The sequence below is a fragment of the Haliotis rufescens genome, unplaced genomic scaffold, assembly GCF_023055435.1.
Source record: "Haliotis rufescens isolate VD_foot unplaced genomic scaffold, xgHalRufe1.0.p SCAF_5, whole genome shotgun sequence".
NCBI lineage: Eukaryota > Metazoa > Mollusca > Gastropoda > Lepetellida > Haliotidae > Haliotis > Haliotis rufescens.
The window spans coordinates 44,990,213-45,134,391 of record NW_025964223.1 but is presented as its reverse complement, the minus strand read 5'-3'; the positions used below and the strand labels follow the sequence as shown (position 1 = coordinate 45,134,391).

The window sequence follows — 144,179 nt, the reverse complement described above, 5'->3', positions numbered from 1 at the left end:
TGTTCATTTCTAGGATCTCTACATATCATTAAAAACCATTACGTGCTTGAAAGAATTATTCTGTTGAAGCAGTGTATTCTGCCGTGTAGAGATACTTAAATGATCAAGGGTACGCGACATGTCCTAGAAACTGGTGCATTGCCATTGCGGAGCTTAACAAGAATATTCTCGTGTTGTTAAGACTACACGTCTTTTCAGTTTATTTACGGATCCGCCGGCTGAAAGTTTTGTTAAAAATGAAAAAAAGTATTTGCTTAATATTGTTTTCCAATGAGCTGATAGCATAGTGCGACCAAATATTTTTCTTAACAACAAGGACTCACGGAAGTTGACATATACAAAACAAATTTGTTGTACCTGAAATTTATTGGATACATAGATGCACAACAGCAATCCCGCTTGATTCGTCAGGTTTGCATTGTTGGGAACAACAGCTGTGCTGTACACGTAGGTTTTCCTCCCGCATTAAAACGTTTCTATTTATGATACCAGCCGACATGTAGAGGAGCAGAACTCTAACAAAAATTGAATTGCTTTTCCCCCACCTTTAGACAGGCATTTTCCTGTAGAAAATCTGTAAAGCAAGTACAAAGGTGGGACCAAAGTCGAAGGGAATCTGTACTTCCAGTGATCGTTTAGTTTTCTTGAAGATAATAAAGATGACCTGATTTCCAAGACAAGCTGTCAATTCCATGATACAGCCTCTTGGCACTCCTTTCCCGATTAGCTCCACCACCAGAGCAGATCATTCCAGGAATATCTTCAAGCGGATTCCAATTGACGTACGTTCATACTCATACAACGACATCAAACTAGGGGACGTTCACAGTATTGAATACGTACACATGCCATGGCATGGTCACACGACTATTTCTTGACGACATAAATGTGTTATGGATAACAACTTCCTCGATGTTTGTGATGACGTTTCTGGGCTAATTCTTGCCCCATCATCAGGTGAATACTGAGTGAGCATATACAACTATATGAGTTAATTTATAGATACATGATGTAACATGTATTTTTACGCAGGGTAGAATTAATTATACAAACATGTCAACATAACAGGGAAGACATCGGGTTTAACGAAAAAGACTGGGTGTTATAAAAACCTCGCTAAGGTATCACTGTTAAAACGAAATAATCAAAGTATTCATTTTGGCTTAAAACTTGGATGTCATCCAATAGTATACACGCTTTCTAAGAGTGAATTTATAACAGGATGAAAACAGAGAAGGATAAAAAGGATATTGAACTATTTCTCATCTGAAAACCAGAGTCATCCCCCCACAAACGTGTATGTAGATCGCAGGTGGAGGGCAAGCGAGAAAGGAATTTTCATGAAAAGGACCAATCAGAAGACACTTAACATCTGAGTAAAGGTAGAAATGGAAGTGAAGATGCTAAACAGGTATAAGAGGGGGTGGGTGTATCTAATGAAAAAATAGGGGAAGTCCAGCCGAAGCTGGACGTACAACATACAAAGAGGGGACACGGGTGACCCGGTCGTCTAAGGCGCCGCGATTCGAGGTGCAGAGTTGAATCCCTTGGGCACGCCAGAAACCTATGATTCTGAGTTCGAATCCCGGTTCGCCCCGATTATGTTTCTAGGTTTGTCAGCACCATACCCGTGCTCGTGGGTTTCACATAAGTTGTAAACGTCTGAGACCTGCACAATCTCATTAAAGTCATATCTTAGTTCTCGCTACCGCTAAACAAAGATCTGAGGACATCCCATGTCAGAACGACCTTTCATCCGACCAATCAGAACGTCGCTTACCAGATCATGAAAGTGACAGTCGGAATGTGAATTCTAATGATGCAGCCTCGAAAACGTTAAAACGGGGTATTCCGAACGATAGTTACGGGCTGAAAACCCAACACACTCACTCACATACCATGAACAAAGAAAAACTATTATATATATATATATGGACGAATGGGTGAGGGTGGCACACCTTTGGCTGACTGAGTCAGAGTTATCACCACCACCCGTCCACTAGAATGAAGAATTTTGGTTTCTCCCAGGAAATAGCGTAGCAAAGATTGTTGATGAAGTTATTTCTGTTTACCTAGAGTGACTTCTTCATCAACAGCCTCCTTCTTAACTAATCACATTGCACATGTCGAAATCAATGACTCACACAAAAACGAGTGTGACGACAAACATTCAGCCTGGTAACACATATTGGTCAACCATTTTAGTCGGCTCAAACGATATGCATGGTGTAGTTGGGGCCTAGTCTGCCAGAGAATCCCCACGGAGTCTCGTCAGTGTGTCCCATGCATGGAATTTGTAGAGGTATGATGTCTCCTGGTGTGTTTAGTGAGTGAGTGAGTGAGTTAAGATTTAACCTCACATCGGCAGTATTTCAGCCATATCGTGACGAGAAGTACATTACTAATACATATATCCAGACTAAATATAAAGCTGTCAACGATGGATAGTAAAACCACTAGAATATCCCAGATTAACGTTTAAAACTAGCATACAATCATAAAAAGATATCACTAAATGAAACAGTACAATATAAAAAAGGGCTATAGATAGCCAGTAGCCGAAGGTAGATCACCATGCCAGGGTCCATGGGGACTTACAGTATGTTTGCTACCTGCATGGGCCCCAGCCGGATTTACATCATCCCCTCAGCTGTTGGCGATTATTGACAAATTTAGCCAAATTAAAAGAACACATATCCTACGATTAAAACAGTAGTGGGTAATAACATACTTCGAATGATATGGACTTACGATACCCTCTCAGGGGGACAATAATTTTACACTACTTTAACCCCCTTCGAGGATACAGCCACAATCAGTCACATATATTGATTTATTCCACTAATGCTATTTTATACAAAGCAAGTTAACAAAATATATTAAACAACTCTATTTCTTTTAAAAAGCCAATAATTAAATGAGAACTAATAGTGTTAAAAAGATCCTTCATAGATTTAACCTTGAAATATTTATCCCTTGTGATGGAAAAATCAACACAGTCAAGCAGGACATGCCTGACCGTGATTCTCTCATCACAAGGGATGCAGAAGGTGTGTTTAGTGCACAAGCCGATATGTCATGTATAACGACATACTTAAAGCAAATAAAATCCTGGTTTTGATGTGTGTCAATAATCTAAAATATAAAAAAAAATGAACGCAAAAAAATGAAAGGCACAGCAATTGAAGAACCAGCAAGCCTCCGGGAGGTGTGAGGATTACTCATAGGTCCTTTCCAAAGGAAATTCGGAAAAGAAATTTCTTTTCAGCCTCACGCCTTGTCTAGGTCGTTGCGGGTAGGCCCTGGCTATGGTTTAACGTCCGTCACGCCAGTAGTAGTCTATATGTGAGGCCATCGTTCTGGTAAGATCGGTTCACTATGACCTGATCAGTATTTGATCAAAATCAGACGCTATGTGGACGAGATAAGAAGTGATTGTGTTGAGACCTGATACATGTAGTTATTTCCTGGATTAAAATGCTTGAAAGCGATTCAGAGAAAATATCGACAATATTTGTTGACCCGTCGCTTCAGAGTTAACAATTCAAACAGACTTACATTTTGTACAATTAAAGTAAGGTGAATGGTGTGACATGCCGCTATTATAAATATATCACATCAACAGCATGGTGGGTGGTGAACAAACGAGTCAGACTGGGACAAACTTCTTGTGGATTGGATGGCCGATGATATAGGGAACAAATCGGGAAAACATTGTAAGAAGAGACAACCGTTTTCGGATGGTCAGGCCTCGTTGATGAATGGCATCGCATAATCATTATTGGGTAGATTATTGCTCATGATCTCAATCGCAGGATTGTCTGGACTCGATTGCTTACAGACAGCCGCTTTGAGCTTGAATATTTCTTGAACACCATCAGTTGTGTACCAAAGAGACTACAAGAAGTGTGTAACAAAGGAATGGAACAGCAGGACAAGGTGTTGGGGCCGAAATGAGACGTCTTATGGTCTGACATGTTCGAACTACCAATTAAATTAAAGCGACAAAACCAGTTCAATATCCCTAGAAATCTGTCCTAAAAGCGGAGTCAAACCGTGAAGATCCGGGTTACAATTAGTCTTCAGCAACCCATGCTTGTCTTAAAAGGCGACTAACGGGATCGGGTGCATGCCGTCAGGCTGGATGACTTGGTTGATGCATGACATCGTTTCCCAAATGCGTGATCGATATGTCATGGACATGTCGTAGATCATGATGGCAAATATTTACAGACCACCTTCATATAGCTGTAATATTGCTCAATGCGGCGTTAAGCAACAAACAAACAAACAAAGCGCAGTCGAGTGTACGATTACGACTATATCATGTGCATGTGTGTATGAATCACTGTAGCAAATGGACCAACTGGCGTCTGACCATGGGTGCGAATAATTGTATGTAGCAGCGTAAGTTATGTAACTGGTGTCGGGTGCAGCCGGTGGGGGACATGCGGCCGGTAGGGCGAACACCTGGTGCATCACCGATTTTACTTTTCAAAGCTTTTTTGCCTTTTTCGGATGTCTTTTGTCGGATAATTGAGACTGGTTGCTCTCTGGCGTTGATGTTTTATATTATAGTAAATGAGACGTCTACCAAGCGGTCTCTTCTGCATTGTCACTTCATAACAATGACGTGACGTATCCTCGATATCCTTCACAGTTGTCTGTATAGCACCTTGACATCAATACACCACAAGGTAGTTCACATCTTTGTAAGGGGTTACATCTATATATTAATATAAGAGCACAAAAAAGTGCTTTCCTTTAAAGACATGAGTTTAAAATATACCCGAAGCCTCTCAGTGTTTTTATCAAACACCCAATTCATCAATATATACATTGCTAACGGCTTTCTTTCTCCTTAAACCAGTTGTGCTAGGTGTCACAAATATTTGGCATTTGCCTTTCGTTTGATCTGGTTCGTGACAAAACTTAAATGTAGCATATTGTGCAGCTTCGGAAAATGATGTGTGAGCATTTGCCTTGAGACATTTGTAATATCCATCGATCGTCTTTGAGTGGTTATCCTTCGGTCGATTCTACCCTAATATATTGCTTTGGCAGCAACAGATCTCTTCATTGCCTGTTTATTCAGCATGCAGCTGCCTTTGAACAGCGTCTTACAAAAGGACTTATTTGATTAAAAGGCTAGATATGCTTTGATACCTCTGGGGTTTCACCAAAGCTTAAGTAACGTTCATCCAATGTATGCCGAATACATGTTGTCTCATTCAGAATAGCGAACGGTAAGCTTACAAATCTTCTACGCGAGTAATGTTTATAAACCGGATACAACATAAGCACATATATTAGATCTCATGTGTAATGAAGAAGGTCCGATGCGTGGATGACATTCTTTCAAGGGCAAATGTCTACATTAGACACTAATCCCATATACTGATTCATAGTATACTAATAAATATAAAGTACAAGTTACAAAGTCAATACTGTTAGTGAGGAAGCTTACTTTTATATAATTTAGGCCAGTTGGAATAAAAAAATGTGCCACAATAACATGTACGACGAAACTTGTTTAACAAGCACTATCACATGTTTGGCTGGTTGGGATGAGCATCATGGGATACAATAAACGTGCTTGTTGGCAATGTAAACCTTTAATATTCTTACAAATTGGTAAAACTCTTTGCACAAAATAAATACGCATTATGTTATTGGTATCATTATCGTATCAACTATATATACGTCCATCACTTTCGGTTCCCCATAAACAACTTTTTTTAGCATCTTGTGGACATTTGAATCGTAATTTCGGCCACACGGTAAGAATAAAGTACAGAAAAAACACATTAAAAAGACACTTATCATTGCAAAATTACAATGATGGGACAGGTTTCCGCTAAACAGATTACCATAATTCTTCCGCCTTACCGCAGAAGCTATCATTGGTTAAGCGTTAGGTGAAGCAAATGTGTTTCACTTGACATAAGATCTACCATGTATTAAGTAGGTGTCCAGATATTCTGTTCAATATTTGCCAACTTGTAAAATATTTAAAATAATGTGTTTGACCTCAACGTACATGTATGCATACACAAAGAAATGACATGTACCATGTTGCGATTGTTATTCTGGTGATACTTCAGGGTTGACAGGTCTCTGACCTATAAGACAGCGGCGAGGAAATCAACCACTTTACTGCGTAGTTTACCCTTCATTTAGCCTCTGTATATCACGGGGACGTAGAGAGGCTCCTCACGCATGGATCACGGTGTCAGAGTAAATCCAATCATCTGGAAGTCCACACAGAGCAAGTGCACAGGACATCCCGCACCATCCTTTTGTGTCTTGTGATGAACCTTGTCCAGCTGTCAATAAGTCGTAATTGGTCTATCAATATGTAGTGTTAACCAGATTTTTATCATAATTTGCTATAAATGTTTCTGGTGTCGATCATAGCGAGTTTACCTCAGTAAAAGTACATATTCATAGAATACACGAAAATGTGGAATTAGCTTCTCAAGACTACAGAACGCAAACTCGTCTCACTGTCAGTATTTGACGATCAAATTTATCAGCTGACTGTCCGAAATAGCCACAATAGTCCGCTAGATGATACAAGAGCATTGCTTAAGAATTGTGTATGTTGAGAGGCCTCAGTAGAGAAGGACGATTGACGTGTCAAGCAGAATGTGCTATGTTCTTGATGCGGAATCCAACTGCTCATATATTAGGTTTAGTATTACTCGTATGGACTTATTTAGAAGTGAAGTGATCAGGTGAAGTGGGGTATAACGTCGCGTTCAAGATTATTGTGCTTATATAGCGACATGCATTTGTGTTTGTGAGTGTGTGACTGTTCTAGCCCGAACGAATGCCGATTTCGTTGTACTATCCCACTGAGATTCCATACCGCAGTTTTCCATGAATACCCTTCAGAAATAGTTTAATGACTCCGAGCCAACCAGTCCATGGCTTAGCTCTTTTATGCCAAAACTCAAACTCAAATTATTATTTGTAGTCCTTCAGTGCCGAAGCCTCCGCTGAAATGACATTTCAGGCCAGGTGAGCTAGTTATCTGAATACATATGAGTATTTCGAGCAATTCGTGCTTTAGGCAACATACAAATATTCAGTATAAGCATATAATGTATGTAAATTTATTATTTTATTCGGAAGAGAGTGCAGTTACAATAAATATCACAGTAACTAAAACCATTTCATAATTAATATGTGTAATTGCTGCTCTTCCTTCTATCTTTCTCAGGGTATTTGTAATGAATTGCCTAATGGAAATTAATGTTGATGAACGACAGAACATTTAATCAGTGTAAGTGATTTTATAGCGGAATGAGACAAACATCAATATTCTTCTAGAAACGTCTTCTTAGGATCAGAATAATTAACAAATGATGCATATAAATCAAAGCGTGAACAGCCTAAAATTGTCATTAATCTGTTTCAGCTCCTCGAGTCATCACAACCTTCACTTTAACCTTGGTTTACAATGATAATAATCAAATCAATCAGACGCTTTTGAAAACACCTTTGATCACTGATGTCACTCTCACTCTGTTACCAGGATAGGATTACAAATGTTCACTCGCTGCACCAACATATTATCTGAAGATTCTAACTACAGGGTCTTCCACATATCATCTGACTGCAGAAATTTGTTATGTAGGAATATTTCAGAAGTGTCTGACGTTAATGTGGGTATGGAGCTAAAGCATCCTCTGAATATGTAACTGTAAGTTAGAAGTTCTAATTAAGAACACCATTCCATTTGTGTGCGTTAAAAGATCCATCACAGAAGTAGATTCTGTATAATAGGTTGATATTTTTGCGTGGACACCATGAACCAATCCATCTTGTTCATTGTTAACGCGATCAGTCGTCAATCTATTACAGTAAGTGCATCCTCAAGCGATCCGTCTAATTAAGTCATAAAACCTGAAGACTGCGAATACGTTTACTGACTGCCCATAGGCAATAACACGCAGTTTACGGTCTGTAAAGTCGTATACTACATGGACAAGCGTCGCCACCTCAAATTGGCTCTCTTAATGTCAGTTTGGCACATTCAGTTTGGCTGATTTCAACCACACAAAAACAGTTACGTCTGGAAACTAAGAGACATATATAATTGACTTACATGTAAATTGTTGAAATGGAGAGAGAAGAACAGTGGGTGTTTTTTGTGTGGCATTTGTGGCTGTATTGGTTGTGAACACCACATCCTGATTCGGCATCTTCTAGACACCCATTCCTCCTCTCCATATCACTTTCCTGTTATAAAGCTTTTTGAAATATATTTCCTTTTGGTGAGTCTTTCATATCATCCTTTTAATAATGCCTATGTGTGCCTTTATGCTGGAATGTGTATGGAATATCTGGAAAAGGTACTGTTGAGGCGAAGGTAATATCATTCATTTCTTCTTTACTTTTGATGGGTTCCAACACGGTAAGTATGGCGAAGAACAGTTATGATTGATATTTCAGACGTTTGAAACAGATGCAAAAGATTAATCTATCATGTGAAGACTTTGTCGTGACCGGGTTATGCTGACCTATGTTCTTTGTGTTGTAATTATAGTTTACCTGTCTACAAACTGAATTTGTTCCCAATACCTAGCCATGTGTTTGGGTCAAGTTGTGTGCCTCGTTCCGGGATAGGATAGTCATTATATAACTACTTTACAATCGAGTCAGGGTGGCTTAGCGGGCTAGGGAACAGTTCGCGGTTCACCTATAAGAACACGGGAACATATGGTGCAATATAAAACAGGAAATTGCAACAGACATCATATCTGTCTATGATGTGTCAAGCTTTGAAATGTCCTCCACATGTCTGCCATGAAGCATTTCGAAAGCTTTTTTATCAATCTAGCCTTGAGTGTTGTAACTTTTATCAAACTACATTTGAGCAAGAGTCGTATGATGTTCTTTAAAATCGCCGAAGAGAGAGCATGCTCGACCTCAAAAGTTGCGAAATGTAGACACCAAAGGTTGTAGACAAGTACACCTTAGTCATTCGTTGCAATTTACCATAATAGTATGTTGACTAGTTCGGACTATACCCACAAACAACATGCTATTTCTGATGCAACATACGGGTGCTCATTGATCTCTTTTTCTTTGAAGTTCATGTCTACCAGCCCACTTATTAAACACGGAGCTAACACACGCACGCACGCACGCACGCACACACGAACACACACGAACACACACACACACACACACACAAACACTATATGTACTTGATAGATACAATAGATCAATAATGGCAATACATTTTGTCGTGCTTTAGTTTCAGAAAACTGATAAGCACTATGTACTTCGATCAAATATTAACGTGGAAGGATGTTCGAACGATGACGTCATATAAGTGGTTCTCATCTCCTTCCAGTTACAGATATGAACTCTACGGTGGTACACAGATTAACTTTAGTAGGTCGTTTGGGTAGCCTAGTTGTTAAAGCGAACGCTGGTCACGCCGAAGATAGGGTTCGATTCCCCACATGGGTCCATTTTTTCAATTGCATGCCTATTGCTGAGAATGTTGGTCATACCATACTCACTCACACTCACTTAATCATTCATTTTTTTCGCGGGCAATAATTAAAGTACATCCTGTGACTGTCTGGAGACTTATATACAGAACTCCATACAACGCACTTCGATTAATTCGGAGGCGTTGGACGTGGGACCACGCTCGGCGTTTGGAATTGTTTTTGTAGGAATTGTATATAGACGACATGACATACATGTATGGTGTATTAGTCTTTGCGGAATTTGTTTCTATGAGGTTACGTCGTAGTTACGTAATGTCTGAACTATCCTAAGATTCCAATTGGAAGATAGTCAAGAGACGAGATGACAATTGTAGGCAGAAGTGTATCCTTGGAACCATTCTGGAACCGTTTAATAAATCTAGATACATTGCCTCTTTCCTGAACGTGGGTTTAGTGTCTTTTATTTGAAAGTCCTAGAATACCACCTTGTCTAATACCCACGACGTACTTCCCATAAATGGTGTAATAATTTATATATATAATTTCTTCTTTATAGATATAATTAATAGTTAATAAAGAGAACACTGCCATAGGTATGTGTTCACTCCAGACAGATACAATCATATTGTGTTTGTTCAGTTTAACGAAATATTCTCCTTCTGAAGGATGGAAGAGTAGGGTGTAGGTTGTGTCTTCTCTGATCTTTTAGTCTTTTTGAAGTTGGCAAGGATTACCCAACTTCCAAGGCGATCTGTCAATTCAATAAGATGGTTTCCGTGGCACCGCGTCTGTGGTTGCCCTCTGCGGCGGGGATAATTGCTCTTGTATTACCTCTGTGTCGTTTCTGCAGGGTATGTGTTTTGTTCGTACTTGTAAGATAAGATAAAACGCATAACGTGAACATTAACTATTAAAACACACACACACAGTCATTGTCTGATAGTGTTTCATTTTACTTATGAAGATTTTACTTGTAAGGTTAACGTCTTATGTTTGCCATGAGTGATTTACTTTGTAACTGTAACTGTCATGCATTAGGATAGTTTAACGTCTGGGTGTAAGCCACAATTTCCATTTAAGAATGATAATTTTTTTATTACGGTAAGGGGATATAACTAAAAACTATAACTTCACTACATCACCATCACAGTGACGTCTTGACGTTATAATGACGTGATAAGTTCAACGTCACTGCACATGACAAATTGAAAATGGTAGTACTACACGTGCTATACATACTCTGAACTATTAGCATACCCACATATAGAAATCAGATGCTATAATGCAGAAGAACGATTTAAAAGTAATACTATAAAATTCCATATTTCTTTGAAATATTTGGACACGACGGTTGAGATTATAGCTATGCTATTGTGTAATATGTGTATTTGATTCGTTTTATATAAGTGAGTACAATTAATGTACAGCGACCCCCTTCTTTTCAATCAGTTAGACTTAACACTGAGTGAATAAGGTTCCACGCCACTTTTGGCAATAGCACCGCGGTGTTCTCGATTGGGACACAAGAAATATACAAGCATTGTCCATTTGTTGGACTCAAACCAGGGCCATCGGTGCGGAGATAAAAGGCCATACGGTTAATTCAGTGACAATTCTTCAGATTATTCAGTAATAATGTCCTGTATTTTTGTAGTCTGGACAATTTTGTTACATACAAAATGTTCTGAATTTAAGACTCAATCTCAAATTCCATGGGGCACTGGTTGAAGAAGCCGCATCTCAGCAATCAAGTGCATTCTGGACACGGCTTACACTACTGGGCTGGCACTTTCCACGTTAATTCAAATGAGGTAAAGTGATGGTGGCCGAGCCTAGGGCGGAGGAGGTTCACAACTTAATCAAACATGGACTGATTCGGCATAAATTCACTTTGTAGGAAGGTAATATAGTCACTAGTCTATTGTTAAATCTAACCCATTTTCAGGAAGTCAAAGATAATTTGTGTGTACAATTTAATAATCCAACAAAAGTAAAGACATACAACTTAAATCAAATGTGATTCTTGTAAAGCTTGCACAAGACAATGCAACATGACAATGCCAATGGATTCGGACCACATTCAATTACTTTTGTAGTCAGGCGAAATATGACATGACAATAGGACTAGACACTATGTACTGTTTCCAGGTGAGGTATGGTGAAATGGTGTGAGTATGGTTGCTTGTACTAGTCCAAATTACTTCCGAATTTATAGTGTCAGCCCGCTGAGATACCATGCCATAGTTTAAATATCAAAGGTCTGCCCTTCGCATCATGACAACTGTAGATGTTAACACAGGTCACAATTAACGAGTGTATTATTTAATTTGTACAATTATATTATGTTGAACATCATGGTACATAAAGAGACCCTCAACTATAGCCATCATTCAATAGTCAGGCTAACATAAGTCTCTTAATAAATCTTGTAATGTCCAACAAGTGTGCTCTCACAATTAGGTTTTACAATCTATTACAAGTGGTGATCTCTCCACCTACATTTATGTGTATTTGTTGTTTAACGCCGCACTCAGCAATATTCCCGCTACACGTATATGAAGGCAGTTTATAATTTATCGAGTCAGGATCAGACAATCTAGTAATTGACATCATGAGCATCGATCTACGCATTTGGGATACGGTGACATGCATCAACCAAATCAGCGAGCCTGACCACCCGATCACGTAAGTCGCCTCTTACGACAAGCATAATCGCCTTTTACGATGTTACGACAAGTTTAGGTTGCTGAAGACCAATTCTAACCCGAATCTACACGCGTCTACATTTATGTATAACCCATAAATTTGTTTGAATTAAACACAATCATAAATTGAAGCAGTGCTGTGTGTTTCGAGACGACCGGTATCGGAGACCACGTTTCACATCGGTTCCTAGCAACGAAGTAATATTTTACAAACATTGCAAGGAAACAACAAAATGCACAACTGACTTGACCACAAGGTCATCACCGAAGGGAAGGTCATACTCCAGTTAGGAAGCAGGGGACTTCTAATGATGGTCTAATATTATAAATGTGGTTTATAACATATAATGAATATTCTGCATGTTAATTTAAGACCTTTGAATGTTAACGTGTTGCACGAACATTACAATCATTTTCTCTAAAAAAAAGACAGTAACATATGAGTATACCAGGTCGAATAAAAGTATTAACATGACGGAAGAAGGTGTGATTTTGCCAGGCTTTAAATCCAGCCAGAAACGATTGTCATGATGTGTGTCGAAGACATCAGTCAAACTGTAGGATATGTCAACCTTCACGAAAGAAATTAATGTCTGTTGAACGATATTTGGAATGGAGACATACATCCGTTTACCAAGAAAGCAGATGGTGCAATAATAGCAACGTATTGGAACCTTGAGGTTGTTTTCACAAAGATCAATCGTTTTACCGGCGGCACCACATCCGAATGTCTACATTTGTCACGATTTGTCAGGTTTGCCCAACGTCACATGTGGTCGCCCCTACAACTGACACTCTAGGAACAGCAGGTATTGACAAAACATATAATGTGGCCCAAATAAAACTGAAGAGAAAAGAAACAGCTGTTGTCACTTACTCATGAGTCATTTATAAGTTGCTTTATGGCAACGTTTGAGACAGAAAGAAATAGTGATATTGCAAATTTCGATTCACATTGTGAATTAATGCTACACAGGATGCATTAGTTGTATGTAAAGGATTGGATAGAACGGGAATCAGATAATATAAACGTCAGTTCAGGAAGGTAAGCGTTTACAGTTGGCTTTCTTTTTGAGGGCAAAATCGTTTAATCACATCAACTATATTACAATTGAATCTTTCAGGGACAAAATACAAATTCGATTTAAGCAGCTGATACAGTGATCTGTTTTAATAAAAGCGACAAAACCCCTTCCGTATTCATAAAAAAAACCTTCCAAAACCAGAGCCGATTGTACGCTTCCGGCTATATCACGAAAATATGTTTATGAATCCCAATCAAATAGTTACGATTAAGAACTGCAGCTAAGAACTGCAGACCACTTGGTTTACGAAACTGTCAGCTAATAAGATTTAAAAGCAGTTTCTGTAATATTAAAATGTGACAGCTGCCACAACAATCGGATAACATGAGGTTTGTCAAGGTCATACATACATGCTGTGCCCAGAATAATTAAGAAGCAGGCTTTCGTTTTGAAACGAGCAGCTGGTGTTTCCTTTTGAAAATACGGTTAACTTATTCTACAACGAGACGGTATGTCCATTTCAGATTGTTCACGAACATGGTATTTTGTTATACCTCCAGGTAACGGTACAATTGGTCCATTTATGGGAAACACCACAGTGTAACTATTAAATTAACTGTAAAGTCTTTGATAGGCATTTAGAAGATGGTGGAACAAGAATACACTTTGCATGTATAACAACTTCTATGGAACGACGTGTCAGGGCTACTTCTTTCCCCTTCATCAGGTGAATGAAGAATTGTAGTGAACAATTTAGCTTTTAACCATTGATCTAGCAGTTAGACACTTTAAATAACAGTTGCGAACCGGGTATATGCAATAATAACTATATGTATTATTCTAATAATACTTATATGTATTATTCTAAATGAAACAGTATAATATTCATACTGTTCTGTCGTAGACATACGAAATATGACATAATTAACCCTCTGACATTTTCAATTTTTCTTATATATGTATACTGAATCAAGTGACGAAAAAACACAGGCAAGTCGACTGAAGTAATCATTAAAGCTTATTATTATAATTATAATTATTATAATTATTATTATTATTATTTACAGGTTAAATAAAAAATGCAACCAAGAGGGTTTGGGTGATCCTGGAACAGTCAGGCTGGCTAGGCTCATCATTAGCTCAGGGCCCTTGCCCCCACCACCTTTATCACTGCGGCCTTCTATATTACCAAGATTGTCAGGAGGGCTGTATTCCTTGCAGCAAACTCGGGTACTCAACAGCTTGGAAGTAACCAAACCTAAGGCACCAAGAACAATGGGGAGTGGGACAACGTTGTACTTGGGATGCAAACGTGACATTTCGACACGTGACATGTTTTTCCTGAATCTTGCCAATCACATTAGTGTCAAAAGGTACCGAAAATTCAATGATATAAATTATTTCATTGGATTTATCAAAAAGGACAAGATCAGGTTTGTTGGCCTCGATAGGTCTGAGGCTAAATACGGACAAGAATTCTGTATTTATCATTTTCCATGACGCCCTATACATATTCTGGGTCGTACCATGGATGGACCTAGGTGGCAAAACCACAAACATCTCAAAGACGGTAATAAAAGGATCGAGCCACTCCATCATCTCGCTTAAGATACTACGTTTGTGCAAAACTGGACATGCACTGACAATGTGTTGACCAGTCTAATAAGATTCATTGCATATTTCGTTTGCTGCAAAAGCACACATTTACGGTTTCAAGTGGGAAGTGACTGGTCCTGAGCAGCAAACAGAGCGCCTTCTGTTTCACATTTCAGGCCAGTCGACTTCATCTAAGTGAAGGATTCTGCATTGCTGCTGATTCTTTTAACACACTCTACATATGATGTGGTCGTTCAGATGGCCTCTCCTTGAAAATGAGTTTGGGCCGATTTCCTATGGCACTTCGCTTGGTTGACACTCATTTCTGTACCGTCAGCAGTACAAAATCAACAACAAAATCAACATTGACATAGAGATAATGTCTTGACATGCTTCATAAAAGGATCATTAGACAAACAATGTGTCAAAAGAGCACAATGCAATTCTATTATGAAGAGCCTCCACGTTAATCAAACCACGCCCTCCCATTATAACCGGTAAATATAAGCAGTGAGGGAAGAGCGAGGGTGGTTAGGTCTATTGTCTGACATGATTCTTCGTGTGAGTTTGCCAATTCCCTGAAATTCATGTTTCGTCCAATCAACGAACACCAAAATAATGAGATAGGACGGGTACAGCATAAGGTTATGTGACTTTAACTTTATTGCGAGTATTCACCTCTGAACTCCAGATTTTCTTAAGTCTGCCCGTAGTAATATAACTTCCTGACAAAGATACCAACATGGATTTATTTATCTGGAGTGTAACTTCATTGTAATGTCCAATCATATGAAATAAACGATAGTGATAGCCTTGAATGCGATTCCCTCAGTGTGGTGACCATATTAAGCAAGCTTTTAAGGAACTGACACAAGTGTCAGAATGCACATCTTATTTTTTATACCATCCCCGATATCCTTCTCTATTAAGATAATATACAATGCATTTTTTCCTAATCAATATTACAATTTGTTTGGACTGTTATTCAGACATTTACATACTATTGTAAACAAATATACTATCATCGCAAGCACTGCTCTGTTGGCAAGGTTACCAACTGTACAAACGTCACACAATATCTCCACTGCTCCACTCCTATCAGGTAGAGATTTTACATTGACCTGCTTAATATTACCTCATATTGAAGAAATGAGAGTTTTAAATGGAGATTGGTTCTGGGCACATCACTTATTACAATGCCAAGACCGAGACCAGAGATGGACGACATATCTGTGAACAGGGAACCCCTGTAAATATGAATATGCTTGAGGAATTCCAAATTAATTATACAGTTTTCACCCCGAGGTCTGGCTTCCTGTCAGAATTGTTATTTGATGAACTAAATTCGAAGGCAGTTACATTTGCAGCTAAAAACAATTAATGTTGAACAATCGTGCCGTCAGATCGGAAGATTATAAAGAAAGGACTCCAAGATGTCTGCTTGAAGGTGATCGATGGGTATAAGAAAAGGATCAAGGAAAAGGACATCCTCATATGATGAAGTTGTGTAATGAGAACAAGACCCGTAAAGATCCGGGGTAGAATAGGTCTTCAGCAACCCATGCTTGCCGTAAAAGTCGACTATGCTTGTCGTAAGAGGCGACTAACGGGATCGGGTGGTCAGGCTCGCTGACTTGGTTGATGCATGTCATCGTATCCCAATTGCGTGGATCGATGCTCAGGATGTCAATCACTGGATTGTCTGATCCAGACTCGATTATTTAAAGACCGCCGTCATATAGCTGGAAAATTGCTGAGTGCGACGTTAAACAACAAACAAACAAATAATTAAGATTCCAGAATCATATTTTACAATAAGGAAGCCCTTACCAGTGATTATACAAATAAATGTTTGGATTGATATACAGTGTCTCAAGCTTCAAACATTTAAGGTTCTCTATTTTGAGAGAAATCATTGTAGTTTGAACATTATATAGCTATATATATGTCGCATCAATAATGTACATGTAGTGTATAGGTCATACTTTCCTTTTGGATAACCATTTACAAAGGTGCGTATTGCATGTGGCTTATTGAAATCGAGATGGTTCATGGAGAAGGGTTGTAAGGATTTTCCAGAGATATAATGTATTAAGTCACAATGCTGAACCTAATACCACGAAGGAATCACTTTCTAGGCTTTTCAATTAATAAAAGTAAATTCAGGCAATTAAATCTTGCTGTTCACCCACACACGGCAGGGAGTCCTTTTGTGATCTGTGGAAGGCAAATTGAAGTTGTCAGATCTTAAAAGGTCCAATTTAAGTGTTGAACATGCTGTCCTGCTGTTTCCCTCACGTGTCTTCTGTACACGCACATATGGCCTCCAAGTATCCACGGAACAGACAGCAAAAGGGGATTTTTTACTGACACGATGCAGAAAGTGCATCGAGCTCGGTGACACACATCCAGTCGCCTCTTACGACCAAAAGTGGGAAGGTGGGAACCTACTCTAACCCGGATTCTCAACAGGAGGTTGTCTTTGGATGATTCATGGAGTATCTTTCTTTTTGATCACTACTAATTTGATGTGTGATAATTGAATTCTTATGGACCGAAGTGAGTGTCGGGTGGTTATAATGATCTACCTAGTAGATTGGGAGTGATCTTTCCGGTCACTGTCGAGCGCTGTGAATGCTTAAAATTGCTCACAAAACTTCCCCGTCTTTAGTATCCATTATTTTCTTATTGTAAACTCTCGAGCATTTAATATGGTTAAAACATCCAGCTTTCACCATATGATTCCAAATTCTCTCTGTATCAAGGTGTTATTGACCACGTCGGGTTACATGTTCAACTCAGTTCCCCTATTCAATACAGAGATAGGATTTACACATGTAAACGTGTTCGAGAGACGGTGAGTTTGATAAAATATCCCCCCCCCCCCCCCCCCCCCCCCCGCCAGACCTCCTGGTTAGGGTCACGAAATGAAGCCAAATTACCATGTTGGTGAAAGCGATCGGTATTACGGATATATTTTGGGCAAGGTGATTGACGTGTATGGCAGCCAGGACGAAATCGCGATGGCAGGGTGTAAGCCCGGCCAGAAATTTGAATAAGATACATCAGAAATTGAGTGTGAAGTGTCTACGACGTCGCTTTTCGCTGACTGGAAATACTTGTGATATCCTGGGAGCAATTACGCTTGGATGCGTTAGACAAATTTCATTCTTTACCATCAGCCCCAACCATATGAAATGTACATTCAATGACAAACCTATACAACTAACAATTGCAGTGCTAATGAATGGGTTACGTGCCAGAACTGTGTACTTCTGGTTTTAATGTAAGTGTATGTTCTATATTTATTGCTGTCTGTTAAACGCACATTGTACCTCTTGAGAGACATCGTTTCATTTGTTAGCGACAAAATTCTTTCCATAATCATAAGCTAAACTGCTAAAAGGAGAATCTGTTGTACAATTCCGATTGTTCAATAAACATATAAATTATTATCAATTAGTGACCGAAAAGGCGAGCGTATCCGGCCCCAATGATAGCACCCGTCACAAACACATGCAAAGGCATTTCAAGTGTTAACCTAAAAACCCCAGAGGAACATAATGGTACAAGTCAAGGGAGGGATTTCCATCTGACATCGTTTCTTAAAATATAAATATCCCGTGGTGGAAAATGGTCCCCATCATACCTCGTCCTTTATCAAATGCTGGCGAGCAACTGTGACATGACCATGGCGCGAACCTACGTAATGTGTTAAAACTGTAGAAAAAGTTTGACAGCCAAGGATATTGACGATGGTCAACATGTATATCCTTGGTTGGTGCTCTAACTTCACAGGTTCAATCAAATAATGGATTATATTGAAAGTAATTTAATAAAAAAGGTTTTAGTCTGAGGACCTTCTATGATACTGATCGGCTCAAGAAATATCGCTTTAAAACGCATAAGATGAAGACGTTCTCGGTTCTTATGTACTTCTCAATGACAAATCTGTCAGCAGTATATTGGTTATAGGGTACTGATTACAGCAGCTGAGCTGTTGCAAAGATTGCGTTGATGAGAGTGCGGACGAGATCTGATTCCTGGTGTTAAGTAACAAAACAGGCACAAATGCCACAAAGAAACCACCGGCTATGCTTAACCTTCAATGGAGACAATTTGGGGCAATTAGATAGGTCTCCTCGTCTTCAGACGTCATTGCGTCCTTTTGTGATTGATATCGGGCAAATTGAATTTGTGAGACGTTAACAGAGACAATTTCAGTGCATGACACGCGTCTCTTTGAAACACGATCATGTGGCTTCCATCTTGATCGCGGGCACAGACCGTGAAGGTGTTTTTAGTACTGAATGGTCAACAAGAGTTAGTTGCGTGAAGTTGCTGAAGTTGTCAGATTTTATAACTTAATTTGTAATTTTTTGAAATGATGCACATATTGTTATGGATGAAACATTGAGAAATCGTTAAATCTTGTAAGCTCACTTGGCCATAGACGAGATAAGATAATATAATAGGGAGTCGCAATGCACTTTGTCACATTGTGAGTACATATTGCTGAAACTTCAATACGCTTGTGGCCCCATAGAATGTGATTATGTTTAATAGCCCTAGATTCTGACTGACAGAATAAATCCCTTATACCCCGCTTCAAACCAAAACCCCGCGAGCTTTTTCCGAGTTATTGGAAGTCACGCAACATAGCGCGAGCTATTATAACCTCCGCCCAATCTAACAGCTCTTTGCTATCAATGTTGAATTTGTTTGAATTCTTATACAATGCCTAATTAAAACAATGTCAAATTAAACATGTCGGTAAGATAAATTCGTTGTAGCAGGATCACTCGGGGTACATGGGGTCGCCTCCGGATCCGACTCGTGGTATAAAACCTAACGCGGTATTCTTAAAACCCAATGTATCCATTGTGATCCTGCTGAAACGTAAATGGTAATGTTAAACTGCTGTTGTGTGTTGCAAACGTTATGGAAGATGTTATAGAGAAAATATCATTTGGTTTCCTTCACGTATGATGGTATCACGATCACAATTGCAAAATACAGTGTAGTTCAAGATATAATTTCAAATACAAATCTCCCCACATTTAGCCGAATATAAATTTTACCTATTGTTCGTTTCGCAACTGCTAACACGAAAATACTTATTGTATTCGGGGTTTTACAACACACACGGGCCTTGGGGTCTTATTCTGCCTAATAATCCAACAAGGTTCTACAAATGTGAACATATAAAAGCACATAAAAAACGCCTCATGCATTTTCACATATGTAACTTCTTGAAGTGACGACTTGTAGTTGTACAATGTATATTTGCCCATGAATGAGTTTTTGCCTCTTTCATCATGTTAAAAAATAATAATGTTGAAAGTGCTGAGCTTAATATTTGTTCGTCCACCAAGCGTATTGGTTTAAAAAAACGAGAGAGGACATCATTAATATATACGGATATTGTTGGTCTACGTATATGTCGTAAGGTGACCACAACATGACAAATGCATATTTGGGCAAAAAATAATGTATTAAATATATGACAGTGTAAACAACTATGATGCATCAACATGATGTTTGGTGTCCAATGGCGATTCAATTGATCCACTTGATTTTTACTAAATTTGAACACACTAATTAATAGTCTTCTTAGAAGACCGATGTTCTGTGGTCGTTATTTTGACATCTGTGATGAATTTGGCAGCTGTATTTACAGGCGCTGTCGCTTATCGAGATGATTTGGCGGAGACTGTTGCAATAATGTCATAGTAAAGCGACAGGTGCATGGACTACGCATTAATCCTGAAAGTGTCTTTGCCCATTTATCATCTGGAATGAATTTTATAGATGCTATTCTCAAACTGAAACCTGAATCAATGATGGCGTCTAGAGTTCTTGTGTGGCTGCTTGGGAGTGTATTGTTTATTAGGAACTTAAAGCTTGGCCTGCATTTGTTGATCAAAATTTCACATAATCGACACATTAGCCGAGACACTGTAATCCGACGTCTCCGTTCCAACAACCTCAGATGTCGCCGAACAGCACGTTGTCCTGTACTCCAACCACGGCATGGACAAGCACGACTTAAGTGGGCACAGGGTCATCGCAATTGGCGTCATCGTGAGTGGAGGCGTGTCATCTTCTCTGATGAAAGTCGCTTTTGTGTCTCCAATGCAGACAAAATTTGGCGGCGTCGAGGTGATCGTTTCGCTGACAGAAACGTTGTGGAAAGGGATCCATGGGGTGGACCTAGCGTCATGATATGGGCAGGGATTGGACTTAATGCGAGACTTGGACCCATGTGCTTTCTGAATGTTGGTCAAGGTCGGGGACACGGCGTCACTGCTCAGCGGTATATCGACCAAGTGATCAGATCCCACGTTGTTCCGTTTTTTGCACAACATCAACAACACATTTTCCAGCAGGACAACACTCGTCCAAATGTTGCCGTGGCCAGGCCTCAGTCATGATCTGAACCCCATCGAACACTTGTTGGATGAGGTTCAAAGGCGTCTGCACAATGTGCGCCCAGTCCCTACAACTGCCGATGAACTACGCACAGCTGCTCTGGATGTGTGCAGGAGGATCCCTAGGGCCTTCACAAATCGTCTGATCCGTTCAATGTACAGGATATGTGTGGCAGTGATCAATGCTAATGGTAGTCACACCAGGTATTGACTGACATTTTGGGTATTGACCCGAAACCTTGTAAGCCCTTAACATTTGAAAAAAACAATTATGTCATCTGTCTTTTAATCCATTAAACTGTCTTCAGTCAATTTTTTGTCAATCTTGCCCTCTGTCTTTACTGTTGAAAATAAATAACATGTATACTGCAGACTCGACTTGCGTTTCTTTTGCATGTGAGTATATTTGATGATTGATTCATGATGGCGCAATTGGTGATCTCTCACGTGAACGTGAGGAACAAGAACTCCTACGGCTACTGTTTGACGATGGAGTCACCTCCATGTCTAGAGCACCAAAGGGATTGTGGAGATATAACTACGCAGAAGAGGGGATATTGAGCGTTTGATTTTTGTTTGACATTTGATTTCTGTTTAACCTTTTTCTTTCTTTTTTTGATATCTTATGTTCCGACATTGCTGGTTCTTCAGGAATTGTCTGAGTCTCTGCTTGAGAGGTAGAATATGATGATGCTGGTTGACGGTCAGATATTTCTGGCTGAGTGACAGACGAAGTAATGACAGGTCGATCAGACTTGACCCATGTCAAGTCAGTCTGACACAGAACAGAAGAAGAGGTTGTAACAGATTTAGCTACAGCAGCAGACAAATTAAAGTTGAAATACGTGTTGACTGATTGGTAACAAGTTGTCTGGCGTCTGCAAAACTGATGTTTCTTTCGCACTTTAGTTTCAGAATTTTCATTTCTGTTTGATAAACAGGGCATAATGTGGAAGAGGCCATGTGTTAGCCATCACAGTTTGAGCATTACAGATCTCGACTCCAATCTGTACTTTCATGGTTTTCGCCACAACGATGACAGACCATGGGGCGTGTGCAGAGTTTTCGAACCATGTCCACAATTTTGACATTTATAACATAAATTGGGGATATACACCTCCACTCCGATGTTGACATAAACATCTTTAATTTAACTGGGAAAAGACGAAAGGGCAAAAGTGAATAAATAGGAACAATATTGGATGTATCATCGATCATCCTTTCTGGTAAAGAGTTTGACAGTCTGAACTCCTTGACCTTTTAGTTCAGCCACAATCTCTTCCTCTGTTCCTCTGACATTTCCGATAGGGAACGTGTCCGGTCACGGACAATGCCACGGCAAGACTTCAGAGTCCAGTGTGGAGAAACAACAACCTTCACATTAGCAAACTGAGTGACTGATAATAAATTGATAGATTCCTGCTTTCGCATACATTCCACCAAAAGAGATCCACTACGCAAACATGTCACAATTTTTACCTCTCCACAATAGCCATGAACAGCTTTGGATATCGCGAGGGGGTTTAATTTGATTGTTCATGAACTGCAACTTCGATTACAGGGAATCGAACCCAGGAATCTATAAGTGTATCAGCCTCATCAGATATACTTGTTTCTAAATGTCTTCGTTTAGAACCAGAATGATTGTGAGCCATATTGAAAGGAAACTCTGCTCCCTACTCACCATGGAGTGTCAACAAGGACAGTGCTAAATTGCATCGGATCTCCAGGATACAACACAAATAGCAATATTTGCATTCCAAATTAAATGTCAGGCTGGTTCTGCCCAAGACAAGAAAATGGATACATATTGAATTTGGAGGTCAACAACACCAGATTGGCCCATGAGCCACCGCCTTCTGGCATTGGACTTTATATCATAACCTTTTCATTATCAACATTCAATCACAGCATTCAAATAATGCAGAAGAATTTCAACATGAATGTTTCCCATACACAGGGCATGGCGTGACCAGGCGACTGAAAGAACCGGGCCCATTTTACCACCCGTCTAGGTGAAGTTAGGATCGAAGTGGTGTGTTAGGCAAAAGAAACACCGGTTCCTGGCTCCAGTGCCCTCAACCACCAGAATCCCTTCCTCCACCGACACAGGGGCGCAACCCACGGCAAACAGGTTGCCCAATTTTGTAGACTTACGACAAGCAATGAGGACACATTCTAAACCGGTGCACACGGGGGAAGAGCTATTAGCGTTACCCAGCACTCACCACGGGGAACTTGCTCTTCATTAGTGCCGCTTCTTTCAGTGCTGCAAAAACATAGTTTTGAGCCAGCGACTGATTTACGTTTGAAGAGGGGGTTGGTAAGAGAAAGCTTTGACACTGTTTACGTAACCATGTTGCGCAAGGGTCGACACTGCAAGATTGTGTTGCATTCTTTGCTAAACGTTTTCCAATTTCGTCAGCACCTACTGAGCTGCATTGGCACCATATTGGCTATTGATGAACTGACGTCATCACGAATGTCATGTGTCTTTTCAATGAAGAACTTGATAAAGTCGTTAACAACAATCTCTGCTGTATGGAAAGGCAGAATCGCTTGTGAAATATGTTCTGGTGATCTTAAGAATTGTTTTTCTTTAATGTTAAATACTTTTTCTGTTGCTCTTCAATACGCTTGTTGGCAATGATCCTCTATAGCGCACCTGTCTCCCTCTAATCGGCGATGCTCTGGCTTGGCTGCTCTGGTTTCACCAGTATTACAAGCAGTCACATCCCTTGTCTTCTCGACAGCATACTTCTCTTCCAGGCCTCTGGGAAGGAGGTTGTACAAGTTGATGGTGTCAGTAACCGTGTTGGCTTGTTGAAAAGTTAAGGATGATTTCACATCATTTTCGAAAGAAGAGATGTTGACATCCTTCAACATGTGATATTCCTGGACGTCCAAGGCGACTGTAAGATATCTGTAGCCCTCACAATCACAAAATTGGTCAGACCGTACAGATTGGTCAAAGCGATAATCATAGAAACTAATCTCATCAGCTCGAGAGATGATCAAGTCCTGTATGCCAGTCTCTGTGTTTTAGATAGATGACACTTTGAGTTTTTGTGAAAATGAATCATTCAGTTCCTGTGCGTTAAAATGGGTTGCTTTGTCAACATGAATGTTCTAATACGGCAGATAAGTACTTTGCCACCCCAGTTGTTTATTCCATGTGTTATGACTATTTAATGTTTTGATCTTGCGAACACAAAATCTCCGAAACGGTAAGCGATGCAGTACAAACAACGTTTTATACAACATCAGTTACTCATAAATAACGCAGAAACTAAATCATATGACCATAAGAAAAGAAATGATAATATTACCTTATTTGGAAGAAGTGCAAGCATTAAGCAATTGATACCAGACCACAGACAGACAGACGGACAGACATAAATTTGTATTCTCGTCTCACCTCCATACCACCCTGAAAAGTACTAAATCATATAACAAAACATAAACAGTGTATAGAGCCACTCATACTGATTAATGAGAGATTGAAAAGTTTATATAAACTAGGTATAATACACGACAGATAAAATAGCATTAACTATATCAAATATTTTTATCTGCGTTATAGAATTAAAACGCAGGTTTTGGCAGTGAAATGTACGTTGTGTTTAAAAAGTCAAATAATTCATCATTGTCACAAAAATCTAAATACTTGGGATACAAGGCCTCACGCAGATCATCATACAAAGGGCAGTGTAACAATACGTGTCTCTCATCCTCAACATCTCGGTACAATCCAAACACACTCTTTCATTCTCATCCACATTAGTGTACCCGCAAGTATGTTACTTAAAGTGGATGTGCCACATCTAAATTTGGAGAAAGCTGAACGATAAGAACGGGGCATGAACATGCTAACACACCTTTCAATCCATACCCATCTTTAAGTATTCTGTACGTACGAAGCTTATCACACCCCGTGTTTTCGACTAACTTGCATAACAATTCATACCAATCAGACACATTAGTCTTCGTACAAATATCATGTACACTATTACACGCCTGTTTAACACATATTCGTACATTTCCTGAAACATTCGCATTCCATTGCACAATTTACCATCACACGAAAATCGTCCACTAGCATACTGTTGTGGACCCGTGAAGATTCCGGGGTGCAAATGGTCTTCAGCAACCCATGCTTGCCGTAAAGGGTGACTATGCTTGTCGTACAAGGCGACTAACGGGATCGGGTGGTCAACCGACGAAATATCTCCTCGTACGCACCCACTGTCTGACCATCGGAAGAAGCCAGCCCATATCTCCATTAACAGCAATATTCGGAGCATATTTACACACCCAAGCCTAAGAAGAACCCAAGGGTACGATGGTGGGCCGTGTGCACATCTGATACGTCGCGATGACACATCAGTAAAGGGAAAACATTAAACCTAAGGTATCAAAGCATATTTAGCTTCTTCAATCAAGTTTGTCAGTTCATAAAGACTGATCAAAGTCAGCTGCAAGAGGCTGCTGAATACTCAGGCAATGAAGAAGCACTTGCTGTCAGACAGATAGATGAAGTAGAATGATAAAAAGATAACTACGCAAATACAATCGATGGATATGTCGAACGTCCCAAATTGCAATGAAAATGACAGCAAACGGGATTCAAACACCACTCGTATGAAGTACAGTCGCAGTTCCTGAGAAAGGAAGCGTTGAGAGCTGTTGTTTGCTAAAAAGTGAGACAGTTTAGGCATCTCATTGGGGAAACATTATTTTCTGTACATTCTGTAGCTATTTGCGACATATGAAAAGCAGAGATGCCACAGAGTATGGTTTGAAGGACATCCCCCAGACCTCCCCATCCTTATTATTTAGTAACGATTGAAAAATTAACACAACAAAGGAACAACTTGTTAGGATTTTCATTTATTAGAAGCACATTTTGGCAACTACATCGTATATAAGTCAGCAAAATTCCAGTTATATCACTGCTGACAGTCAAAAGCGTATTCACCCGTGAAGATTCCGGGGTGCAATAGGTCTTCAGCAACCCATGCTTGCCGAAAAAGGTGACTCTGCTTGCCGTAAGAGGCGACTTACGGGATCGGGGGTGGTCAGGCTCGCTGACATGGTTGATACATGTCAACGATCTCAATTGCGTTGATCGATTCTCATGATATTAATCACTGGATCGTCTGATCCAGACTCGATTATTTAAAGACCGTCGTCATATAGCTGGAATATTGCTGAGAGCGGCGTAAAACGACAAACCAACCAAAAGCCTAATCCAGTGACTGAAATTATGAACAACGATCCACGTCATCGCGGCACGATGACAGACAATCCGACAAGTCTTATAGCCAATCTTATTTCATGATGTTAAGTGTTCTTAATGTTGATCTACCACATCTGAAGCCATTTCGCAAGTCAATTATTGAGTTACTTCCTTCCAGCCAGAATGCATATTTAGTGTTTCGTTTGCCACAGTATAATTTATAGATAGCCGATGCAAGAGTTATTCCTCAAAGTGAGTCGAGATCTCTGGGATTGTTTGATGACATATTTAGTCCCCATATCAGCCATTAGCGAGATGGAGAAGCAGTCATTGAAACGTTTATTGAAGGCTGTAACTACCGTATTTCCTCTCATTCAGTCTACCGGTATCATCATACCCTGCGAACTTTCCTCTCTTTGACATGGTCGACTGCACTTCATGTCGTGTAAGTAGGCACGGGTGGCCCAGTCGTCTAAGGCGCCGCGATTCGCTGTGCAGAGTTGCGTTCCTTGGGCACGCCAGAAACTTATGATTGTGGGTTCGAATCCCGGTTCGCCCCGATTATGTTTCTAGGTTTGTCAGCACCATACCCGTGCTCGTGGGTTTCACCGAAGTGGTAAACGTCTGAGACCTGCATCACTTCGGGGTTTCCTCCCACATTAAGCTGACACGCCGTGATATAACTGGAATACTGTTAAAAGGGGCGTTAGACCCAACTCACTCACTCACATTATAACCATTGTAATAAATTGCGGTATAAAATTGTACGAATGCCATATTTACGTTTACCCCAAAAATGTTATAATATGATGCTGTAAAACATGTTTCATGATGTTTTGGTGAAATGTGGGAAAACCACAGTATATTGACAGTTTTATATAACAATTTTCATATTACAACAAAAATGTATATGAACAGGACTGACATGCCTCATTAGCTGTTAACATTACTTATTACCCTTAATCAGTTCCGTCGACGTTAGCCCACTTTAGTTCCCATCAATTAAACATAGAGTGAGTGAGTTAACTGGGTTTAACGCTGCTTTTAACAGTATTCCAGTTACATCACGGCGTGTCAGCTTAATTTGGGAGGAAAGTCCGAAGTGATGCAGGTCTCTGACGTTTACCACTTCGTTGAAATCCACGAGCACGGGTATGGTGCTGACAAACCAAGAAACATAATAGGGGCAAACCGGGATTCGCACCCATAATCATAGGTTTCTGCCGTGCCCCAGGAACGCAACGCTAGATCTGCACAGCAAAGCGCGGCGCCTTAGACGACTGGGCCCCCGTGCCCCCCATTAAACAAAAAAACAGGTCGATAAGATAAACTAAAAGAAGAAAGTATTTGTCAAGTATATAGTTATGGACATGTGGAAAATGAGTATCTCTGTTTACTTGTTCGTTAGGCTGATGCATATCTCGGTCAAATGTATCTGCACAAGAAATAATATGTACATCCCAGCGTACAAAAATATTATTTGCTGATGTCTCTCGATGATATTGAAATTGTTCGACATTTGGCATTGTTTGTTTATCAAGCCACTAAGAACAATACTGTTAATGTGTAACGTTAAACTGAATGTTGGCTGCACTGAAAGGAAGTTGTATGGGCTGATGGCCCACATCCTTGTTGAAATAAAGGTGATAAAGAGACCCAGTGACTTCAGATGTAATCACGGTTCCACTGTTAAATTCTTCATTGATTCAGAGATGGGATCAACTACACACGTCACTGCTTTGACTCACGGTACATATGGTAAAAGAACTGTCAACATGGTGGCTGGTTAAGACCATGCACTGGGGTCAAATGAATTGGATTATACTGTCGGTGTCAGAATGATGGTGTCACAGATAGACTGTGGTTCGGTCGATTGAATGGGTACTGTAGCCTGGATTTATCGTGGTGACGGTGCTGATCTGAACCTGAAGAACATCGGGAATTGAAAAGTGAAACATGGAAACTAAGGTGTGTGGCCTCTGCAAGAATACACATGCACATGTATACATGTATGTTGTCTGTTGGTCTGGAATTCTCAATCCCCTATATGGAACTGCCTTTTATTGGTACATCACAGTTCCAGCAACATCATACATGGGATCATTTACTTGTGAGAAAGGGAAGCAGTGACACCATCTATGTGTATGAAAGAAAGGAGTGGGATCATGTACTTGTGAGAAAGGGAAGCAGTGACACCATCTATGTGTATGGAAGAAAGGAGTGGGATCATGTACTTGTGAGAAAGGGAAGCAGTGACACCATCTATGTGTATGAAAGAAAGGAGTGGGATCATGTACTTGTGAGAAAGGAAAGCAGTGACACCATCTATGTGTATGGAAGGGAAGTAGTGGTACCATGCATTTATATGAAAGGGAAGGTGTGGTACCACGTATTTGTATGAAAGGGAAGGTGTGGTACTACGTATTTGTATGAAAGGGAAGGTGTGGTACCACGTATTTGTATGAAAGGGAAGGTGTGGTACCATGCATTTGTAGGAAGGGTAAGTAGTGGTACCATGCCTTTGTAGGAAAGGGAAGTAGTGGTACCATGCCTTTGTAGGAAAGGGAAGGTGTGGTACCGTGCACTTGCAGGAAAGGGAAGGTGTGGTACCATGCATTTGTAGGAAAGGGAAGGTGTGGTACCATGCATTTGTAGGAAAGGGAAGGTGTGGTACCACGTATTTGTATGAAAGGGAAGGTGTGGTACCATGCGTTTGTATGAAGGAGAAGGCGTGGTACCATGCATTTGTATAAAGGGAAGGAGTGGCACTATGTACTTGTGTGAAAGGGACGCACTGGGATCATGTACTTGTGAGCAAGGGAAGGAGTGGCCGATGATGGTTAAAGGTTTAATAGTTAGACACATACATCAATTTGACGTCATTGTACCGTAATGCTAATGCCATCTGTTATTAAACGTTCACCTTTAGAACTTCATCCTGCGTTTGTGATCCCCTCAACAAACCACTCCGGTTTCATCGGTAATGCATAAAAGAGAAAACGTTCAAAAGATAGAAGCTCATTAGTGATTGCAAATTGTTGAAGTGGTTTGAGTACTACATTGAGAAATATTCATGATCACCCATACAAATTCAATATGTGGTTACGACAGATCGTGCCTCTCTGACACAGTTAGGGTCAGAATATTGTTTGTTTTTTGACAATCCCGGTCAAGTATTTTTTAGAAACATTTTCATTAAATTTCTGACGAATATCACACATAGACTAGTCAGCTTGTTTGTAATGTCCAGGAAAAGGTATCAAAATGGTAAGTTCGGTTTTCACATACACATCAATCAAACATGATTACTGATGTATCTGCATGATGGTCAAGATGGTGCCAACACACACGTTGTCGATGCTTATGGAGTAGGCCTACATAAGAAAGTCCTGTAGTTGCGACGTATCTGGCATGGGTGATTAAGTAGTGTTGTTGGCGTTGCGATAGCCATGTGAATATATAGTCACAATCTCCTGCTTGGATGTCCAGAGTCTGTGCAGATCTAAGCATTCCTAATCATACCTAGATTTCAAAGTGAGACTGGCATTAGTGATCAAAGATTTTGTCTGTCAAGTACGTCGCCATGCACTTTGGAACAAGCCATGATGAATAGGGCTGTGATTAACATTTAACATCTGAAGTTAAAGTGATGACGTTGTTTTGATACTCAGACACATATGCCAACAGAAATGTTAAAAGAAGTCAACCGTTTAATATGTTTCAACTGTTTGTTTATTCTGTAACATACAAGCAGGATGTACAAATCTATGATAATACTGATAGGTCTTTGTCCGTTTCGTTTATAAAATACTTTACACTGGGTATATGTCATGTGGCATTTCCACAGTGACTTCCTTATTCACACATAGTTTGCAGATACTAGTGACCTGAGAACAGACAAGACACATTCTAAAGATGATAATGATCTCTACTGATGCATTTAATGTCGGTTATCATTCAGAAATGTGAAGATATTCGTGCATAGATGTAGATTAATCATATGATAAGGAATTTCATTTCATGAAGCATACACTTTTAAAGCAAAAAAACACGGGATGGATTGTGCATTATTTATCAATTATTTATCCATGTAGATAGACTCACATTGTTTTATAGTTGCGTGCACAGCTGGTTGACCCCGAATGTTTTATTCAGGGAAATATTTCTGGCGTGTTTCAAGGTTTACATTTCCCATTGATAATATGTTCTGCCCAGCACCCTATGTTTAGGCTTTTAAGGCCATTCTATCCAACATGAGATTTCATATCACCACGCTCATCTGTATAGGGAGCGTTCGGTAGGCATACAACTTAAAAAAACCCAACCAATTTGATCGTTATTTTGTACCATGTGAAGTGTAACGGTTGTTGTTAAAAAGATAAGGACAAAACAAAGCAATAGGGAGAGACAATTGAATTCTTTGAAAAGCCTAACCATAACCCTCAGAGCGGACTTTTGTTATAAAACGGAAACGTCGTTAACTATTTCTAAATGGGTGGACATACCAACACTTTAGTTGTATATTTTGAGCTGGAAGTAATTTAGGACCGGCGGGAGAAGGGGAACACACAAAGAAGACAAATGGCCACAGAGACAGTTAAATTGGGATAAGTTTGTTTTGATGTATAAGCTGGTTTATTGTGGGATATTGCGTCCCGCCTGAGCCTGTTGCTGCCCACGGTTTGGTATCATTCAGTTAACCATATGAGTCCAGGATTGATTTCGATGCTGTTATGAGAATCCATTATATATGTATATTTACTTTCATGTAGAATATATTAAATGTACTTTGTTTTCATGAAATGTATATTCCTACCTTTTTATATATTATGTTGCTTGTGTACAGATTGCCAGTGATCACCACTGACCAATTACACACTTCACTTCACATTGTCTATATGTAAGCCGGTCATGTCCCATTAGTCATACGCCCATTTGTCATACTCCCAATAGTTATACAGCAAATCAGGGATTAGTTAAAACAACAATAGGCATATACCCTTTGGTCAAAATAGATAAGTCCACTAATTAGAAAGCTTGGGATTAGTTTAAATAAATACCTATGATATTTTAGGAACAAGAACAGGATTCATCTCAAACTATTTACTGTTCTTAACTGAGTTAAAAACAAACAAACTAGTACATAAAAGTGTCTATGTTTTAGACTCTAGCATATCACTCTTGTTATCATGGCAGGATTGATTGAAGTGGAATATGTTGCTTCTAGGCGATGCACAGCATCATCCCTGGCTCTGTTACCGGAAGCTGACGTCCAAGATGCCTGGGTCGACGCCATGGACGATACGCCAGAACTAGACAACGCTCAGAAAGTTAATGATTATATTGTAACAACTTGGGTTGATGATGATGCTAGATTCCCCATCCCTCTATGGAATCACCACCGAAACATTGGACCTCACACGAACAATAATCTGAAAGGCTTCCACTACCGACTAAACAAGTCTCTGCCACATCATCATCCAGACATTTATCGTTTTGTTGAACTTATCAAGCAGATTGAGAAGTCTGAATCTGCCAAGATGCGTTAAATTGACTTTGGTGCTGCTCCCCAACGCAGAAAGCGAGTGTATCGCGAGAAGGAAAACCGCCTCATCAGATTGTGGGACCAACACCAAGAAGGTCAGAAAAAATGTGTTCAGTTTCTGGATGCTGCTGATTATCTGTATACAACTGACCACTAAATGTGAAACTGCAAACTCAAAATGTTAATATGTGATCCTGCGTTAATGATCATTTAACTTACAGTGATTACTTAATGTGATTATTTATGTATATATGTCATATAAGATTATAGGTCATTGATGATGATATGTGCTATATTGAATATATATGCTATGCCGAGGAGCATTAAAAGATTATTAAAAGTATTAAAAGGTGTTATATTGTGTTTCTTGGATCATTCCACTTTAATTGTGGGTATTACAAAGGTAGTTGTTGGTGCAGTCAACCATACCATATGTTGTTTTAACCCGTATGACTAATGGGAGGACACCTGTAAGCCCTGGTAAGCTCACAGCCAAGTAAAGGCTGATGTTATGCAATTGTGGTTTGGCTATTGCTCGACAGGTAGACAAAGTGGTCAGTTCCCAGGTCGGGTTTAGGTGTTAACTGACATGCCAAGTCGGCAAGATTTGAAACTTTAATTGTGTATGCCATGTCGGTAATTGGTGAATTAAGGTGAATTATGGATTACATGAAACATTCACTGGATCTTGTTCGGAAATGATGGGATATTACAGCATAAAGTAAGACTGTTTTTATTGTGATTGATACTTGCTTTTGCTGTTTGTGAATAATATGAAGCTTGATTAGACTGCCAGTATTAAAATATGTTTAAATTGTTGTGTTATCTCTCCTTGTTATGTATGGAAACTGATATTTAAATCTATTTGAAGTGAGCTTCAGAAGTGTTGTATTTATCTTCACATTCCATTGCTTATGATTATTCCCGTAGCCAAGTACTATTTAAAATTACTTTTTATATTATTTTGTGTTCAAAACAATTTCCAACCTGTACATGCCACATACAAATATAGTTTTATCTTAACCTTAGTGCTGGTTTCGAAATAAGTCAAACAAAAGGGGAAAAGAACCAATTTCATCAAGGGATTTCACGGAAAAGAAGGCAATAACCTAGCAATTAGAAGAATGCCAACAAAATCTAATCTAGCTGAAGGATGATGTTCTTTTCAAAAAGAATTCAGTGACGGATGGCCACGGATATGTAACTAGAGTTCTCAAGAAACATCCAAGTCCGATTGTCAGCAGATGCTGTGATGTGACCGAGCCCTGGAGCCCAGCTAAACTTGATTGCCATCATCTGAGCCGAAGACATCGGTCAAGATGTAGGATCTGTCCACCATTCATTAGGCTGAAAAGTCCAACGCATTTTGATATTCATTAATCACGAGAGCAAACAGTGTAATAACAGCACATCATTAAAACTCGTGGTGATTTTTACTTGGGATGTTGTGAGCGGGCGGTTGGCATTCCTGGTCATTTGCGAATATCTGGACCGCCACCGTGGTCTTGAGGGAGAGCGTCTGCCCGGAGAGCGGAAGCTCGATAGCTAGATTCCCGGCCGCTTCATTCAAAAGATTTTAGAAGATGGTGCTTGTTGTACCTGCCTGGCGCTCTGCATTTAAGGGACTATAACACGGACTGGTCGGCTTGGAGTCAGTATACTGCATCTGCGAGGGTACTCATGTTACACTGCGGCATGATGTCTCAGTGGGCTAGCACTATAAAATTGGCCTTAGTCCGGCCTAGTACAAGCACCTACATAAATATGTCAAGATATTCGACTGACTAAGAACTGGTAACAAATGCAATCTCCTTTTAGGTTCTCACAAAACATATGACAAAGCATGAAACCCTGCTAATTTTTATAAAATCAAATATTTCCAGTGACATTTGTATCTTAATTATACCCATGCACAAATATGAACAATATCAAACAATATGCAATCGTTGATTGTTTTAATCTAACTTTCTATCGCGTCGTATGCACATTACATCACATGTAATGTTGCTGTTTCCGAACTTAATATGTATGATCGGGACAATTATCAAATTATCTAACAACTTAAATCCCAGGCTAAAAAGTCTACATTTTATTTCGTGAGATATATAGGTGAAATAACTGTTCTATATTCTGAAATAACTTCTACTCTAAAAACCTGTGTGGGTGAGTGATCATGAACGTTCTTCATTTGCAATCAACATAACAGCTTTGTCACAGTGGCTTATACATTTTTAATACAGACAAATCAATTGTTGATAAAAAGCGAAAATTGTTTTCCTTAAGCACTCTCCCGCTAACCTGAAAATTTATTGTACGATACCGACTATGTTATAAGCATGTGCATATGCATCACTATCAAACAGTGATGACAAGCAATGCATAACACCCGGGTACAATGGCTAACAATGTAAGCACCCGATCCAAAAACAGTAGGTTCTTGCAACAAACATGCGGTGATGGCAACATATTCTTAATATGTAATCCCTGTGAAGATAAAGTGGCTACAAACGGGAACGTGTGGTCAGGCTCGCTAACTTGGTTGACGCATGTAATCGTTCCCCGTGAAGATTCGGGGTAGAATAGGTCTTCAGCAACCCTTGCTTGCCGTAAAAGGGACTAACGGGATCGGGTGGTCAGGCTTGCTAACTTGGTTGATGCATGTCATCGATCCCAATTGCTTGGATCGATGCTCATGATATTAATCACTGGATTGTCTGGTCCAGACTCGATTATATAGCTGGAATATTGCTGAGTGCGGCGTTAAACAACCAACCAACCAAACAACCAACCAAGCATGTAATCGTACTCCAATTGCGAAAATCTTTGCTCATGATACTAAGCACTGGATTTTTCAGACTCGACAATTTACAGATCGCCGTCATATAGGTGGAATATTGTGTGCCGTTAAACTGCAGAAAGACAGTCTGATATATATAGAGACCAAATACGAGAAATGTGGGACCAAAAATAAGAAAATGCACATGGACTTTACCAAAACAACATCATTTCATATATCGTCTTTATATTAGTACATAAACATGTACACAGGTCTCAGTGGGTACAGTCGTCTTAGGCGATGCAAATCGATCTGTAGAGTTGCGTACCTTTATTTTGCCAGTATCTGATTATATAGTTTTAGATACTCAATACTCAAATCCTTGATTTGTCATCCGTGTTTCATTCGCGTCGATTACTTGTGGCACTTTTTTTGGGGTCACAATTCGCTGACATAAGAAGTTATGTATGGTATTAAACGGTGTTAATCCAAACCCAACACCCTTTTGCACATAAACACATCGCCACATCAATTTGTGATGGACTCTTTCGTTGACAAAAATGTTTTCCCATTTTCATGACCGACATATGCTCGTTAATAAGGGAAATTGGAGTAGTAAAATATAACTTACTGGCTTCGACTTCCAGATGAATAGGCTGCTAACAGGCGCCAGCAGGGCGAGAGTAGGTAGCCTTATGCCATATATTTACGAAGGCTTAGTGAATGAGTGTGCGTCAAGCAAAGTAGCTGATTTCCATGTTTTTGTCTTAAAGGTCACATTGCTGTAACTGATGACTGCTGTGTATTCAACCGGGTGTGGATTGCTGTTTTCTTTTTGTCAGTGGAATATTATAAGGAAATGTGGATTAGTCTAAGGTGTAACTATGTGAACGTGTTGTGGTCATAGCCTTCTTTTAACGACAGTAGACAGTTGCACTTTAAGAAAAGCATGTCTGCCATTTTATATAGGACGTTCCTTAAATACGACATCTGCATAACATTTTAAATAAAATGTGTCGGAAAGATGTTTGCACTAACTGGAAATATTTTAATATGGGTAAATCAAACATTTCAATCTCAACATTGGCTATAGTCTTATTGCACAATGTGATGTTAAATATTAACTCACTCACTCACTTATTGCACAATGCCTCAAAGATCAATACTCTCATAAATGGACTTCCGACAGTTCATCTGAGGTCTTTTTCTGAAGAGCAGTTAAACTTGTACTTGAATTGGAGCCAATACAGTAGAATTTGGCCTTAGATTTAGAATTACTTAATTTCTTTTTAGAACTGCTTCCAATCGTTTACCTTTTGGAAATGGTCGATCAAAGAAAAACTTTGTATTACATATCATATTGCCACCGCCAAAGACAGATGGTGAAATGCACTGTACAATTATTAATTGTCGAAATTATTACAGTCGTGATTGAATCATTTATGACGCTAGTGACAACTTGCACTATTAAAAATACAAACATTCAGACACTCGTCGCAAATAGGCTTTATAATAATCTCTGAATATAAGGGTTTTCAATTTCAAGAAATACGTTTTGATGGGAGATAGATGTTAATACAAAATACAAAATTCGCAGTTTCACTGACGCTTAATTAGCACCATTATATACAAGAACCGGAAGGCATAGCGCCCTTTAACCCCAAACCGATGATTACTTCGTATGGCATACTGATAAATTTAGACGGCATGTCGTGGCAATGAAAGTGAGTGCCCACAAATGAATGTCTACAGATTTTAATGCCACAAAGCATTCACCTTCAAAGCGCCTTCTTCAATACCAACAATTTGGGGCAATTGAATTTGTCTCTTCGTCATTAGACGGCAGTGTGGAATGTTCCCATGTATGTCAGGTCAATCGAATTTTTCAGACCTTAAAAGGCCCAATTTCAGGGTCGACCACACTGCCCCGCTTGTCTCATTCCGCCTCCTTGTATCAGAACGTTCTTTTGTCTTCGGGCAGTAGAAGGTGATTTCACGGATCACATACACTCCCTCCTGGTCATAGGCGGATACCCTTTGCTTCCAACTGTTTCAAGAAGATGCATGTACATTGCATTTGCGATGTCAGGGTATTAACGGGGTCGGTTATGACATAAAACTGTAGAAATAATACAAATGCAATTATTTTCCTTTTAATATAGAAATTGATAAATACCCTTCACGTATGGATGATTTCAAACCTTCATCTTCCACGTCCAATTGGCGTAGCAATTATTGAAATAAAACGCTTTCTTCAAAGCAGGACATGCCGCAAATGAGTGAGAGCAGAGAGGTTTAGCAGTAGGATTATGTGGGGGCGAACCACCAAAGCGACATGTGTCGTGGGGCTTTAAAATGTCCACTTTGGTGAATCTCAAGTGCATAGATATAATCCCAAAAGGCATCACCACTTTCATTTGGTTTGGATATGAGTTTAATATTGAATTTGGTTCTGGAAGTTGAGGGGCTTAACTCTCTGTACAACTAGTAGAAGTGAATACATCGCTCTTAGATTCCAGTGAGGTAAGGGCAGATGGGATCTATGTGTGTGTGTGTGTGTGTGTGTGTGTGTGTGTGTGTGTTGTGTGTGTTGTGTGTGTTGTGTTGTGTGTGTTGTGTGTTGGGAAGGGCGAGGCGGGCTGCTGCTGCTTGTACTAGTCATGACTAATGCCAGAATTATAGTGCTAGCCGAATTAGATACCATGCCGCAGACTCCGAGCCGACCAATCCTTGTTTTAGCCCCAAGCAGGGTAACAACAAGCACCATCTCTAGACATCTTTGGCGTGACCCTACACGACGGAGGAGTCGCAGATACCAGTTACATAGATTCATAACTTCATATATTTGTTGAAATAGCATCGTGAATGTATATCTTCAAGCACATATTTAAGTTTCTGAGTATGACGAAATCCATTCCCTTGATAGGATCACTATGGTATAGCGTCATTGTGTAGCGTTGCGTCCCATAGGCGTGCCAGGATCCCTTGATCGTGTTTGATTCGTCATGGTTGTTATCCTTGTGTTATAACCTTCACCAAATTGCTAAACGTCCAAGATCTGCATTACTTCGGTCTGAAAGGCAATGATATAAATGAAATAGTGTCGTTAAAACCTACCGACTAACCATTACTGCAGAAAACACTCAATAACTTAGTTCCTGGTTCAATATACTCCAGATGAATTACATGAAAAATGCTCCCCGATATATATCTTCTGGAGACAATTCATTACAAGAGGGACAGAGACGGATCGGACAACGCGCACCTTAAACAGAAGAACAGAGCTGTAATTGGCGACTGAAAATACAATAAATCAAACAAGCCTTCCAGCCTAACGAGATATCGCCGACAGTGAAGCTGTAAGAAAATTAAAATTGTTATCCTTACTTGCCTCCTTACAAAAATGTTTTGTAGTTTTTTCCTGAACATGAAGGTAACTATACTAAAATGATCTACGTGTCTGAGAAAAACTGCAAAATGTTTTTTTTTAGTGTACACTGTATAAGCATATTTAAAGAATGAAATGCATTTACATTAAAATTATGATCACATCCTGTAAATATGCATCAGATGTTCAACGAGAAGATAATAATAAAATACATAAGTGTAAAGTGTAATGACATAGGTAGTATTTATTGGTTGGCTTTGATGTCGTGGAATTTGCAATTTGTACCAAGTAATACATTCATAGTTACTATTTGTTATCCAAACCTCTTAACCAATCATTCACTCGGAGCCATCAGGGCTGGGGACATTTCATTAGACGAAGGCATCTTTTGCTACACATATTTTGTCTCCGCCTCGGTGATAACACAAAGTAATGTAAAGTTAAGTGAAGTTAAGTGAAATGACACTTCTCTGTGTATCATGAACGTCGCCATATACGTGCATCCCATTTCACCTCACCTCACATACAGAAATAGATTCGCAAACAACTGGTTGTACATCAACAACGAATAGATATTTCCATGCAAATGATCAAACCGCCGCCTTTCGACGTCAGGAATAAGAGCACGTTTCTAGCAATGAACGTGACAAGATACACATAGTATGCGATCAAAAGCACCAGATATATATATATATATATATATAATAGCAAGCTATTAACAGGGATAAAAAACACACAATATGTCACACTATTGGACTGATTTCGTTCATAAACAATCCCTAAATAGTAACTTACTATAAAAAAGAAATTTGAATTAACCAAAATGAATTTTGAAAACAGATTAAGTTTCTATTGATTAATCGTATATAAAATAGTCAATGTGGAAGGTAATGTGTTGGGAAACATTTTGTATAATAACAGTTTTTTTATAATACGATATACGTGTGTTATACCAGTTTGGAAAACATCTCAGCTATTGACGAAGTTAGGCTTCTGTAAAATCCAGTAAACAGGTAAGACCTACACACAAGCTCTGCATGTGCATCAGCTTGTGATACATTCCCTATAACAGAGCTGTCTACCCACATGACTAGACAACCTAGACTACTGGTGAATCCAGTAATTACGATGTTGCAGTAAGGAGCTTATTGTGCAAATGTCTTCGCTTACTGAGTCCTGGTCTGGCTCTACTTACCTATAAGGGTATTGCTCCGTTGGTATTCACTCTGCTTTGATCACATCTTGTCTGCCTCTTGTCTGAATATAGTAGTGTCGTTCAAATGTGTGAATTTGGAATCCCGAAAAAGAACATTTTTTTAAATATGTATCCGTCAATACGCATCCGTACACATGGTACATGTATATAACCTTCTGTATAACGGTATATTCGAATCACGATACGTTGCGAAACGTTCTTACTTTTTAAACAGAATTAAAAATATTTTAAAAGCATAGTTTTACTCACCTAAATGTTTTACTTTCAGAGTGGATGCTCAGAGGACTACCGCCCCTCTCCTTTGGACCTGACCCGTGTAGATCCGGGGTAGAATAGGTCTTCAGCAACCCATGCTTCCCGTAAAAGGTGACTATGCTTGTCGTAAGAGGCGACTAACGGGATCGGGTGGTCAGGCTCGCTGACTTGGTTGATGCATATAATCGTATCCCAATTGCGTGGATCGATGCTCATGATATTGATCACTGGATTGTCTGGTTCAGACGCGATTATTTACAGACCGCCGTCATATAGCTGGAATATTGCTGTGTGCGGCGTTAAACAACCAACCAACCAACCAACCAACCAACCTTTGGACCTATTTTGAAGTTTGTCATTACTAAAATTACTCAACATTATTATTAGACTCATCTAGGGGAGCAAAAGGATCTGTTCAAAATCGTATTCCCTATATGTGTATTTTAGGCGGATCCATAAAGAAAGTAATTAAAATCAAAACGTCGATTGCTGATTGTATGAAAATGAACTATATTCTTTTTATCACATACAGATTTATTCTTCATTCCATTGTTGCGACTAAAAAGCAAGGACTCGGTGACAGCCACACAGGGTATCATGGAATCTGATCACCGTTTAAATACCTCATTGATCTAGAGGTATGAAACTAGCTGTATTAGGCACTATATCGAACTCAACACAACATTCGTCAAGACATAACTGTATGGAGTTTGAGTGGTTTGGGTACTGGAATGAGGTCAAAGTAATTGGATCCGGTAATGAAATCTCCCGGTCATCGGTACCAGAAAGACGGTGTCACAGACGGTCCCGTTGCTATGGTGATTGACCGTATACTATTGACAGAGTTAAATTGACCTTACATGATATGGAGGAAGTCCTTAAAGAAAAGGCTTTGGAAGTAGAAGTAATAAAATATAGGGGTTAAAGTACGAAGAGTGTCTGAAATGTTGGTTGCTAATATGTTTTCAACATAAACCCTCCGACGTCAAATCATTTCTGCCAATGATGGTGTGATAGTCCTCCACAGCAGAACTGACGTCATTATCATTTGCTTGTCAAGTTTGGGATAAGTTGGAATTCTGACGGTACCAAATTTGGTGACTACGTAGGATGTTCCATGGGTTCAAAACCGCATCATAGACTCGTGCACAGGTCTTGATATGTTCGCTTACTTGTAGGGCCCGATCGGGATAATATTCACCATTACTGATCTGACAGTTCGGGCCTTTGGAATCCCAGAAAACCGAAGTCATCACGTTGCCAGTCGATGGAAAGAACTTTTCCTTCTTCGGAGGAGGAGACGTCAGATGTTTTCATTGCTTTGACTGTTGTTTAGTCTCTGATTTATAATAGTGAGTCCATGACTCATCGATGGTTGCAAATCCTTCAACAAAATCAGCTGGGTCTGCTTCATGACGACACAAAATCTCAAAAAGGTGACGAAAACGGAACGTTTCTGATATAGAAACAGAAGCCTTGGAACCCTGCGTGCTGAAACCTTTGTCGTGCTCATTTCATTCCACAGCACGTTCTCATCTGTCTCATGAGAGATGCCTACTGTATTGGCTATCTAGTGGACTAGTCGAGGCTACCTCTTCCGCTTCTGAACCTCACCGACCATCTCTTAACAGTGTCAAAGGAAGGTTTCCACCAAAATTGACAGCATGTCTTCATGGATGGCTGTTTCAGTTGGAGATACAAGGAATACGTAGTCACTTTGAGGCCTGCCTGGTTATGTATTTGGTTCAAATACTGCGTGTATGCATGGAAAGTATTGTACAAATACCTGCGAACTTTAAAGGGTGTACTATACATTCTCCGCAGTCAGGCTCAGAGCGTTTCCGCCAACATCGTATGACATACCATGCAAGACCTGGGGTAACAGTTTAGAAAAAAATAATATAAAATAATAGAAATACTGCTTGCTTATCTTAAATGTGGCACGTTTATGGACAAACAGAGATGGTTCTCTGTGGTGCAGAAGATTCTTAATCAATATGAACAGGCATTAAACTCCAGCGTGTCTCACAAAAAAAACCCAGGACTACAAAACTTTTATGAAATTCACCCGACAGTACGTATGCATCATTTGTGGAAAATAGCGTACGTTCATCCACACATTCATCCACACAAACTGTACATATCATCCATGATATACCTGGCATCAATAAAATGTTACGTGTACACTATATGCCACACCATAGTACCGGACTGTACAAAACATGTCACCATTGACCGTGAAGGACTCTTACAACAGAGAAATCAGAGGTGCGATACACTTTCTTCAGTGCTGCACATACACGATTTTATTCATTTTGGTGACCACGATGACACTGCAATGTTGAAGTGTTTGCTTAGAGGAGATCACAACACTTTATTCCGTGTTGATTTCAGCACTTGGATACAATTTCAGTTGGTTGTCTCAAAGTTTGTACATATTTGCAGGCTATACATCAAACAAAACATTTTGTAAACATTACTGTTCACTTGCACCTACCTAGGAGGGCATTGTATGTATTAAGGTTATCTTCTTTGGTTGATTACAGGTCATTTATGAGTTGAACTAATTTACTTTCATATGTACTCTTCAATTATTTGAGGAAACGAAGAATGTCTATACATGTGTGGTGAATATCTATGAAGACGATATGGCATGAAAGGTATCATCCCCTCAGAGAAAGTATGAGGACAGGACAGAGAAGAAGCAAAGCAGTGCATATCCCTTCCGTAATTAATCCGCTCATGAAGCAAGATAAAAGAAACACTGTCAAGGATTAGAATAACTAGATCATAATTAACAGACATGTTCCCAGCAAAAACAGCTTAAGGCATTATATTACCTTGATACCAGGTGTAAATTGTGGTTGTTATTTTTCAAAATAATTATCATTTATTACTTGTCATTTCCTTGTGTCTCTGTTTTCTGTTCCCTCTCCCCAATCCCTTACTTCTATGGTATCTTATTGTGCGATGCTTTGGTGTATATGTGTCCACTGCTTTCTTAAGATGCTGGGACTAAACTGTCATTGTTTGATGCATTGCAAGTTCCTTCTCCTTTCTGACAGAAAGCAAGCGCACAACCTTAATATAGTTTAACAATTATATTTCCCTCTGTGCATATGTGTTCCTGTGATATGTTTTCTTATCTTAACGCGGATTTCATAGAATCCCTTCAGTAACGTCCATTGGTAATCTGTCAAATCAGAAATAGCATTTGCAAAGCTGATTGCCCCTACGGCCAGGTTTTCTTTCAACCTGTAGTCAAATATATCCAGAAATCGTTTGTAACCTGAAGGGAAAAAGTAGTATGTTGCCAAGGGTAGCCTGGTGCCCAAAAGCGTTGTCTGTTACGCCAGAGATTGAGGTTCGATTCCCAAGCCCATTCATATGGGCTCTATAGTGTAATGGACTATTGCTGAAATAAGGATAAAACCACGGAAGGACAAGATATGCACCGACTCTCGCAGATGACCCATGCATCGCTATTTGAATGTCACATTTTACAGTGGCCGAGGGCAGCCGCTGATTACTACCGTGTCCTCATCTAGCTTCAAGGTTGTCACTACCAGATCAATGCCGATAGGACTGGATAAAGCGCTCATTTGTGATAAACGACGAAATCATTACTTTTACACGCATAATTGTCTTTCACTCACCGTATATCTCTGTTCAGGTGTATATCAAGGACATGCATTTAGAACCAAACGCTATGACCAATAATACAAAGTTATGATTGAACATGAAGAATGATATGCTTCGGAATTTTTTTTATGTAAATCATGATATCTCGATAATTTTTCAGTGGTTCCTGTCCAGGCAACGATCTATTTGATCGAGGTATGGTGACAGAATCGCCCATCCGATCAACATATGAACACCACATGTAGACATATTACGAACACATTTGCCTTTTCAATATATCTTCACATTTACTTTGTTTTACATGTTTATCGAATAGAAATGAATTTGTTTGGATACATGTATGTTTCGTCTGAATATTCCACACATAATAAGGGTTAGTTATATATAAGTGAATGAGTGAGTGAATGTCAGTCTGCGTCTTTACACGACTTGCACACCAGTTTTGACGTTGATACTTGTCAATTCTTAATTGGAATTCTTCTTGGCACATTGTCTAACAAAATGAATTGATCATGCCAGTGAAAATCACACTTACCATGTATTTAGTACAAACAGATGATTATTGGCAATCAATAATTGGTGTGGATGTTGATCGACTTCCTATTGCCAAATGAGATTTGGCTTGAAAATACTTATCACCCACGCTGGAACCTGAAGGAATCGAATAGCGAGCGAAATAGTCACGCCCGCGGGTTCCTTGTTGAGTAAATTATTAGCATGTGAAAGTAAGAGTAGAACTGCTGCTGCTGAAATAACTATCACATTACTACAGGAACCTTCCATTTGGAGGGAGTGACAAATGTATCCTTCTGAATTTAGCATGCTGAATGTTTGTTAAATAAACCAAACTTAAATGCCTAAGGGGTATTCACAGAATCAATAAAAAAAGACAGAGACGATGCTATTAGATTCCAGAACTTACACTCACTGATGTTAATATCAGCGACATCTGCAAACGTCTTCACCGACAAAACCACAGGACCGGTTTGGCTGAAACATTCTTGTTCCTGCTAATAATGACACCTAGATAAGTTCAAGAGGTTCGAATACGATTTTAAACATGGAAAACCAATTGATGGTGATACCAAAGCAATTTACTTCCAAAACCTGATGTTTAGGTGGGAGTCGAGCATCTTGTTCTTTGGCTATACAAAAAAAATAATGATCTTGATGTTTTGACAATTCACTTAAACGCCTAAAGTCATTACGATTTCCTGGCCGTGTAAACATAATCTCCTCATAAACAACTGGACCAGTTATGCTGAAACCTGGCATGTATGTTCCCTAAAATGATGTGAGTCCTTATCTGTTCAATATCCCATATCTGACAAGCGGTCCTCAATATAAATGTAGAACATATTTGAATTTAAATGATAACAGCAACTTTTCACATCAAAGGTACTATAGTCCCTATTCTTCGAGGGCCATGTTCAAGCAGTTTCACGTCATCAGGTCCAAACAGACACGTCTACTGGTTATTTGGTGATGGAACATAAGGGTCGGAAACGTTACCATACTGAAGGTTAACATGAAGGTGACATGAAGCTACGAAATGTTATGTTGTATTGATGCACTAACTCTGTTAATTATTATACCTACATAATTGTTGATAACATGAAACAAAACTGGGTTCGTATCATGTTGATTATATAGGGGGGGCAATTTTAGAAAAGGTTCTGAGCCTAACTGGGTAGCCTAGTGGTTAAAGCGTTCGCTCGTCTCGCCGAAGACCCGGGTTCGATTCCCAACATGGGTACAATGTGTGAAGCTCATTTCTGGTGTCCCCCGCCGTAATATTGCTGGAATATTGCTTAACGCGGTGTAAAACCATATTCACTTACTTACTCTGAGCCTTACTACAATGGTTGGATAGTCATCCTTAACAGTTCGCATGTATTTCATGTATTACAGGCGTATATATATACTTGCCATGATTACAGGATGCATATGAACCAAATACACAACCAGGCAGCATATGTCTGCAGGCGTCAAACTGAATAGGTCATGCGTGGCGGCAGTTTTACGGTGACGATGCTCAGTGCGGTTCAAGAAGAAAAGAGAGAGTCTCGAAGATGATTCAAGATCTGGAAGACCTTTAACTGCCTCATCGAAGGAACATGATATGAATACGGGTGATCGAGGACTCACCACGCGTTACACATCCAATACAGTTTGCGTCTAACATGAGAGAGTTGAGAACATTGTAAAGAAGGAACTTGGTGTGCACCTCAGAGGGTTTATTTTGAACAATATTCAGTCAATAAATCCATCAACGCAGTCTCTCCTAGTTAGGTTACGAACTCGTCAGCCACGCCTCGTATAACAATCATACGTTTTGTCTGTGACTGGAACGTCTGCTTTCATATATGCCTCTGAATGTTTGTCAAATGGAATGGAACCCAACTCGACCCCAGGCCTACGGAACGCTGCCGTGGAAGACACTGACAGACATTGTGAATCACGCTTCCATCTAGAAAAGCATCCTGTCTTGATAATGGCGTATGCTGTGATATGTCTGTGCGTTAGTTAGGTTGGTAATGTAACTTGTCGATTTCCAAATCGAAACAATATGTTAACCCAGAAATCTGTATGCGTTTTTGTGAAACGAACAAACAGCAAACAAATTGTATACAATAAACAGAAATTGATGTATTGCAAACTAACTAGGTTTACAAATCAATACAAATTACTGCACAGCAATTACAATGGCGGTATGAAACAGAGTGGTAGTACAATCTCCAAAGGCAGTAGCAAAACACAAAATATGATGGCAGTGGTGATATCAAAAAGTTCAGTGATAATAATATTCACCTATCCACACCAGTGGTCGAGCTTCTGAGATAGGCCTTGGCTGAGAATCCGGGTTGACAAGTGATCTTCACACAAACGCTGAACTTGATGTAATGTGAGATGAAATGTGAGATGATACAGGCACACGCCCGCACCACTTATATAGTCTAACTAGCTGCCAACGTTTTCCTCACAGTGCTAGACCAGTCCACTGTCACTAGAACATCACAGAATATTCCACATGTTTCTATAACGCTTGACATCCACCCATACTATTCCGGACGTTTACAGACAATTCGAGCATAAAAATATAACTTCATCACCACTGCTTACATTAAATAGTTCTACATTACTGATAACTACTCATTGTCCAGATACAATGCAATGACCTTCTACTGAATCTCAAAAGAAACAATGTAATGCAGTTACAATCATTGTTTAACAATAAGTACAATCAACAGTTAAGAACTATTGACATGACCTGCTTGACATACCGCTGATGATAGCTACTTTACTATTAAGACTAGGCTATGTGAAGAAATTGAGATTCCCCAAATAATGATACATCGTCAGCACCATGACATTAATCATGGGTTTCATGAAACTGGTAAAAGTCTTCACTCCACATCACTTTGGGCTATCCTCGCACATTAAGCTGACATGCAGTAATATGACTACAATACGGGATAATTAGCATCACAACCAAGTCACTTCATGTCTAGAAATGCCATTGCATTGTCTTTGCAGTGTTTCATTGTCCTTGTCATGTACATAGGTTATATATAAGGACCGCCTCCGTGGTCCAGTGGTAGAGCATCCGCCCGGAGAGCGGAAGGTCCGGGGTTCGATCCCCGGCCGCGTCATACCAAAAGACGTTAAAAGATGGTACTTGTTGTTACCCTGTATGGCGCTCGGCATTAAGGGGCTAAAACAAGGACTGGTCGGCTCGGAGTCAGTATACTGTGTCTGAGTGGGGTATTCATGTTAAACTGCGGCATGGTATCTCAGTGAGCTTGCACTATAAATAAGCATCAGTCCGGACTAGTACAAGCAGCCGAACAAACACACACACGTACATGCCAGTCGCTATATAAGTACAATAATCTTGGACGCGACGTTAAACCCCATTTCACCTCACCTCACCTCACCACATAGGTCATAATATACTATAAGCAATGTCGGAATTCGGAATCATGGTCACTTTGTGCATGTCGTTTGTTTTACCCCCTTTTGAATGTAGAGTTTACATACAAATGTCCTTTGAAACGCTGTTTGAGGAGGGACAACTCTGAAAGCTTACTACTTGTCTTATTCTTCATCTTGTAAAGAAAAAGAAATATCGAATTAAAGTAATTGCATTGAGTCATCGTTGTCCACAAAACTACAATAAAGGTACATGTAGAAGGGCATTTGGCGTGTAAACATTATATATAAGTCTAGTGTTCCATTTACTTTTGCGGCAAATAGATTTTTCATCTACTCTGTTACAAAGGCAATTATCACGTTGGTTTTCAGTGCGTGATGGGATCCATCTATCTCTATCCACCGTGTAATTAATCGTCTGTCTACAAAGATATATCACCACAATCGTTGGGTAATTATTTGCAGAAGGAGAGTTGTTGCCATCAAATATGCCATGACATAAAACCAAGTAGCGAATCACCCCAGATTCTTCAGTCATCGTCCCCTAGGTGCATGCCAAGCGGAAACTCTGATTAAATGGCATTACACCATACACTACGTCTTGAAGATGTGCACATGTCAAGCATGTGACACGGTGGAGCTGCTGCCCACGCCAATATTAGACACGTATTAAGAACTACAACAACAGCTGTACATCACTGACATTTGTAGTACTAATGCGTCAATACCCTAGGGTCCCTAGGATATTCCCCTTAATGTGACTGAATATTCATTCATGTCAACCGCCAGTCTCGTTTTGAATACCAAAATAGGTAGGCACCGATTTGATATGTGAATCTATGTTTAATGCATCATTCTTATTTCCATTAACATCTTGGAGATACAAATAAATATGCCTTTAATGTAGCACTAAATTGAATTTGGAATCGAACAGACAGCATGAAGTTGAGAATGATAAATTTAGGTCGAAAGCTTAACATTGAAATGGTTGATATCGAAGATACTGAGTAACGTGAAATTGGTTCACTGTGGTGGAAACGACATGGTGTTGCAGTCGGACGTCGGAACACGCCTAAATACTAGCTCCCAGTCATCCCTACAACATGAAATACACACTCTTAGTCGATTTCTGTTGTGTTTCTGTCCAGAGACGTATCACCACACATACGGCGGTAAATTGAAAACGTCAGGGATCCGTGGATATTGCTTGGTGTAATGTGTGGTATCGACACTCGTTTGAAGAATATTATCTCTCGGAAGATATTATTAAAACACCAAATTACAGAATAATTATGTCACCTACAGAATGTGATCATGACAGGGGTGCGAGAAACTGTAAACTGGAGAAAACTGAGACACGAACTGTGTACCTGCAAAAAAAGGCATGTCACCAAAGGAAATACTGGTACACGAAAAATGATTCATCAACGTCATAGAATATCCAGCCTCGATTATCAAATGGAACAGATTCCATTGGGAGAAAAAGGCAAAATAGCCGTGACAATCATATGAGTGGAAGATATGATCTCGAATGACTGGCCTTCATATCAAACTGTTACTTTTTTTTTAAAGGTGGGCTGCTGAATGTAACACAGAGTCAGTGAGTGAGTTGGTTTTAACGCCGCTTTTAACATTATTTTAGTCATATCGCGGCGTGTCAGTTTAATGTGGGAGGAAAGCCCGAAGTGATGCAGGTCTCAGACGATTACCAGTTCGGCGAAATCCACGAGCACGGGTATGGTGCTGACAAACCTAGAAACATAATCGGGGCGAACCGGGATTCTGGCGTGCCCAAGGGACGCAACTCTGCACAGCGAATCGCGGCGCCTAAGACGACTGGGCCACCCGTGCCCCCGAATGTAACACAGAAGATGTCGTCTGAAGATGATGGAGGTTGTCCATCATATGGTTCTAGCTACTAATTTGGGGTGAGTTTTAGGTCTGAGACCCTCACAAGAGTAAGTTATCCGCAAGATAGATACCCAGAACGTTCCTACCAGATCAGGCACTGACCCGACCTTTTGACCAGTTATTAACAGAATCCGATAGAGTATGACTTCTAACCGAGGGTGAAACCAGATGGTGGCTTCGGAGACAATGAGTCATGATTACCCCTTACTATCTGAAACTGAGCTCAAACTATACATGGAAGTTTTATTCAAGGGAATACTATGTACAGACCTCAAGGAAAACCGTCGAAGAAAGCTTCGTTCAGGTGTGTACTGCTGATTCAGGAAAATAGGCATTTGAACGCGAAACAGGTGACGTGGCTGCTGCTCCACGTTGTTGCTTTGAATTACTCTCCAATGCCACTTACTCTCCTGACCCACACCCTCTGACGTTTATCTCTTCACTTAAACTCAAATCACACCTGAGTGGTAACAGGGACGTTATTGCCAGTCGAAGGCTTTTGGGGGAACCAATTACAAGATGAAGACTTCTGTTCGACAAGGCGGAGAAAGAAAAGCATTGTTGGACCAAGTGTATTGAAAAATAGTGTGTGAGCAAGTTTTATTCGGAACCGTTTTCTATGTGAGGCCACAACCCATTTCGATGTGCCGTCGACATTTTCGATATATTTAACACATAATTGTTCATATCAATATTTCAGAATGTCTATCAACAGAAATACTTTTCTTTAAATAGATCCCGCGTAGTGTGGCCGTCAAATCAACTGTTTATACCAGAGATGAGAACTGTGTTTGGAAGCACTGACCAATCACGAACACCGTTAATCCGGAGGTCTTACCTTCTTGACAATTACTTGAAGGGTTGTTTACATGTATACAATGTGTGATTGTTGTGTACACATGATTTCAGTGAGTACGGCTGGATTAAATGAGCTATAATGTATTAACATATATGGTATTGATCCTTTGCGGGCTGATCGCAATCGCCCTTATTGTTTAGAAGGTTAGTTTCATGACGTAATACACTCTATTTCTCAGTTACGGATTGTTTGTGATTGAGGGAGTGTTTAATCAAAGCAAATGTATTGGATATTCATAATTACTATTTAAACACTGTGTTGCGGTGTAGGGGTACGGTTGCCTATATATGCTGATTGTATACGCTTGAGATCAACTAGTTTCGGTCATACCAATTGCAATACTCAGTATTCAGTTCAACCCTCTGGACTAGGATGTAACCGTAAATGAGAGTTTGACAAAATGACGGGTCCAATACATAGATCTATTTACACTAGTATGTCATGGATCAGTCACATTAAACCCAATATCGATCCACTGACACATTAAGTGTCACAAACCCTTTATGTCCTAAAACATTCCTAGAAACATAATCAAGGTGAACCTAGATTCGAAACAACAACCACATCTTCCTGATGAATATAAACGTTAATGCTAACTCTGTATGTTTTCATTGGAGACCTGCACTACTGCCTGGAAGTTCATTTCCCTAACACGCATTGAGAACGCGTGGGACACACATGTGACACGGGTGCTCAATGGGTTGCACACGGGTTGAGCACCCATTGAACACGCGTGTGCAACGGGTGTGCATCACGTGTGCAACCCGTTGAGCACCAATGTCACATTTACAACCTTGATATACACAGGTGCATATGTCTATTTACAATAAAGTTGTTTTGCGTTCCCAGGATTATCCTAGCCCACTGATTATTTGTAAACTTGTCACTGCAAGTGCCTTAATTATTAAAATTTCAGCGAACTGAGTTTATTCACATGTTAACTTTCATAGATTCAAACTTAGTTAAAATCCTTGTTCATCTGTGACATCTTCCAATTGGTGACATTTTAGTAAACGTGACAAATGATGGATGAATTTTAATACATTTGGACTACATGTTACATGAATGCTTTTACATTTCTTATACAGATCCTTGACTGCCTCAGTAGTTCATGGTCAATTAGATTTTATATTGCGTGAACCAATCAGTCGCGTTTGCAACAATAGATGAATAAGTTGATAAATTTGGACTACAATTACAACTTAAGACATAGAGACAGGGAGTCGATATATAGCCAAAGTTATGGTCCCGTTGAGACGATTGACGTTGGAGTAAATGACAGTAATTAATTTGAATATTCCCCAGTAATGTTATAAAATACATCATTACCCATAAACATCCGAGAGACAGCTCCCAGCTATATGTTGTAGGGTCAATCGCTGTTGATATGTTTAAGAATAAACTCATTTTAAGGCACTTGGCATGTCAAAACTGGCCGCTCTGATTATGCTTTTAGGTTTGACAGCAATTATGCTTGTGGATTTCAGAGATAGATATGTTTTGTTTCCTAGATCTTATTACAATAAGCGAACATGTCTTCAAAGTCCACAGTTTGTTTAATAGTACAAAAATAAGTGTGTTATAAATCTAAAAAAACGTTTTCTTTTACGGATTGGACACAATAAGTGCTCTATATCGCTTTAAATAATGTAACATGCTGCCCATGTAACATATTTATGTATGATATTCATATGCCACGGTCTGTGGCCCGAAAAGCAAATAAAATTATGCGTTAGGACCTTTATTATCCCCGCTGACGCTATCATAATGTTTAATTTCAGTCTACCACACAAAGCGTGAATAAGCGTTATGCAAGTGTTGATAAACCACACTGACGTAATTAACCAAATAAATTTTTGGTGTGGGCAAATATCTGGCTTGTATATATTTTGGTGGATATGAAACATTCTAGTTAATTGTGGATACACTGGGCTACATAACAAAACCCCATCAGTGATGAATTGGTGAAAGAATCTTGTTTATTTCCAGGCCATCCTGATCATCTTTTACATGAATGGTTGGAGGCAAAATCAAAGGCGCCGACTAGCATTATTAGACAACAAACCGTTTCAATTTGAACCACCACCCCACCCTGTCGGTAGGAGTTATCTAATCGGTGCGCAAATAACTGTGTCCAGTCTACCACGGGGTTAGTGTCGAATGTGTCGAATGATTGTGAGATACTTGTGAAAACAGTCGTTGTATATCGTATATTTGTGTTACTGACTATCCTCTTATTTGCTGGAAGAAAACGGATATTACCAACAGTAAGTCAGCAAACTGGAAGATCCACTGACTGCTACATTCCTTACACAGGCTAAACGGTCCTGTTTGAGTGTACAAGACGCAACATTCGAAGACTAATAAAATCAATTCTAAGACAGTACAGGCTATGGAACCGAAAGATAATATGTCCAGAACGCATCTGTTGTGTGTAGGAGGATGTCTATGCCCTGAAATGTTAGATCGCGAGGGCGAAACATTTAAAGTAGATACACGAGAGTTGGCTAGATACACGAGAGTTGGCTGTGTAACACCAAGAGAGAGAGAGAGAGAGAGAGAGAGAGAGAGAGAGAGAGAGAGAGAGAGAGAGAGAGAGAGAGAGAGAGTATGTATCAGCTCTTTATAACCGGTGAGATTGTGATAACTGTTACACCTGAATTATTTCTCTGACTGGCATGTGAACCGTTACACAGTAATTCGGGGTAACGCTTTTCTGTAGTATAGAATCAAAGTACCGTTGTGCTACATGTATATACAGTACACATATATTACGATGATGTGTCATTCCTCAATCAGTACGATGTATAGTATAAGTATATACACTTAAAACTAGACAAATATTAACGATAATAATGACAGAGTGATAAACAAAGGCAGGTCGGGGTAGTATAATCTCCTTGGTTAATTATAAGCTGCCATTCTTTAAACAGTTTTTCAAAAGAAAGAAATGATGGTGCAGAAAAAAGACCAGCAATTAACACTATAACCGTGATGCAATCGCGTCAGCGTATAGGGCGCCTTTTAACTAATTATTCCTTATTTTATATAAATAATTCATTTATGTATACCAAATAATGAATTTATATCACAAATATGATTTTATTAAATCATTAAATGTTTATTGATACCACAAATTGAGTTTTAGATATCAATAACTGAATTTATCACATAATGTACTTTATCATCTGAAAATCAAATAAGGTATGGTCACCGAGACCTTATGCTCCTTTTTAATAGTTTGTGTAGATAGCTACAGTATCGTAACATTTACACATATAGTCATATTCAGATGATGTATCATTCTACAATATGTAAGGGCAAGCTTCTTCCCTTTATTTAATCAGTTGTCCTCCTGGCACTGAATGTGAAACACAGGCCTTAGAATTACATATGTATCTTGTTATAAATGTATTTTAATGCTACATGATTTTTTATTATCTAGAATGTACTCACTATATATTTTACATGAGATGTTTTATATTTACATGTCACCATATATACTGAACCGCAAAAGAAACGTCCCCCCAAGTAACACTGCATGAACAGTTGTCAGTTAAATATCTGGGAAATTTTTGTCAAAGTTTCTAAAATGTAACATTACCTTGTCCGGAAAAATGAAATTTGATGATACAAAAACAAAGCAGATGACAATAAAACCGATCCCCCAAACGCATCACGGCAACGGCCATGATAACCCGATGCACGTGAGTTCCGTACAAATTGAAATGCACATGCGTTCCCCCATTTCTTGCCCCATAAAAATCTACCACGATCGGATAACATTCATTCATTCGTTATTAAATTGCTACCACGTGCACATGCCAAGATTGACAAGAAATCAGCGACACCAAGCCCTTGGACGAGTGCAAGCTGGACAAACCGCTCGGCAAATAGCCGATGCATTTCAAGTCCACGTAAAGACCATATACAGGCTCCAGCAACGGTACCAGACCACAAACACTACCGATGACCGACCACGTAGTGGAAGACCAAGGGTCACGACCCGACGTCAGGATCGTCAGATTGGGCGACAGCATCTTCAAGATCGCTTTGTTACTGCTGCGGAAACTGCTCGACAGACCATGGCAACACACCAGCGACACATTAGTGCGGACACCGTGCGTCGACGATTGACGAGCAGACACCTCCACTGTCACAGGCCACGACAAGGACCCATTTTGATACCACGTCATCGCCGGTATCGTTTTCAGTGGGCAACACAGCAGCAGCATTGGAGCCACCAGCAGTAGAGAAGAGCCGTTACTGTATCTCAGCAGCAGATTACAGAGAGAGAGAGAGTCTGGCGACGCCGTGGGGAACGTTTAACATTCGGACGATTGTGTTGTTGAGCGAGACTTGTGGGATGGTCCGAGCATCATGGGGTGGGGTGGAATTGGTCTTGCACAGAGGGTCAGCCCTGTGGTCTTCCAGAACATCGGCCCAGGGAGAGGCAATGGTGTCACAGCAGCTCGGTACATTCATCAGGTCTTGAGACAACACGCCATACCTCATTTGGCACGTCGCCGCAAACACGAATTTCAGCATGATAACGCCCGTGCCCACACTGTGAGCGCAACAAGAGACTTCCTCCAGCAGAATGGCGTTACAACCATGCAGTGGCCTGCCCTCAGTTCCGATTTAATTCCCATTGAGCACCTGTGGGACAAGATTCAAAGACGGCTAAATGACGTCCGACCAAGGCCGACAACTGCATCTGAACTGCGTCAGGTGTTCCTCAGAGTGTGGGCTCAAGTGCCTATGGCCTTCATCAACCGCCTCATCCATTCCATGTATCGACGTTGCACGGCAGTCACCAATGCACATGACGGACACACGATATACTGACTTGTGATGCCATTTTCTCAGTGACTAGTGTTGCGTTTCACTTTAAGAACTTTTGACACTTTAATTAGTAGAACCCTCTCCCTCAAGTGTATCCTCCATAATATAACCTACTCTCATTAATTAAATGCTGCTCTTTTTCAGCATCACGGCTATGGAGCTGAGACAAAGAGACCCAACCATCATAAAGTAATTAGGGTCCAATAAAAACATGCTCCGCCAAACCTGATAAACATAATCACTGAAAGTCGTACTACAGACATTTATTGTCAAATCACAAAAAAACAACAACAAAATACAAAACAAAACATTTGAATGGCAATAACATTAACCAGGATCATGAATCCTCATAACACCATCGCAAAACATCATGTAGAAGCCACAACAGTTCTCATATTTTCCTACAAAATCACACATCTAAAAATGAGCCATCAACAAGTACATAAAATAAAATGTATATTAACATTTTTCGTCAGGATATCAAAAATGTCTTGTTACCTTGTTACCACCACAAAGTTCAGCTTAACATGGGTACCCCTTTGGTCGAAAGTATTTTGACCCTGTATCTCACGTGTTGCACCCGAGTGACGAAAGGGGTGCACACCCGTGTTCAACGCGTTGCACTCGGGTATCATACGCGTGGCGGACGGGTTCCACCCGAGTCACCAACGGGATGCACACGGTTTGCGTCACGCGTTGCCCATGCTTGTAAAGGGAATTAACTCCTAGGCAGTAGTGTACATGAACCTAAGATGCATTAAACGTAGATTCACATATTCATTACTAATGTTGGGTATTGAAAAAGGGACTGACGATGTACATGAATGTCTTCAGTCACGTGAATACGAAGAGCCTCGGGACAAAGTCAGAGATGCACAACTCCAGATGCGACTGATGTACTGTTGTTATAGCTCTTTACAGCTGCTCAATAGCGTGGGCAGCAGCTCCACCGTGTCTGTGATCTGCACATCGTCAACGCGTAATGTATGATGTCATTTCATTACAGTTTCCACTTGGCTTGGAGCATAGCGACTTTGTCGAGAGAACTGGGGTGATTTGCTACTTGGTTTTATGTAGTGGCATATTTGATAGCAACACTTCTCTTTCGGCAAATGATTAGCCAAGGATTGTGGTGATGTATCTATGTGGACAGACGATTAATTACAAGGCGGCCAGAAATAGCTTGATCCCATCGTGCACTGAAAACAACATAATTGTCTTTGTGATGAAGTAGTTACAAAATATATTTTAATGTAATTATGTACAGCGTTTACACGCTAAATATCCATGGTGTCACGGTGTCATGTTGTGGTATCAATGTACAATGATGAATAAGAGCAATCATGGTTAATTTCAATTTTTGTCTCTCTCTATGAAATGGCGAATAGAGCACCAATCTTCAAAAAGGAGTCTGTATGACAATCGTCTTCGAGCTCTTTATTAAGAGTGGTGTATAAACGTCATTCCTTCTCATATCGAACATGTGTCAATGGAAAGTACACTTGGAAAGATAGTACACTTCCGTCAGGGTATGCACATTATGTATAACCATCATTGATTCAGATTTCAGACATGGGACCAAATGAACTGGTGGACTATGATGAGGAACGTACTGAGCCATCGGGATGTGATGACAATCAACCAAGTAACCGAGTCTGACTTCCTGATTCACATGTAAACGCCTTGTACGACAAGCACAGCCTGCTTGGTACCCATGCCAACCTTCTACTAGTACCTGAACGCCCTAAAAACGGCGAAACGCGTCACTTGGCAGAGGACTGACAATTATGCTTCGGAAATAGACGCAGCATGGCCAGAGGGATGGGCTTTGAGGACAATATATATGCTCTGAGAGTGGAAATAAAAAGAGAGTGGATGTGAGGTCGAAAATATAACATATACGCATGTCAGGTGATTGTGCCCATAGGGAAACAAGATTTAGCTTGGGTCAAGAATTCCTGGGAGCATTGCTCATTAAATCCTTCAGTAAGACAGAAGCGATGTACTTTTATGTGCCACAGACGCATATGTCAAAAATATGTTCAGAACAAACACCCTAGACGGCAAGATTCTTCTTTCACTGCAGTCGTTCCATACAATATGAATCGGTTTCTTCATGTTGCGACTGATACTACTGTTCCTCGTGCGATATGCAGGGGAACTCCTCCAGCGACAGACATCGGTTTCCTCTTGGATTGGTGTATGCCTGATATGGCAGTGAGTCAGAACACGTGAGCGACTTCAACTATGTGTAATTCATAAGTAGTCAGTGTTACTCACTTGTTGATGATGACTGATGGTGCCAAGAATATGACTAATTGCAAATATAAATTATGACATTGGATATTTCAACAAGTAATATCCATGCTGTTATTTATAACTGTATTTACTGCAACTATGTTTGTAATATGCTCAACTGTAAACATGTACATTATAAAGTTATAAACATGTTAAATATCTCTGAAAATATACGAGTGCGTGCTGCCTTTTGCCTTATATACAGAAATATATTCCTGAATCTATTACGTTCCAGAGACATGCCACGTAAAATGTTTGTGACATCACAAGACGTGTATAGTGTCATATGCATGCTATCAAATGTTGAAAGCCTGAGTCAAATAGAACTCATTACGGCGCATTTAGGTTTGGCTTGCCTTTGTTTGAATATTCATCTTGAAAGCTTTAGGCAGAGACATCCGAATCAAGCCTTGGCAATGAGAAATAACCTCTTCCCCAAAGTTCTGTATGTAACATTTACACATAATACACCATTGCTCAAAACTCATTAATTGTAGATTCTCCAGATGAATGGGAACATTTTAAGCTTATTAAATCACATATTGTGTATGCATAATAATAGTTAACCTAAGGATTGAAATTGGCAGACAAGTATATTTTACCTAGTGATGTACATGTAAGTTTGTGTACTCATTGTTATGTTATTGAAACGAGGTTGAAGATGAATATGATTTTGCTGGTTACTTGTAAATTTAATGAAATAAGAAATGAATACATGGAATAGTAACTTAATGTCTTGTACTAACAATAGTACAACTCGTCATCTTTCATTGTTCATAAATCATGCCATGTCAAAAAGACATTCTTCATTGTAAATCGCTTCTGTATTCTTTACATTATGCGTTATGGATCTGTGGTCGTACACTATTACTGAAATATAATTTGTTTGTCTAAATTATTACCATCGAGCAGGCTTTTCTGGATTTTAAAGAGTTGTTTGAGCAAGGTTATAATATTCAGCAAAGCCTTCTAAACGTTTTAGTTTAGAAATGGGGAGGGCAAGTCCCTATCTTGACTTGTACCATACGTCCCCGTGTTTTGTCAGGTGAACAACTGACTTACCTTTGCATGTGTTTGTGACGGGTGCCACCGGTGTGGCAGGGTAAGCTAATCTTTTTAATAATACCTGATATCATCTCTTTTTATAGTGATTCATAAACACAATGTCATGCTCATGATACCACAGGATGTTAAAATATGGTTTGAACGCTTTATTAAACACTATTTCATCTCCTCTCTCTTTCACACTTTCTCCTCTTCATTAATTAAAGGCTTCCTCAACCAAGGCTTATACCCTCTCCGTCATTTATAAAGTGTGTCATTGTGACATATCCTCATTATGCCAAGAGCGTTCTCTTCAAATATTGTCCCTTGTCATCTTGAAATACTAATTTGTGGTTCTGTGGTCCTTCGCCATAGGGTTATTTACATTCCCTAACTAAACACGCAAATGTTTTTGGAGTACAAAAGGGTAGAAATAGTTTAAGATGTGTTTTCTGTGAACCTCTAATCTTTTTGAAGCTATAATACCCAACACAAGCTTCCTTAGTGATCTGTCAAATCAAAAAGATCGTTTTCTTGCCCCATGCTTGTGGTAATCCCCGGCGGGGGAAGATCATCCCACTACGACCATCTCAAACAATACGTCTGTGGGGTATTTTGAAACGCTGCAAAGGGGAGCTCCTTTTGTCCTACTTGTAACGTACGATTGAAGGACGCAACTCTTTGACAACGCGAATAGAAAGTGTTTTTACGTTGCCATTAAAGAAACGCTTTAAAAACTGTTAACAAGGTTGAAGTCACAACAGTACGCCCTTCGTATAATATGAGTATTTGCCTCATGAGCTTGAACTCACAGCTTGTGCTCACTAGGCACTGTATATGTGTGCAGACGCTCGACAGGCGAATGGATGTGAGTAGAAATAGTTTTTGATTGAACATTTCAAACTTCACTGCTTTGTGTGCTCATTTGCAGTACACGGTATCTTTGCATGATAGTTTGGTATATTTGATTGATTTAATGTTAAGACCAGGAGTCGGTATAGGTTTGAAATACTCTGTGTTTCGAGCTGAGAAAGGAAGCCATTTCAAACGATTGGTGAATACTCTTCCTGTACTGACTATTGATTGATTGATTTTCACCTTTAGAACTCCGACGAAGGATTCAAAGTGTAATAGTAATGTGTCTAATACAGTTATGGTAATACGGTTTCAATTAATTTCTGAACTTTGGTCTCATCCAGATGGGATGATGTTAGTCGAGGCGTGCAGTAGACGTCTCACCCAGATGGGATGTTGTTAGTCGAGGCGTGCAGCAGACGTCTCACCCAGATGGGATGATGTTAGTCGAGGCGTGCAGCAGACGTCTCACCCAGATGGGATGTTGTTAGTCGAGGCGTGCAGCAGACGTCTCACCCAGATGGGATGATGTTAGTAGAGGCGTGCAGCAGACGTCTCACCCAGATGGGACGATGTTAGTAGAGGCTTGCAGCAGACGTCTCACCCAGATGGGATGTTGTTAGTCGAGGCTGCAGCAGACGTCTCACCCAGATGGGATGATGTTAGTAGAGGCTTGCAGCAGACGTCTCACCCAGATGGGATGATGTTAGTAGAGGCGTGCAGCAGACGTCTCACCCAGATGGGATGATGTTAGTAGAGGCTTGCAGCAGACGTCTCACCCAGATGGGATGATGTTAGTCGAGGCGTGCAGCAGACGTCTCACACAGATAGGATGATGTTAGTTGAGGCGTGCAGCAGACGTCTCACCCAGATAGGATGATGTTAGTCGAGGCTTGCAGCAGACGTCTCACACAGATGGGATGATTTTGGTCGAGGCGTGCAACTGACTTAGCACCAAGATGGGATGCGTAAGTATATTATTACTGGTTTTATACTGACCAGTGTGTTATAAAGGTTTTCGTGTGACTGAGCATATCTAAAAGTCAAACGATCAAAGTGGTGTTTGTGACATATATTCTTTATTTTTTCGTGTACTGAGCAGCAAGTTAACGCTCACCAGTGTACAATATAACACAGTTTAACGTCCAAGTTAGATAAAGGATGCGGCCTGAAAAATACATACATGTTCGAACATGTGACGTTTCCAGATCAATGATCATCTTCCTGAGATTGATTTCTTCTTTCCGAGGGAATAACTGTTAAAATTTCTTATGAAAGCATAAATAATGATCATGATACACCAAATAGAACAAGGAATGTTTTGAACACTTAATGTCCAGCAACGCGTATTCATACAATAACGATACTGTAAATACAGCCTTAAAAGTACAGGACACTCACCATACATGAAAAGTACAATGTCGTAGAAGTCGAGTATATATAAGAGAGTTAGAAGAAGCGAAGGATGGCAACTTACATATAGTTATGATATGATTAAACGAATACTGAAGCAGCATGTAATTAAGATGTGAATATGTTGCGTTGAGCAAACAAATGTTTCGTGAGGCGAGTCTCAAGACTTCACTCTGTAACAGAGAGCACAGGCGGCCTGGTCGCTAACCGCGCCGTGAGTCGCTAATAGGAGCTGCATACATTATCCATATCAGTATTCGCTGACCTTTGGCTCGAAGACATGATTCAGTCCGATTAACGTCCCTGGTTTGTCAGCACCAACGTTGTAAACGTCTACGATCTGCATGACTACGGGCCCTTCTCCAACATCAAAGTAATACGCCGTGATATGACGGAAACACTGATAAAAGCGGCGTTTACCACAACACACTTGCTCTCATGCCACAAATTGGCCCAGGCGTCTAAGGCGCCACAAGTCTTTGTGCAGAGTTGCGTCCCTTTGGTACGCCGAAATTTTACGATGAGTTCGAATCCGGGTTTGCCCCGAATATGTTTCTAGTTTTGTCAGCACCATACCCGTACTGCTGGGTTTCTTCAAAGGTGTGAACGTCTTAGACCTGGATCTTTTTTGGCTTTCCTACCACATTTAGCTGACACGCCGTGTTATAACTGGAAAACTTGAATACTGTTCAAAGCGGCGTTAAACTCAACTAATTCACGCACTCACTATGCACAAATTATGTTGTGCCCTTCCTCCCATGGCGACAGTACAAACTGTTCCCGAGACCCAGCCTTACACAAAAGTAGTGTCTCTCTGTTTGACGTTAGTGCATCGAACCAGTAACGCCACAGACGATGAACCAGACCGCGATACCGACCGACTGTCTTCATCCAATTTACGACACTCCATTTCTACCCCATCAAAACTACCCACACTTGCCGCAGGGGAAATGTTTGGAGAAGGTGGAATTGACGGGCTCAGTGGTGGAGGCCCGGCGACCGATGACACAACACGTCGGCCATTTTGAACCATACTCTGTGGCCTGCGGTCCTGTGTGTACCCATTCAGTAGAAGCCTCACGGCATGTGGAGAAGGCCCGGGGGTTAAAATATTCCCCGACTTCGTTCTTTGTAAGGTCCCGTTTATGTTTTTCATGTGGATGGGAGAACTGTCCTTGAACCTGCTGACACACTGCGTTCGCTCCGAGTATAGCACCGATCTGGAAGTTCCTTTCAGCTCTGCTAGTTCCTCCCTGCTGAAGCAGCACCTGCACAAGGTCCTTTTGAATGCCCGCCGGAACTTGCGGGACATCATGTTGTAAAGGAGAGGATTCACAGTCGAGTTGAAGAAATATAGCACGCCTGGAAAAAACGATAAAATACAGTCAAACACCGTTGTGTCGAAGTTGAAGGGACCTACGTATATACTTCGAGTTATCCGAGGATCGACACAACCGAAAATGATGAATAATGAATGAATACGCCGTGACCAAGTTTTTTCTTCGATACAAGCGTAAGTTCGTCACAACAGTGTTTTTATGTATACTTTGTCTTTCTTCCATCATGTATCTGAATATCAATGGAAAAATGATTGTTTTAGATCTGAATTCAAATGAATCGATTTATTGCTGATCGTTATTTTTTTTTAGCGAATTAGATATCCGGAGATCGAAAAAGCTTCGTAAACATATTTTGTTGATATGTCACATGCGTCGGGTAATCCACCGCTATGCCAAAACTGTATTTTTCTTTGAGAAAAAAAATAATATCCAGTTGGAATACCTACTTACATTATTATGACATATTTGCAATGACCATAATTTTCCTTCTCCATCCGGAATCTTGTTTTCATCAATCCTTTTTATCGCTACCAGATAAGAAGATATATAATTACCAGATATGTAGAATAAATGACTCTGAAAGTCCAGGAGCTCAAATGTCCATTGATCACGTGACAAGTATGACGTCATCAGGCGTTGAGAGTGGAAAGGCGCCCAGCAGACGAAGAACGCAACAACAACAGCAACTGAAATAGAAGGCATTGCATTTAAGTCATTAAGATTGAAGAGCCTGTTTGTAACATCTGCACTGAAAGGACTAGACTGAAAGGACTAGAATGCACGACCAATAGCGTGATTGTGTCGCGATGATTAATGAAGTGTGTTTTCTAATTAGTTCAGTTCCTGCACATCCTGATAGTTAGGATTGTGATTTGCCCTAGGCCTGTCTACAATGAAGCATTCGACGTGAAAATAGATGTCTATCTATGCTGGTACAATGGTCCAGTAGTATTGGGTTATGTCATATGAACCGTAATTATGTGAGTTGTCTCCCTTGGGAGGCGGTATCAACCCGGATGAGTCCTTGATGAAGATGAGGATTCTTTGTAGACACTTTCCTCCCTCTCTTGCTCTCTCAAAATAGACGTTCTGAAATAGGGTCGCGTGTCGGCACAAAAGAGGTTACATATCATCGCATCCCTAAGATGCGTTCATATATTGCATGAAATTTTCGAAGCTGTAAATTGTTTTTTGTCTTTTAGTACCACAGGCGAGGCAAAAATGATTTTGCATGTCATGTCATAATGTACAAGAAATATATTTTTGTCTCCTCAGACAATGTGTTCAAAATTTGATTTTGTTCAAGAAGTAGCGTTATGATACGAGGCAAACATATTATTCTTTCTCTTGTTCTTCTCCTTCTTACCAGTATCCTTCACATCGGTTATTGTTCAAAAGAGATGAGAATCTACTTGGTGAGCCGACAACAGTATATTCACCACTGAAAGATAAATTGCGATTGTTTTTCACCACTGATGTAATCAGTTGATAATGCGAAAACTTTTAACACTTGGCATGGCCTATTATGAGCGAATACGGGGGCACTGGTGGCCCAGTCGTCTAAAGCGCCGCGATTCGCTGTGCAGAGTTGCGTCCCTTGGGCACGCCAGAAACTTATGATTGTGGGTTCGAATCCCGGTTCGCCCTGATTATGTTTCTAGGTTTGTCAGCACCATACCCGTGCTCGTGGGTTTCACCGAAGTGGTAAACGTCTGAGACCTGCATCACTTCGGGCTTTCCTCCCACAATAAGCTGACCCGCCGTGATATAACTGGAATACTGTTAAAAGTGGCGTTAAACACAACTCACTCACTCACTCATGAGCGAATACTCTTATTGTGTATTCATCATCATTTGAATCTCTATTCCAATTTCAAATAACTTTTAGCTGCATTATCAAAAGTGTCACGTGTACCTTACTTTGTATTAACTTCAAATATAATCCACAGGCTAAATATTTATCTGTGGACTTAAATATGAAATGATTTCCGTTCTGTGTATATGTGTGTGAGTGTATATATAGATATAGATATAATATACCAATATATAGAACGGAGATCATTTCATATTTAAGGCCACATATATATATATATATATTTAACCTGTGGATTAATAGTTAATGCAACGTAAGATACACGTCCTCGCACATAGGACAAATGTAGTAGCCAAAACAATAACGCAACCTCGTAAGACATGAAATTAACAATCGAAATATTCAACTGATGCCAGTTAAAGTAGGAGGTAGCGGGTAAACCAGGTCAGTTATTTAAATCGGCCTGTTTTCCCTGGAAGTGATTTTAAAGTAAATTATCACTTGTGTCGAACATAGTTTCCCACACGTAATTCCACATTACACCTGAAGCGGCTGATGGGCCGACAACAGGCCATAAACGCAGGCGTCGATGAGCGCGGAATTATGTGGGACCAACAAATTGATTGTAAGTCATTAGGGTTTGTGATTGGAGAGCATTATGGGACAAATTCTATTGACATTGTCGGGAGATGGCGGTGGCTATTATGCTAGAGGATTGCAGGGATGAAACTGAAGTGACAACCGGCTTTAACCCTAAACGAAGGTTTTCATATGCAGCTTGATTATAAACTAACAAGATTACTTCAACGCTCCTTGCGTACAATCTGTTCGACCTTCTTCAGTAGAATCTGGATTGTACAAAACAGATTACCATTTTATTCCAAATACAACTGCTTTTCTTGAGAGTGTACGGGTAAAATAGTGTAAATATTCATAACCTCCTGTAAAAAGAAATATACAAATTGTTCATTTAACTCTTCTACAATGATGACATAATTGGTTTATGCCTAAACAAACCAGCTTTAGTTCTTCATTTTGTATTCGTAAGAGTTACGTTTGATTTGACTGGTCCATCCCTCGAGTAAAAGCGGTATTTCCCAAATCGTCTTGGATTCAGATTTTATAACGTTGAAATTACGAATATTAGTGTAATGTGCACAGGTTTTGTTCTTGAAACACTCATCATGGAAACTTGATTAAAATGCTTTTGAAATAAATATTTAATGTGTCTACTGACTGAATCCATGTCCATCTAAATGAAACACCAAACAACAATCGCTCCTGTCTGGGATTATTGACTGATGAATAATTTTTAATGCCTTCGTGTCGCTTTTATGTCATTCGTGAATTAGTTTAAACGCACTTGCTAGAGGTTGCCATCCCGGCGAAACAAATCAGCACGGATATGTACTGAAGTTTCATGGAGACAGGGGCGATCGGGTAGCCTAGTGGTTAAAGCGTTCGCTCGTCACGCCGAAGACCCGGGTTCGATTCCCGACATGGGTACAATGTGTGAAGCCCATTTCTGGTGTCCCCCGCCGTGATATTGCTGGAATATTGCTAAAAGCGGCGTAAAACCATACTCACTCACTCACTCACTCATGGAGACAAATAATTATAATCAGGCATAATCGAACCATTGACAAACGTTGTTTGCACGCCTTAGGAACGCAAATCTACGAGGCGAATTTAAGCGCCTTAGGCCACTGTTTCAGCCATGAACAAAACCGTCACTACCTATTGTATAATATGACGCTCGAACCCCGGACCTCCCGCCCCCCGAGCGGACGCTTTACCACTAGACCACGGAGGCGGTCAGGAGATAACGGAAGTACTTAACACTTCGATGCTTCAATTCACTGCATCTGTCCACTCCTAAGTCGCATAACGATTGGACCAGAATAGGTATCCTTAATCACATTACGCCCTGCGGTATGGCAGTACCATTCCGTCAAAGACTTCAACATTCGCAGTTTAGTCCCTGCTATCCATCTTTATTCCAAACGGGTCAAGTGATATCAGTGATCAAGTGTCAATTGCGGACCTTATATCAAGGCTATACCCTGAAACACAGTATATCTCAATGGTACCACAAGTAAATCTCTCTGCCACTGGCGTTTTTGCAATCTAATACATGTACCAATTTCCCAGAAACTGAGAATGCAGAGAATGACAGTTTAATGTGGCCCTGGTTTGGGTTTACATGTTTAACTGGTTTGATATGTGGACGGGATGGAACATTATACCGTTGATAGATAAAACGCGTGATGCGTTAAAATATCATTACGTAGGTAAAAGCTTTTATCATATTTGTATTATCAACAGAGCATGTTCAGGCGATATGGTATATCGACTGATTACAAAACAAATTCACTTAAAAACGCCGCCATAATGTTTTGATGGAAACGGTTAAGTGAAGCAGTTATTTCAGGGTGTGAAGTGTCAGATGTAATAATGAAATCACATCCTTTGCGGATACTGATGCTGAGTTAAATGGTTTCATTTTGATGTACATTGATCATAAAACACATTTTGTCATTGAATTCTTCGGGGAAATTGTTGGATTCACACCGTTTCAGTTTAGAGTGTGAGCGTGTGGGTGGGTGGGCGGGGATGCTGGAGAGATCGCACATGTGCTACATTTCACACAATTTCACCGTACGAATATTCGGGAAGGTTGTAGTTGCTTACAATGCAAAGATCATTGGCGTAAGTTGCCTCAGACAACTAGGCCACCCTGCGCCCCCATACAGATTCACTGGCGGAGACATTTAAGTGTTAACTGTCGGATTAAACTCTTAAGTCCTTAAGTTTGGAGGGAAGAAAATAGGTTTGAAAATGTTTCAATCCGACAAATAAAACTTTGCAGGAATAGCAGTTAACGTTGATGACTGGCAGCTGTAATTGTTATATTTGTACTCTGAACGGTGTCGTTAAAGTAGGTTGACCCAGCCGACATGCAACCGAAGGAAGATACCGCATCCGTTGTTCGTGTTGCTCCATAACGGATGGGGAATGCATTAATAACATTTTGACAGTGGTACTATGATTTGATTAGATCTCTGTGAAAATGTCAACAGAATTACAATTAAGTTTATAAAGTGGGCGTTTGGTGTGTGGGGATTTGAATCAAATTATCAAAGTTCTTAAACTGCTTTTAAACTCTGGTCAAAATTAACTTCATTCCTTTTTGTGTCGAGTCACAGACAAAAAAGGTAAATATCCTAAGATGCATGTCAGGATAAAATACTGGACTGTCTTCGTAACAAACCTGGAAGTGACACAACAAAAAGTGAGTGAGTATGGTTTTACGCCGCTTTTAGCAATATTCCAGCAATATCACGGCGGGGGACACCAGAAATGGGCTTCACACATTGTACCCATGTCGGGAATCGAACCCGGGTCTTCGGCGTGACGAGCGAACGCTTTAACCACAAGGCTACCCGACCGCCCCGATACAACAAGGAAATTGTCATGGTGACGGTCTTTCATGTAAAGATAAAGACATTTCAAAAGAGGTACATTTACTGGAAAGAATGTCCATTATGGTACATTTATGCACACGTTAATATATATATCTCATCACAATATGACTACCCCCGTGGGGATTCCGGGCTTTAATAGGTCCCTATAAAACTACAATGTACGCTGATTGTGAAAGACTACCAAAACTGATCTGGTGACTTGGTTGATAGCGTATCATCGTACCCCGATGGCGTGTGTCGTTACACACAATTTTGATTACTGGATTTTCTGGTTCCGACTTCATTATTTGCAGGCCTCCGCCATAAAGATGAAATAATGAGTGTGACATTAAACAAGAAACTAACACAACAGGACTTGTAGTTAGTACTTATTTGTGGAAGACATAAAGAAGAAACAAGATAAATAATGCTGAACAACCAATGAATTATACGTTTCTTTGTAACAATATAAAACACTAATGACCCATATTATTATACATTAGCTACACACAGAAGTAATATATTTCTCAGGGTTTCGCATACAGTAAGATTATCTTGCTTTGTGTTGAGACCATGAGGAATACGGCTTATAAGAAGACACATCTATTTTTCATTGTGAACATTGTAACTGCAATGTGACCCGTGAAGGTCCGGGTGAGCATAGGTCTTCAGCAACCCATGCTTGCTGTAAAAGACGACTATGCTTGTCGTAAGAGGCGACTTACGGTATCGGGTGATACCCAATTGCGTAGATCGATGCTCATGATGCCAATCACTGAATTGTCTGGTCCAGACTCGATTATTTACAGACCGCCGTTATATAGCTGGAATATTGCTGAGTGGATGTTAAACAACAAATAAACAAAAAAACTGCAGTGGATCCCCCGAATCGGTGTGATCTGGGCTGTAGTATGCAAGCGTTAAAGTTCTACACACATGGTCACACTTTGAACAATGACTAACACAGAAGCAAATCACAGAAGCATGTATGGTGTACGCCAGTGATGCCATGATCGACGTAGGTCATCCAGTGTTATCTGGGAGTGTAAATGAAACACAAGTGCAACACATTTCCCCCCAAAACACCGACTCTCCACTTTGTGTTCATCAAGCGTAGTTGGCTTAATCTTGCGTCAAACTAGATCATTCCGCATCTCGCCTATGGTAAACATCAAGGAATACCAAGCTACTAACTTCGATGTATTGACAGATGTGTCTGTACATCTATGGATTATGGTATAGTGGGTTACTTCTGGGTGAGAGAGTCACGCCTAATGACACGAGAGGCTGATTTGACTAGATCAGACAAGAAACATCACCCTCGAATTACGGTTACATTGTTGTGTGGATGGGTCTGTTCTTATGAATACAAAATGCCAGGTCAGTTATTTTTTTCAAATCCGATCACAACAAAGGGCAAACGTATAAAATAATGACATGAAATTGATATTTTTTGTGACATGCATTTTTACTGATAATTGAAACAAACAAACAAACAAACAAACAAACAAACATAAAGTATGTGCAAATACCAAAGGACCCATTTACCTAGAAAGAATGCACGATTAAGTCGCCCAGACAAAGATACACTATTTTCATAGTCTCAGATACTGTTAAAGGTCCTCTGGGGCGGTCGGGTAGCCTAGTTGTTAAAGCGTTCGCTCGTCACGCCGAAGACCCGGGTTCGATTCCCGACATGGGTGCAATGTGTGAAGCCCATTTCTGGTGTCCCCCGCCGTGATATTGCTGGAATATTGCTAAAAGCGGCGTAAAACCATACTCACTCACTCACTCTTAAAGGTCCTCTTCCATCGTGTGTTCTTGGCCCATTCCACGCGCTGTTGGATGCCCAAACCAGGCTTACATTACTGTACTATTTATAGCGTCACAGCATTTTCTACCCATAAGTCTTTGCGCAAAGTGTTTAAAATCGGAGATATCAACTTTCCTCACCAAATACATACCCTTCTAAACAAGGAGGGAATCATGATATAGGTGTCATGAACGGTCGTCAGAAGGAGGATCAGCTTTGAAAAATAACTGCAAGAGATAGAACCGAAACCTAACGTTCCAGTACACCCGAACTTGCACCATGCAATTCCTCTGCGCACGTGGGTATGTGGTAATTCATGATTTAGAGACTTCAGTGAATGGTCGTCAAATCGCTCTGAGCCATTAGTGTTGTTGATTTTCATTTCTGCTCGTTAATGAAGTAAATGCAACCAGATTGGTAATAGGTCGTCTACAACGTAATGAACTCATAAGGACTACTGACATGCTCATAGAACTCAACGAAATGTAGCCACTATATTCAATTCGTCTTCGTCTGTGATTTGCAGACTTTGGAACAGGTTTCTTCAGACACGAAATGTTTATGATCGGCCCCTTACAGGGCGCCCCGGGTCAACACTTCAAGTCAAGGATCGATTAATCAGAAACACGGCTTCACAAAATCGAGCCCAAACATCTAGCCAAATCGACCCGGATATGATTGGGAGATATATACCCCGTCCGCCGACGTCAAAGGTCACCGGCTACGTTAACCGAACTGGGTCAGGCGATGAACAAAAGTGTATAGGACTCCCTCAAATGGCATTGGGAGATTGATTCGAACCACGCCACGCCGAATAAACGAATGTTTGATGACACACCCATGTTATCTTTCTTGGTTGTTTGGGCCCTCAAAGTACACGCCAACATATTCTGTTGATTGCCATGTTACACCTATTCCTTCCTTTGTTTTAGTACCCATTAACTGCACTCGATACATTTCTGATTTCTGTAATCATCTGGTGTTTCGAATACCCCCTAATTTTCTTTGGAGAGTATATTATCTTCTTCTGTACAAAGCGCAATCTTTCAGGTGCGTATTTTACATTCAGAGTATTTGATTCGATATGGTTTCAATAAAGATGTACTAACAGTTAAAGTAACTCAGGAAGAGAGAGAGAGAGAGAGAGAAAGAGAGAGAGAGAGAGAGAGAGAGAGAGAGAGAGAGAGATAGAGAGAGAGAGAGGGAGAGAGGTACTTTTTAAATCGGTGTTAAACCAAACTAGCTCACTCAAATCAGTGAGTAATGTATCCTTGAATTAGCCCGTCCAATATATACAGTTCCTAAAATCACATACTCGTTCGTTGTTACACTGACCTCTGACTGGATGATGTCTTACAGCTTTATGACATTATCACGAAATACTAGGAAGATACCTAATTAGTGTTGTGAAGTCGTATCTCCGGGAGTGTCACAAAACCTATTTTCCCTTGGACTTTTTATTCTGACTAAGACAGATAATTTGATTCCTTAAGGTGGAGAAGTAATGACTCATTTTGCCATTGTTTCAGAAAAGTTATATGGACAGTTAATTAGAAAGCTATTCCTTGTATACTGGAGATTGTGATGTGCTTTCAGATTACACGTATTCCTTCCTTTGTACCCATTACCTTCACTCGATACATTTCTGATTCCTGTAATCATCTGTTGTTTCGAATACCCCCTAATTTTCTTTGGAGAGTATATTTTCTTCTTGTGTACAAAGCGCAATTTTTCAGGTGCGTATTCTACATTCAGATAATTTGCTTCGATTTTGTTTCAATAAAGATGTGCTAATAGTTAAAGTAACACAGGTGGAGCGAGAGAGAGAGAGAGAGAGAGAGAGAGAGAGAGAGAGAGAGAGAGAGAGAGAGAGAGAGAGAGAGCGAGAGAGAGAGAGAGAGACAGAGAGAGAGAGTCGTGGAACCCGTTGTATGTCGAACCATCCAGGCAGACGCTCTATCCACGATACCACGGAGGCGGTCCTCTGTTTGGTTGACATAGTCTTCAGGATGGTGTGCTCGTTAATTACAGAAGTGGGAGTCCATACATAGGGATATTCCTGGCGTCCATTGGACGACGACATGACTTTCTTAAGCATTAGCACATGTATATATACCTTGGATATTATTTCGCATGTATGCGTAAAAAGAGTGAGTGTATATGGTTTTACACCGGCTTTAGGAATATTCCAGTAGTATCATATCGGGGGACACCCAAGTTGGAAATCCAACCCGGGCATTCGCTGTGACGAGCGTCATCCCCATTACGAAGAGGAGACATACCCGAAAAAGAAGTGGACACCAATCGCATCAGATCATGTTGCTATCACGAAATTGTTTACCTGCTTCATAATCCATTTATAAAAATACGTCAAGAAAACACAATTCTGAAAATGTTAGAACTGATTAATCATTTCTGACATCTGAGAAAGATATTATCACTAAACCATGCGACCAGAAATATCCTGTCAGAATGTGTGTTTCATCCTTTGACGTCTAACACGGCAAAAGTAAACTGTTTTAGCAAGCTCTTAATCGAGATTTCTTTCATGTGTTTCTTCAATCTCTACAGTAAAATTGCCAAATATTGAACAATGATAATAAGTATCAAAAGAAGTGGCAAAGAAGTTGAAATTATACATTTTGTCATCTGGCAAGGAAGACCACACAGAACTGAGCGGGACATATGGACTGACGAATATCTTTATAAATGAGAAACCTTCCCTGTCAACTTCAAGGATGACAGGCATTGAATTCTTGGAAAGTGAACGAAAACACACCGTATAATATCTCATGAAACAGTGTTTGGAAAATGAAGGCAATTATAGTGTCAAAAATAGATTGTTTTGACAGCCCTAACTGTGATGATGAATAACTCCGACTCGTGTAATCTATACTGACAAAAACAATTATGGATCATGAATATTATTGGGGATATTCTTGTTGTGAAGACTGAGCACACAATTTCATAAAAATATACTCCAAAATGGTTATGATCTTTCTGTTCAGTATACACAGATGTTACGCACGTTTTGCTTTTGTTACTGTAAACAGGGAGTGAGTGGGTGAGGGACTACAAAACCGAAACCGAAACCGTATCTTTGGCGTGACGAGTGAACACTTTAACCACTGGGCTATCCTGTAAATGTCTAATAAACAATTATTTGTGTCAGTTCCTAATTTTTATATATATATATATATATATATATATATATATATATATATATACAGAGAGAGAGAGAGAGAGAGAGAGAGAGAGAGAGGGGGGAGAGAGGGAGCGAGAGAGAGAGGTACTTTTTAAATCGGTGTTAAACAAAACGAGCTCACTCAAATCAGTGAGCAATGTATCCTTGAATAAGCCCGTCCAATATATACAGTTCCTTAAAACACATACTCGTTCGCTGTTGTTACACTGACCTCTGAGTGGATGACGTCTTACAGCTTTATGACATTATCACGAAAAACTAGGAAGATACCTAATTAGTGTTGTGAAGTCGTATCTCCGGAAGTGTCACAAAACCTATTTTTCCTTGGACTTTTATTCTGACTAAGACAGATAATTTGATTCCTTAAGGTGGAGAAGTAATGACTCATTTTGCCATTGTTTCAGAAAAGTTATGTGGACAGTTAATTAGAAACTTTTAAGCTATTCTTTGTATACTGGAGCGTGTGATGTGCTTTCAGATTAAGAAACGTATTGATTGTATGTGATCGGAATCTGCATGGCATCTACACCATGTGTGCTGTAATTAATAGTGCTCGATCAACATGATGTTTGGGTAGGCATTAACATTGTGCATGTACATATAAAAACATCAACGCCAGAGCATAATCAGTATCGATTTTCTACCGAAACAGATTCATTTGGGCGTAAAGGGCAAAATAGCGGTGAAAATTTTATGAATTATATGCCTTGATCACTGATACACTTCCAAAATACAAAATAACGATCCAGAAGTAAAGGTTAACTCCTTAATTCTTCTGTTCAGTGGCATGTTACAAACTGGAACGATCCATTTACATATTTTGCTTTCAAATTGCCGATGAAGAATGTGAATGTCAATTCTAATTATTAAACTTATCGGTTATGCTCAGGAGATGGACAACAATATCTGTAATTCTAATATCTTAAAATGAGATTCCATCAGTTGATGAGATGATATCGGCCAAATGAAAATACGAACTCTTCCAGTCTTCAAAAACAACTGATAATGACACAAAAACAAACCAAATAGTTAATCAGTTAGCTTATTGAAACGCCGGAGAACAACCAGTCACGATCATCCACCGAAGCAGATTCCATCGGGCGTAAGGCGAAATAGCTGTGAAAGCTATATCAATGGAAATCTGAACATGACTATTACCAGGTGTTCCCTAAAAGGGTAAGCATGTCCGCCCCTCCCGGTAGCACCCGCCTCCCGCCTCTTGTAGGGCGCCACACTTCGCTTTGCAGAGTAACGTAACCTAGGCGTGCCAGGATTCGCTGTTGGTGGATTTGAATCCCATGCTAAAGTCGATTATTATACTTGTTTTTTTATAACCATTCATGCACGCTGGTTTCGTTAAAATGCAAACGTTACGTCGAGTTACTCACGAAGTAGCTTACAAAGAAAGGGGGGCCTGGGATGCCCAATCGTCTATGACGCCGCAGTTCGCTGTGCAGAGTTGCGACCCATGAAGCCTATGAGTTCGAATCCCGGTTTGCCCGGATTATTTTCATTGTAAGCAGTAATTCCGTGATATAACTGGAATACTGCTCAAAGCGGCGTAAAAACCAACCCACTCAATCTATATAATAAGCCGGTGGCTTTAAACCAAACACATACACAGAAAGGTTTTCTAAACTAGGCTTAAACGTCCTCTCACCTAACATCTTGATGACAGCTTTCCTGGCCGTGGCCTTAGCCGATTTCTTGATAATCTATATAATAAGCCGGTGGCTTTAAACCAAACACATACACAGAAAGGTTTTCTAAACTAGGCTTAAACGTCCTCTCACCTAACATCTTGATGACAGCTTTCCTGGCCGTGGCCTTAGCCGAGTTCTTAAAGCCAACTTCAGCAGATCCTCCAAACTGCGACTTCTTGAGGGTGATCCCTATCAGAATATACATGATGCTTATGATGCCCATAGGCAGCACGAAGAACACAAAGAAAGACACTTGAAACATGTGCTTCATCACATCAATCCAGGCCAGTGGAATGTTGCACTGTTTTGAGTCCTCTATTGGTTTGGTTGTGTTGGGGAACTTGAGATAGTAGAACACTCGGGTGTGGATTGGGTACGGCATGGCACTGGCACAGGCTACTATCCATATTATCACTATTATCCGGATTGCACGGGAGAGGTTGGATAGTGTTTGAGCTTTGATCGGATGACAGATTGCTACGTATCTTTCCACTGTGAAGGCAGTTATCGTCAACACTGAAGCGTAGGATGTCATTTCAGAAAGGAAAGATTTGAAAATGCAAAACACTTCCCCGAATCGCCATGGATACGCTTCCCAAATACTGTAAAGTTCCGGCGGAAGACCTGAAAGAACATGGGTAAACAGTCAAATACATGGTGGAATAAACATCAATCTTAAATTTCAACAACTAAAAGAAATACATATCTAACATTTGGTGGAGACCGGTCTACGTTGTGATGTCTGACGAGGGAACGTGTAATCTAGGTTTCTAGGGTGTCTTTTCCACTCGAGAGTCTGTTGTCCGACCACCTGGCCGCTAGAGTCGGTTGTACGACCCCCTGGCCGCATAATACCAAAATACTTTAAAATATGGTACTTGTTGTTACACTGTCTGGTGCTCGGTATTACTGGGATACATTGAGGACTGGTTGGTCATGAGTTAGTGTGCTGTGCCTGTGTCGCGTCTCTCGGTCAAACAGCTGCATGGTGTCTCAGTGGGCTAGAGGGGTGGTCGGGTAGCCTAGTGATTAAAGCGTTCGCTCGTCACGCCGAAGACCCGGGTTCGATTCTCGACATGGGGACAATATGTGAAACCCATTTCTGGTGTCCCCCGCAGTGATATTGCTGGAATATTGATGAAAGCGGCGTAAAACCATACTCACTCACTCAGTGGGTTCGCACTATAAAACCGGTATCAGTCCGTGCAGGACAAGCAACCACACACCGCATTTGGACGTCGCTACTGTGCAATACTATTGAAAGCGACGTTAAACCCGATTTTATAGCACCTCTATACCACTGAATATGTCACCCTTTACAATTGGTATATACTCTTGAAAAATGAACATCTGCAAAACACATTGCACCTCTTTAAAGGCTACAAAACTCGTCGGAGGAAATTAATAAAGATATAGTATACGTATAATACACATATGCACAATAAATCGGTCTTTAATGAACGTATTTCTGCAAACAAATTAAATTGACATTATATTCTCCAGACCAATGCGTGATTAGATTCTGAAATACACCTGCATCTGTTACTCCTGTTATGAATTTGTCTTTGAATCTCAAAGATGAATTTGAAATAGGATATCACTGAATACAATTGCAGACTATAATCGACAAACAGCCTGAGTCGGACTTAATATCAATAATTAAAAATTGTCCTGAGCATAAAAAGCACTTCTCTGGAACTACTCAAATAGGCGACATCAACGTTGCAACAAAAGCTTTTTCTATGAAATATATTGGTTTAGATGGACCGTATACACAATAGGTGAGCCCTCCCTTTGATGTTGTGAAAGCAATGAGCGATCATATTACTATGGAACGCTTCATGTCTGAGTATTCGGACCTCCTAATGTGTTTGGCTATTACCATAAGCAAGAACGACAAGAGGTGATAGCCAATAAACATCTTAAGGACGCTCTACATCAAGGTTGCAAATTGGGTAAGACACAGCCGTGGAAGAGTAGTCGATGAAATAATAGTTCTCAGGAGATAGGATGCGCAATTTTCGATAACCTTATTTGGTAGAGTGGTTCACCTTTGACAAGCAGTTATTAAGCGTCTAGCTCGGAGGTGAAGCCTGGAGATTATTTTGTCAGCCAGTGGTGCATAATAATGTTGTAACCAAGAATAAATGTTATTACATGTATTATCTGTAAAACTTTGTCCTATGACATTTATCCAAGTGGTCATGGTAAACTGAATAGCTGGACAAAGTGTCATTCTTTCTCGCAATCAGGAGTGGCAGCGTTCATACTTTTGTGACAAACTTGGTGACAGTGACACCGCGGAGAGTACATGAAGTACATCTGTGTGTCGAATGTTAGAAACATTCAAACACATAGGTTTGGAAAGGAATATCGTTTTGTTGATTAAATATATTTCATCACGTCATAACTTTTTAAAGAAACCCCAAAGGACCAGAACCATAAATGAGTTTCCTCATATTTTTGTAGAACATAACCCCTGCAGTAATTATTGTCTGACGTTCTGATATCATTATTTTTAAGTTTTGTGGACATTTTTTTGTAAATGTAGCTATAATATATAATTCCGGTTGTAATTGTAATAAAAACCGCTGCTTTGCCATCTCGGGAGAAGTCGGTGTATGTCGACAAAAAGAGAGGACGCGAGATGAAATGGGTTTTATGTCGCGTTCAAGATTATTGCACGTTTTCGTGACGTATAACGGGGCCAGAGGTCGAACCACCGACCTTCCGCTCCCTTGGCAGACGCTCTATCTACTCAACCATGGAGGTGATCTAAAAAGTCCGCACATAAACCAGTCTTTATCGAATAAGAGATGTTGTCATGTTTAGCCTGGCGGCTGATCGAATTGTTTTGCGAAATGTTCATGACATATTCTGTTCTGCGCCAACTAAATATCCACCGATAATCACATGACATCAACATTCATAACGTTTTACAAAATTAAAATGTAGGCCTAACGCCTCTGTTCAGTAGAAATATACGTTAACCTATTTCTTCGTAGACGCTGTAACCTCAAAATCCCACTTTTCACATCGTAGTTCTGGTTGGTGCATTAAACATGCAAAACAAGTCAGTATAAAAACCCATGTAACGTTCCTGGAGGAGAAATAAATGCAACGTACAAGACATTGAAAAATCAATTTCATGAAATAAACTCATTTGTTCTGTTTAACGTGACATTATACGAGATATTAGATGCATTTTGGATGTATGAGGCTCGAAAAGAAGTGAAAAAAATATCCAGTGCACTAATACTAATAAATGACTTTTTTCTTCTAGAGTATTATTCAATATATATAGTAGCTCATTCCCAAACTCTTAGTCAAGTAAAACTTTTGGAAAGGGTCAGAGGATATCTTTTGGCGAATTTCGCTTGTTTCCTTGGCACTGATAAAAGTTAACGCTAACGAAAACTCAGATGACTCTCTTATGGTGCAAAGCTACCTCGGATGAAAGACAAACATATTGTTGCACTATAAACGGTAAGTTCATAAAGGGAAAGCGACGCCTGAAGTCATCTGGCATAGAAAAAGGCTGTAAATTATTTTCTTTTAAATACATTGCGTTGAATACAATAAACTCGAGTTAGATGAAAATTAGTGTCCTACGTCATCTTTAAAACATTTTCCCGCTCTCACTTCCCCTCCAGGCGGGAAGAGGCCCAAACTTTAATTGATTCCAAAAGTTGAACAAATTCGGTGCAATCAAACGTGATCAGTGTTTCAAAGCTCCTGGCTCAGATGAATACGTAGTGTTTGGCATAGGCGGTGCGTTTCAAAGCGTTATAAAAGATAACCGAGAAAATGAACATGTAATGGAACTTTTACACCCCATCTTTACAGATTACCTGTCTTCAACAAGTGGAAAGCTCTATTGAGAATATCAAACCTACTGAACAATGCATTGCTCCACGCAGAGTATTTTATTACACACATGTTTCATTAAACTCACCATGTATCGATTGAAGGAATTCAATCCACAACAGAAGCTAATCAGTCGGCACAGCTGTCCGGAACTGATCGAAAATCACAGAACATGACAGAACATTACAAAACAGTCGTGTATCTTAGGAAGGATATAACCTGAGATCCAGGATGTGCGGACTTAAAACAGTTTGATGAGAACTTATTATTCATGTAAACTTTCATGAATTGAAGAATAAAGTAATGATTATCTTGAACCTCCTTTATCAATGGATTTCAAGAGTGTCTTCACTTCGTGAATTAAGTTTGAAGGATTCAGAATTCAAACTGACAAGTTTCTGATAGTGTTATTACCAAGTGAGCGATGACTAAAGCCTCTCCTGAGGGTATGGTCTTAAAACATCAAACGAGTGTTCAGAAAACTACGGATGGAGTTTCCACAACATAAAAGTGTGTGAAGATTACTCAAAAACATATCGTACAAAGTAAGGCCCATGCGGGACTTAATTTTCCTTAATTGAAAGTGCCCATTTTAAATCATACACTTCCATGTTTTCTCAAAATTATGCATCCCGAGACATGAAAGATAGAACCATTTTTGATTGTTTGACCGTGTAAATCACAAATGAAATCCAAATTGTAAAATCTACATGAAAAACATTCGTAAGTATATTCCGAATACACTTACTCAAAGTAACATAACAAAGACAGAGAAACATCAAACCAAGAGAGAACTCCACGTGAGACGATAATTTGTGTCTGTTGTTGATGAAACAGACTTCGAGTTCAATGTTAGGTCCTCTCCATGGACTGGTGCCTTATTCTGGAGTTGACGACGATGCTGTATCGAAATCAAAGGGGGGGGGGGGGGGGGACACTTCGCGATAACCAGATACTTAACTATAAGGATGAAAGGTTCTACACCCTCAGCTATTTGCAGATTATGGGGTAAATACTTTTTCAGATTTAGCTAAACCCTACCATTCTGAAGGGTTTGGTGATGCATTTAAAGAGGATATAACTAGTAAGGTGAAGATATTTAAACGAGAGAGGCCTGACGAGTACTTGGAAAAGGAATTTACGTGTAAAGAGATAAGAGAGGCCGTCAAATCCCTCAGCAGGAATACATCTCCAGGTCCGGATAAGATTACAAATGAACATATTATTTATTCCTTATGTATACTTTTTAATCATATGATGAAACTGCAAAATGTACCTTATGATTATAGACTTGGCATGGTCATACCAATATATAAGGTATTATGTCTCTGTAAGCTTTTTGAAAAAAATACTACTCAAACGTATAGAAGTCAAACTATGTAGGCTTAACCCAGACTTTCCTGATATGCAACGGTTTGGTTTTAGAAAAGAACATAGAGCTATTATTACATTATTTACTTTGATCGAGGGCATTCAATATTACATACCAAGGAACTCTGCAGTCTACGTAGCTTTCTTAGATAATGAAAAAGCATTCGATAGGATATTAGAGGTAACACATGAAAAATACTACATCATTGTTATACAAATGGTTATGCTTATTTTTCCAACCAAGGTGAACAATCAGAAAGATATATGGTTCAACAAGGTGTTGGCCAAGGCAGAGTAATCTCTGCTTGGTTTTTTCTTGCTTTTATAAATGATCTCATTACAGCCCTTAGACCAGCACAATGTGGAATACGTGCATATGGTATGGATATCCCTACAGTCTGGCTTACCGACGATACTACACTTGCTTGTCAGCGCACCACCGAGAGGTTTACAAACATCCCTTGATATTGTACATGCATATGCCTCAAGGTGGCGCCTAACATATAATCCATCAAAAAGTGCAATAATTGTGTTCACCAAAGCAAAACGCAAGGGATATAATTATAACTTTCATTGTACACATGGTAATACCCACATTACTACAACTGACTCTACGGTGTATGGTGGAATACTTTTAACGTATAACCTGTCCTGTAAAACAAGAATTGAAAAGTACTGTCAGAAAGCAAGACAAAATATTAACTCCCTAAGATCTTAGGATTAAATAGTTATGATCTTTTGGCTCAGAATGATATTCAAAACCAGCCTTTATGGATGTGAATTACTCTATGACATCAAGGGTCAACATGCCATTCTTGTGGAAGGCACGCAAGGATATTTTGCAGGCACTGTACAGGGTCTTGATAAACGATCTCCTTCAGTACCACTATTTCGAACCTTGGACTTTGGACAATTACTGCATATATTGATAAATGCAAACCTTTATTCCATGGTCGTTTATGCAGTCTGAACTGTAATAACGTTGCAAAAAATATTTTTGCGCGTCCATTGCAAGCCCTGTCAATTCAAAGACAATCTGTGGAGAACTTAAATCAACACTTGATAAATACATTCTGGGTATATATACTCAGTACGGTACTTTCCCTCCAAAATTGAAATGGAGAAATCGTGTCAATAACTCTATATGCAAATACGAAGAACAATTATGGTTCACAAATGTATGCAAGCATGTCCCGTTATAAGAGAATTCATACGAAATTAACTTTCCATGCACTTTGGCAATTAACTTTTCTGTACCCGGAATATCTAGCTGCTTTACAACTTTGTGTGAAAGTCTAATCATGCAGTAAACTTTCGAAAGAGTGCATGCTCTGTAATAGGCATGCTTTCAACTATGACAGTCACTTTATTTTACATTGTGAAGCGCATAAATCAGAAAGAAATGCGTTTTTCTCTTCTTTCATTAACTTACTTGAAGTTAAAAAATATGTTGATTTTGAAAAGCAAGACGAAACAGATATGTTATCATTTCTTATTTTGGGCTGAAACAAAATTTACTCACAATCTGGATCAACACACCTGGGAAACTATTATACTACAATTCGCCTCGTATCTGTACAAACTAAAGCATCTTCTGATATATATCTTTTCGTGAAAATCTGTCCACGTTTAGGTATCTGAATTTGATAAAGTGTGTGTAATTGTAAATATGTTATGCCTTATTTTTATTGTGTTAACCGCGTGTAATTGAATAATTATGTTTTCATTGTAATCTTTGGAATGAAATCTGGAGGAAATAAAGAATCTCTCTCTCTCTCTCTCTCTCTCTCTCTCTCTCTCTCTCTCTCTCTCTCTCTCTCTCTCTCTCTCTCTCATAAAAAAAACCCCCCAAAACATAAACATTCGTAAGTATATTCCGAATACACTTAATCAAAGTAACATAACAAATACAGAGAAACATGAAACCAAGAGAGAACTCCACTTGAGACGATAATTTGTGTCTGTTGTTGATAAAACAGACAAGTTTCATTTTCAACAGACTAAATTTTTTTTTTGTATGTGTGGGATTTTCTTTTTTGTCTCCTTACAAGTCGCAGGAGACCGATATTCAGTAACCTTAAACGACAAAACAGATAGCTCTTTTTTCCGCTGCCCGGAGGAAAGAACAGCGTTCAGAAACACCCTTAAAGGACATTTGCTATATCCGATCAATATAAAACGTTTGTAATTGCATGTTTTGTCAGCTCTGGCAGCTCGACAAGAACAAGCGGACGTGTATCATCCAATCTATATTGTTTACAATGCAACTGTTGCTGCATTGGTTATAGGGGTTACCAGACACAGTGTACCAAGAAAGGGAAGACGTTTAGCGACACCGAAGGCAAATGAGTGAGTGAGGTTAAACGCCACTTTTAACAGTAGTTCAGTTATATCGCGGCGTGTCAGCTTAATGTGGGAGGAAAGCCCAAAGTGACGCAGGTCTCAGACGTTTACCACTTCGGTGAAACCCACGAACACGGTTATGGTACTGACAAACCTAGAAACATAATCGGGGCGAACCGGTATTCGAACCCACAATCATAGGTTTCTGGCGTGACCAAGGGACGCAACTCTGCACAGCGAATCGCGGCGCCTCAGACGACATGGCCACCCGTGCCTCCCGAAGGCAAATGATCTCATATTGGTGGTTATTGAGTTTCGGATTGATAATGTCAAAATCATAGTATAAACAGTTAATGTAGATTTAAAAACTTATAACCTCGATGTTTTGAAAACATACCGGAAGTATTTTGAGGTCGTCAGAAGAATTTACAAACCCATTCCTATAAAAGATGAACATGAACGTCGAGTTATGCTGTTACAAGGACCATCTGTTGGATACAGGCATATGCATGGAGATACACATCGTAGGTTATAGTAATATACTACAATAAAATGAGAATACACCTATTATGGACCCTAGGAACAACATTTCGCACCCACGAGACTGTCGAAGGATACACTCCAAATCTTGTCGCTATCTTCATAACTTCAGCTGCATGTTGATGTATACCCTGCCTGCGTCGTCAACATGCTCATCCACTTGTATATAGTCTGCATGTATTGATTTCTCAAACTTGGTGAAGGGGATATAGATATATAACTACACATAAGGCATTGGTGTTAAATATATGTTGCATTGGAGAAAGTGTTTTGACCAATTATCCTAAAATGAATCTGGATTTCGACTTCGATCAAAGATGTGGTGTACAACATATTACGGGTTTAGTATATATAATAGAAGGTAAATTAATGGTCCAGATGAAGCGCTTTTTTTCACCCCTGCTTAATTTTTACATTTGATTATGTATCTGTGTATACCGTAACAACTTCTTGTTGACCATGAACTAGTGCATTATCAAAATCAAAGGGGGAAAAGGACACTTCGCGATGATCATAATGAGTTTGTGTATGCTATTACAGATACCGTCAACAACTGATATAAGTAAACAAATAACCACTTCATCATTTTTATTATCGCAAGTCACAAGAACAAAAACGTTTATTACCACTGCTTGAGTTGGTTCGTGATAGACAATATTTCCCTCTTGTCGACTGTAGAGTTGTTGTAAAAGCAAAACGTTGAGGCGAACGCATGGTTATCAAATGTCACGGCTGTTCTATGACGTCAGTGATGGTACTTATACATTAGTATTAAAACATTCCTCAAAACCCCAACACGCCTAACACGTATGGATGCACATGTATCTCTTCCACCGTGAACATTCCAGAACAGAACACAGCCCTGGTATCACATGATGTCGAAGACGCCGAGGTACTTGACCATCCGATGGTTACAATGTGAGACAAGGTTACATCATGGCCTCGGGGAGTGGATCCTGCCTCATATATTCAATTATCTGTCCAAGAATACTTTTGTTCGTTTGGAGCTGAAATTTTTACTATGGCGTAAAATAACATTCACTCACATCAACACATATCTCATTGCCCATCCTCGTATTTTTACTGCGAACAATACAGTATACAGTTCCAGTATTGAGTACGCCAGGAAGCTTTAGCTAGTTTCCTGCTTAAGATATGATTTAGGACTGTAGTCTGAGAATGCAATAAAACTCGACCAAGCAGAATAATACCATCCATCAGTGTCTTTGTAACATGTTTCCGCACTCAGTTCCCCTCCAGGAAGGAGAAGATCAAACTTTAATTGATTTTGAAAGTTAGAGCTGTTACGTGTTTTTATGCAACTATAAACAATCAATATTTACAAGAGGGCAATAAACCTGGTCATATACTCAAAACAAGCTATTTACTTGGTTGCTCAAAACGCCATTGGACTTTCAACTGAGGCTGTAAGACCTGGCTCGGTAGAGCATGTGATTAACAATACGTGAAAGCTGGTATTGGCGATACCAAAAACATACAACAGTCCAATCATTCTAGCGTGTGTAGAAAACTTTATTGGGTTAATGTTTGCAGACGTTTTGGCGTGTTTCATTTACTCTGTCAATCCATTTGAGTCACCGCTCAGGTTACAACACAAAGAACGACTTGTTACAAGAGCCGATCTGATGGTTGAATGAAACAAAACAAATTGCAAGGCCTTTGGAGAATTCATATCCGTGTCTGTCACGAGAACCAGAACGACAGTCCCATTTCCCTTAACAGAAATTTAAAAAATAAATAAATAAAAACTAGGAAGCGACAAATTGAAGAACGATGTGGCGTTCATATCCTCACGCAGTTTGTTCACTTCACTCGAACATATGAAAGGCACTGAAAGCATGTAGCACGGCAACTTGATGAGTCCGGTAGCCTTGTGGTTAAAGCGTTCGCTCGTCACGCCGAACCACCGGGTTCAATTCCCGACATGGATACAATGTGTGAAGCCCATTTCTGGTTTCCCGCGCCGTGGTATTGTTGGAATGTTGCTAAACGCGGCGTAAAACCATACTCACTCACTCACTCTTATACAACAAACACATGATTGGTATATGTAAATTGTGTGAGTGTCAGGTACCATTGGTAGGGTAGGACATGCTTACACTTTTTCACGGGCGCCTGGTGTCATCACTGATTTTCAGTTATCCACTCATATAATTTGCAACACTGTGTTGGTATTTACACGTAGTGGAATCTGTTTCGGAAGATAATCGAGACTGATTATTCTCTGGCATTGTCGTTATACATTTACTTATAATATGGCTGGAAAATCAGGATCATATCTGTGCATTTCCCCTCCATCAAAAACAGTCCACCACTAATGTAAGTCCTGCACACTGGTAATATATGTATTTTATGGAACCAAAACTAGTCTAGATTATAAAATCGTCTTGTCAGCTCCATTCCACATGAAATCAGCATCAGGAAAAAAGAGGAGAGAAATGGTATTGTGTGATAAAAGGATTCATTGACCATATGTTAGTCTACACGAATCTGTGAGAGTGAGCTTAAATTACAAGACACTAAGCGATCCCTACAGAAAATACAAAATATAGAACAAACAAATTATGTGTGATGATTTGTATACAGGGATGAAGCTGGCAATGTATGACCCATGTTGACAATGTGAACGATGTCCAGTATATCAATATGCACCCAAGTTCCTAATCTCGTATGTCCGACGTTTCTGTCTTCTTAATTGGCAACGGAAACTATGACTATTCTAAACTATTCTGCATCGCGTTACCTTAGCAATCTTAATCAATTTTCTGAAAGGTATTGTATCAAAATCAAAAGTACTTCGGTTTTACCAGCTGATGTCAAGCTGACATCCCAATTGTAATTGGCAACGTTTAAGCAGTTTTCAGTAATTCTGACCAATTCAGCAGTACCTGTATAAAATTCAAATTCAAATAAAAAGAAGAAATGCTAACGCTAAATAATAAAAAAAGTATGTTATTTGCTTCAATAAGCGAATACCAATGTAGCTGCATTTGTCATAAACTCACCAGAACTAGATTTTGAGGTACTGTTGCGTATGCCCTGATCTATATTATTCAACTATATGATGAAACGCACATTGTCTACATTTTGTTTACACATTGTTTGTGACCCCATCAAGTCCAGCAAAGGTTAGGTGGTGGATTCAGAAATGGTCCGCCAGAAAGCCCCCGTCTGAAATACGACAATACAATGACACAGCCCGTTTACAAATCGCCTTCACTTGATCCTTGGTGCGCCGTTATTGCCGAAAGTAGTCTGGGAGAAATCCTAAACGAGGCAGGCAGATGCTAAAAGTTGATAAATAGACTATGATAAAAGGCAATACGGGATATTTCAGTTGCGCATAAACTTGATCCTGTTGAGTTATTGCCACAAATCAATTGATATTTCAATTACACAAGAACAACGAGACCCGTTTTTGCTATATATATCCACGTAAGAGCTTTGGAATAGTGCAGAGAGAAACGGGGAACTCTACAATTGTGGGGTTTGATTTTATGAAGGCATCTGCATCATCTGCGTAACTCCGGAGCAACACGTCAAGTGATTAATGAGGAGATGCGTCGTCAGTAGATGAGGTAATGAATGACAAATCCTTGGGCAAATGCATTGTGCTCATGATAATGATTCGTTTCAATTCTAATAGAGACACGTCCACAACAAGAAAATAAAACACTGAGTCCAGTCAGATAAGATGCTCTAATTTTGGTTGCAGTTGTGATGCGTGTTATTCACGAAATATATGACCTGAGCTTAAACACATGGATTAACATACAGAAACGTACACTGCAAACACGAAAACGTCGTTTTTTCCGTATATGGTCATTGGACGGAAAAACGACTAAAAATTCATTAAAATTGATTAATTGGTCAGCGTCTAGAAAGTGTCCAGAAAAGGGTCGAGTTTTTCAAGCGTAAAATGGACGGAAAAACGATGCTTTTTACTCCGCCTTGTACAACTGTTAACGGCCAATCAGATGGCGCTGGTCCCCCGACGCACGTGATGTCCAAGGCTTCCTTTCGGAAGCTTTAGGTTTCGTATTTCTGGCATGCCTTGCTCTAGTATCTGTCGCGCGCAGTGCAGCGAGATTTGCTGATAAGCTAGTTTTAGGATATGTTACATGTTAATGGAATTCAGACACGCGCCAAGAAGTCAAACCAAACAATGTTACTAAGTTTATTGTGGTAACGGCTATGTACAGTTACCCCTATCGGATAATGGGTTGTGTTTCATTTGGTTATAACAATAACTTATTTTTAAATGTGAAGTTTACAAGTTATACGACTTGGACGCGAGGTCGGTCACATGACGTTCTTCACGTGACTGTATTCTTAAAAAGGCGTAAACACTGACTACTTCCACATTCCTGGGGAAAACCCTTGGAATTCCCTGGTACGAATTCATACAGAAGCGTGGTTGCAAGCCCATTTAAGGATACCCTCGCTGCAACCCATCCCAGAGAGAAAAAACACGAAAAAAAATCCAAACTGTCGCAGTGACAATTTACAGAAATCTATGAATTTACCTTAGTATCTATTTGACACATCTTCACAATCACCTTTCAATGATCTGCCAATTGATCAGTGATGCCAAAGGCTTGAAATAGCCACAGGTTAATTAACAACTTCGAAAATATCTCCCGTCACGTTTATCGTGTCGGCCATTTTGACGTATTGTACTTGATGTAAATGTATTACGACGCTCTGTCATTGTAATTGACTTACTGAGGTAATTCTGTAAAAGATCTTCTCATCTAATGAGGATATTGTTGTGAAATATATTTCTTGTAAACATACTAAAACATATGTTCCTCGCTTTGGGGGAACTATTTTATTCCGGGGTGGCCCGTTAAATCTAGTAGTAGGTCAAGGCACCATGCGTGATCTGTTATTTTATGTGTTTAAATTACGATTTGGGGCGTTAATAAAATACACTGACGCAAGTATATTCTATTTAAATCAATTGGATAATTGAATATGCTTTCTTTTACATATTACATAACATCACTGCACAAAATATGAACAGTTGCAGTAACACACTACGGTAATCGCATTAAACATCATTTTCAACTGTACAGTATTTCAGTATTTCAGTTATATCATGGTGTATCAGACTGATGTGGGATAAAAATCCGAAGTGGTTCAAGTCCTCCAATGGTGAGCGTATCCTGCCACACAAGTGGCACCCGTCACAAAACATGCATGGACAAGTCAATTGTTCACCTGAACAAAGCACGGAAACACACAATGATGCCCGTCCTCAGTTTTACCGAGCATGTAAATTATTTTGTCCGTCAAAAACATAGACGAGTATAAACAATATGTTCATTCACGTAATACATGTCATACATTTGACAAAATGTATTGACTCGGAGCATCATTGTTAATCACAGCGTATGCAGTTGAACTCATCACCCATCCCATTATTGATAACCCTTCTTGAAGATCTATGAAATCAGAAGCTGCAACACTCTATCTTTTAACTGGCATGTCAGACTTCTATTTCATTACTCAGTTTTATTTGCACGGATTACTATGGAAGGGACATTGTCTCGTTGTCGCATTGTCGCATTGACGCCTTTACAAAAACAAGCAAAACGTGTCAAAATTAACAAAAGCGCGACAATTGGCCATTTGTCGCATTGTCGCGTGTTCGCATTGTCGCTCTTTGATAATCCTTTTCTTTATTTTACAAAAGGGCGACGATGCCGTAACGCGACATTTTCAAGGTCAAAATATGTCTCGTTGTCGCATTGTCGCCCCATCACAAATGTGTATAAAAGGCGTAAAGTTCAGTTATTGTTACAGTTAGGAAGTTCAATCTGATAAATGTACGTCTTGAAATGAAAACACAAGTCCGTCCGCGAGTCCATAACGTTTTATTGTGAGCTCTTCTCTAAAAGTGCTTAGTGTTCAACTCCCAGTTCCAAACACGTAGTACCTCCTCAATAATCCACATACCTCCAGTGCAGTGGTCTTCCGGAAGATCTTACTCTCGACCGTATTATACAACTGACGAGTGCACGCCTGAACTGTGACCTCGTTGCAACCCTCGTGATGTGTTTGCCGAAGGGAGAGGTGTAGGAAATGTGTGCTCCGGCCCAGCGCAGAGCTCGCGACACACTGTATACTGATGTATACTGTATACAGTATATTGCAGTTGATATACTGTATACTGCATGTGATACTTATTTGCGGACATGTTACGACTTTCAAGATTCAAGATTCAATTTGCATATATTTCATATACAACAGACCGCCGTCATATATCACTGGAATACTGCTGAGAGCGGCGTTAAAACAAATTGTTTTCATAATGGAGCGCTGCATTTAAAATAGAACCGTATACATATGTACATGTAGTACCAACTCACTCTATTTGTTTCGAATATTCAGCAGAAAATATATTATTAACCAGGTCTTTGGGAAAAGATATCAGATTTTTATAAGCAGCCACATAGGGATGATAAAGGACCCCTCGCTGATTAGGTTCTTGTTTACTTAAGAGCAGAGTTGGCCATGTTAGATGATATAACCAAAATCCAGGCGCTCCGGCGGGGGGCAAGCTGGTCTTGTTTGTGTATGGTATGAGCTGTGACGTTGACCCAAGAGAATAATGTAAAACATGAGACCAACTCAAGTCTATAATGATTGGGAAAGTCTAGATTTCCACAGCTCTAGCCTGAAATTAAGAATTGTTATATGCTCCATTTTAATTGTATTATTTTCATTTTGTAGACATGGATGGACCAATCAGGAAAGAAATTGATGGAATATTAATATTACATATTACCACTGATCCAGTTAAATTCATCACACAATAATAAATTAGTATTTGACATTACGGCATTTGGTTATTAGGGCATGATCATGTACATGTTCACTGTAGTAATGTACACACCAGTCAACTTGATTATAATTTTTATCAAAGTGTAGCGCGGCATCAACGATTACTTTATGATATCCTCACTTGTCATCGATGTATTGACATCGAACAATGGACGGGAATTCGAAATTCTTATGGATAGCTTCAATAGGGACAGCGCCGGTGTCAGTACAAATTTCCTAGTTAAAATAAGTATCTACAAAATATAACCTGAAGCAGACAAGAACAATATTGTTTTATTAATGCTTAATTTCATGGATAGAATTAAGGCAATCTAGGCTTGCCAAATCGTTCTAGACTTGAGCTGGATTCCTTTTAAATTTATTCTGTATGGTCTGGGAGACGAACGGGCGTCAGTATCGCATGGAGAACTGGGACAGCCTTAATCAGTGTAATCGGATATGTTGTGGAGTTTCGGTTTTGGGCTGTTTGCTGAATATATAGAATTGCGAGTTATGTATACTCTGTATTCTTTCGTCATGGTAGCATATATATTTTCTATGTTGCTTTTTGAATTATCCACAAATAATGAGAACTACAATGTAAACCTCTCTCTGGAGATATGCAATAATACTACTGAAGGGCATATCTAAAAAATGGGACTTCTCGACAAATATTTCTTTCTTAAATACTACCCGTTACAGGTATTCTGATCATTATATCATACTTTGTACAGTTTAAAAGTCAAATAATGGCAAATTGTGTATCTTTCTACATTTTGAATTAATTATATTTTCTGAAATAAAACCTTAGCATCAGATAGTGATATACACGAATATGATCTATACTATTATAAATGAATTATCAATTTTGTATTATGAATTAGATAAACAGAAATATGATAGTAAAACAAATTATTTTAATCTATTCTTTTGAGTAGGTAACGAGAGATCTAGGCAACGCACTAACGTAGCCATTTATGAAAAATGAAATATTAAAAGTTTAGGGGTTTGAACATGCACATTGAATGACAGGGAAGAAAGCAACGCAATAATTAAATTATGAATCAAATTATGTTATAAATATAACAGAATATTTAGAAAATATAAGTTTAATTTCTCATTGTTGGAAGGTGTTTAATGATTATATAGATTTCGTTTGATTGTTTGTTGTTTAACGCCGCACTCAGCAATATACCATATTTGGGATACGATGACATGCATCAACCAAGTCAGCGAGCCAAGTCGCCTTCGTAGAAGCATGGGTTGTTGAATGCCTATTCTAACCCGGATCTTCACGGGTATTTTTTTAAATAATAAGGTAAAATGAAATTCTGTATATGTCCATAATAAGTGTGTATAAGTAGATGGATAATATGTCCATACACGCCAAGTAAATGGTATATGCATTAATTTAATGCAAATGATTCAATGATGAGTTCTTTCACAAGTCCATATTTCAAGGCATGTATTTGATATTCATAATAACTCCACAAAAGCTACACAATGGCAACAAAACGGTACCAGCATCACAGATACCAATAATACATGAGATACATATAATTACTTTAAAGTTAAAACATGTATCTAAATAGAAAATTAGAAGGATACACTTCCGACATTTTTCGTATTTTGTTTTCGTTTGGAGAGAGAAGTTGTGATTGGTATCTGATGGGTGCAAACAGGTGTTCCCTTCCGCCCAGGCCTTGCGGCAATGCTATAGCCCAAAATGAAACAAGCCTTGTTCAACAGGTTCAGACTCAAATTTCTATCCCACTTGGGCTCCTTTTAAATTTAAATATAATTTCTCGTGTCGATATGTGTCAGAAGAAATGAAATATTACAGCACTGGTAAATAGGTTATATGCGCATGTCAGCGTCGATCCTATAATATCCTTTTATGCAAAATACATATATACTGATGAATTAAGGTAGTAATACTACGCAAATATATGTCCAGATGCATACATCAGTATCATCTCGTGATCTTAATTCGTGCTTTGAGCCCTTTTTCTACCGGAGATTCTGGGTTGTTACATCACACCAGAAAGCCAGGTCTAAATTCAAGTCATAATTTCATGGTCCGTCTTGTATGTTGGAAACCAATATCGCAATATGGCTAAATATTGCTGAACGTGGTATTAACCCGATTACTCACATAATTATTCCATTTTCTACAGTCATCTACGAACACTATCTTTAAGGAGGTATATCTGTATCATCCAAATGTCCATACATATATGTCCACATTTATATGTATAAAGCAAGTCGTCCTGCACTCTTCCTTAAAAGATAAATGTTAAGCATTTCCTCTGTATGGATTTATATAATGTAATATCGTTTTAATGTAATGCTGATGCAGTAAACGTACCACAGACCTAATGCTAGAATAACATCTAATTTCTGAAATGAACATATTTTACAGAAAAAAACAGTTGTTTAAACAATACTTATAAAATATAAGAACAAGGAGCCAAGAGCCAAATATTGGGCTGTGTTGGACATATTTGTTTCGGGGTCTTACGACAGACAAACCTGATGCCTTTAAGTATAAAGATAAGTAAGTACAGATGTTGTACATATTCAAATATGTTCGTGATTAACCCAAACTTGAAAAATATTGAAAGATGAGTGGTAACTATTTATGCCATTATTTCAAATTAGAATGAGAGCACATCAGGAAAGCATGGTACTTTAATATACGTATCTTGTTAACCCAATATTCTTTTTTAAGTAAGAGCAGCATGTATATCGAGAGTATAGGTTTGGTGCGTGACATCACACAGTACTTTCAGAAAGTGTGCATATTCTGTTTATCGGCAATAAATAACATAAGACGATTCATACGGGTAAATACGATTTACTTCAGAACTAGTATAGATTATTTAAGCTTAGGGGGAAATGTATGTAATTAACAGAACTTTGGCCGGGTTTGAAGGATTTGGGTCCTTGCTTGGGCTTTGTGTTGGACGTGTAGACGGCATTTCCAGGTTTGACGTATCAATGACAAAAATGATGTCAGATGCAATTCTCTGCCTTTTCGGGTGAACAATTGGCTTGCCTTTGGATGTGTTTGTGGCGGGTGCAACTAGTGGATCGGAATGAGCTCGCGTTTTTGCGAGCATCCAATGTCATCATTTATTATGATGAATCATGAAACATGCTCCTGATGTTGTCGCAATGGTGCAGTTGGCGCTACTTTTGGCAAGGGTTTCTCATGATAAAGGAAATGCTTATGTCGCTTTTGTTGACCGATAAACATGAAAAGATATAATGTTAGTGTATATGGTCATGTTATTAAGAAACAAACGACGAGTTGGAGTTGTTTATTGTACGATAAACAACGACCGAGACTCATTTAATTCTATATGAGATATCAACATTACTTACAGCCTCTTTTAGGGTGTTAAATTAGGAAAAAATACACGCTTTACAATATTTACCCGTACTTAAATAATGATGATTCCTTGAATAGAATCCGACAGCGGCCATGCTAGATAAATCCATTTTAGCATTTGAGTTTGGTCCCGCATATTCTCACAATTTTCTCGTCAATCATCTGTACCTTTTCTCCCAATACCGATTGTCATATCACTCTCATTTTCGGATTCTCCAGCAACATTTATTGGGAACAACTCACTAGACACAGGCCTCTCAAAAATAAGGTCAAATTTACAAATTTTACTTTTCAAGTTGCGAGTGCATGTTCGAATCTCAATAAATGACGTCATGATAGAACAATGTTTTATCGTGAAATAAATATCGCTTCCTTCTTTGTTCTTTGTGATTTATCGCGTAGCTATCTTATATCATCAAATGCCAATTTCTAATAATTTTTTGCTTTATCATGACGTATCCGTGTCATGTAGCAATAACATACACAAATATCGTTGACTTCGACGTTGAATAGTGTCATGAAATATGATTATCCTCTTGTGTGCAATATTTCTGGTTGATAAATCTAACGTATTCTTACTTTAAGAATAGCGACTATACATGATTATATATCCCTTATCAGGTCTCTGTAACATTTGCAAAATGATACAAATATAAAAATACAACTGAACCTAAATGTAATGTTTTAATATCCTTACGTTGCTGAGTGCAGCATTTAACAACAAACAAACAAAACATAATATCTTTAAGAATTATGTTAACAATTCCGATGCTAAAAATAATCTCACAATCTCCATATCTCTTTCTCTCTATGAAAACATAATAACTTTTTTTTTAATAATCTGAAGGAATAATAATGGCAATACTATCATAATTATCATCATTATTTATGTTACTTATCCTCAAGTGAAGTAGTCCTCCACACTATACATTCAGTGAAGAAGCCCATGAACATATGAACTATGTAACATACATTCATGGAAATTAGATGAACAGTTGAAGTTAGCAAATGATATTATTCGGTCGAACGTCTATCAGCCATCTATTCTATTCATGAACAACATTTCACGTGGGACCAACAGAGGGAATTATGACTATCGACTTGCTAATTATTTTTTATATTCATGCCAGCTCAAACGATCTATTGGCTTGATTTATTGTTATGGTATCCACAAAATAAGTAGGATCCGATTTTTTCCGTTTTTGTTGAAATAAAACTGAATAATATTTGCTGTTTACATATCAAAGTTTGCCAAATTGTTACAAAATGTTTGCCCACAGCAAGGCTACGTATCCCCAACATATTGTGCTAGGCACAGTATCACTGGACTGAGGGAGGGCGGTATTCCTCCTTGTGGGTCAACTGCTTGGCAATATAGGACGGGAAAACTGCAGGGGGTGAGGGCAGTTAAGTTGATGGTACAGACAGATAAGAGAGATCATTTTACAAATGTGAAACCTCAGTCCACAAAGGAAGAGGCGAAAGCTGAAACTTGGTGAGGTTTACAGAACAAAGGCAGTTATTTCTAGTTTCTTACTGACTCTCGAAGATACATTTAATAAAACAATTAATGCGTGTGTGTGTGTGTGTGTGTGTGTGTGTGTGTGTGTGTGTGTGTGTGAGGTAGAAGAAGAATTGTACACCATAAAAATGGCTACGTATGTAGTTGGGGTAGATATGTTGAATGCCCGGCCAGTATGACCTTTGAGTCACTACAGTTGCAGTCATTAAAATGCGTAAAACAGTATTTGAGTGAAAGAAAACACTATAAGTGAGTGAAACAAAAGACCTCAGCACAGGCACAACCAGTCCCCCAACCCCAAGTCTGCATGTATCAATACTCATACCTGCCACATCCTCAACCACTTAACTTACTCACACAATCATCTGACAACATGTTCGCCAACCCTCGTATCACAACGCATGCACGCATGCACGCATGCACGCACGCACACACACACACACATCACATTCTTCTTTCCCCACCATTATGTCTACGTCAGCCATCATGGATCCATGCGCATGCTTTCATACATAATCCATCCTCCCACCATTCCCCAACATCCATCGAACTATAACTATATCCGCCCTCATGTATCGGTATTCGTGCTTTCATACATACATACACCCTCCCTACCATTCCCCTACATCCATCGCAGTATAACTATGACTATAACCGCCTTCGTGCATCCGCACTTATGTTCACATTGCATTGCATATGCATCGAATTACACGTTTAAAATATCGTAAATATTTTACAACATGTACATATTATATATCAGCAAACAGAGATTATTATAACGCAATAGATTTCATCCGTCAAAACATCACAGAAAGAGGGGCAGCCTGGAATTTTACAATGGCATCTGAATGCACAAAGACGTTCAACTGGTCAGGAGGTGAGAGTTGCGGAAGATTACGGTAAACTTCAGTTACAGATCTCCATTACGAATATCTAAAGTATGAATAAAGACCACAGCTTGCTATGACGCGTACTTCATGCCTGCAGAATTAGCAATGTCCTTAGCTCTAAATTGTATATCCAAATGCTTATGTAGACAAAGACCCAAATGTATATAGGCATGACCATATTAAATTCTACGCAAATATCACCACATTTAAAAACAAAGCTAGATTGAGTCTTTGAAGGGCATTAAGAACTGATACACACTAGGAAAAATATTTATGGATGTCAACGGAGGAACACTGCGTTTCGGAATATATACTTTCTCCTTCATCAGGTGCATATTATTAAATGCTATGAGGCAGAGAACATATATTTGTACCTGTAAAAACAACAAAAGTAAAAAGATAGCAAAGAAGGGAACGCAACAAGGGAAGCCAACAGATAACTGGCATGGCGCTGATTACCCCGCCTCCCGTTTGCCCATTGTCCATTTCCCATTACCAATCATTCATAAGTTAAGTTTTGGCTTTAATTTGTCCATTGATAATCAACCATCAACGTCTATTATCTCCACCCTAAAAATATGTAGTTTACTGAGAAAGTGGTATCCAAATATAATGTGTGTTACTGTTGACCACTTTCTTAAAGGCATTGTTGGTTCAAAGCTTTCGGTCATAGAAGCCGTGCCATTTTTCTCTTGTCAGAGGAGTACACAAAGTATACGTCATCTGGACTAACATTTTTGGTTTAAGTGGCTGGGTTAGATCGCCAACTTTGTGTTCTGGCGATTGGGTGCCTCACTCACAGTGTGGGTTCAAATCCCGGACGGGGCTCAACCCAAGAAAGTACGAGAATCTGTACTTTACTCAGAAAGTGTTATCCCAATTATAACATTTGTTGTCAAGAAAACACAATAAATGTATATTCGGCTTTGGATGGGTAATGATATCACAGACATATACGGATATTGATGATGACTTGGAGGAGCTTCGTAACGCACGTCTTCTCAATTCAGGGATTGGTAAATCCAAATATGTGTGTGCGCGTGCGTGCGTGCGTAAATGTGGGCCTGTTGGATGTTACATAAAACATTCATCTTGAGCGGGATGGTAGTTCGAGTTGGATTAGCATGTTAACTATATGATCTTCTTTAGGCAGAGAATGCCGCGCATGAATGTATTGATGAAATTCCTAGGTACATGGGGCCTTTTCGTCCCCAGGAATACCCACAGTGGAGACGTCAAGGGGGATAGGGTGTACACAATGTGCTACCTGGTAGATTGTGTGTCATCAGACCGGACAACGTTGGTTTTTGACTGATTGTGGCGTAAAACACACTTGTTCATTTACTTATATCGGAAATTGAATGTTCATCTTAATTGTTATTGTTGAACATGTAATATATTTTTAAAGAAATAAAACAGTGACATAATAACCACAACTTTATGTGAGCGCGAGTAGCTTTTTTGGAATGAGATGAATACGTCTTATAAAGTTGTAAGCTTCTTCACAACCGTGTAACTATGAATTGACTTTATTGGGTAATCAAAAAAGAGATAGGACCTAAAATAGCCAAATTTCATACGATTTCACTTGTCCACCATCTTGGATGCAAGGCGAAAACATTTCAGCGCGGTTGAAGCCACTGAGAATGCCCCCTGCAGAGTTGGACGAACATTCTGCGGTGGCGCGGCTGAGTTGACCAGAGGCTATCAGCAGTATTTCCTGTCCAAGTTATTTAGGTCAGTTGTTTGTGTGTGTGTGTGTGTGTGTGTGTGTGTGTGTGTGTGTGTGTGTGTGTGTGTGTGTGTGCGTGTGTGCGTGCGTTCGTGCGTGTGTGTGGGCGCGTTTGCGTGCGTGCGTGTGGGGGGTGGGGGCGGGTGAGATTAGGGGGATAGATGATAGATTTAGCAACAAGTAAGGTCATCTTGAGTTGGAGGGTATTCGCAGATGGATTAGCATATGAACTATGATTCTCTTTAGGCAGAAAATGAGGATCCACGATGTTCGACCTGGTAGAAGTGTGTTATCAAACCTCACAGCATTGGTTTTTTGACTGACTGTAGCGTCAAAACAAACTCATTCATTTACTTGAACTGAATGTTCATCTTAATTGTTATGGATAGTCACGGAGCCATGATCCAGAGAACAGGGTGTCGTTAGATAGAATTAAACTAAGTAATAATAGGATTACCAGAAAAACGGGGTTTTACAAACAAGCCAATAAACTTCGCTCATTAACACCAGAGTAAGTCAGTACAAGATTGAAAACTGCCCCATAATTATGTATGACATGCTTGTCGGGTATTGCTACATATATATGTGAAAACAAAGTTATTAAAATGAAGAGCAAAACTGATGAAAGTTAACAATAAACGTGTATACGTGTTATATCGTCACTGCAAAAATAATGATTGTTTGTCTTTAGTATTAACATTCAAATACGTTATATCTGTATTAGCGATATTGTCTTTGTTCCACCGGTGAGTCAGCGTTAGCCGTACTATCTCGTAGTATAATTGAATTTCTGAAGACATCACGATACAGTTTTTACGATGCATCACGTCTGCACTACCGCTTGATAACAGCCTTGTGTTTGCGTGTTTCAGTGGTTTACATCGCTGCTCTTGATATTGACTGTGTTTATGAACCATTGTTGATTAAACTTGATACTATGAACAATATAATGTTATGTGAGAGGTTGACTTTAGAACGGTAACATACTAATAGTATATAGGATGACATAAACAGAACAATGAGAAGTTCGTCGAGATTAGTGTATAGGCAACATTTAATAATTAAAATAATTACATTCAACAACTCCCCTTTTAAGTCCATTTTCCTGACTTATAAGTAAATGCAAGAACAATCGGCCGGAATACAATGTATAGTTCTTGTCCACTTCCATATGACTATATAGCATACACTAAGCTATCGGGTCCCGTTTAGATCGGTTTGGGTGGCAGCCTAGATGGCCATAGAATAGTTTCATCTTGGAATCTCCCATATCACTGGGAATCCTTTTCAATTTAAATGGAGTTACTCGTTACGATTCCGAACCTTCACGTGACTGTGTTTATGAACCATTGTCAAATAGTGGTGACATTATATCTAGGAAACAATACGCGAAATCGCGCATGCACAGAACGGAAAATTTGGTCAAGGCATTAAGTAATCCGCATGCGCAGAACGATTGATTTCAGTACTTCCGCTAAGCGCTTCGAGTGCAGCGTCGAACGCGGGCCTGTAATCTAACACGCGGGGACTGACCAATGAAATCTGAGAAGTAGAAATACCGGTAGACGCTGTTGCTTGATTGACAATGTCAATCAAGAAAGGGAGGAGCTTAACGCTATCGTTCTCTCCCAGTAAATTCCGATGTCAAATAACGACGTTATATGTACGGAAAAACGATGGTTTGAAAACGTCCAAATAACGTCGTTTTTCCGTCGAATGACCATATACGGAAAAAAACGACGTTTTCGTGTTTGCAGTGGTAGTATCCATTTCTTGTGGCACGAGATTATACGTTATTGTTGTAAGGGACAATATTGTTTAACAGATGAGGTCGACTAATAGTTAAGGTGCCAGTAGCTAGAATAATTTAAAGCTCCTCTATATATTTCAAATGTCCATTTAATGTTATTATCCAGCTGGGTAGGCCATGGATAATGAGCAGACGGTCTGGCTGCTCGTTCCCTTTATAATTAAATGTATATGACGAAATATATAGTGAACAACAAAATTGCATGTGACATTGAATAAGATTTGATGCAAAGTTATGTTTTTTAGCAAATCTGAAACAATTTCGGTTTGCAACAGGTAAAAGACTCCTGTAAGTGTTCAAATGGTTTAATTTGCCATACAGACTTCAGAAAATGCGTGATTTCATAACAAAAGAAACATGAACATGCCAAAATGTCAATTTACAAATCAATAGCGTGTGTGTCCACCTCTGGTTGCGATGCAAGCAACACGTCTTCGTCTCATGGAATGGACCAGGCTTCGCACTGTGGGATATCTGCCCATCTCTGCTGGAGCATGTTTCGAAGTTCCTGAAATGTCTGTGGAACACGTGGTTGACGTCGAAGGCGCCGATCCATCTCATCCCACATGTGCTCGATTGGTGAGAGATCAGGGGAGCGAGTCGGCCAGGGGATGACATTCACGTTGTTTTGTTGAAGGGAATATTGAACAAGTCGAGCAATATGAGGCCGGGCGTTGCCATGTTGAAAGGTAATCACTGGGGCATGACGACGCAAAAACGGTAGAACAACAGGGTCGATGATCTCGTCGCGGTAGCGCTGTCCATTGAGATATCCCTCTACCACTACCAAACGGGTCCCCTGTACATGTCTTGCTGTAAACAAACCACATACCATAACGCTGCCGCCCCGGAACCGATCTTCTTCCATGACACAATGATTGACGTAACCTTTCACCTTGACGTCGGTACAATCGAATCCGTCCATCGCTGTGGCTGAGGTGGAAACGAGACTCGTCAGTGAATAGAACCTGTCCCCACTGCATGGCCGTCCAGCGTAGACGCTGTCTGCACCACTGTAGACGTGCTTGACGGTGATTTCCTGTCAAAATGGGACGTCTGGCGGGTCTTCTGGCGACAATCCCTACACATCTGAGGCGACGACATACGGTTTGAGAAGATATTCGTCGAAGGTCTCTTGCAGTCACTGTTGCTGGCTGGAATTGATTTCGAAGGTGCGTTGTTCGAATCCAGTTGTCTTGTCGATTATTGGTTACGCGTGGCCTGCCACTCCGATGATGGTCTCTGACTGCATTCGTCTGCTGCCAGCATTACCATAAACACCAAATGGTGTTTCTGTGGACGTTAAATTGTCTTGCAACATCACGTTGACTCGATCCTGCTTCAAGCATACCAATGGCTCGCAGACACTCATTTTCGGACAGGCGTGGCATTTCGAAATGTTGAATAATTGCGTAATTTTGTTGCTTTTCTAAGTGATTGTTGTCAGCACGATGCTAAACAATGCATATGGAATCCTGTTAACGCACATGGTTTTATACCCATTCTTAGGTAGTAAACTGCATGGGGCTTGCATAAAAGTCAACTTTTGCATGGAATGCATGCTTTTCTGCCGCTGGAATGATGGGAAGTTCCGTTTGTAAACGGCATGGGCACCAGTGGTTATTGGCGAAACAAACAAAAGATAACAGGGACAAACACAATGGAACAGGCCAACTGACTAACGAACCGACAGGTACCACACGTACACAAGAGACATTGCACAATGCTATCTGTTCAATGTGACATGACTTTTTATGCAGGTACACAGTTCGTGTCTCAGTTTTCTCCAGTTTATAGTTTCTCGCATCCCTGTCATGATCACATTCTGTAGGTGACAATGTGATTAACTCATGGAAGCACCAATTACTTATGATAAACAAGGTGTTAACAGTCGAAAGCGCCAGTAGAATCGCTGCTAACTATATGCGCCATGCTGCTACAAGATACATGAGGGGCATAAGTTCGTGTATCCTAGAAGTGAAGAGCCATAGCGTCAATCCCGTAAGGAAAGGCGTCTGTTACCTTTACTAAAGGATATTGTTAATGGTCTCGCTGGGGTTGCAACAGAGAGTGATCTGAAGATAAGATTATATTGCTGGCTTGGTAGGTACACCTGAGAGACGTCGCCTGTAATATCACAGGACATGTCATGTTCTGTTATATGACAAAAGCTAATTCACGCTTAAACAACTTGGCCAACTCAGTACAACAACGACTATGACAGTTAGGTATGTATTGGCTGGCTACCCCTATTGGAACGACCTTTGGCTCAGGGCTGCGCAGTGTCGCATACATGATAATATACATAATGTTATTGCCGCTATTATACATTGCGATGTATTTGAGTGAAGATTGTTGTGAGAAACCAGTAATGGGGTTGGATATATACCTGTCGAGAATGAAATAGGCGTGTGACCCTTTCGAACTGTCCATCCTTTGTATTTATATTGAGAATTATGAAGTATTACGTTGGTTTGTGACCCTTTCGAATTGTCACTCCTTAATGTTATATTGAGAATTATTGAGAGCCACATAGTTTTTACGGAAGCCATCTGGGCCATTTATTTTTTTTTTTTAATTTTCCAGATAATAAGTTAAAATTTCGAGATACATACGTTGACATTTCAAGTTAAAATCTTAAAATTTCAACTTAGAATCTTGAAATTTGAAGATAATAAGTTGAAATGTTAATATAATAACTTGAACTTTCAACTTATTATCTTGACATTTCAACTGACTATCTTGATATCTCAACTTAATATAAATTTCCACATATTATCTTGAAATTTCTAGATAATAAATTGAAATTTCAAGAAAATAAGTTGAAAATTCAAGTTATAATATAAACATTACAACTTTTTTTTTTTCAAATTTCAAGATCATAATCTTGAAATTCCAACTTAGAATGAATCTTGAAATTCCAACTTAGAATGTTTCTTGACATTTCAACATAGCATCTGAGTGTGTTGTATTATCGAATTGTAATTTGTTAGTCCAAAAGCATTTGCGAACCGGACTTCCGGGTGTTATTGAAATTTGTGTATTCAAATGTATTCAATTGTAAATAAACAGGTCGCGGTCTACCTTCCCCGGTTGTCACGACTTGTAAAACAATTTTAACTTGCATTCAAACAAAACATTCGGAACAAGGCCCAGGATCCCTACGTCCCACCATAGAGTGCGGGTAAACACTCTTCGCCAGACGGTTGCTTCCTATTACAGGCATGAAATTACTATTTTTATTTGGATAAATTATATGAAGTTTAAATCATTAATCTATGAAATTTGAGAGGGAATATATTACGAATTACAATAAGAATTGATGATATTGCTGAGTAGGTATACAGTGCTCTAAGGCGAAGGCATAAAGTGTGACTCGGGTCAACGGGAATATCACACATCATGAGGAGAGTAACAAGGTTCAGAAATAGCATATGAACTGTCCTTAACAGGGCAGTCTACGAATAAAACATAAATGGTCCTAGGTAAGTGAGGTCCAAATTCTTGGAAACTATGGAATCCACAGAAGTTCAAATAAGGCATCGGGGTAAGAACGCCTAGAGTGGTGGACTAGTATATTGCAAGGGGAAAAGGTTACAGACCAATGGTAAACGATACTGATGATTATTTTGACGTAGGAACCCGGGGTTTTAACGTGGAAGCAGACCCCAAGCGTGATGTGCGCCCGCTCTTGTCTTCCTGTCACTAAACCTCGTACTAAGAAACAATCTCAAGGCACCAGCATTTCGATTGAAACTGAAGCTTTGCGACCGAAGTTCCAGCAACACAAAGTGTGAATAAAAGCTGTTAAAAGAAGCACATCCTCTTGTGATTGCTGGGGGAAATACGGTAAAGGTCCAAGGGCCCTCGGGTACTGACACTGTACCTCTCGCACATCCCAAACCGTCAGCACCGAAGAACGAGGGGATACCGTAGTTCAGGGAAGGTACGTCAATACAGGTGTTGACTACGACCTTCTAATTACATCCTAAATTATCATCCTAAAACACATTGGACACAATCTCATTAAAATCAGATCTTAGTTCTCGCTATCGCTAACGCAGATCTGAGGACATCCCATTACGGGTCACGTCAGAACGACCTTTCTTCCGACCAATCAAAGCGTCGCTTACCAGATCAGTCAGAATGTGCTTTGTAATCATGCAACTCTCGAAAACGTTAACACGGGGTATTCCGAACGATAGTTACGGCCCGTACGACTGATTCCGTCAAAATTATCGTCTATCTCTCGTTTGCGTGGGATAAACATTTGAACGGAGGAGGCGTTGCACAGTACGTGGGAAGCATTGCCATACAATCGCAACGATATATAAGACATTCCGGGATGTTCGTTTGTTCAGTTTTCAGAATTTTAATCGAGAACCGTGTCAACATATTTTTCAAGCGTAGTCTGAAATGGAAGTCCCCAGGTTGAAACGAGTGCCGTAAAGCTCGAGAAAGCTGCTTTATTATTGGCTGATGTCGACTTCTTGTCAGTCATTTCAGTGGGAGGTCAAGGTTCGCGAAAGGTCGTTCTGACGTGACCCGTAATGGGATGTCCTCAGATCTTTGTTTAGCGGCAGCGAGTACTTAATTAGATCTGATTTTAGTGAGATTACATTGGACAGTGCTCACGTAGACATTAACATGCACTGCAGTTAGTTAATTATGAGCAGCCAAGTCATAAGCATATATTTACTTCCTTGATCATGCCGGCGTCAGATACTTAGTATACGAATGTGAAAAGTACCTCTAAAGCATTGACGGTCTGATTTGCATCTTGATTTAAGGTAATGAAATTGTTTACAGCGCATTGTCCTATCTATTAACTACTGATCAAAAGCGCTTAAAACATGATTGATCTCGTCAAAGTCTCTCTCGAAGAGACGGTTCTGAGTGTCTTTTTAAAGTTTGTGAGATCTCCTTCTTCTCGGATTTCTTGTGGAAGATTGTTCCTTAGCAATGGGCCAGCATATTGAAATGACCTGTCGCCATATGTTTTCGTACATGACTTTTGACATCGTTTGAGAACGCGCTGGCTTTGTATGGCACTATTAATTCTTGTAACTATGCAGAAGTCAAACAATACATTGCCTTCTAAACCAGAGTGAGTTGTTTAAATTACACTTTTGGGGGGAATAGCATTCATTTCAAAAAATGAAATTGAACATAGTTTGGTGACGCTTGTCCTCACAAGCAAGAAACAATTTTGTTTTAAACAATGAAGACAAATCACTGGACACTTACAAAGCTCAAATATGAACTCACACATAACAATCCTTTTTCTACTGATGTAAATAAAAGCGACTCAATCCTTTCCCTATTCTTAAGAAATCTCAGCCAAAAGCTGTCAGATTCAGACTACGTGTATATCACGAGCAAGTGTTTATGAATCGCTATCAAATAGTGATGATACCAGGTTTCGCGAAAAAAGTAAGACTGTGTATCCTGCACCACCTGTGCCACCCGTCACAATCAGATGCGAAGGGCAGTCAATTGTTTCACCTGGTACTCTCCTGGCTTGTAACATTATACCCTACTTTTTCCCAGAGCGTAATTACTATTCACCCCAATTATTGATGCTGAAGGGTCCAATAGTACAGGTATACGAGTAATAGTTCTCTTTTGAAGATAATTAAAGTTGCAGTACCAGTTTCATAAATAATACATATCATATTCCAATTTTTTTTCTGTTTTACAATTCTAAGAACATTTCTAAGGGTCGGTTTTCACCAAAAAAAAAGAAGATAAAAATATTTTTTAATGATCACGCTTCCTTGGATGTATTGCGACTGGTTCAGCTTTCATGCAAAGGGAAACTGAAATCATGTCCAATCTTCTATTTCAAGTCCTTCGGAGGATAGCCATACATCCGCGTGGAAAACATAAATAGTACGCAGTATGAAAAAATCTGTGCGTTTAAATAAGAAGTAAAACCGTTACTTCCCTTCCCCGATCGTCCTACTTTGAAGTTTAGTTGAAATTTATTCGAATTAGTTTTTAAAAAAAATCATAAAATGAAACCTTATTTGTTCGGGGCATCATTAAACCAGGTCACTTGTAAGGCCTTTTTCGAACGAAGAAATATAGAGATGCTATTAGGACGGATATAAGAAAATGAAACAACTTTGAGGAACATGGAAAGAACCATAAACAACAACCACATATTCCTTGGTGAGAAAAAATCATGGGCTCGAGTTTTAAGGGCAAACACAGGAATAGTGCCTTACGTTATTGACAAGAGAGACAACGCACTCCCAAAGCGTATGTAGATACATACGCAGAGCGACTTAACTGATTGACAAAAGGTGTCTGCTATTGCCACGGAACCGTGATATCGGATTTGACGTTTTCATTGCTATAGTACAATAAGGGTTACGAACTCCGATGAATAGCGGAAAAGGAGACCAAGGATCTCCACATGATCGATTCGCAGACCTCTAAGTAATAATCCATTTATCATTTCTTTATTATTCAATAGATACAGTGTTCTAAACATCGCCACTGTTGCTTTCTAAAAGGATCATTGATTGTTTTATGATTACAGTAATGTTGTGTCAGGAAATCATAATAACATCCGTCATCTGTTTGGTAATGTGTAACGATGCGTTGTGGAGACAACCATCGCTGAAGCGCACCGATTTCATTCGGATACGTTACGCCAACGTGGTGTCCTCGTCAACAGTGGCGCAAGTTGTAACAACTTTCACTGAAATGCCATCAAGCTTGAACCACAACAAGAACGTTCCTAACGCATTTGACAATACATACAAAAACGGAATGATAATGATGGGCGTTCGCCTTCTATACTTGAATGATCAAGAACATTTCCAGATCAGTTTGTATCGATTATTAATCGATGGTAGGTAAAAGAAAGTCCAACAACGCTTTGTCAGTGAACACGTCCAGACATGACAACCCGGCAGACAATACTCAGCTTGAACAGATGTACAGAGTTTCCTTTCATTTAAAACAACAATACAATAACACACATGACCTTTTGTCCACTTACGTAGTTCGTAAATTAAAGGGTACAGGATAGACGTTTAGAACACTATCTATCGAATACCAAAGGCATATTTACTAATATTGGTCTTAACAAATCGAACAAATATTGTCACCTCAATGTTATGAAATGACTATGCCACACATTTAATAACACTAACCCTCACAAACTTCACAAAAACAAACCCCAGACTGTATGGAGCTCGGCAAAGAAATAATTGTGTGACCAAAGCGAAAACATAAGGGACATCAAAGAGCCGATATTGGAAAGAAAACCTGACCCCCGGTGACCAGATCAAACCATGGGCGAGGAGACGGCCCCCTGGCACTGCCAACATGATGACTGCTTATTGATGCCCTTGGTGACCCCCAACTTGTACTCTGGGTCCATGAGGCAGTTCAAAGAGTTCCGTCCCATAATGGTGATATAGGATTGAGATGAAATAAATGGACACAAGTAGAAGATTAAATACTGTTTTGAATCTTCCACGTCGAACTGAACAGTGTTGACATATCTCTGTGAAGAAATTCCTTATTTGAAAAAAAATAAATTCAACAAACCAATACTGTATATATAATGATTTGAAGGTAGTAACTGTTAACAGGCGAAAACCCACTCGGGTATCATATATGGCCATTCTTGTAGATAGTTAGATGTTTGTAAGAAATGGATAAATTTATAAAATATTAATGTATGAATAAATCAAACGATTACAAGGAACCTGTTTTGTATTTTCTTCAGTTTAACTACGCCCAAGTCCGATTCCATCTTCATCTAGAAACAGTGATGATAGATAGTAATTAGCAGTCACTGAAACATCACGCAAACTGTTCATGGCATGTGCTTTGAAACAGTAGTCATAATGGGAAGACACAATTCTTGCACCTTTGTGACAGAATTATCACATTCGTTGTGAAGTCTCAGGTCTCTGTCGTAGGTATCTATTGTAGATTTTACAGTGTCTCAGCTACATACGAAAGGCAAGATGAAAATAAAACCATCCTTATAAACATGAGACCAAGGCGGGCTACTCAGACCTTCTTCCGGTCAAACATGCACAGTCCATTTAATTACGTACGTGTAATGATGTTCAGCATTCATTTCTTTCATTAAAAGTGTACACATTTAGATAAACACATGCCATGAACTAATTATTTTGTATTCGAAAAATACATAATATGTGCCAGTGTGTGCATATGGCCGTGTTTAAAGGCTGGGTAATCACTGCACCGGTGTGTAATTGTGGCAGTAGTTTAATGCACCAGTGTGTTCTTATGGCAGCGGTTGAATGTTAAGTCTCCACTGCACAGTTGTGTGAGGGGGAACGTAAACACAACCACAAGAATAAAAAAGGCGGTGTCCCTTGCTGACAATAGGGCGTTATAGAGTGCATGGCAATGTGTGAACATCGAGCTAGCCAGGCATTGCACAATCCATGCCACGGATAAGAGGCCCTCCATAGAGCTGAATCCAACGTATACGATACATTACACCTCAACCAAAAACGATACTTCTATTCACTGTTACCCTTTGTCAATTTCGCACAGCAGTATATCACACTTGGGTAGCAGCATGTCGGCTTTCTACACAAGCTTTCCATACTTTGACTGGTCGTCCAACTTCATGTAGCTTCTCTGATGATACTGGTGATGGCCTAATGTCTAAGTATCAACGTTATGGTATTGTACCATAACAGAGAAAGGGGACTATAGCCTTTACCCTGCAAGACTATTGCAGCTAAAACAACTATGGCTGTGTAAATAACTGTCTTTTGCAATTATTATTGGATACTCAAATCTCCGCAATGTAACACTCATATCTAATAACCACTAGGTTCAAATGCACCAATGTTCCTCTACCGATCAGGACGACGATCTGTAGGAGGTGTTGGTATAATTATCTAGTATAGGTTCTATTAACAGCAACAGTATATTTATGTCATCAACTTAATGGCACATTCAAATACAGTAGTGGGGGGATCGTTGTTACGTTAATGTCCACGCTGTTAGATGTTTAGCAGGAATGTCCTTCCTTCCCTCGTTATCTTGATTGAATAATTGGCATATCCACCACGTCCTTGAGACCTTTATCCGGGGCAGAGTGGGTCTGAGTGCCTTGGTCAATAGTGTCCAAGACTGACCATCAACATTGCCGTTTACATTATCCTTTCTATCTGCGTGGACACATCCAAGAACATAAGTAATCAATTTAACCCCGAAGCAACAAAATGTATTTTGTTTTGTATCCTGATCGTTCGCAGTGCAAACGACTGATGGTCGACACATTTGTACAAACAAACATCCCTTTCTGAACATCTGAAGACCAAAAGATCAGCGTTTGCAACCACATCGTCATGTTTAGACGTTCTAAAAGGTGAATGATAACCAGTCTGTGATAGAGGAAAAATAGCTTTTCCTATAAAATGTCCTTGCTGTCAAATTTCTACGATTATCGTGACTTAAGCATGTATTAAGGGATACAGGTTGGTATAGATTTGTGAGTATTTCGCTACATGTATATGTAATTTACGAAATGTAGAATTCCACCTTTTAAAATTTGAAACCAATCTTTGTGTAAACCCTAGAGCTGACATACATTCACAGAAATCCTCAAATCAACCCATCTGCAAGATTTTTGTCACATGTGTACAGTCATGATATATGTCTGTATCTAGGATAATGTCTAAAAAATGAGTGAGTTTGCTCTAAGAACGTTTTCGGCCTTAAAACGGTGACAGGTATATCACGGCTGTGTATGGTAAAGGCCTGACGTTGAAGTTCTGTCATTTACAGCTTCGTTGAAACAAGATGACAAACCTGGATTTATAAAAAAGGGGACGTACCCACTATTATTGGATTCTGTCCTGCCCAAGAGAAGTGACTTCATAGACACTGCCACTTTCCCCTTTAATGTCGGGAATATTCGACTTAATTATATAAGAGTCCACTTCTAAAGGACATAGACAGAAAGAGGGTTAAAGTGGATGAGACATTATAACCCAGGCGAAGTGTTTACTCCTATTACATGTGCAGCTCCCTGAATGGTAATGAATCGGTACGTTACGTACAGATGAACACAACATTCCTCATCAGGCAAAGGAATTACAACTTGTTCAGAGTTAATCCATTGAGATGATATTAACTCGCTCAGACTACGGAATTATTAAAGTAGGTATAGTGTTTCTATTTGCGCATGGAAGGAAACAGAGACAATGACCGTCTGATGGCTACAGCACCAGCTCCAGATCAAGACGCATCCAATTCAAGATGACCTGTGAAGGCATTGGCAATGTCTGCCGTCTGACAGTGCACCTACTACACGCTGGCGTACCTAATCTTAGCCGGAACTCACAGGGCAGTCAGCACAGTAAATACAGCAATAAACGGACTCTTAATTATATTGATTACAATCTGTCCCACGTCACTATGGAGCATGCATGTTCTTTTATAATCAACTCTATATGTGCTGCCTAAAATAGCGACTGTACATGCAGCTCTTGTCATGCCCTCTGTGGAAAAAATGGACATTAGTTGCGTCATACTGATGGAAAATTAAACATTTAAACAGTACTGTTGGGTGAACTGACTTAGGGCAAGACATACCAGGTTGTGATGAGGTCTATGCCTCAATGTTGCAGATATATACAGATGATAAATAAATAAGGGAAGATGTAAGATACTGCACCAGAGTATGTGTATTCCGCTTATTCCTTCAGTCCGTTTACATACCATAAAATTGTTCTGTAACACGAGTTCAGTATTATGAAGGCCATACCCGTGCTCGTGGGTTTCACCGAAGTGGTAAACGCCTGAGACCCGCATCACTTCGGGCTTTCCGACCACAATATGCTGACAGGCCGTGATATAACTGGAATACTGTTAAAAGCGGCGTTAAACCCAACTCACTCACTGACGGACAGTATGAAGGAAACGAGCAAAATAATGATATATGTACATAATAAATCGATCATCACATGGTTGAAGCATATCAGATGTCCTAGGAGGCACCGAACTGATTACTGACAAAGAGGAAGTTACCCACCTTGACATGCTCCATATCTGAATAATTTAACATAACTAAGCCTTTTCGTAACTGGGATTTTACTTGGCAAACTTTTAATCGATTAATTTTGCAATTTGAAATTCCATTTTACACGACTCTAATTACGCTGTACGGTCTTTCGTAAGAAGTTCTCTTTTCCTGATATCAAGCATATATCTAAATGCAACGGAAGCTCTCCCTTATTTTATGGCGTATATATATACATTTTCCGCAGCGTGTAACTCGGGATTTATTGTTTGATATACGCCGACACAAGCTTGAAAAACAAAGACTAAGCAAAGATTAAACTTAAGGACAATAGGATCAGTTATATCATGGCTTCATGATACAATCAACGTTAACAGAAGTAGAAGCATGTTACAAAATGATCAAACAGTGCACATGATTCTCTTCTATTAATATCCGAACAAAAAATTCCCAACAAAGAAAACTAGGTTAGATATTCCTGTTTCTCAAACGAGGTAATCCGATTAGAGATAAACAATTACAGAATTACTGTCATTTAAACTCCACATTTAAAGTATTGACAAATGTCAGGGCCCAATGACGTCTTTTAGTTGACGTGTGGAGGAGGGGATTAATAGATGCTCCAGTAAAACACATTAACGAGTATTTGACAGTGCATTGTGCGTGAGAGGGGAACAATAAAGACTGACAATTTTTTTCAGATTAATTTCTAATTGGGTATTTAGAGCATCACTTGGCCCCTATTTTACAGTGCATTTAATTCGGTAATTCGGAACTGATTATGTAATGACAAAGATGAATAAGGATGAGGTAGGCCGAAATTGTGTCATCGTATACAGACTGATGTTATTCATGCTATAAACCAGTGGTTTGCAACAATGCGTTATAGCTGATTGGTACACTGACTGTGGCGTAATTTCCTATGCATTTACTATTCAAGAGCGAGATATTATTTGGGATTAGCACGACCTTAAACAATACTTCATTTGACAATGTCAATTTGTCCAAGTGATGCAGGTCGGGGAAATATACATTTAAGGAAACTCACGAGCACGTGGATGGTATTGACAAACCAAGGCACCCATTATATCTGGGAATAGGGACATATCTTTAAATTTTTGCACGTCGAATTGTGTTTCGTAGCACCACTAGCACTACCATCACATGCTAATGAGGTTGACTTAGTGCAGGTGTGTTTATACCTGCAGCCCTTTACCTGGCAGATGACGTCAAACAGACAAGGGTCATAATCATTGCAGAACAAAATGTGGGAACTCGGATCACCGAAGTGCCATTAACGTATTTTTTAAAGGTTGGCGTTAATATGCGGCATACTTCAAGTCGCGTCACATTTCCATCCTACTGCCTTCAACCCGTTTAGAGGTCACACTCTAGCAATTTATATTTAATATTCAATTTCCCCCTATCGAATCCACATTTTCGAACGAACCCTTTTCCAACCCCAAAACAACCATCCCTTGCTGATCCCTCTGAAATGATCGCCACTGACGTCAAAAATCGCGCTGGAACAATAAGTAGTGCATGCTGACGACAACTGCAAGCAGTGTCTTTAACGAATATTTATTTAATTAAAGGGTGGCTAGACCGGGGCAAACTGGCAGTTCTAGCTTGTTTTATTGATTAATTCAAAACACCTTCTTAAAATATGTGGGGGCACGGGTGGCCCAGTCGTCTAAGGCGCCGCGATTCGCTGTGCAGAGTTGCGTCCCTTGGGCACGCCAGAAACCTATGATTGTGTGTTCGAATCCGGGTTCGCCCTGATTATGTTTCTAGGTTTGTCAACACCATACCCGTGCTCGTGGGTTTCACCGAAGTGGTAAACGTCTAAGACCTACATCACTTCGGGCTTTCCTTCCACATTAAGCTGACACGCCGCGATATAACTGGAATACTGTTAAAAGCGGCGTCAAACCCAACTCACTCACTCACTTAAAATTTGTTTACAAATGTATTACGTTTTCCAAGAAGCAGTTAATGAGTGTCCTGAATATACGGATGGCAATGTCTCTGTCACAGCACGCAAGATATCTAAACCTGCACTGGAGCAAACGATCGCTTCTCACAGACATGGCATGACAAATTACAAAATACCTTATTTACATATATCTCTTCTCTGACTCCTTCCAATGCCATCTGGCTACAGCGTCTGCCCGAATGAGTTATTGATTGAGTGAGTGAGTGAGTGAGTGTATGAGTTGTGCTTAACGCCGCTTTTAACAGTATTCCAGTTACATCACGGCGTGTCAGCTTAATGTGGGAGGAAAGCCCGAAGTGATGTAGGTCTTTACCACTTCGGTGTGGTAACCCACGAGCATGGGTATGGTGCTGACAAACCTAGAAACATAATCGGGGCGAACCGGGATTCGAACCCACAATCATTGGTTTCTTGCGCACAGCGAATTGCGGCGCCTTAGACGACTGGGCCACCTGTGCCCTCTAGCGTCTGTCCGAAGGGCGAAAGGTCATTGGCTCCATCCACTGGTCGAGTCACACCAAAATAACGTTAAAACCTTGTACTTGTTGTCCAACGGCCTGACGCTCCACATTAAATGGATTAAACATTGATTGTCGGCTCTGAGTCGGAGTATTTAAGAATGTGTATCCAGAGGAACTATACAGTTAGACTATCCATCAATTGTACATACTAGTGTCTACAAGTAATTTTAACCTGCTTCAAAATATTGCTCAGTATGTTCAGTGTGAAATAATACTCATGCCTTTTGAACACCTGTGGCCTATCAATTCCGCCAATAAAAGTATTATTAACAGCTACTGTACCTGAAATATATGTTAGACCATTAGCTAGAGACCTGCTTTAAAAACAAAATAGGTTATCGAATTTTTATTAAAATGTGTAACGGGTGTGAACTACTACCACTAAAAAACACAAGCAGTGACTCTTTACAAGAATTATTTGACATTACACTTGGCGATAACTTTGTAAATCTCTCGCATCAAAGATTGTGAAAATAGACAACTCTTTATATTGTAGACAACAAGCGCTCACTAACTTCATTTTAAGTGATTTTGATTCAAGTTTCTTGTTACATGCCAGCAGACCTACTCTTACATTTGGTAAAAACATGTCAATAATGTGCATAAAATCGTTCAAACGAACTCTTTCAAGATTTATAGGCGATGCGTTGATCAATGCGTCTAGCGGAAATATTGAGCAGGGTTTTCAGGTTTTAGACGAGTCAAGTTGAAAGACTTGAAAATCTATACATCGGCGATATTTGAGTGAAAACAGGGCACATTACCAGTGACCAAGGCTGAACTCCGTCGTCGGTTACCGTGTACATTAGCTCCAATTTGAAACACCCTATTGTGTCAATTAACAGCATTTCTTCTTGACTAGCGATTCCACAGAAGTCGACGTTGGAAGCGTGCACATAAGGAAACTGAGTAATTAAATCGACATGTACAACTCAAGTAGGTTTAAACCGACAGAAAATCGTATCCTTCGATTGACTGAGTTCCATCTTACAACACTAATCAATGACCATACTCATGTATCTTTTGCGGAACCTGCCCAGGGAATGAACGGAACCTACCCCTCGGACGTAGCTTTAGTAGTTGAGTGGTATATTAATAAACCATGCATTCAATTCCTGTATGTACTAATTGGGCAATGAGTTAAAGAAGTCTGGAGGAGGGGGAGGATAAACTTTTATCACGTACGAATGCCATCCTCCAATACTGTAAACTTATGTATAGTTTGTTTGTCTGTTGTTTTATGCCGCACTTAACAATATTCCAGCTATATGATGGCGGTCTGTAAATAGTCGAGTCCGGAGCAGACAATCCAATGATTGACATCATGAGCATCGAACCACGCAATTGGGAAACGATGACATGTATCAACCAAGTCAGCGACCACCCGATCCCATTAGTCGCCTCTTACGACAAGCATAGTCACCTTTTACGGCCAGCAAAGAACGCGGAAGACCTATTCTACCCCGGATCTTCACGGGTCAACTCATGTATAGAGGCTGACACTGAAGAACAATGTGTGAGAGAGTCAGCGTTGTTTAATGCCGCTTTAAATAATATTAACATTTCAGTTATGCCACGAAGTGTCAGCTTAATAACAGGGCTGGTCCAAAAAATTCTTGAACGCATGTTACAAGTGTATGGAGATAAGTGCCCTAGGTGTTCTACTGTAAAACGTTGAGCAGCTATGTTTAAGGCTGGGAGAACAAGCCTCGATTGTGACCAAAGGTCTGGACTTCCCTCAACTTCCATCAAAAAAGATTTAATCAAGGAGAGAGAAACACTTATACTGTCAGATAGACGTATTACCATTGCTGAACAGGTCTAATCCATTGATCCATTGAAACTAGTTATCATGAATATTTACAGATGAATACAATATCTGCTCGTTGGGTGCAAAAGTATCTGAATGATCTTAAGGAAAAAGAACTGACATTGCCAGAGAAAATTAAGAGCTAATTGAGGAGGATTTCGTCAAATTCAAAACGAGATTGGTAATGGGTGATAAAACATGGGTCTACCTCTACGATCCTGAGTCAAAACTTCAATCTATGGAATGTCACCATTCCACTTCCCTAGCACCAAAGTCTTCCGGATCAGTGAAGAAAGTGATGGCAAACTGTGTTCTGGGATGCAAAGGGTGTGATCCTCTTTGATTACTTAGAAAGTTAAAAAAGCCGATTACTGGTGCCTACTATGCTGATTTGCTTCATCGCCTGAGAGGTTCTATGAGAAAAGTGCTGGAGTTCTGCACCTTCATGGAGTTCTGCATCTTCTCACACCCCTCGACTTGCAAAGGCTGCTGTGCGACAATGTGGGTTAGAAGAACTTCCTCATCCTCGCCAGACCTGGCACCAAGTGATTTCCACCTGTTTCCTAAACTGAAAGAACACCTTCGTGGAAAGCGCTATGACGACAACGATGACGTGAATGGGTTGTTCAGGGTGGCATCAGAAATCATGTTCCTGACTGTAATTGAAAAGCTGCACTATCGATATGAGAAGTGAAGAGAAAAGCAGGGGGATCATGTTGAAAAATAAAATTAAGAACACTTTCACAATTGTTGGTTTTATATTTTAAGGATTAGAACGTTTTGAGCAGTCCTCGTATGGGGGAAAACCCCAAAGTGACGTAGTTCTGATACGTTTTCCATTTTGGGATAACACACGAATACGGGCATTGTGCTGACAAACCAACACATGCTCCACTTTATTGTCTTACAACTTTAACTGTTTGTCCTTCGCAAGGATCAGAATTTGTCTTTCGCAACCCATGTTTTTGCTAAGAAGCGGCTGACTGGCTCAAGTTGCCAAGCTCTCTCACTTGGTTAGCATGTCAGCGTATCGAAACTGCGCAGATCGATGCTCATGATGCCAATCAGTGGACTGTCTGGTCGAGACTCGATTATGTAAAGACCTCCGTCATAAATCTGGAATATTACGGAGTGCGGCTTCAGCGAAGGTCACATTGATGTTAAATTGCCATAATCAAATCATTACCACAAACTTGTTTCAAAAGTACGAATGACTGGACTTCAGATTTTGTCCAGCAATGTAACTGAATCTATATCATTTTACCTGATTCGGTAGAAACGGATAGAGTAATACAAGAGTCGGCAATGACACAGCCCTGGGCATAATTTGTCGAACGGAATGGAGTGCTATATGTAAATATGACCCCTCTGCACTGTTACTGGTAACATTGTCCAGGTACATACATCTGGATTCACGAATCTCAGGTACGTAGTTTGTGGAGTTTCCGGACCAACAGGTGTCTGGTCTTACGAGGTTCCATTATATTCTTATTTGAATTGTCTCCATGATTGTGCTCAAGTCACAGCATGTTCATGCATACAACCTGAGCGGTTTGGTATAACACATCCCCGAATACCTGCGCTGCTAAATTCGATAGAGCTTGTATGTGTCCTTGACAAAAATCAAAGTTTAGTCCCAATGTAACAACGGGAAAACTGCGATCGTTATTATCAATATACAATGATGTACAACTCCTTTGCCCAAGCATACAACATGACTTCGTGTCATTTCAATACGGTATAAAATCAATGCTTCGTACATGTCTAAGTGAAGCTTTACAGGTTTAGAACACCATGCTCATGATCAAACAAATGTGTTTTTATAAATCTTGAGAATCTGTCTCTTGTACATGCCTGATTTTGTCGAGGAAGTAAAACAACTACTATTGTACCAGTTTACGACTTGGTTTCTCATCTTACCAGCAGAGCATAACCAGTTGAGAAATGGATGTGTACACCTTACGAGGCGGAATGCCATCTTATCTTTCAGGGAACGTCGATCGATGACAATATACTTGAGATTTGGTTATTAATGAATGACGTTTTTTTCCATCTCTGACAATCTTCTTTAACGATATGGTCTGTGCAATCGGTTGACACATAGGAAAACAAATGTTTTATTTAACACTTCACCAATACCCATGAAGTAATATCTTAACGCCAACATGTAATTCCTCTTGCTTCCGAGGTATGAGAGGCATTCTGTGAAAGGGACGTTGCCTGCTACATCCACAATTGGATTAGACCTAGTCTGGACGTCTGGGTAGTTTTTACAAGGGCTGACGACTTGGGTAAGCACTTCTGAGCAAAGCATTTGTTGTCTGACACAATATTTACACAGACACGTAAGCATTAATACAAATATTCATAGCATAAACATGTGTGCCATGTTTCTTCAAGTCTCATCTCGCTGTGACTCATCAGTATGCTACTCCAGTCGCTCATTCTGTGTCCTGCAAATAAACACCATACCTCTCGCCCACACTGGATCTGAGTTAACCCAGTTGACAAGTTTGAGGACCCTGGTTATTAACTTGAAAGAGATTTATTCATAAATCCTGCTGTCAAGGGTAACATTGATTTGTTTATTCGTTTATCAAAGAATCACGTACCGTTGTGCGTCATCTTAAATGGCGATGGTTCTTTCACGAGCAAAGACGTAAAGATTGACTGCGAACATCAAGCGCCAATGCAATTGAACACATTGATCTATAATTTAATACAAACGGTTTCGTTCCATCCTCTCGAAATCTAGAAACAACAACTGAAACAATTTGTTCACGGGTAAAAGTATATGTTACTTATTAAACCTACAGAAATATTACTCCAGCGTGTAAGTATATTTTGTAAACTTTCCAAGTTGAGGCATTGAAGCATAAAGTCCAAAAAGAGGCATCACAAAAGATGGTATCATGGATTATAATTATTCCCAATCCATTCATTGAACTTACCACTGACTAAGAACAAGTTTATGCAAACGCAACGATTGAATAATGGCCGTCACAAGTTTTAGTACGTGGTCAGAAATAGTATTACTTTAATCACCCCTCCTAATTTGACTAAGACCAGACAGGCAATGTTGGTGTCACTGGCGAAACACGCTATCTTTAACGATGAAAGAATAAATCCACGGAGTTATGTTTTAGAGTTTTCTTATTTGATCAAATATTTAATACCATCTGATGCCTTCATTGTTACTACTGACAAATATTGGCTTCTTTACAAATAAGTTGTGTACAATTTGAGAGGCCCGCTCTCACCTGGCGGAAGATACTGACAGACTAGATTCAAAATCGTGGCAACCTATGCAGAGCTAAATGTGGAACCCAATTATAGGAAGGAATGAGTGAGTTTGGTTTTACGCAGCTTTTAGCAATATTCAAGCAATATCACGGCGGGGGACACCAGAAATTAGCTTCACACATTGTACCCATTTCGAGAATCGAACCTGGGTCTTCGGTGTGACAAACTAACGCTTTAACCACTATGCTACCCGACCGCGGCTCTATAGAAAGGAAATAATATGCCGCATACTTGAGTCTCGTCCCATTGCCATCCTACTGCAAACCACCCGCTTGGAGGTCACACTTTATCAAATTATTTACAATGACAACAATTCGACCCCGAAGTTCGTATGACGTTCGAATTCACATTTTCTGAAAATAGATAATCTCCCTGACATCCATGTCTGATAATTAACGAACCCTTTCCAAAACCAAAACAACAATCCCTTGTTGATCCATTTGGAATGATCGCCACATTGCGCTTGGAAAGTCGCTTCCAACTTCATGGTCGGCGTAGCTGTTGGTGCTGTATGCATACGATAGTTTGTGAAAACTAGGGGGTCTTCACATTCGGAAACACATGGCGGAAGCCTTCGCGGCTGAAGTTGAACAATCAATGGCAAGATGTTCATGCCGACGATAGCTACAAGCAGTGTCTCAGAACGAACACTTATATCATTAAAGGATGATAGACTTGTGCAAACTGGCAGTTCCAGGTAGCTTTGATCGAGTCATTCAAAACACCATTTTGAAATGATTATTTAACATATTGTCGTATGACGTATTTCCAACAAGCAATAAATGAAAGTCCTAAATAAACAGATACCATGACAATGTCTTTGTTACAACGCACAAGGCAAAATTTTATCTGGACTGGAAGAAAGGATTGCTTCACACAAACAAGGCATGACAAATTACAAAATAGCTCAATTTACGCAAATAAAGATAAAACATCAGTCAGAACTGCATGGTCAGAACGCTTTGCATGTGTATCTAAATAATCTAAATACATTTTGCCGGGGCTAAGGTCAATTTTACTATTCCCAATTGGGCATTTTGTACCTATCTCTTGAGACCTACAGCAGGTAACCGGGTCGTCGGGTCGGGTAATGGGGGGGGGGGGGGGGGTGCGGTACTCGGGTAGGGTCGGGAAATGACGGGATGGGGGATGGGTACCCGGGTAGTGCATGTGGACTCGCCCCAGCCCTACCATGCAGAATCACAGTAACTGTAGAACAGAACATCTGCCTGGAGAGCCGTAGGTCAGGTCGCGGTCGATGGTTTGATCCCCTGGCTGAGTCACACCAAAAGACGTTAAAAGATGGCATTGTTGATACCCTGCCTGGCGCTCGGCATTAATTGAAGAAGACAGGGATTAGTCGGCTCGGAGTCAGTATGATGTGATTGTGTGGGGTTTGTTAAAATTTGTTTGTCAGTCGGCAAGTACTATAGATCGCTGCATATGTGCTAATACTTATACAGTAGGAGCAAGCCATTCCACTGATAAGTAAATAATATTACTTACATTAACGAAAAAAATTGCAAAGTGTGCTTTTCAAGAAATATCCATTTTGCTAGAAATAAACATTATCGTTGAGGTTTGATGACGTGGTAACAATCCGGGTGATGTTCAGTATTCTGATATAGTATTTAAAGCGCTATTGAATTGTTAACTCGTAAATATAACCGTTCGCAATCACCTCATTTCCCATTCTTACCCGGATTGTAAGCACGGGAGCAACACTCAGTGATGAAGCTTACCACGCGCAAAATACATATTTCTTGAAAAGCACACTTTCCAATTTCTGTCATTACTGTTAGTGATATTCCTTATTGGTGGAATGGCTTGTTTTCACTTTTTAAGTACTTGCACACACGTAGCTATCTTTGTTAATTAATCATCGCGATTCTATGGTACAAACACACACACACACACACACACACACACACACACACACACACACACACACACACACACACACGTGCATGCGCGTCGTTATATAAGTGTAATAATGTTAAACGCGACGTTAAAACCACATTTCACCTTGATTCCTCTCTGTTTAAACAGCATGCCTTAGTCATAAGAGAGTTTGTATTATCAGACAGTGAGTGAGTGAGTTGGGTTTAACGCCGGTTTTAACAGTATTCCAGTTATATCACGGCGTGTCAGCTTAATGTGGTAGGAAAGCCCGAAGTGATGCAGGTCTCAGACGTTTACCACTTCGGTGAAACCCACGAGCACGGGTATGGTGCTGACAAACATAGAAACATATTCGGGGCGAACCGGGATTCGAACCCACATATTATCAGACAGAGAACAGAAGGCTGTGTATCCCTCGCTTAGTTCCAATCAGGATCATATTACCTAATGTTTTAAAAAGTAAAAATTCATAGAATGACTGACATCTTTACTTCTTGTACTCGATCAAGTGGAACATGAATTGCACATTACGCTCACAGGTAACAATACATGTGAATTAGAAAAATGTATATTCCGAGGAAATATAGGAACTATCTTGTCAACAAGAAACATCAACCTACTCCATAATATTGATCTGGATGTTCACCATGCTCTGATGAAAAAGGAGAATCCTCATGCCTTGTGAACAAATGTTGTCTGTCAGTAATCAATAAACTTATTGTGAACAGTTACCCACACTGGAAATGTACGTCAGGTCATAAAGTGGAGTCCCTCTTTAAAAACAAAATAGATTATCGAATTCTAATAAAGATGTGTAACGGGTGTGAACTAACTACTACATGTACTACTAAAGTTACATCAGCAGTGACTCTTTGAAACAATTGTTTTACATTACACCTGGTAAAACCTTTGTAAATCTCTCGCATCAAAGGTTGAATTAATGTAGTGAACATAGACAACTTTCTATATTGTAGACAGCAAGGGCACAGCAAGCTCACTGACTTTATTTTAATTGACTTGGATTCAAGTTTCTCGTCACATGCCATCAAACCTTCTCTTAAATTTGGTAAAAACATATCAATAATGTGTTTAAAATCGTTCAAACGAACTCTTTCAAGAGTAATAGGTGATGCATTGATCAACGTGTCTAGCGGAAATATTGAGCAGGGTTTCAATTTTTACTGGAGTCAAGTTGAAAGACATCGGCAATATTTTGAAAAAACCCAGGGCACATTACCAGTGACCAAGACTGAATTCAATAGTTGGGTACCATGTACATTAGCTCTAATTTGAATCACCCTATTGTGTCAATTAACAGCATTTCTTCTTGACTAACGATTCTACAGTTATCGATGCTGGAAGCGTGCACATAAGGAAACTGAGTAATTAAATCGACATGTTCAACTTAAGTAGGTTTAAACCGACAGAAAATCGTATCCTTCGATTGACTGAGTTCCATCTTACAACACTAATCAATGACCATACTCATGTATCTTTTGCGGAACCTGTCCAAGGAATGAACGAAACCTACCTCTCGGACGTAGCTTTAGGCATGAGTGGTATATTAATAAACCATGCATTCAATTCCTGTAATAATTGGGCAATCAGGTAAAGAAGTCTGGAGGGGAGTAGGATCAGATTTTGGAAATAACATGCACTGATGCCATACGGTAGAACTGTGAACTTTTGTATAGATGCAGTTATCGCAGAAAGAATCTGAGTGAGTTATGACGCTCTCAGCAGTATTAACATTACAGTTATATCACGGCGTGTCGGTTTAAAGTGGGAGGAAAACCCGAAGTGAAGTTAGTATATTGCTCCTTGTACAAAATTGGAGTTATTTCAAGTTCTTTATTTCACCAAAACCACTCACTAATACCAATCAACATTTTCCAAGGGCCACATATTTGACTAAATATTGCTATTTTGGTCCTTTGAAAATGTTGAGTAGTATATTGATATGAGGCAGTTTCATAATACAAAATTGTTACTAATGGTACAATGATATGACAGTTGGTAAGTGAGAGCTATTTTAACAGGTCAGTGGTAGTAAGTTATAATAAATACCTCGTCACGATATGGCTGAAATATTGCCGATGTGACGTAAAGCATTAACTTGGTCACTATAAAAATACCATTGTTATTCTTGTTTTAACTACTGAAATATGCAACAAATACATGTATACTTACTTAAACGATTGAGTGGTGAAACCCACGAGCACGGGTTTAGTGGTAACAAACCAAGGGTCGTGTATATAATCAGTATATCTATTGTTAATAAATAATAAATCAGTGCATATTACACGCGTCCCACAAGTGTTAGAAATTGCAAGCATGTATCATGGTCACAATAGTAATTTTCCTTGACATGAAGTATACGCATTTTCGCAGTCGGCTGATATTTGTTAATAAAAGCGACAAAACCCTATCCATATTCATAAGAGACCTCTTCCAAAAGCAGAATCGATTGCACGAATCCTACTATATCAAGAACATGTGCTTATGGATCACTATCAAACAGATGATACTAGAAAAGGAAAAGGTGAGCGTATCCTGCTGAATCGGTGGCACTCGTCACAACCACATGCAAAGACAGGTCAATGATTCGCCTAAAACAGCACGGGAACGTATGGTACAAGTGAAAATAGTGGATTGCTTAGGACATGCTTGTTGTTACTGAGACGTCAAATTTTAAAATGTCCTCCACATGTCTTCCATATACCTTTTTGAAAGTTGCACTAAGACATTGCATGTTGTAACCTTCATCAAACAACTTCTGAGCAAAAGTCGTATGACGCTCTTGATATAAGTCTTGGAAGAAGGAGCTTGCTCGATTGTACCTCAAAAGTTGTGAAATGTAGACACCAAGGGCTGAAACTGCTGGAATATTGATCGAGTTCACTATTGGAAAGTCGAAGTCATCCCTGAAGTCTAGTTGAGAGTGTTTTGTCACTCTGAATCTGTATGCATAGATTTAAACATAAAACAGATGAGGCGGTCTCACTGATCTCCTTTATTTCTAGTTCAGGTGGGTAAATCAGTGGAAAGAAATTGGCTGTTTGATGGTTATTGAACGATATCAGATCATCGATATAACTGACGCTTAAGTTACACTTCATGGATAATTTACCTCGTTTTGACTTTGCCAATCCGAGCAGAAACTCCGATTTATATGTACAACGATACTGACCAGAAGGAAGGGATGCACAATTGATGCCCATGGGGAGTAGGTGGACTGAAAACGGTATCAAGCGCATTTAAAAAAGCCACGCTGTATCACCAAATACCTTTTGGAATCATTGGTCGGGGGTAACTTGTTGCCTCAAGTTCCATCTAAATTCTTACAACTGTTTCAGTTATAACCCGTTAGTATCCGGATTAGAATTGGTATTGAGCAACCCGTGCGTGTCGTAAGAGGCGACTAACGGGATCTGATGGTCAGTTTTACTGACTTGGCTCATGCATGTCATTGTATCCCAGTGGCGTAGATCGATGCTCATGATGTAAATCACTGGATTGTCCAGTCCCTGATATTCAGAGACCCCCGTCATGTAGATGGAACATCGCTGAGTGCGGCTTTAAACAAGAAAGAAACCTAGCACGCATGAACTGTTTGTGCATATGCTAATTACATCCCACCATCTTTCACGGGGGGTAACCCTTTTGCCGAAACATATAGTTTGTAGGTGCCCCTGGTGCTTACATTCGCACGCACACACACGCATACGCGAAGCTTTGGAAGAAACACACAGACAGGGCAGCTGACGGAATCCTACCTTATTAGTAAATGGAAAGCGAATTCATTACAAGAAACTTGATTCAAACGTAGGCATTACCTATCTTCAACATGTGTTCCCAGTACCTACAATAGAGGTGAATCTATGGCATTTTGATCCGTGCCAGAAGTGCCAGAAGTGCCCAGAAATGACAATGCATTGGAAATAATTTGTGGAACGAAACGCAGTGCCACATGTACATACAATGTCGCCTCCTTTTCACCTTTCCAGGTAGCGTTGTCGGATACCTAAATCAAGACAAACAGGTGTCTAGTCTGACCATTGTATTAATTTGTGAATGTCCAATTATTGTGTTCATACATACAACCTGAGCCATTTGGTATACCACATGCATGAATATGTGGGATGCTTACTGGCCCTTCAATAGAGCTTGTGTGTGTCTGTGACCAAAAACATCGGTGTCAGAACGTGATCATGAAAACTATGATCGTACTTATCAATATTACGTGAATTAGGAACACTCTTGTCCAGGCACAAAACATGACTTGGTTTTCATTTCAATAGAGAACGAAATAAATACTTCATAAATGTCTCCGAGAAACTTCACAGAGAGCACGAATCTTAGGAAACGGTACAAAAACACCTATTTAACCACATGTGTTTATTTACAAAATTTGCCTGTTGCGCATTCTTGTATTTGTCAAGGAAAATTAAACCATTCATGTCGAACCTGTTGACGACTTGCTTGTCACATCTTACCGACCGAGCATAACTATCAGAGTTAAGTGTTCTTACAACCGGATCTAAACAACTTACTGGGCCGAATGCCACTTAATCTTTCAGGAGACTTCGATCGGTGGCTATATAGTTGAGATTTGGTTCTTAATGAATGACTTTTTTCCATCTCTGGCAAAAGTCCTTAACGATATGGTCTGTGAAATCGATAGAAAAATGGGAGAAAGGTTTAATTTTACGCTGGTACAAATGCCGGTGAAGTAATATCTTAACGCCAACGTGTAATTCTACTTGCTTGCGAGATGTGCGAGGCATTCTGTGAAAGGGACATTGCTTGCTACATCCACAATCGGATCAGACCTAGTCTGGACGTCTCGGTCGTTGTTACATGACCTGACGTTCTTGTGCATGCCCTTCTGAGCAGAGCATATGTTGGTTGACACAATATTTACACAGACACGTAAGCATTAATACAAATATTCATAGCATAAACATGTTTGCCATGTTCCTTCAAGTCACATCACGCTGTAACTCATCAGTCTTCTACTCCAGTCGCTCATTCTGTGTCCTGCAAAGAAACACCATTCATCTCGCCCACACTGGATCTAATTTAACGCAGTTGACAAGTGGGAGGTTCTGGTTTTAAATTTGAAAGAGATTTATTCATAAACTATGCTGTCAAGTGAAATCCTTTTTTGTTTATTCGTTTACTGAAGAATCACGTTCCGCCATGCGTCATATTAAACATGGAAATTGCGATGGCAAAGATGTAAATGCCAAAGAATTGAAGACACTGATTTATAATACAATACAAATTTGTTCAAGGGTAGCTGTTTCTGTTAACAATGATAGATACTTTCCAATTTAAGGTATGGAAGGATAAGTCCTAAATTTAGATCGGAAATTAAAATTTATAACTTTAATCACCCCTCCTAATTTGAATATGACAGGCAGACACTGAATGATGGTGTTAATGTCGATGCACACTATTTTGGAACGATGAAAGATTAAATCCTCCAGTTATGTTTGATAGTTTTCTCAAGATCATTTGGTCATATATTCCATATGATGCCTTTATTGTTACTACCAACAATCTTGTAAGTTGTTTGATCAAGGTTACAGCTTTCAAGAAATGGGTAAAGATTTCAATTTTTTTATGGCAGACATGTGGATGTCATTTCAAAATTTGACGCATCAGTGATAAAAATGATGTCCGATACAGTTCCTTATTTTGACTTGTACCTTATGTTCCCGTATTTGTCAGGCGAATTAATTAAGCATTACTACAGAAATTGTTTGATCAAAGAATTTGATATAAGTGACATATCAGATAATGCCACATATAAGGCAAGCATTTTAATCGAGGAAGATATCTGCATCAGTAATATTAACTTTTGCCTCTAAAAGATGAAGACATGTCCATTCCTTTTTTTACTATATTCCAAAGCTCCAAATAAATCCACACAAAGAAAGCTATTGTGCTGGGTCCAGCAAATGCATCCCCAAATTCCATGGGACAATTTCCACTAAACATTGTAATAATACTGTATTATGCACTGTCGCTACATCTCTCTCGTCAAAGGTTCAATTCAATTTGTCAAAATTGAAAACAAATGTCATCTGAAGTTTACTGAGTAAGCAATTTTGAACATTAATGCTCCATTTCCTCATAAATATATCAATATGAAATTGTTGGATCTGATATTTAGTCAAAAGGTATCTATATAGCCAATTCACAGAGACACAGATATTAGTATATTTGATATCACAGTTGATGACAAAGTATTTATTGTCAATAAGAAAGAAGAACACATAAAGTCCATTCAAATGGTCGATTTCGAGGTCGATAAAAGATTTGGAACTATATATTTATTATGCGCATTACATAAGAACAAAGGCTGCGTTTGACCTCATGGCATTTTGTGGGACACAATTAAATACAATGACCTATGTGCAAACAGTGTGACTCTTTATGACAGCTCTCTTTCCTTCCAAAATATAGGGGACTTTATTTCTTTTTTTGACATATCTTAGGAAACACGCGAACATGAGCAATGTATTTTCCAGACTTTGACATACATTGTTTCCCGCTTATACAAGCCCAACAATATGGTCAAGTCTTAATTCAAAATACGATCAGATTCGAATGCTCATGCTTAACATTAGGTATGCATAACTCGGTCGTGCGTTTTCCTGGTCGGCTGATATAGCATACACTATTTCAATAGCGTGTTGCAAGCTCTATTACCGTAGGCCGTTAGAGTGGTAGAAATGCTGAATATGGGTAATAGTGGGGTCGATGGTTGGACGTTCAACTGTCGCCTGTATGTGTGAAATCAATGTTCAAATTATCAACCAATAGTGATGATATAGAGCTGTTGTATTGTTTTCAAGAGCGTTCAAGAGATGCTGGACTATCTTTATATTCTAAACGTTCAAATAATGAACTAATTCTTTTTTATAATCTTCAATAGTAATTGTCAGCTAATCTCCATTCTATGAAATTGTGTCTAGACAACAGTCGTTATAACATCGACAAATACTGATTGGTATTTGAAATGAAACAAGTTCCTGTCAACGAGTGAGATTCGTTTCGAAAATCCAATAGCTCCTCACTTGAAGATTTAGTGAAACGTCTTCTAGATCTCACCAGCGATCCGGTCGCTTGCATCTCACACTAAATCTTGTCGAGGGTGATGGAGGGCGCACTTGATTCACACGGAGGAGTTGTATAGGTCTGATATCAATACGTCTCGCCTCTGGAACTGCGAATATGTTTTATCCACTGATGATGAGTTTTGGATGGGGGTTAAATACATCAATTCCCATGTGGTATGGGCAGATTATCTATTGAATGGCGAGTGAGATACACCGGGAAGCTCTGCAAAGCACATTCAATATGGGAGGGTTATAGGAAGCATTAAGAGAGTGCTATCGGTCTTGTTGACTGAATAATGCTCTAATCCTGTAGTCGAAATGGGGATATCATACGATCAATTTCGGTCTTTTCATGCACGAGTATTCGGTAAACGTGAATGCCTTACCTACATGTAAGATGTAATTATATATTGGTTGGCGTGTTTCATCTAACACTGGTAGATAAACAGTCTCATTATTAGCTAACAACGTAGGAACACGGGTTCGACACCGCAAGCCGTTTGCTCATTTTCTTGATCTTGTTCTTAGTGCTTGGAGGTGAGGTGAGGTGAGGTGAAATTGGGTTTAACGTCGCGTCCAAGATTATTGCACTGATATAGCGACGTGCATGTACGTGTGTGTTTGTGTGGCTGCTTGTACTAGTCCGGACTGATGCCGATTTATAGTGCTAGCTCACTGAGATACCATGCCGCAGTTTAACATGAATACCCCACTCAGACACAGTATACTGACTCCGAGCCGACCAGTCCTTGTTTTAACCCAGATAGGGTAACAACAAGTACCATCTTTTAACGTCTTTTGGTATGACGCGGCCGGGGTTCGAACCCCGGACCTTCCGCTCTCCGGGCGCTTAGTGCTTGGAAAAAAGTTACCATAAGTATAGACCTCGTGTAATAACATATATGGCTTATGTTTGTCTTATTGAGAGACTTGTGCACCCACGACGTTCGTCATAACTGTAGGGTTTCAATGATTCATCGTGGGACATTTTTGTAAAGATTTCGTAGTCGTAGTCAAATAATTCTTTTTTTGTTGTGGTACTTGAATATATAATATGAATGTGTTGACTTAATTGTTCTCTTACAGACGAATCCATTGTATCGAACACTGATGTGTCGAATCCCCGGGTGTGTTCGACCCAAATCGTGCTGTATGTACCACCATTTTAACCTGGATGTGTCGAATTCCCGTTTGTTTCGAACCAAATCTATAGTTCCATGGGTTGAAAATAAGTTACAATTCGAACTCAAAATACAACTTAAATTAGGTCAGCATTTGTATAATTTGAATAAAATGGATAAAAAACCATGAGTGCAGATATGCTTGTGTTTATTGATTATTATATATGAATATATATGTTATTTACCCTACGTGTACGATGTGGTTTATTTCTGATGGCAGGGTCAGACAGTATTCATGTCCAGTCGGGTGTGTCGAACCACGGATAAGTCGAACTTTATTCATGTAGTTCACAGTCTTTCGAGACAACATTGCTCTTACTGCTTTTACATTTCCCCACATATCGCATTATATTTACGCATAATTGAAATAGGTTACCAGCACGGAGCAAGCTTCGCGAAAAGTACATTCAGAACAGCGATGAATTCGTATATAGTTGAAGGTAAACGCTCAAAATAGTAAATGAGAATGGTCATTATTTTTCCATCAGAGCTCTGTGGAGGTTGACCAGTGATGACAATCTCCTGTGGTAATAACCATTATGTTTCACTACAGATCCGAGTCAAGCCTCCTCAGGTCGTCAGTGACACTCTCAATGTGTGCCTAGGAAAGGCCAACTCCTGTAACAACACCTCCAGACACAGTAATGCTACTCATGGCGTTCCTTTCAGGAGGAGACAAATCCTATGTTATGATACATGTCTGGTGGAATGACCTATTGTTTGTTGTCAGGATTACTGCCTGGCCTTGCGTTGATATTTTATAGATGCTGTGTAGTGAGATGCTGGGGGACATTGTGAGTGAGTGAGTGAGTGAGTGAGTGAGTGAGTGAGTGAGTGAGTGAGTGAGTGAGTGAGTGAGTGAGTGAGTGAGTGAGTGAGTGAGTGAGTGAGTGAGTGAGTGAGTGAGTGAGTGAGTGAGTGAGTGAGTGAGTGAGTGAGTGAGTGAGTGAGTGAGTGAGTGAGTGAGTGAGTGAGTGAGTGAGTGAGTGAGTGAGTGAGTGAGTGAGTGAGTGAGTGAGTGAGTGAGTGAGTGAGTGAGTGAGTGAGTGAGTGAGTGAGTGAGTGAGTGAGTGAGTGAGTGAGTGAGTGAGTGAGTGAGTGAGTGAGTGAGTGAGTGAGTGAGTGAGTGAGTGAGTGAGTGAGTGAGTGAGTGAGTGAGTGAGTGAGTGAGTGAGTGGAGTTTTATGCCCCATGTTTAGCAATATTCCAGCAATACCACGGCGCGGTAACCCATTTGGGGAATCAAACACTGGCCTTCGGCGGAACGAGCGAACTCTTCAACCACTAGGCTACCCCTCGCCCCTACACCAGCAGAACTATGGTTGGCATGGCGTTGTTGCTTGGTTCAAAATGAAGCCGACGGGTGAAGCAATTACAGTTACCCAACACCTGTGATCCCCTACTGGTGGAATCGTTCTGCCTGACACTGTATTCCTTATCCACTGGAACTGGTGGGTGAGAGTTTTACACCGTTTGGAACACTATTTCAGTGTCTTGAAACATTTGATATCAATGTCAGATAATGTTTAAGATACTATTAGCTATGGTGCCTTTAGTTGCCGCGTACGGTGTATTGGGCGAGGCGTGCGCTTGAGTAGGATCAAAGCGACATGACAACCTTTCAATGAAGTGCCAAAATCAGGAATGACCCCCTTCCTACGTACGTACATACAGCAATTGCAAGCTCCATGTGCAATGTTACGGGCGTTAGGTTTTTGTTTCGAAACCGTTCCATCTTTCTTCCAACGACCGGTCATAACATTTATATTTCATGACCCCCCTGCTGCGTGGGTGGAGTTGGTTGACATACTGCCCTCCGTGGCCCATACACTTGGTCAACGAAACTGGAGTGCCTGGTGGTGTAAACAGTCTTCCACAGCAGAAATGACGTCGTCATCATTTGCTTCATGCAAGAGAGCTGGGAAGAAGGGGATATCTGAAGGTGCCAGATCTGATGAGTCGAGAGGCAGTTAAATGAGTTCATGATGGAACAATACACTTTTAGTGAGTTTCCACGACGTTTTGCCTTTATATTCTCCCATAGTAGCCTTTAACAGATCTAGATGAGCACAATAGTGGCCATTAATGATTCCACAAGTAGGATTCCCTTGGAAGCCATCACCTTGCCAGATGATGGAACAGGCTTTTCCTTATTGTCGGAGGCCACGTTACAATTAGATGATGGTGGTGAACCAAAGATATATCCATGTTTACAAATCGCTCAACAACATCAACTAGGTCTGTTTCAAAGCAACGTTAGTTCTCCCTGGATGAACCAGGAGCGTTTCTCATCAGGATTAAGAAACCTTGGAACCCAGCGTGCTTTGTCATCCTCAGTTCTTTATTCAGAATGTTCTCAACCTTTTCATGAGAGACGTCTACTGTGGCGTGTTGTGCTACGTAAAGTGTTGTGAGTCGTCGATCATCCAGAATTATATTTGATTTATCAATGTTTTCCTCAGTGGTATCAGTTGAAGGTCTTCCTGATCTTGGATCATTCCAGGCTCTCTCATCCCATCTTGAATACCGCTGCTCACCTCTTAACAGTGGCAAAGAAGGAGCACCATGTCCTGAGGATGACACCATGGGTGGCTGTTTGAGTTAGCTCTTCCTGTTGGAGATACTTTATGGGAGCGCGGTAGGCAATTCTGTCCATCATCAAAAGCAAATAGTGAGTGAGTTGGGTTCAAAGCCGCTTTTAACAGTAATACAGTTATATTGCGGCGTGACAGCTTAATGTGGGAGGAAAGCCCGAAGTAATGCAGGTTTTAGACGTTTACCACTTCGGCGAAACCCACGAGCACGGGTATGGTGCTGACAAACCTTGAAACATAATCGGGGCGAACCAGGATTCGAACCCACAATCATAGGATTCTGGTGTGCCCAAGGGACGCAACTCTGCAAACCCGTGCCCCATCAACAGCAAATATCTAGTTACGCACTTAATACATGCTAAAGACATATTATATATAAATCATACTTAGGCTCAGAACGTTTCCGCCGCTTTTAGCAATATCACGGCAAGGGGCACCAGAGATGGGATTCACATTTCAGGAATCGAACGCGGTAATGAGCGAAGACTTTAACTTCCAGGCACCCCCTTAGACATGTAAACCACATACAAGACGGCATATTCTAACGGCAAGTTATTATGTTAATCTTACTCCTACACTATATGTTTTTTTCAAATACACATACAGAAGTGACTCATATAAAATGACTGAACATTTATGTATGTTAACATATACGTAGCTGTATCTTCACTCCACATAACAAGCAAAAAGCGTGTTTGTTTTTTTTCTTTTGGTGGAAACATATGTTTGTATCTTGAATCCACGAAGAATATAAATTATTAATATTAAGGTTTAAGCTAACAACCAAATCGTCCTCAAATAACCAATGAATCGATATCGGAGTTCATGAATATCCCCTCCGATGAAAGAGAAGATTGAGAACATTTCGCTATCTGCTGATCCACGGTGTATCCTGTAATAATACGGAATTATTGGTAAAACTAGCATAAACCAATATTCACTCACCAATATGGCGTGAATATGGTTAAAGGTGGCGGAAAACCATAATCACTGATAATAAGTGTCTAAAGTTTAGATCACAATAGCTAACACTTTCCATCACGGAGCCTTCCACGTCCTTCATTCAGAACCATTTCTGGTGTCCCCCGCCGTGATATTGCTGGAATATTGCTAAAAGCGGCGTAAAACCATACTCACTCACTCACTCACTCATTCAGAACCCCGTACAGCTGTAGGGCATATAATTTCTTGGGTCGCAAGGTCACAACACAATTACTCTAAAGCAGTAAAACTAATTGTGTTAGAAAAGCGAGAATTTGAACCTTAAGCTCAACCAAAGCTCCCCATAAAACCGGTTCAAGGATGCTAAGCACTCAGCCTCAAGGACGCCTAGATGCATTCCAGGTCTATAAATGTGATACATTGAACTTTCTTTCATGATTTGACTCGGCAAATAAAAAAATCTGATTTCAGTGATCCATTCACGTAATGTTATCATTCATGCATTTTGTTTACCATTTGTCCGCGGGCAAGAGAAAGTATACACCCATGTTTAATGGTGACTAAACGTCAAAAAAAGAAAAGAAATGGTTACATGTACTCGATGTTGATGTGTGTGGTACGGGTATCATAGTTGTGTTTTGGACCTTACGTGTTTCGGCGACTGTTTTCAGCATAGTAATGGTGTGATTACGTTTTTTTATTATTTGGTCAAATCCGATATTCAAGTGTATACTTTTTTGCCCGGCAGTATTTTTTACACATTTTCATCGTCCCGGTCGCAGATGATAGTCCTAGTGGGAGGCCATGGCACATGTGCTTCAATAGTCATTACTTCTGTAAAGGATCAATATGACACCTCTGTTGTAATTCAATTCTTTATTTCAGTATAAAGGCCATAGGCCCACGTACAAATACTCATTGAAAAATACAGTATGAGGCAGATGACAGAGGGTATTAAGTGACAGTATTTCGGATTGCAAGTGCTTCCAGTATATACTTAACACAATTAGTTACAATACTAGTGCGGTTACAAGATAATAGAGTATTATATTTAAATAAGGTAGGATTGGAAGTGTAATAAATAGGTAAATACTTATTTCTTAAATATCTGTAACATGGGCAGACAAGCATAAAATGAAACTCATCTTCAATTTCCTGTAAATTACAATATCTGCACTGCCTATTACAGTACTCTATACCGCATCTTCTACCTAAATTTACCATCAATGGCAACTCGCCAATTCTTAACAAACAAAACATACGTCTATAATGACGGCTTGTGATTTCACAGAGATACTTTTCAACTGTTAGCAATGACTTATATTCCTTATACATTGATAATTTACGTATTTCACAAACTTTACAATACCAGTCCTGTTGGTTACAGTCTTTTAACCTTTGAATAAATGCATTAATAAAGAGGTTCTCATTACCAACTTCCTGCGAAATCCACACGTGGCCAAATCCATAACTGAATAATAGTCTTTTGACACAAGTTACCCATGTAGTGCGATTAACTTCATCTAAAGATTTCAGCATTAAATAACATTGCTTAGGGTATCTATAACTGGGTAAAGATAACAATTTCAACCAATATTTAAATAAGGGTACTAGTGAAGGTACCCAACGTGCGTCGGGTGGCATCACCTTTGGGCAGTAACTGTACGAGAGTTCGGATTTGATCGTGCCGGTATCCACATGATACTTAATATCAAGATGATTCTGTGATAAAGACATAGTGGTCATTCTCTGTAAATAAAAGCGACAAACCCCTTTCCACCATCAAAAAGCAATCTCTGCTCAAACCATTGTACCATTCTGACAATATCATACCTCATGTTTTTATTATAGTCACTATAAAAATGATACCTTGTGTTCTGGAAATGGTTCGCAAAGCCTGCGTCACCGATTGCATCCATCGCAAATACATGCACATGCAAGTCAAGTCGCCACCTGAACAAACACGGGAACGTAATATGGCCCAAGTCAAAATAGAGAATTGCATCGGCCACCATTTTGATCTTCCACATGTCCATCTGTTAACATCGCTTACTGTTTGCTAGTAATGTTTACTATACATGGCGACAAATTAAATGACGAACACAGACACACACACATATAAACAGACAGACAGACAGACAGACAGACACACATACACACACACACACACACACACACACACACACACACACACACACACACTTTTCTTTGGGGTACACATATGTACGAAAATCCGAAATGTTTTCGTATAGATTGTTCCTTAATATGTTCACATAAGTATATGTGTATACTCAGTATAAACCTTTGAACGTGAATATTGCTTCTCGTGAGAACACTCTTAACATCATTCTGATTTCCGTTTGTTAGTCATAATATATCTTTGGGGAAGCACTTGTGAAAGCAATGTGTTCAGTGATATGATGAATTGATCATGATGCTACGACAGTGTCAGATACTGATAGTGCTTGACAAAGGAAGATGGCATTTGTCATGAGTGAGTGAGCGAGTGAGTGAGTTGGGTTTAATGCCGCTTTTAACGATATTCCAGTTATATCATGGCGTGTCAGTTTAATGTGGGAGGAAAGCCGACAAACCTGTGCTGACAAACCTAGAAACCTAATCGCAAGAATCTGAAGCTCGGTGGTAGGGTCCAACTCTGCCCAGTACTAGTACACTGGTGACTTTAGAAACAACAAGTAAGTATTAGGATAGGGTTCTACGCAGCTTTTAGCAATATTGCAGCAATATCAGCGGTGACGACGGAAATGGGTTATACCCATGTGGGGAATCGAACCCGGGACATTGCTGACGCTTTAACCACTTGGCTTCCCAGTTCCCCAATACTAATAGAGACTATTCAAAGATTAAAAGCACTGATGCTAAAGATGGCTATACATGCGCAAAATCCGACCATCCGAGTGATCCAGTAAGTGTGGGTTTCCGCCGCCTTTAATCATAATCACGCATTATCGGGCGATGGGCACCAGACATTGGCTTCACACATCATTCATTACATCCATCTGGGGATTTGATCTTGGGCTTCGGCGTGGCGAGTGAAAACTTTAACCGTTAGGCTACCCAACTGCCCAACGAGTGCTCGGAACACGACAAATGGCATCTGGGTTTGATATGAATGCCATAATACACATTCCTTAATGGTTATGGACTCGACACATCATTACTGACTTATAACTGGTGTATGTCACGCATGCAGTTATATCATATCAAGGGCTGGACATCTGCGTCCACTCTAACGTCTAGACTGTCGAATCATTAGCCAACTGTCTCGTGAAAGTCACTGCAAGACAATTCATCTTCTGAACATCAATAAATATAGTTCAAATACGAAAGATGATTGATCGTGTGAAAAAAGCAATTAAGAAAAACGCTTTGTACAACTAATTGAAACTGACACTTGGTAGAAGATGAAGGTAATTATCAAGACCTTGCCCCAAGATAGGTAGACACAGGGGATGCAATCGCAAGCCAACTAACAGAAGGCAAAAACTAATTGTTGAAAACTGAACGTGTTGAAGATAAATGGAACTCGAAGATGTGCAAATAGCAGGTTTGAGTTGCCTTTTAGCGCTGAAAACTTCCTTTTTTTTGTTTTTACTTGCGGTTTTGTCAGAAATGATGAACACAGCCTATTACATACCTAATTAGAGTTGTATTATCAGTAATAACAGAAGCATTTATGCTGTGCTTTGCTCGTGTTGAATACCCGATAGCGTTCTTAGCAGATGAGTAATTTTTACAATTTCAATGTCTCGTGGGCAGGAGTGATAATATTGTTTTTGTGGGATCTGCAACATTCGTTTCTTTAATATTCCCAATAAGTTTGTCAACCGGAAGTTGTATCTCAGTCACCAGGATGTAGTTGCCATTGTATTTATGGCATTGACGTATATCATGAACGTTAATTGTTTGGCAGTATAAATAAAAAACAAGTAGAAACTTTTCTGTCCGGCGTTGACCGATCATTAAATATAAGTAGATTTTATCTACATCTTAAATGCATTATCATGTGATCATTAGTGTGTACATAAAATGAAGGGATATATGAACCGGTGTCTGTAGTGGGTTTCTTTCGATAGTACTTTAATATTTGAGTACCCGAAGTTGTAGAAAACGACATCTTATTTTATTGTAATATTGTAACCAAATATTTTATTGTAATAAATATATGATAGCAACATGTCACAACACAGATGCTTACATTGTAGAGAGGTAGGTTCAAGGCGTTTTGGGGTTATTGTAGAACTATATCCTGGAGTACACCTACACCTGCATACACCAGCATTGAATCACAGTCTAACGGTTAAGGGGCGGTTGGGTAGCCTAGTGGTTAAAGCGTTCGTTCGTCACGCAGAAGGCTCGGGTTAGATTCCCTAAATGGGTACAATGTATGAAGCCAATTTCCGGTTTCCAGCGCCATGATATTGCTAGAATATTACTAAAAGCGGCGTAAAACCATATTCACTCACTCACTGTAACGGTTCGGTGGTGTCATAATACACTTCTCGAACAGCTGTGTGATAAATATATTGATTCATGGAAATCTCTGTATACATGTATGTACAATTTCCGCCCCTCTTTCAGTAGTTTTCCAATCGACCTTTACAGTTAGACAGGAGGTGATGCGGGCATGCTTTTGATAACCACAAGCTGTTGTTGGGCTTATCAATATATCATTCTAACAATCACCGACACATTTTGCTGCATAAATGATTTAGCTTTTATGGGATGACTGAAGTCATCAAGGCTGCTACTTTAACAATTAACTCAGTACTGAAGGTATTGATCATACCAATACATTATTCCATGCAAAACGAATGAATTAAACCTCTGTGTCCTACAGAGCAGAAGGCTAAGAAAGATTGTTAAGTATGAAATATTGTTTCAAACATTACAAAGTTAGAGTGACCGAGTGAGTTAAAATTTAAAGTCACATCGGCAATATTTCAGCCATATCGTGACTTTCAAAGGTTATATATATAATAAATACATGCAAACTATAAAAACCAGTCAATAACGGACAGTAAAATAACTAGACTTATCACAGATTATGATTTAAAACCAGCATGGAAATATAAAATTACATCACTAGACACAACAATTATACATTATACAAAAGTGCTTCAGATCGCCAGCAACTGAAGGTAGATCACTACACCAGGGACCATGGGGACTTAAAGTACTTAAGCTTCTTGCATGAACCCTAGCAGGATTTACATCATGCCTTCAGGTGTTGGCGATTATTGTCAATTTAGCCGAATTAAAAGAACATATATTCTGCGATTAAAACCGTGGCAGTAATACATATACTGTGACTGACGTGGACTTAAGTACCATCTCCGGGGGACATACAAAATTAGATACTTATATGTCACATGATATATTTTATAGACAACAAATCTCAATAACTCTTAATATCAATCGTGCACACATCCATAAAAATGACATTAAAATAATATCAATTAACTCTATTTCAGTTTCATAATTAACGACCACAGAGAATCGGCGGATTCTACCTTACGAAGTATGACTCGACTACACAGGAAAAACTTTAAAGACATATTGTCGTGTGTTTCATTTAAAAAATGAATATGCAACGAGTAAATCATAACGGTGACGCCCTAAGGAAATGAATCTGGCATTATTTAGCTGAATCATAAATACATTTCCGAATTACGTTTCTTTTGATGGAAATGGATACTGAAACTGAATGCATTGAATCCTTTTTGCAGGGCAAAACTGTGTATATTCTAGGTATACCATGTACCCCAGTAACTAGGATATAATTATGGTAATACTGATTATAATGACAAGAGGATTAATATTGCGCTAACTTCAGACAAGCAGTGTTTGTACATATGATTATTAATATTGCGCTAACTTCTCTATATAGAACACATTGTAACACGTATACATAAGCTACGAAACAATGGAGGTGTTTTGCAAAAGAGAGAGAGAGAGAGAGAGAGAGAGAGAGAGAGAGAGAGAGAGAGAAAGACAGAAAGAAAGAAAGAGAGAGAGAGAGAGGGAGAGAGCGAGAGCGAGAGCGAGAGAGAGAGAGAGAGAGAGAGAGAGAGAGAGAGAGAGAGAGAGAGAGAGAGAGAAACCAGTGAGTGATATCATGATCCGATGCGCTTAATCTCCTCTTACGACAGGTCACCGGCGACCTATAGATTCTATAATCCCCATCCTCATCACATCCCCATCCGGATTCAATGCTATATGCAAACAACACGTGGAGTTAAAGTTTCGTAAGATTCCTACACTTACCTAGAAGAAGCGTGAGCATATCCGACACAGCCAGGCTGAACAGGTAGTAGTTTGTGGCCGAGTGGAGATAGGAGTTCTTTGTGATGACGATGCATGTGGACATATTCCCAATCACCCCTGTCAGGAAGATCACACTGTATACGATAGTGAGCGTTATCACAGATGCCAAATCCTTTCGTCTTTCGCCAAAGCTCTCCACCAAGAACTCCTCCACGTCAAAGGTGCTCGTGTTTGTCCACACATCCCCACTTGCAGCACCCGGTGATACTTTCGTGGAGTCGTTTATCAGTACAGTTGCTACAATGTGGAACCTGGACCCGTTGATTACATAATTTGAGACCATTTCAAAGCAGGTGTCGTTCACAGATTCACTTTCAAAAACAGTATAACCTTTGAATTATTAACCATTGGTTGACAAATACCATAAATACCCACAATTGGCTATTCGCATCGCGTGTTGTTTAACGATTGTCATGTTTTGGTTTGTTTTCCAGAGAGACATCCACACAAAAACCATCATAAGAACCCATCAGGAGCTTTCAACTCTTGAACGATAATCCATTTAACTTTGTGTGGGAAGCTATTTTCTCTTTTGCAAGTCCTATCCATCTTTTCACCCCATCCACTCGTACATCAGTCCCTTGTTTGAGAACTTGTGTATCATGCATACAGCAAATCAAAGCTTCTGTGATTGCTCTGACAGACTTCAGCTGCAACACCCACACGTGTCGCTACAACGCAACAAGTCCAGCACAAAACCACGCTGAAACATTGCCATCGCCTACCATTGTGAAGTACGTGGGCACAGAGACGATCTCGCGGCCGCCCGTCCAAGTGTCAATACTCTAAGTGGTCACATAGCAAGAGCAGCGGCTTCTGTTCCGTCGTACAGCGCGCGCTGATTGATCAAATGAGTGTGTACCTCGTCTGCTATCTATTGTGAGTCTGGAAGTAATTGCTGGTCTTTAGGGATAGGTGTATTCGTTGAACCTATTGACAGAGGTGAGATTCCAGCGTCGTACATATGTTCTCAGTGGGGAGCAAAAATCGTAAATGCCTTCACAGGTAACCCTCGGCTCGGCGTTGAATTGTGAGGGTAATATCCTGCACAGGGCGGGACGGGACGTCACGGCTTATTAGGCCCAAACTCAAGAGAGTGTTAGATAACGTCTGATCTCTAGAGAGATTCAGACTGTACTAAAACGGAAATAATTCTGAATCAAATAGTTTGAATCACGCAGCGCTGGGGACCTACTAACACCCTGTCTCAGATTTATGTCCAAGGTCAAGATGAGATGGGTGTACAGATGGAGGTAATCGGTTTTGTCCATGTTTACGTCAATTGGCACGATGCTTTAATTCGAATAATCCTAACTGGTTCGATCATGGGTCATTGTGTGTAGAATATTTGCAAGGTAATATCTACATGCAATCGGACTCTTTGTTCAGTTTCCTACCAAATCACACACAATGTAACCCCGATATTTCGGAAAACAATCTCCCAGTCGTTTACTGTTGTGTAAGTGTCATTAACGCGGTCGATATGAATTTGTACCGTTGAGATTGACGAGGCTCTACTGTACTCGTCTATTCAATGTACTATACGTTTAATGTTTGAATATTTTCCGAGCACGAAGCTCAGAAAATAATTTAATTAGCCACATCTTGTATTGGAACGGGCAAACTAAAAAGGGCAAATCCCTCGTGCGATTAGTTTATGAATCACTATTAATTAGTGATGGCAGTAGGTTCAAAATAAAGAGTAGAGTATTGTGTAATGCTATTGTGTACTGATAGCATTCACTTCACAATAACCATATTAAAGGAATTTTAACAGTCTCAATCACACAGCATATTACTGTAAGAACATACAAGTACCAAAATAACAAGTTATGGGACTGTTACGTGTTAACTTGTGGCAATGTCCATCTGCAAACCGGCGTTGGTTATTTATTTGACCAGAAATGGCAAACCGGGATGGTGGAATCACAAATGACAGTCTGAGATTATAAACACATTGTGATACTCTCGGAGTATTACATATGATGCAACAATGAATGTCCCAAATGGATGTCGAGAATAACAAAACATATTATTAATATGATGGCTGGGTGATATTCCTGCTTCTTAAACTGATATTTTCAATGGCGCCTTAAACCGGTATTATCATTTTGTTCATGACAAAGAAGATACAGAAGATACATTAAGTGAGTGAGTATGGTTTTACGCCATTTTTAGCAATATTCCAGCAATATCACGGCGGGGGGCACCAGAAATGGGCCTCACACATTGTACCCATGTCGGGAATCGAACCCGGGTCTTCGGCGTGACGAGCGACCGCTTTAACCACCAGGCTACCCGACCGCCCCAAGATGCCTTAAGTGCAATGGACAAAGAACATGTATCTACATGTATGGGGTTCCCAGTGCACTAAACATGGAAGTCAGTGGTGTTTCAGGATGGTAAGGCAATGTCTACACCTGTAGATTAGAGGGAACATCAATGGATTAAGGTACGATCTAATGTCAGATAAATCACATATGAGTCTCGTTTGGTAGAGTTGAAATGAACAACTCAAGGGATAAAGCGATAGAACCATTCGAAACTACTTCGCGTTAACTATTCCTTGATTCGTATTGAGACATTGTATTATATGTGTTGATGTTTGATACCGACACAGTTTGTCTTTACTAACTATCGGTAAGTTGTAGTACTGTTCTAGAATCGCCGGAAACAATAATTAGGATAATTAGTCAATTAATGACCATCTTGACGCCACTGTGTGGATTCGGCGGGCGTGGTGTGAATCAATGATTTGTCTTGGTGCATTATATTTGGTCAGTCAGCACTACGTTCTCGATGGTATTGTAAAGTGGTTAACGTCTATGACTTGCGTGACTTCTGTCTTTCGTCCCTCATTAAGCTGCTACTACGCCGTTGTATCATGTGGCTGCAATATAGTGGCGTAAATCCATATTCTAGATCTCATCCACTCACTCACATCTCCCCACTCACTCGACAGCTTGCCCGGAGAGTGGAAGTCGGGGGTTCGATCCTCGGCCGCGTCATACCAAAGACGTTAAAACATGTTACTTTTTGTTACCCTGCCTAGCGCTTGGCATTAAGGGGCTAAAACAAGGACTGGTCGGCTCGGAGTCTGTATTTTGTGTCTAGGTTAATATTAAACTTGCGGCATGGTATTGCAGTGGGCTAGCACTATGAAATTGGCGTTATTGTGGATTATGGACACACACACACACACACACACACACACACACACACACACACACACACACACACACACTCACTCATTTACTCACTCACACGTGCATGCAGGTCGCCATAAAACTGGATTAATCTTGAACGCGACGATTAATCCCATGTCACCTAACTTCAACCCCCTCACTCACCTATCAACGTATACCATAACACAATAATCCCCATTTACGATCATACTTATCTCTTCAGTATTTATCCATAGTTTTATGTTCAAATGAATTTGTGTTCAAACGTTCTCTTCTGGCCACACACCTATATCGGTGGGACAAGGACAATCGCGATGTGTGTTATTGAATTACTGTGACATCGGGCACATCTTCTGTCGGTGTCCCGCTGGGGTCATGTCGGGGTCAGGTGCTATGGGTTGTAGACTGTTGTTAATTATGACAATAATCTAATAAAGCCTGTCCTTTAGGGAACGACCTCAGGCGGTTTCACGCAAATATATGAAAACCGTATGCACTACATTCTGTTCCGTATTAAATTGTCTCCCTCAGACTGTTTGAATAATATCAATGTCTAATATTATATACACCAGGTTAAACTTAAAGACATTGACGTTCATATTGGCACCGGGGATGACAGTCAGCGAGACAGACAAACAGAATGTTCATTACAGTATGCAGAGTTTTTTATTGTGCTTGTTTACAACGCAATAACATGAATAAATCACGTGTACATTATGTGTGAGTACTCTTTCACCAAAAGATTTCTGATGGAGACATTTTTAACTATGTAAAGGTTAGTTTAACCTATTCAATTGTAAAACTCAGTGCCATTTGGTTAAAACTGCATGCGTGGCAGGATCCTATGGTCTTGGGTTTGAATCCGAGATTCCACCAAATTCCTGAGTTTGTAAGCAATATATACTAAAGCTCGTAGTTTTCACCAATGTGGCAAACGTCGACGGCCTGCATCACTTCGGACTTTCCTACCAAGTAAGGATGGCATGCCTGATCAAGACGACGTTGCACCAACTCACCCACTCACTCGCATATTTACGTGTATCATGATTGCAATTTACTTCATATAGAACTGTTCAAATACTTACATGGCGGAATAAGACGAGTGAGTGAGTGAGTTGGGGTTTACGCCGCTTTTAACAGTATTACGGTTATATCGCGCCGTGTCAGCTTAATGTGGGAGGAAAGCCCGAAGTGATGCAGGTCTCAGACGTTTACCACTTCGGTGAAACCAACGAGCACGGGTATGGTGCTGACAAACCTAGAAACATAATCGGGGCGAACCGGGATTCGAACCCACAATCATAGGTTTCTGGCGTTCCCAAGGGATGCTACTCTGCACAGCACAGCGCATCGCGGCGCCTAAGATGACTGGGCCACCCGTGCCCCCAAATGAAGAAAGTTATTTTTCTTCTTCCAAACACAGTTACTAATAGAGTAAGCCAGTATCTGTCTCGCATTTCCCACTGTGGCTGCCAAAACACATGTACATATATGGCCTTCTCCAAGAAGATATTAAGACTGATATACTGATCAAACGTCAGTGCCATTTGGAACTGAACATTTACAGACTGTTATATATAAGCCTCAGTAGACTGGAATATCTACTTCATTGGAATCATGAACCGTTATGGGCATCTTATATCTTCAAGAAGCTGTATAAACCCAGCTCTTTTAGTAACTGTGATTGAGAGCAGAAAAATACCTTTGTTCGAATTCCGTCATTATGTTTCGAAATAAGTGACCGACATATCAATCAAAGTTTGCAGGTTACAGATTAAGCCAAGTTATAAATCTGTTACAAGCATAAAAATTGAAAACGAAACCGAAGAAAAAACACGTATAGCAAGGTGGTAGAGAGGTCCAAATTCCCATTTCTTGTCTGTCATTTTGGGTCTGTGAGTGAGTGGGTATGTTTTTACGCCGCTTTTAGCAATATTCCAGCATTACACGCCTGGATGTTACCACTTCACACATTGTAGGCATGTGAGGAATCGCCACAAACAAACTCTTTACCCACTAGCCTACCCCACCGCCCCTCTGTCATTTTGAGACGACCCTTAGTGGCGGAGAGGCATTACACTCGTTTTGTCATGTAGTAGTTTGTTTAAAGATAACTACGGTGAAGCAAATTATTTTGGAACATGAATAGTATATGGCTAATGTAAGAAAACAATATTTTGGGTAGCACCTTGGCAAGAAGGTTTAAAATCTTCAAAAAACATCGCTGTTGAAGAAACATGACATTGCCAGATTTTCGACGAACTTTTGTGTCGGCCATCTTGGATTTCAAAATGGCCGCCATTGTCATAAAGATAGTGTAACTATTTTGATATTGTGACACATAGGCATAGTACGTATCAGATGAAAGTTCTTTTTTATTGTACATACTATTCTGTTATATCTCGATTAAGACGAAACTTATAGGATAAGAACTGTTAATAACTGTTTAATATACCTGACAGTCTGTTCTGAATTGCACATGTTGTCATCAGTACTTGTCATTCATTGCATCTACGCTTTGCTGTTTTTGACGCATTGATAATAAGTACATAGTTTTGTTTGTTAAATTACACAAACAAGTAATATTTTCCTCATGGGGCCTAATGTAAATACGATTAAGGAATATGTATGCGGCAGATGAGTTTAATATCATATGACATCCGAGTTGAACTTTTTTTCGCTGTTGTTGACACTGAAGGTGCAGGGGATCCTTTATAACGTATTTCCGTCGAAATCGAACTTGCCGGAGTTTTATCTAAGCATTAGATTGTCCCATAAAATGCTTGCACAAATTGCTTATATTTCAGACTGTTTAAACAATGTGGTTTTGCAGCTGTCTCCATACAACCCCCCCCCCCCCCCCCCTCCCCCCCCCCCCCCCTCCCCCCGACCCGCACACACACACAGAATATCAAATATCCGGTATCTAAGTTGGATTAAAAAAAAATGACACAATTACTTTGTAAAAACGACCGCATTACGGTTTGCTCACTGTTTTACAAACATACATACATGCGTACAGTGAAAATTCTGTTGGCAAAGCATGTTTCTTATGCAGTACCAATAGCATGTGCTTGGACAATAAAAGCATTCTAGTGTTCATAAAATGTGTTGCCCGGTAACACATCACCAGTCGGTGGTAAATTTGCTTGATTACGCACACATTTATACACACACGAGTTACAATTTCACTCCGTGACACAGAAACTTTATCGCTGATCAATGCACATATTGGATTTTTCTTACAATTGATAGCATAATAATATCCATGCAGTTTTTGTATGGTCAGATTTAATGTGCCAGTAACATTTTCCAAATTGTTTTAAATAGCATCATCTTTTTTAATGGCAAAAGGGTTAACCATTGCAAATGCAATAACCTCCCTACAGTCAAGTCTCGTTAATCCGACACTCGTTAATCCGACAATCGGCTTTATCCGACACTAATGATGGGAACCGATTAAATCAGTGCTATTTAGACCCGTTAATCCGACAGCCTCGCACACCGACTCCGACATACCTTATTCGCAACGAATTAACGAAATCACTCATTAATCAGTCTCGTTAATCCGACACAGTGATCAGCGTACTCCGTAGTCATCTGCCGCGAGTACACAGCCCCGTGTTATGATACAAGACGAGTCGGCTAGTAGCTGCATATTACAACGGCTGCAGAGATAAACCTGCTTAACAATAAACAATAAATGCTTTAAATAAAGAAAACAGGACTAATCACATGCTTACATGTAGATCACCCCAATCTCATTAAAATCAGATACAAGTTCTCGCTATCGCCGAGGATATCCCATTACAGGTCACGTCAGAACAACCTTTCGCGAACTATGCAATTAAAATGGTGTGAACTTTATTCCGTTGCAACCAGGTAAAGGTCATGACTTCACAATCTGTCCTCTCTGCAAATAAATAATAAACAATAAATATACAAACAAATAAATGGTTTCTTAACCTCATCAAAGACACGGAACCCAAGTATTAACTGTGTTACATCGAGACAAAGGCGAACAGATTAGTCGTAACACAGGTTAGCATTCTATTTAGAGTTTTGATTCAAACTCGTTTTAATAGAATAGAATTGATTGCACGTATAAGTATTATGTGGGATTACAA

General features: G+C 39.7%; 1 protein-coding gene across 1 annotated transcript; it reads right to left on the bottom strand.

Moving 5' to 3' along the window:
* Positions 1–60,128: 60,128 nt before the first annotated feature.
* LOC124139966 (pyrokinin-1 receptor-like) lies at positions 60,129–137,641 on the bottom strand. Its single transcript, XM_046507258.2, has 4 exons — positions 136,808–137,641; positions 73,878–74,411; positions 62,344–62,475; positions 60,129–61,811 (listed from the first exon to the last, which is right to left on the bottom strand). Exons 1-4 carry the CDS (start codon positions 137,148–137,150, stop codon positions 61,243–61,245), a joined length of 1,578 nt encoding a protein of 525 aa, XP_046363214.2. The 5' UTR covers positions 137,151–137,641; the 3' UTR covers positions 60,129–61,242.
* Positions 137,642–144,179: the final 6,538 nt, after the last annotated feature.

Coding starts and splice junctions, on each gene's coding strand:
- LOC124139966 (XM_046507258.2), bottom strand. CDS start 137,150: ATGGTCTCAAATTATGTAATCAACGGGTCCAGGTTCCACATTGTAGCA. Junction 74,412..136,807: donor TATGCTCACGCTTCTTCTAG/GTAAGTGTAGGA, acceptor ATGTTCTTTCAG/GTCTTCCGCCGGAACTTTAC. Junction 62,476..73,877: donor AGCTGTCATCAAGATGTTAG/GTGAGAGGACGT, acceptor CTTCTATTTCAG/TTGCTGTTGTTGTTGCGTTC.